Source organism: Colletotrichum gloeosporioides (genome assembly GCF_011800055.1).
Source record: "Colletotrichum gloeosporioides strain Lc1 chromosome Unknown consensus_41, whole genome shotgun sequence".
Taxonomy (NCBI): domain Eukaryota; kingdom Fungi; phylum Ascomycota; class Sordariomycetes; order Glomerellales; family Glomerellaceae; genus Colletotrichum; species Colletotrichum gloeosporioides.
This window is the reverse complement of record NW_025544686.1, coordinates 1-134,356: the sequence shown is the minus strand read 5'-3', so window position 1 is coordinate 134,356 and position 134,356 is coordinate 1. Positions and strand designations below refer to the sequence as shown.

The 134,356-nt window shown below is 55.1% G+C and overlaps 39 protein-coding genes and 1 pseudogene across 40 annotated transcripts; 23 read left to right on the top strand and 17 right to left on the bottom strand.

Moving 5' to 3' along the window:
- Positions 1-891: 891 nt before the first annotated feature.
- Positions 892-2,278, bottom strand: GCG54_00005639 (26S proteasome regulatory subunit 6B-like; the record flags this gene model as incomplete). Its single annotated transcript, XM_045405657.1, has 3 exons — positions 892-1,861; positions 1,927-2,025; positions 2,082-2,278. 3 exons carry the CDS (start codon positions 2,276-2,278, stop codon positions 892-894), a joined length of 1,266 nt encoding a protein of 421 aa, XP_045264759.1.
- Positions 2,279-3,155: 877 nt separating this feature from the next.
- On the top strand, positions 3,156-3,735 carry GCG54_00005638 (uncharacterized protein; the record flags this gene model as incomplete). The annotated part of the gene is made up of 3 exons (XM_045405656.1): positions 3,156-3,345; positions 3,454-3,521; positions 3,577-3,735. 3 exons carry the CDS (start codon positions 3,156-3,158, stop codon positions 3,733-3,735), a joined length of 417 nt encoding a protein of 138 aa, XP_045264758.1.
- Positions 3,736-10,141: 6,406 nt separating this feature from the next.
- Positions 10,142-12,273, top strand: GCG54_00005637 (uncharacterized protein; the record flags this gene model as incomplete). The annotated part of the gene is made up of 2 exons (XM_045405655.1): positions 10,142-11,843; positions 12,059-12,273. The coding sequence occupies 2 exons, from the start codon at positions 10,142-10,144 to the stop codon at positions 12,271-12,273; spliced, it is 1,917 nt and encodes a 638-aa protein (XP_045264757.1).
- A 591-nt stretch (positions 12,274-12,864) lies between these two features.
- GCG54_00005636 (putative glycosyl hydrolase) lies at positions 12,865-18,540 on the bottom strand (the record flags this gene model as incomplete). Its single annotated transcript, XM_045405654.1, has 8 exons — positions 12,865-13,515; positions 13,567-14,817; positions 14,874-15,437; positions 15,759-16,225; positions 16,349-17,632; positions 17,688-18,017; positions 18,080-18,358; positions 18,414-18,540. The coding sequence occupies 8 exons, from the start codon at positions 18,538-18,540 to the stop codon at positions 12,865-12,867; spliced, it is 4,953 nt and encodes a 1,650-aa protein (XP_045264756.1).
- A 1,879-nt stretch (positions 18,541-20,419) lies between these two features.
- On the top strand, positions 20,420-22,812 carry GCG54_00005635 (uncharacterized protein; the record flags this gene model as incomplete). Its single annotated transcript, XM_045405653.1, has 2 exons — positions 20,420-20,847; positions 20,907-22,812. The coding sequence occupies 2 exons, from the start codon at positions 20,420-20,422 to the stop codon at positions 22,810-22,812; spliced, it is 2,334 nt and encodes a 777-aa protein (XP_045264755.1).
- Positions 22,813-23,296: 484 nt separating this feature from the next.
- GCG54_00005634 (Superkiller protein 3) lies at positions 23,297-27,593 on the top strand (the record flags this gene model as incomplete). Its single annotated transcript, XM_045405652.1, has 2 exons — positions 23,297-23,415; positions 23,477-27,593. The coding sequence occupies 2 exons, from the start codon at positions 23,297-23,299 to the stop codon at positions 27,591-27,593; spliced, it is 4,236 nt and encodes a 1,411-aa protein (XP_045264754.1).
- Positions 27,594-29,014: 1,421 nt separating this feature from the next.
- GCG54_00005633 (Vacuolar protein sorting-associated protein 51-like) lies at positions 29,015-29,997 on the top strand (the record flags this gene model as incomplete). Its single annotated transcript, XM_045405651.1, has 2 exons — positions 29,015-29,527; positions 29,590-29,997. 2 exons carry the CDS (start codon positions 29,015-29,017, stop codon positions 29,995-29,997), a joined length of 921 nt encoding a protein of 306 aa, XP_045264753.1.
- Positions 29,998-30,249: 252 nt separating this feature from the next.
- Positions 30,250-31,271, bottom strand: GCG54_00005632 (Protein NIF3-like; the record flags this gene model as incomplete). Its single annotated transcript, XM_045405650.1, has 3 exons — positions 30,250-30,923; positions 30,975-31,150; positions 31,204-31,271. The coding sequence occupies 3 exons, from the start codon at positions 31,269-31,271 to the stop codon at positions 30,250-30,252; spliced, it is 918 nt and encodes a 305-aa protein (XP_045264752.1).
- A 3,778-nt stretch (positions 31,272-35,049) lies between these two features.
- Positions 35,050-36,480, top strand: GCG54_00005631 (uncharacterized protein; the record flags this gene model as incomplete). Its single annotated transcript, XM_045405649.1, has 1 exon — positions 35,050-36,480. One exon carries the CDS (start codon positions 35,050-35,052, stop codon positions 36,478-36,480), a length of 1,431 nt encoding a protein of 476 aa, XP_045264751.1.
- Positions 36,481-38,897: 2,417 nt separating this feature from the next.
- On the top strand, positions 38,898-39,815 carry GCG54_00005630 (uncharacterized protein; the record flags this gene model as incomplete). Its single annotated transcript, XM_045405648.1, has 2 exons — positions 38,898-39,302; positions 39,474-39,815. The coding sequence occupies 2 exons, from the start codon at positions 38,898-38,900 to the stop codon at positions 39,813-39,815; spliced, it is 747 nt and encodes a 248-aa protein (XP_045264750.1).
- GCG54_00005629 (uncharacterized protein) lies at positions 39,816-40,280 on the top strand (the record flags this gene model as incomplete). The annotated part of the gene is made up of 2 exons (XM_045405647.1): positions 39,816-39,944; positions 40,101-40,280. 2 exons carry the CDS (start codon positions 39,816-39,818, stop codon positions 40,278-40,280), a joined length of 309 nt encoding a protein of 102 aa, XP_045264749.1.
- A 1,752-nt stretch (positions 40,281-42,032) lies between these two features.
- On the top strand, positions 42,033-43,403 carry GCG54_00005628 (uncharacterized protein; the record flags this gene model as incomplete). The annotated part of the gene is made up of 2 exons (XM_045405646.1): positions 42,033-42,761; positions 42,804-43,403. 2 exons carry the CDS (start codon positions 42,033-42,035, stop codon positions 43,401-43,403), a joined length of 1,329 nt encoding a protein of 442 aa, XP_045264748.1.
- Positions 43,404-46,685: 3,282 nt separating this feature from the next.
- On the top strand, positions 46,686-52,070 carry GCG54_00005627 (MAP kinase kinase kinase mkh1; the record flags this gene model as incomplete). The annotated part of the gene is made up of 3 exons (XM_045405645.1): positions 46,686-48,086; positions 48,138-51,895; positions 51,947-52,070. The coding sequence occupies 3 exons, from the start codon at positions 46,686-46,688 to the stop codon at positions 52,068-52,070; spliced, it is 5,283 nt and encodes a 1,760-aa protein (XP_045264747.1).
- A 2,561-nt stretch (positions 52,071-54,631) lies between these two features.
- Positions 54,632-58,476, bottom strand: GCG54_00005626 (uncharacterized protein; the record flags this gene model as incomplete). Its single annotated transcript, XM_045405644.1, has 4 exons — positions 54,632-55,705; positions 55,812-56,243; positions 57,160-57,858; positions 57,913-58,476. 4 exons carry the CDS (start codon positions 58,474-58,476, stop codon positions 54,632-54,634), a joined length of 2,769 nt encoding a protein of 922 aa, XP_045264746.1.
- A 3,441-nt stretch (positions 58,477-61,917) lies between these two features.
- Positions 61,918-65,002, top strand: GCG54_00005625 (Endoplasmic reticulum mannosyl-oligosaccharide 1 2-alpha-mannosidase; the record flags this gene model as incomplete). The annotated part of the gene is made up of 3 exons (XM_045405643.1): positions 61,918-63,627; positions 63,679-64,646; positions 64,708-65,002. The coding sequence occupies 3 exons, from the start codon at positions 61,918-61,920 to the stop codon at positions 65,000-65,002; spliced, it is 2,973 nt and encodes a 990-aa protein (XP_045264745.1).
- A 1,229-nt stretch (positions 65,003-66,231) lies between these two features.
- GCG54_00005624 (uncharacterized protein) lies at positions 66,232-67,189 on the bottom strand (the record flags this gene model as incomplete). The annotated part of the gene is made up of 4 exons (XM_045405642.1): positions 66,232-66,604; positions 66,656-66,983; positions 67,036-67,104; positions 67,162-67,189. The coding sequence occupies 4 exons, from the start codon at positions 67,187-67,189 to the stop codon at positions 66,232-66,234; spliced, it is 798 nt and encodes a 265-aa protein (XP_045264744.1).
- Positions 67,190-70,795: 3,606 nt separating this feature from the next.
- Positions 70,796-73,219, top strand: GCG54_00005623 (uncharacterized protein; the record flags this gene model as incomplete). Its single annotated transcript, XM_045405641.1, has 2 exons — positions 70,796-72,698; positions 72,750-73,219. The coding sequence occupies 2 exons, from the start codon at positions 70,796-70,798 to the stop codon at positions 73,217-73,219; spliced, it is 2,373 nt and encodes a 790-aa protein (XP_045264743.1).
- An 855-nt stretch (positions 73,220-74,074) lies between these two features.
- Positions 74,075-75,030, top strand: GCG54_00005622 (putative prefoldin subunit 3; the record flags this gene model as incomplete). Its single annotated transcript, XM_045405640.1, has 6 exons — positions 74,075-74,109; positions 74,173-74,298; positions 74,415-74,526; positions 74,580-74,678; positions 74,729-74,854; positions 74,914-75,030. 6 exons carry the CDS (start codon positions 74,075-74,077, stop codon positions 75,028-75,030), a joined length of 615 nt encoding a protein of 204 aa, XP_045264742.1.
- Positions 75,031-76,099: 1,069 nt separating this feature from the next.
- Positions 76,100-77,315, top strand: GCG54_00005621 (Sec14 cytosolic factor; the record flags this gene model as incomplete). Its single annotated transcript, XM_045405639.1, has 4 exons — positions 76,100-76,276; positions 76,349-76,398; positions 76,460-76,583; positions 76,641-77,315. The coding sequence occupies 4 exons, from the start codon at positions 76,100-76,102 to the stop codon at positions 77,313-77,315; spliced, it is 1,026 nt and encodes a 341-aa protein (XP_045264741.1).
- A 401-nt stretch (positions 77,316-77,716) lies between these two features.
- On the bottom strand, positions 77,717-78,474 carry GCG54_00005620 (uncharacterized protein; the record flags this gene model as incomplete). The annotated part of the gene is made up of 2 exons (XM_045405638.1): positions 77,717-78,211; positions 78,301-78,474. The coding sequence occupies 2 exons, from the start codon at positions 78,472-78,474 to the stop codon at positions 77,717-77,719; spliced, it is 669 nt and encodes a 222-aa protein (XP_045264740.1).
- A 981-nt stretch (positions 78,475-79,455) lies between these two features.
- GCG54_00005619 (uncharacterized protein) lies at positions 79,456-81,255 on the bottom strand (the record flags this gene model as incomplete). Its single annotated transcript, XM_045405637.1, has 2 exons — positions 79,456-80,054; positions 80,664-81,255. 2 exons carry the CDS (start codon positions 81,253-81,255, stop codon positions 79,456-79,458), a joined length of 1,191 nt encoding a protein of 396 aa, XP_045264739.1.
- A 2,408-nt stretch (positions 81,256-83,663) lies between these two features.
- GCG54_00005618 (uncharacterized protein) lies at positions 83,664-85,445 on the top strand (the record flags this gene model as incomplete). The annotated part of the gene is made up of 2 exons (XM_045405636.1): positions 83,664-84,506; positions 84,801-85,445. 2 exons carry the CDS (start codon positions 83,664-83,666, stop codon positions 85,443-85,445), a joined length of 1,488 nt encoding a protein of 495 aa, XP_045264738.1.
- A 2,415-nt stretch (positions 85,446-87,860) lies between these two features.
- GCG54_00005617 (putative bolA-like protein C8C9.11) lies at positions 87,861-88,332 on the top strand (the record flags this gene model as incomplete). The annotated part of the gene is made up of 2 exons (XM_045405635.1): positions 87,861-87,948; positions 88,094-88,332. 2 exons carry the CDS (start codon positions 87,861-87,863, stop codon positions 88,330-88,332), a joined length of 327 nt encoding a protein of 108 aa, XP_045264737.1.
- Positions 88,333-88,690: 358 nt separating this feature from the next.
- Positions 88,691-91,070, bottom strand: GCG54_00005616 (AP-2 complex subunit beta; the record flags this gene model as incomplete). The annotated part of the gene is made up of 3 exons (XM_045405634.1): positions 88,691-89,512; positions 89,562-90,768; positions 90,841-91,070. The coding sequence occupies 3 exons, from the start codon at positions 91,068-91,070 to the stop codon at positions 88,691-88,693; spliced, it is 2,259 nt and encodes a 752-aa protein (XP_045264736.1).
- A 1,608-nt stretch (positions 91,071-92,678) lies between these two features.
- GCG54_00005614 (uncharacterized protein) lies at positions 92,679-93,390 on the bottom strand (the record flags this gene model as incomplete). Its single annotated transcript, XM_045405633.1, has 3 exons — positions 92,679-93,034; positions 93,095-93,152; positions 93,214-93,390. The coding sequence occupies 3 exons, from the start codon at positions 93,388-93,390 to the stop codon at positions 92,679-92,681; spliced, it is 591 nt and encodes a 196-aa protein (XP_045264735.1).
- Positions 93,391-93,758: 368 nt separating this feature from the next.
- GCG54_00005613 (DNA ligase 3) lies at positions 93,759-96,413 on the bottom strand (the record flags this gene model as incomplete). The annotated part of the gene is made up of 2 exons (XM_045405632.1): positions 93,759-95,345; positions 95,397-96,413. 2 exons carry the CDS (start codon positions 96,411-96,413, stop codon positions 93,759-93,761), a joined length of 2,604 nt encoding a protein of 867 aa, XP_045264734.1.
- Positions 96,414-96,992: 579 nt separating this feature from the next.
- Positions 96,993-98,003, top strand: GCG54_00005612 (Eukaryotic translation initiation factor 3 subunit K; the record flags this gene model as incomplete). The annotated part of the gene is made up of 2 exons (XM_045405631.1): positions 96,993-97,159; positions 97,469-98,003. 2 exons carry the CDS (start codon positions 96,993-96,995, stop codon positions 98,001-98,003), a joined length of 702 nt encoding a protein of 233 aa, XP_045264733.1.
- Positions 98,004-98,353: 350 nt separating this feature from the next.
- GCG54_00005611 (20S rRNA accumulation protein 4) lies at positions 98,354-99,668 on the bottom strand (the record flags this gene model as incomplete). The annotated part of the gene is made up of 2 exons (XM_045405630.1): positions 98,354-99,478; positions 99,552-99,668. 2 exons carry the CDS (start codon positions 99,666-99,668, stop codon positions 98,354-98,356), a joined length of 1,242 nt encoding a protein of 413 aa, XP_045264732.1.
- A 326-nt stretch (positions 99,669-99,994) lies between these two features.
- On the bottom strand, positions 99,995-101,903 carry GCG54_00005610 (T-complex protein 1 subunit zeta; the record flags this gene model as incomplete). Its single annotated transcript, XM_045405629.1, has 6 exons — positions 99,995-100,233; positions 100,283-101,282; positions 101,339-101,575; positions 101,632-101,653; positions 101,708-101,802; positions 101,859-101,903. Coding segments are annotated over 6 exons (1,638 nt in total), but the record flags the coding sequence as incomplete, so codon positions are not given.
- An 884-nt stretch (positions 101,904-102,787) lies between these two features.
- On the top strand, positions 102,788-104,582 carry GCG54_00005609 (Farnesylcysteine lyase; the record flags this gene model as incomplete). The annotated part of the gene is made up of 3 exons (XM_045405628.1): positions 102,788-102,914; positions 102,985-103,505; positions 103,554-104,582. 3 exons carry the CDS (start codon positions 102,788-102,790, stop codon positions 104,580-104,582), a joined length of 1,677 nt encoding a protein of 558 aa, XP_045264730.1.
- A 1,240-nt stretch (positions 104,583-105,822) lies between these two features.
- On the top strand, positions 105,823-108,505 carry GCG54_00005608 (Vacuolar import and degradation protein 27; the record flags this gene model as incomplete). Its single annotated transcript, XM_045405627.1, has 2 exons — positions 105,823-105,841; positions 106,068-108,505. The coding sequence occupies 2 exons, from the start codon at positions 105,823-105,825 to the stop codon at positions 108,503-108,505; spliced, it is 2,457 nt and encodes an 818-aa protein (XP_045264729.1).
- A 793-nt stretch (positions 108,506-109,298) lies between these two features.
- GCG54_00005607 (Alpha alpha-trehalose-phosphate synthase) lies at positions 109,299-110,995 on the bottom strand (the record flags this gene model as incomplete). Its single annotated transcript, XM_045405626.1, has 3 exons — positions 109,299-110,205; positions 110,258-110,630; positions 110,656-110,995. 3 exons carry the CDS (start codon positions 110,993-110,995, stop codon positions 109,299-109,301), a joined length of 1,620 nt encoding a protein of 539 aa, XP_045264728.1.
- A 2,494-nt stretch (positions 110,996-113,489) lies between these two features.
- GCG54_00005606 (uncharacterized protein) lies at positions 113,490-114,845 on the top strand (the record flags this gene model as incomplete). The annotated part of the gene is made up of 2 exons (XM_045405625.1): positions 113,490-113,681; positions 113,745-114,845. 2 exons carry the CDS (start codon positions 113,490-113,492, stop codon positions 114,843-114,845), a joined length of 1,293 nt encoding a protein of 430 aa, XP_045264727.1.
- An 864-nt stretch (positions 114,846-115,709) lies between these two features.
- Positions 115,710-116,732, top strand: GCG54_00005605 (Bifunctional protein GAL10; the record flags this gene model as incomplete). Its single annotated transcript, XM_045405624.1, has 1 exon — positions 115,710-116,732. The coding sequence occupies one exon, from the start codon at positions 115,710-115,712 to the stop codon at positions 116,730-116,732; it is 1,023 nt and encodes a 340-aa protein (XP_045264726.1).
- Positions 116,733-117,360: 628 nt separating this feature from the next.
- GCG54_00005604 (uncharacterized protein) lies at positions 117,361-118,374 on the top strand (the record flags this gene model as incomplete). Its single annotated transcript, XM_045405623.1, has 1 exon — positions 117,361-118,374. One exon carries the CDS (start codon positions 117,361-117,363, stop codon positions 118,372-118,374), a length of 1,014 nt encoding a protein of 337 aa, XP_045264725.1.
- A 470-nt stretch (positions 118,375-118,844) lies between these two features.
- GCG54_00005603 (uncharacterized protein) lies at positions 118,845-119,567 on the bottom strand (the record flags this gene model as incomplete). Its single annotated transcript, XM_045405622.1, has 2 exons — positions 118,845-119,083; positions 119,162-119,567. 2 exons carry the CDS (start codon positions 119,565-119,567, stop codon positions 118,845-118,847), a joined length of 645 nt encoding a protein of 214 aa, XP_045264724.1.
- Positions 119,568-120,365: 798 nt separating this feature from the next.
- On the top strand, positions 120,366-127,164 carry GCG54_00005602 (DNA polymerase epsilon catalytic subunit A; the record flags this gene model as incomplete). Its single annotated transcript, XM_045405621.1, has 3 exons — positions 120,366-120,976; positions 121,042-121,184; positions 121,232-127,164. The coding sequence occupies 3 exons, from the start codon at positions 120,366-120,368 to the stop codon at positions 127,162-127,164; spliced, it is 6,687 nt and encodes a 2,228-aa protein (XP_045264723.1).
- Positions 127,165-128,131: 967 nt separating this feature from the next.
- On the bottom strand, positions 128,132-130,537 carry GCG54_00005601 (uncharacterized protein; the record flags this gene model as incomplete). Its single annotated transcript, XM_045405620.1, has 5 exons — positions 128,132-128,627; positions 128,690-129,259; positions 129,315-129,733; positions 129,783-130,003; positions 130,054-130,537. The coding sequence occupies 5 exons, from the start codon at positions 130,535-130,537 to the stop codon at positions 128,132-128,134; spliced, it is 2,190 nt and encodes a 729-aa protein (XP_045264722.1).
- Positions 130,538-131,174: 637 nt separating this feature from the next.
- On the bottom strand, positions 131,175-132,317 carry GCG54_00005600 (annotated as a pseudogene). Its single transcript has 2 exons — positions 132,016-132,317; positions 131,175-131,945 (listed from the first exon to the last, which is right to left on the bottom strand). Coding segments are annotated over exons 1-2 (1,073 nt in total).
- A 1,011-nt stretch (positions 132,318-133,328) lies between these two features.
- GCG54_00005599 (uncharacterized protein) lies at positions 133,329-133,949 on the bottom strand (the record flags this gene model as incomplete). The annotated part of the gene is made up of 3 exons (XM_045405619.1): positions 133,329-133,466; positions 133,515-133,744; positions 133,811-133,949. 3 exons carry the CDS (start codon positions 133,947-133,949, stop codon positions 133,329-133,331), a joined length of 507 nt encoding a protein of 168 aa, XP_045264721.1.
- Between the last annotated feature and the right edge of the window lie 407 nt (positions 133,950-134,356).

Here is a 134,356-nt window from a genome sequence, read left to right as displayed (position 1 = left end):
GAGATACACAAACGGCCTTTGAGCCACGGTACGGAAAACAAAAAGGAGAGGAAAAACTTGTAGTCAGGGAAAATGGCGGAAACGACAACCGGATGATGGCGGGGAAAAGGAAAAGTGACTTTCTTCTTTTCTTTTTTAGACACTGGGATCGGATCCTGGAAATGAGAAGACGTTTTCGTGCTGAGTGGCCAATACTTGGAGATTACTTGATTTGTGCCCTTGAAGTTTGCGCGATACAATTGAACGCTCCAGAGACATGGCAACGGAATTTGGAGGTGCAAAAAACACATCGCACTCCTGTCTGATCACCCCCCAAAAACGTGACAGCTGATCAAAAGAGAGAATCGGGGGACTTGGACCTTGAACCATCGGAAGAAACCGAGTTTCAGGCCTTTACCCTTCCATCGCCCCGGTTCGGGGAGGTCGAACTCGGCTTGTTCCGGACTCGGCCGGGACCTCGACGTTGGGGTCAGACCTATGTAGAAACGGCCGATGCTCGGTTTGTGAGCCCGTTTTCCACAGTTTTGGACGTCAAGGATTGTTGATGCTACTTTCTCGGTCGGGACTTCCTGCTCGTGGGATTGTAATGCATGTTCAAAAGGCAAATTATTTGAGAGGGCTCGACCAGGATTTAATGGCAAGTCACATGTGCACTCAGTCGGCGAACACCGTCGCGTGGCTAGCAGGTACCAACGAAGCTTGTTTATCAAGAATATTGTACAACGCGACGCCGGGCTTCGCTCCCCCGAAGCCGTTGATAATAAGGAAGTCTATCCCTGCCCGCTGCCTTCCGGCCATGTCCGTCCCATTACATCGCCAATCTTGCAGCGAGTATTTCGACCCCTCCTCCGCCTTCGACTCGTCCGTGCCCTTCCGTTCGTAGCTCGTCGTTTATTTGTAGAAATCAAACTTGTTCTCATCACTCGTGCCCTTGACCTGGCTTGAGTAGGCATCCTCCAAGTCGCTCTGGATGATGTTGTAGCGGTTCTTCCTCACGGCGCGGAGACCGGCCTCCTGCATGATGGCGGCGATAACGGCACCGCTCAGAGGGTCGTTGCGCACGATCAGGGAGTCGAGGTCGACCTCGGGGGCCAGAGACATCTTGCTGGCAATGGTGGAGAAGATGAGTCTGCGCTCGCGTCGATCACGAAGACTGGGGAACTCGATCTTTCTGTCGAGACGGCCGGGACGCAGCAGGGCGGGGTCGAGGGTGTCGGCACGGTTGGTGGCCATGATGACCTTGACGTTGGCGGTCTGGTCGAAACCGTCCATCTGGTTGAGCAATTCGAGGAGAATACGCTGGACCTCACGATCGGCACCGGTCTGCGCGTCGAAACGCTTCGTCGCAATGGCGTCGATCTCGTCGATGAAGATGATGGCCGGGGCGTTCTCGCGAGCCATGCGGAAGACGTCACGAACCATACGAGGACCCTCACCAAGGTACTTCTGCACGAATTCTGAACCGACGACTCGGATGAAGTTGGCAGTTGTGGAGTTGGCAACGGCCTTGACCAACATGGTCTTTCCGGTTCCGGGAGGACCGTACAGCAGGACACCACGAGGGGGGTCGATACCGATCTGCTTGTACAGGTCGAAGTGCGTCAGAGGCAGCTCGACCGCCTCGCGAATCTCCTGCTTCTGCATATCCAGGCCACCAACATCGGCATATGTCACGTCAGGCTTCTCGTCCGCGCCCAGCATGGCAATAGAGGAGTCGGCTTCGGGAGGGAGGATATCGACGAGGGCATTGGAGTGGCGGTGGAGGGCGACGGAGGAGGAGGGCTTGAGCTTCTCGCGGTCGAGGGTAGAGAGGATGCGGACGACGTAGTTCGAACCGGTCGATGATTGGACGATTCCGGTGCTGTTGGCGGTCGTTAGCTGTCTGAAGCTTCGCCGGCGCTGACTTGTGCCGCGGGGTCAACTTACTTCTGGTCGATAGCCTCCATAAACTGCCCAATGACGAGGGGCACACTTTGGATACGCTTGATCTCCTCCTGAGCTCGGACGAGCTCACGCTTCAGACTCCTGTGGCGGCGTGTCAGCAAACCGGCGAGCTGTGGTGACGAAGCGGCAATTCGAACCTTTGCTCATCCTTGATGTATTCCTCCTGGAGCTGGATGTACTCCAGTTGCCTCTGCAGCTTCTTGAGTGTGGCATAGTCGTCGCCTCCTTCCGAAGAGATGCCCTCGAAGTTCTCAATACTAGGGATTGTTGAGGGCGCCGTCTTCTTCTGAGAAACGAAGTGGTTGGTCGGGTTTTCCACCAAAACGTCACCCATTTTGTCGGGGAGAGGAGGGGTTTCGCGAGCGGCGTTTTGAGAAGGAGCAGACTCGAGGGGTTTGACGGACCGTGTCAAGAGTGAGGTCGTGAGGATGGCGAGGTGCTGTTGGTGATGGGGGAGTCGTTGTTCACAAAGCTTGGGTGCGGTGCTGCTTGCTTGCTCTAGCTTGGCCTGTAGGCGTCAATGGATACGCATGCAGCCAGCAGCCTTTCAGCCCGGCTTAGTCAGGAATCCAGTTGAAGCTTGGACTCCGACACGTGACCTTAGAATCCCACCAGCGGGTGATTGGCCGAGAGGACGGCATGGAGCAGGGCGAAGTGCCTGCAGCACGTTACCCAGCTTGTAGGCAGCGACGGCCTCCGATTGGTGCGAGTGGGGGCCGCCTTCCCCCCATGTACAGTGGGGAGCGACTGCCAGCATCCCTGCCATGATGATGTGAGGGTCTCTCCCGCTATCCACTGTTAGCAGCTCCCCGCGGCGGCTCATACCCCGTCTTAGCAGTCCCTCCAGTGCCGGCACCTATCTCTTATCAGACCCCAAGGTCAACTGTATGGGATGATGTGGGCGTGATTCACCGGATGCCTCGTTAGGCCTGCCTCGTCCCAGCAGTCAACCTAGCACTGTACACTGTATCAGTCACTCTACGCAGTCACAGGCACACTTCTCTTCGGTCTTGTACCTTTAATCCTCCTTGCCTTCTTCAACTTCTCGACTCCTCAGCCGAAACAAGCTGGTTTCTCTCCACCAACGAGCCGTCCGGTGTGCTTCTTTTCGTCTCTCTATCGTTCAGACCGCTTCCAATCATTCTTGGGGTTTATCGTCTCACGTTGGCGTCCTCTACTCTCCCCCTCCAACACCTCAACGCCCGACCACCATGTCGTCGTCGATTGCGATCCCGATGACCCCGTCGTCGGCCACCTACGGTCACCACCACCACCAGTCCTCCCAAGGCCGGGGTGCAACCAGCTCTTCCTCTTCAACCTACTCCAGCTCCCCGCGGACGTCTTCCCCGCCTTCCGCTTCCAAGCAGAAGTCGGTCCACCAGCGTCGGCCCAGCCTGCTCAGTATGTCATCCCACCACGAGTTGGGCTCCGAGACCCGGGCCATGCCGGCCTGCTCTGCTCCGGGCGGCTGGACTACACCCATGAACCTTTACTGACTTCGAGAACCAGGCACGGCGTTGTCGAAACAAGAAAGCACCGTCATCAATATTGGCGAGCCCAACGGCACTCCCCGCCTGGTAACACCACTCCGCCCTTTGGGACAAGTGGGCACCGACTAACATGACTCCGCAGATCTCCTACCTCTCCTCCAGCCAAGGCTTCGCATGGAACCCAGAAATCTTCCTGCCTTCCTACGTCGACTGCGACTACGTCCCCCTCGAAAACCGACGGGAGCCGGTACACGAGATTGTTCTGAGCGACGAGGAGATCAACAACATGTTCCCCCAATAACGGTGCTCCTGCGGGGTCCACCATGACGAGACCACATGAACAACAACGTCCAGAGTGTTTTTAGACCGATGAATTCTCACGAGAAACCCCTTTTGTTTCTATACCACGGCGTCCGGATACGACCTAACACCCTTTCGACAATGATTTACGCACTTTGGCAGCGGATAAGGCCATGTCGGGGCTTGGGGACGAACACAAGGACATGAGCCTGGGTGGGAGTAACAGCACATCTCGCATTTCTTACCCGTCGGTCTAAAGGGACGAGGGGCACGCATCTTTTTTCCCTTTTCCTTTCTTCCTTTTCCAATGCTACCTGGGCTAAGGGGGGTCATCGGAGGAGTTGGGAATACTGCGGCGAGATGGGTTTCATTGAGAGCAATATTTCTTATTTGTTTGTTGCCGCCTTTATCTTGGACTCTTTTTCTCGATTGGATTGCGGCGTTCGTTTCGTTCGGTTTTCACAGCACATACCCTCTTCTCTCATTCGGTCGTGTACCTTTTTTTTCTCGTTTGCTTGTTGCGGTTTCCTCGGACCTGTTTTACTTGATTCCCACCAACTTTACATAGTCACAATAGAGTCACCAGGACACTATTCATGGCATTAGGTTCCGTCACCACTGTGCCCCACAATCCGGGACTTGTACTCCTGCAATGAGATAGGACGCAGACCGGGCCATCAAGCATGATCCCTTCCTCCCGGATTACGAGAGTTCGGGAGGCAAAGGTGGCACGAATCGGCTGTACAAGGGGTCCCACGGGTTCCGTCGGAGGTCAGTCGCTGCCGATCCCCTCCGAGTTGTACATACAAGTACGCAGCCTGACTTGCCGCGTGTGTTGGTGTGACGTCTTTCGCACCCTTCCTTTTCCGCATGCACAAGTGTGCCCTTTGCAGCACAGTAGGAAACCTCCAAAAAAAAAGTGCATCCAGGTCGAGTCGAGATCAACCCCCAAAAAAAGCTGCGATGAAACGGGCATCCCTTCGAACGGGCTGACTCGACCGGTCCCCTCTGGCGGCCCTGTTTCTGCACTAGCACAGTCCGTACGGTAGATGGAACGCCATGTCCGTCCCAGATGGCGTCGAGCTGAGAAAGAGGGTCCACCTTCAGTTTGTCCCAGTCCACGTCCCAGACCACACACTGCACTACCCCTCCGACCCTCCGACCCGTCGAGCCGAAAATGGTACCTTCTTACCGCTGGGTGCAGCATGCAGCACAGCGCCGTAATTAGCGCCCCCAACCGCCCGCTCAATACCGCTGCGGACCCCAGCTTTTCTTGCACATACCAAGGCCCCAAACAACGACAGTTCGTTCCGCATACCGAGAGCCCGCATCGTGTGTTTTGGTGATAGCCGCTGTATGTGCGGTCCTTCGTCCGCCCCGCGCCTGCCTCACGGCCGTCGGGACGGACTGCACCTTGTGGAGCTGGGCCTGATCCCCCCGCTTGTGCGATTCGACGCTGTGGTCTCACCCCATGCAGGTCCGTCCTGGTTCTTGGATGTGATAGCGCCGAGAGGCATCATCCCTGGCGGATCTGGCGACGACGACGGCGACGACAGGTGAATTGAACCGTGATGGTCAGTTGCCAGCCGGGAAATTGGGGGTTTGACGCCAGTGTTCGGTGTGAATGGTGGGTAATGGGGCCAACAACAACAGCAACAACAATACAACACTCCTTGATAATGCGAATGTTGGGCTGTTCAGCGCGATGTGTTGTCATGTTTACTTTCGCCCATTTGTTGCTCTCCAACTGACATCCGGCCCCATTATGCATTGTATCCCAGCCTTGGTCGTTCTTCACGCCACTCGTTGATCACCAAAACAAACCCTGCATTCGTAGCCTTGAAGGCCACTGGGCAGCTGCACCTCCGACCCATCAATCAATCCAACTTGGCTTGGAGCATTTACAATGGGATCTGGTTTGTTGTTCTCTCTGCACCTAATGGGTTCCGCATGTTACCTTGGCAAGGGTGGGGTAAAGAGACTACCTTTCCTACCTTATTCTCCCTGTGCTTGAGCGACAACTTCTCATGTGGATTTATACTCACTCTACCTTACCCTCGTCGCCGTCTTCGTCGCTATTATGATCGTGTCGTCGTTATTGCCTTATTGTCGTCATCATCGTTGTCGCTACTATCGTCGCCCTCGATGGGAGCGACTGAGTTCACGGAAAATTAAGTCGCGCAGACACAAGGGACATATCCCCCAAACGACAGCTTTCCTGACGAAAGCTACGTGTTGTGTCTGCGCGGTGACGGAACCAGCTATACCGTGTTCGTCGTTTGCTGAGCATCACTTCGACGGTGAGCAGATCGCTTGAACCGAGACAGCAACACCAACACGAGATGGGTAGACCACGCTGACATTGATTCAAGCGCATCTCACGCGGCTCCATTGGCCTTCGATACTTCCTTGTCGTCCAAGTTTGTCATAGATCCAGCTTCCTCGTCTTCCAGCACCACCTGCATCTCGTCCTCCGCCGCGTGCTCTGTCGGCAAGGAGCTGATGCTGGTTCCGCGCCAAGCCGGCACCCCCTCATGGCATGGGATCGTACCCATCGCAACGCTCTTCGCGGCATCGCATCTCCTGCGATGGCGGACCCAATTGATATTCGGTTGCCGATACAAGTAAAAATATACAATTTCACGACAAGAAGAGAGGACTTTGCCGCCAACTCTGCGGCAACTTTGTAGACCTATCCCCTCTCCCCTGCCTAGTCTTGTCTCCTCCTCTCGTTTGTACTAAAGAGGTGCAATTTTTCTCCACAGCATCACATTTCACTTTTATGAAGGGAGAAGAGGCAGTTTGGGCAATACCGACAAACGAAACATCACCATTTTTCGTAACGACTTAAACAGACTGTACCACCCGCACTAACACTCGATGCCACTCATCTTGAGCCCCCATTCTCTCTCTCTCTCTCTCTCTCTCTCTCTCTCTCTCTCTCTCTCTCTCTCTCTCTCTCTCTCTCTCTCTCTCTCTCTCTCTCTCTCTCTCTCTCTCTCTCTCTGTCACGGTCCCTGCTCCGCGCCCTCTTCTCCTGTTCATACCTACGCGAGAACGTCCCAAGGCGTTCCCTCCCTGGCGAGGTGGCGCAACCCCAGCCGCGCAAGGGGCAATAGAGGAAGGTCTTTTTCCTCGAAAAGAGCAACTTGAATTGGTCCTGCTTTTTCGAGAGTTTGGAGCCATAGCTCCGGGGTCGTGCAATGTTTGTCGATTTTGAGACCCGGAGCATGCATGAAGATATGGGAGCGGGTGTCGAACAGCTCGCAGTACATTATGCGATATAAAATCATGTACCCACCTCCTTGCCGGAGCAGATCAGAGGTATTCTCACTGTACTGGCGGCGCCGATGGTTCTTCCTCGCACCCCGTACGGTGCTCATACCGCCGTCGCTCTGGGACTCCTCGTCTGCCACTCTCTTGATGTCTTCGACGGCCTTGGTGACATACTTGTATTTCTTGGCCTCAACCGCGAGATGGGGTCTCATCAGTCCATCAGGAATCCCGAGTGGCAGCGCTCGGGGTCCGGCCCATTGCTTGTCATCGACGCTGGTGGTGCCACTGTCGACCGTGGAGTAGAGTAGATCAGCTCGACCCTCGATCCAGCCGACTTTGACATCTTCATATCCGTTGCTTCGCAATAGAACGCCGAGGGCTGTGAGTGCCTCGGCCAGCTCGATTTGACGACTTGCCGGACATCGGTCTCTTGTGTCAGGCCGGAGGATGTTGAGCAGTCTGCCTCTCTCTCGCGCGAATTGCTGCGGGTCGAGAGGTGGTGGTCGAGAAAGAGAAGACCTCGATCGATGAGAACTTGATGCCTGTCGCGTGGGAGGAGATCGAGATCTCCCGCGACTCTCCGTGCTGGCGGGACTGGCGCGTCTTGCAGGAATCCTACTGAGAACCTTTTGCATGAACTCGTCATACGGGATGCTCATGACACCGACACCTTCAATCGAGACCTCTGCAGAGAATTGAGATCTTTTGGAAGGGAAGTCTTTCTCGGTCAAACGCCATACTTCGTCCACCGCATCGCGGTTGTGTCGACCATCAGTCAAGACACCATCCTCCTCACTTTGAGGGAAGTGGGACCGGTTTCCTGGTACCGGGTGGTAGTGCTGAATTGATGCCTGATCGAGAAAGGCCTTGTTCTTGTATTGGAAGTTGTTGGCTTTGACGAGATCCAATAGGTCGCGGCCTGCCTGGACGAAGACATCTTTGTCCACGATTTCGATCTTGGGCAGTCGAATCTTCTTCAGCTTGGGATTGATGCTTGTTTGGCCCCTTCTGGACTTCTCTTCGTCCCATTCGTAGAGGTAGGGCGGTTGAGGCGACAGGATTGACAATATCGTAGGATTATCCGTACCTGGGTCAGACATCTTTGATATTATTAGCAAGTCGCGTTGGAAGCTTGATCAGGAAGGCAAACCGTCAAGATGCAGCCAGGCTGTCAATATGGTAGCGAGTGTGGCCGGTGGAGAGATTGGGGACGAGTCAAGAGGAAGGTGAACAAGTTCACAGTTGATGGAGGATGGCGAAGTTGAGATTCAGATGAAGACGGAGTGATGAGCAAAAATAATAACAATGAAGATGATGGGAGCAACGGCGAGGGTCCAGAGAAGTTGGAAGGAACCAGAGAGACCGGAGGACGAGAGAGCCAACGAGAGAAACTGGAAGACACCAGAGAAACCAGAAGACGCCAGAGAAACTGGGAGACACCAGAGAAATTGGAAGACGCCAGAGAAACTGGAGGAGGAAGGAGGCAACAGAGAAAGTGGAAGGTACCAGAGACACCAGAAGGCGCCAGAGAAACCGGAAAGTACCAAAGAAAATGGGACAGCACCAGAGAGAAAGCTGCACAGGCTGAAGTCCTGCTCCCAAAGAGTTCTCTATGTTGCCTATCGAGTGAGAGCGTTTGCAATGAGGCAGGTCTCAGCACAGAGCTGACATCTTGCCATGGGGATGACTTGGATCGAAGGTGGCCATGGACAAGGGAGGACAAGCTAAGCTGTTGCTTCGTGCTGCACATCATCTTATGCAGAAGGATTGCCCAGCCCGGCCATTTTCCACTCCCGCCAAGGTCAATAGATATGTCACGTCTTCGTACAAGTACTTCTCTTATGGTATTTTAAGCACTTTAACAGAGGTTCTCTATCTTCACCGCTGCGGCAACAATACACGATACGGATGTACACGGGAAGTCTGCTTTTGGTGCCGTTGAAAGGTGGATACCTCATCCGTCTGTCATTATTCCATTGTCTGTTTGATGGTCTAAAGACAGGGGAGCAGCGTTTGCTACGTCAAGGGGCACAGTGCGCTTGAGCAGGATCATGCTGGGAAAGTGAATTGAGTTCAACATCGTAAGCTGCAATGTCCACGGCACGTCTGCCTGGTTTTTTGCTGTGTCTGACATGCCCCAGCATGTTCCGATATTGTCACCACATCTCACAGCAATGCAAGGCACTTGCCTTGTCAAGACTGTAGATTATGGACCAGAGAGTTGTGCGGATATTGCTTGTTCAGAGCGATGTCTCTTCTGTCTGGATAATGCCTGCTTGAATCAATTTTATCGAATCATATGTCCTATTTTTCCTTTGCTAGAGCAACTACTTTTCCTCTGTGCTCGCCGTTGTTGTTACCACTGTAGGAACTATTATCAATACTGTTATTGCTGCTATCGTCGTCATCGTCATCGTCTACTATCGCTGTTACCCCTCGTTCCTTGTCGTCGTCCCTCATCTATGTCCTCATTAAAGTCACCCAGTGCACAGGGAATATAGCTGCCTAGACATAAGAAAAGTAGGTGGTGTCTATTCAATCGCTACTTAAGTTAAAGATAGCTAGACCTCTTGTCTGACTTCTTGCAGGCAGTCAGCAGAAAGTGAATGGCCTGTGGTTGGCTTTAGCATAATGAAGCGCAAGGGAAAACAGTGGCCATGGCGTTGGGCATTGACTTTGTGTTGTTTGTCGACTGGCAGGCTATTGGATGGCTGCCAACCCAATCCATCCGATCAGCCTACTACCCGTGGATCTACCCGAGTTTGGCAAGCACCTGTGTGTGTAACCTACCTTACCTTCCATAAGGTACTCCAGGTTGCACGGAGAATCTGGATGTGTGCGGCCATTTCCTCGCGCCTCTCTCCTGTCGCTTTCACCTCCACACCAAATGGGGAGCTTCTCAAGATCTCGCCGCTCGCCCCTTTTTTTTCTTTTCCTTTCCGCCGACCGTCATCATCAGTATCCTTTCTCACCCTTAATTGCATCTTTCCGCTCCTCAGCTCTGCGAGTCTCGGGCGTATTGTAACCTCCAAACCGCAAGCATCGCATTCCACACCCATCACATCACACTTCATCTATCAAGACTCTTCGGGAACCAACAACAATACCACCACGCCTCATCACCAGTCATCATGTCTAACCTCAACTGGACCAAGCCTGAGCAGGCCTACCGCGATGGCAAAAGGCTGACTCTGTATCCATACGAGCCCACCCGCCCGCATGGTTCGGGAGAGTACCATCGGAATCCTCTTCCTCGGGACCTTCCATATGGCCATATTCGTGACTTCAACACCAAGGCCGACTTCACAAAGACCCAGGTCGAGATTGAGATCCAGGAAATCATCCGTCGAGGTGTCAATCGAACATCCCAAATCTTCCGCTGCTCGGTCATCAAGGCTCCAGAGGAAGAACGGCCCGCTGCCCTCCAGGAGCCACTTCCACCCTCGAGAGACGAGAACGGAGGGGTTCTGCCCGGGCAACTTGCAGCCAAGGTTTTCGACTATGATTACTATGAAAGCGACTTTGGAGGCCCCTGGGGCAACGATGAGGAGGCTGACGGAAACCACTGTCGCGAGCACGCTGTCTATGCTTACTATCGTCGGAACGGCAAAACCGGGTATCCACACATCATGCCGCAGTTCTATGGCAGCTGGGTCATCAAGATTCATAGCGGGAGCGATGAAAACAACCAGCCGAAGTTCAGATACGTCGGTCTCATTCTCATCGAATACATCCACGGCTATTCTGTTGAGAACCTGTGTCTGCGTGACCGCGACGGCGACTATTGCAGCGCTCTCTACCCCAGTACCCTGCCTGTGGGCTTTCCTAACCACGACGGCTCCTGGTTAAACGTTACGTTCGACGTGGAGAAGCGACAGCATGTCGTGAAGGAGATGCTTCATGGCGTTGTGGTCGGCATGCACTTAGGTGTGCAGCATACTGAATGCGAGCCGTGGAACCTCTTCGTTACTATGCGAAACGGCCTTGTGACCTTGGAGAAGCCTCGAGTTGTCCTTCTCGACCATAGCTACACCGAAGTCTGGTCTCTGACCAAGGACGCCGAAGCCGAAGGCGACACTCACTGTCTCCAGAAGCTTCCTTACCCTCCTCACCCTATCGAGAGGTGCAGCATCGAAGCTCTGGACACACTCGAAGGCTGGTGGCCTCCAACTCAGCGCCAGCATCCGGGTTTCAACGAGGAGAAGTTCGACGAGTGGCTGTGCGAAGAGAACGTTTTTGGGCCTCACGTTGAAGCGAAGAGCGTCTTGGACCCCTTGCTTGGCCAGAAGAAGTTGTGGCCACACAAGTACAAGAAGTACTCTACCTTCGCGACCTTGGACCTTATCGAGGCGAAAGAGAAGGAGGTGCGGGGCGCAGTTGCTTCCAAGATCATTCAATTTGCACGCGAGAACGAAGACATGAATTCGGACGGCCGTCAGGAGGAGAGAGAGAAGGCCATCGCGGAGGGCGTTCGCAGACGTGCCACATTCGTAATGACTTCGGACTCGTACTCACTGTGGCTCCGAACCAAAGTCCGCAAGCTTCGGGAAACCAAAGAGCGCGGGCTTCAGGAAGCCAAACCCCGCGAGTTTCGCGAAACTCAAGAGCGCGAGCGTCGGGAAGCCAAACAGCGCAAGCGTCAGGAAGCCAAAGCCCGCAAGCGTCAGGAACACCAGGAGCGTCGTCGGCAGGCTGAGGCACAGGCTCTCAGCCCACCTCCGCAGGTATCGACCTCTATCACTCGCATCGATTCCTCGCACCACGACCCGTCCCGTGCTAGCACCATCCATAGTGCTACGCCGGCCGGCGCGGAGAATCGTCCCCCCCAGACTCGTGTGTATAGCAGACCCATGAATCAAGAAACCCTCGACCATCTCTCTCGACTTGAGGAGCAACAAGTCGAACGTCCGATACCTGCCGTGGACCGTCCAGGTTCAGGAGGATCTCTAGCAACCCGGCGTCAGCATCGACCCTTATCTATGGATGCCAATATTTCTCCTTCAGACCCGATTAGCCGCCCGACCTCTTCAGGTTCCCCTCGGCCCCAGCTGGCTTCAATTACGAAACGCCCGACCTCTTCAGGCTCGCCTCGGCCCGCTCTGGCTCCGGTGACGAACCGCCCGACCTCTTCAGGCTCTCCTCGACCCGCCCTGGCTCCGGTGACGAACCGCCCGACCTCCTCACGCGCTCCTCAGTCCCCTCTGTATTCAGAGATACACCTCCCACGTGGATCGTCCCCCACCAGCCCGTCCCTGCCCCTTAGGCAGAGATTCGCTTCTCCAAGCCAGATGAGTACCGTGTCCTCATCTGCACAACCCGCGGGCCAGGAAAACTCGCCCAAGTTACCACCAATCGATGATGAGACGAGTTCCGAGGATGAACTTCCGGCTCCCTGGTCGAGAAGACGTTGAACGCCGAGGCAAACTAGCGAGGCACACGCATACATCGTTTTGGTCGGTATGGATGTTGGATCTATTGTGGTCGTGTTCTTGATTACTAACAGTTCATTTAGACCACGTCTATTCCCCTGCCGTCTCATAGCCGGGGAGTTTTCAGAGGAAGATACTGTTGGGCACATGGATTTGGACAGGTACAAACCCAAAAGGAGAGATCAGAGACGGAAGATGTTGGTAATGGATGACACATACACACACAGATTGTTTTCAGTGGTCACGGAAGTTGGATTAGATGTAGGCATTGTTTAGTACTTAGCCCCTCGAGGACCCAGCTCGGCACACGTCGATGTTGTGGGTGAGCCGTCTAATAGGTCATAATGCAACAGAAAAACAAAAAGCCGCGGTTCCCCCTCTTTCCCATTAAAACATGCCCGCTAACCCCCAGTCTTGAATCTCGTCTACATCACGCTGCAGTTGGCGTAGTTCTTCTGGCACTGCTCGAGGTAGCCCATATCCTCCTCGGAACCCTCCGCGACGTTGTGCTGTCTCACCAGGCCGCTGACCTTGAGCGTCTGCTCGCCGTCGCCGTGCCACCACTTCAGCTTCTGCACGAGCGGGCCCTCGTCATCGTCCATGCTGATGGCCCACTTGCCGGACGACACCTCGACTTGGCAGTTGTCTTGCGGGAAGTGGAACTCGGGGAGGAAGACGACCGTCGGTGCGGGGTCTGAGGGTGGCGCGGCGGCCTTGAGTCTGAGGTTGAAGGTGCAGCTGCGCAGGTCGAAGCCGTACTGCAGCACGTCGCCTGAGACCACGACAGGGCTGGGGCGGACGAAGGCTTCGGCGGCGCGGAGGCCTGGCGCGTTGGTGATGGTAGGGTCCTTGGTTGGCTCTGTCGAGATGGACGGGTTTGTGATTGTCTTCTGGAGGTTATCGGGGGTGACCTTCGTCTCATCTGGTACGTCTCTGCTGATGGAGGTACGGGGGTTTTCTGCCGACTGTCTGGGTTCCGGGCTTCGGGGGAGGGGCGACATGGGCAGCGTCTTGTCGTCTAATGAGAACACTGACAAGTCTTCGCCGTTCCATAAATCGCCGTGTTGATGTGTGTTCTGGGATGAGAGTTAGTTGACCTGTCAGAACCAAAAAGGTGAACCGCGTACCTTTGCAACGTAGACCCACAAACAGTGACCTTCCATGCCCGACCCTTCGGCTCCAAAGTAGTTGGCGTCCAAAGCTAGTGATTGATCCGTATAATCTCCCGTCTTGTATGCCTTTTTGTCACCCATGTCGTAAGGAATGCCGAACTCGGTCATAACACAAGGATGCTTGCCCATGCGGTCAATTCCCTCCTGGCGCAGCGATGCTAGCTGGTCCTTGAAGCAGTTGCGAATCGCAGTCTCTCCGACCTTGACCGACAGCGCCTCGTGCCAGTATCTCCCACGTAGCACGCCCACGACATCAACGTTCCAAACTCTGTTCCATCGCTTCGTCATCAGGGTAATACCATCGTACCAATGTGGCGAGAAGCCCATCAACGGGTCGTCGTCCTCGGTGCCCTTGATCTGTGGCGGCAGCTCCAGTGTAGGATACTGCATGAGCATGATGCAGTTCTTGTGAATAGGGCGGATGGCGTCTCTGTAGAGGCGATAAGAGTGCATGAAATAGGTGTTAGTAAACTCCGGGTGGTCGATCGTCTTTCCGGTGTTCGGGTTTTTCGCAAAGTAATCCTTCTTGAGTAGTGTGTCCGTCTTGGGGTCCCAGATACCATGCTGGGCCCAGACGCATTCTCCCAACTTCCATCCCTCGTCACGCTTCCATCCGTACCTCGAGTCGTCGTAGTCCGCGGGCAACCACGCAATCTCGCCGTGGGGGTCGATCAACGAGCGGCCAACCTTGTACGGGCCCATGCCACCCATGTCCCAAGTTTCCACCTCGCAGGCACGACCAGAACCTGTCAAAATAGTCTGCCAGATGGTCGGACACGAGCCCTTCTTGAGTTTCTGTGCGTTGGGAATGACGCTGACGTCGGCGTAGCCCACCAAACCACACCCAGGCTCGTTCATGCTCTCCCAACCCACGACCACCTCGTTCTCGAGGTCGCCGGCCTCGTGTATACGCTTCGCAAGGTGCGCACAGGCAGCGACAAAGTGGCCCTGCAAAAAGTCTTGAATGTTGATACCGTTGATAATGCACTTGGGCGCAAAGTCCCTGCCGCCAAAGAACATGGTGAAAATAGTGGCGGCAGCCAGGCGCCAGTAGTTTGTTGACCAGATCATCTTGGGGAACTCGTCTGGCTTCGGGTAGGTGTTGTGTACGATGGCAGCCTCGGTCGCTGCGAAACTTTGGGGGTTGAGACCACAGGCGTAGATCGTCCACATGGGCGCGCCGGAGCCTCCACAGAACCTGGACCACTTCAAGACGTCAGTATGCGGTGGGAGCGGGTAGCCGGGGAGCGGAGGAGACATACCACGTCCTGGTGGGGATCCATAAAGACATAGAAACCATACTCTTTGGCTATCCTCAGAATCTCAATCGTGTGCTGAATCCATTCCTCGTCGTAGCGTCCAGGGCCGGCGGCCTCGATGGCCTCCCATGTGAAGACATAACGGATGGTGTTGTAGCCGTATCGCTTTATCCTGGAGAAGTGCTCGTGCGCCTCCTCCTTGGGGAAGGGCCTGTTGTGGAATTTGACGTTGTCGCCGTCGAAGAAGTCCTCGCCGACGTGGGAGGGCTGGTCTGGCTCGCTGGGCAGCTTGGCGTCGGCGGCGACGTTGAGACCCCGGAGGACGACCTGTCTGCCGTAGCCGTCGCGGAACTGGCCGTCCTCGATGGTCAATCGCAACGAAGACATGACGGCGTTTCTTCGAAGTGGTTTCCTTGGGCAGTGTGATAATCGGCTCTTGACAGCGCCCGGGTGATGCGGTGTCGAGAGGTTGTGCGGTCTGCTGCTTGGCAGAAAAAGAGGTCCAGATAGGAGAGCACGAGGGACGATAGGTGCGAGGTCGAGTCCAGAGCCGCGGCGGACGGGATGCTAAAGGTCCGAGATTGAAATTGGGACGGTTCGATGACGTCCTGATGGGGGGCCGTGATTAGTGGACCGCGACAGGGTGCCTTATCACGCCAGTGCGCACGACGCTTTAGCGACCGCCAAGCGCTAATTTGGACGGGAAGGGTCTTCTGACGACGTTGGCACCCAGTGCTCTTGACCATGAAAGTAACCTTGAGTCGATGAGTAACGGAACAAGATAGGAGAGTTCAGTCAGGAAAACTTGGAATTTGGGATAGTAATACAGTTTTTATAAAAGCGAATTCTGCACATAATTAACAAAGCAACCACGACCAGCCACGACACCTGCTCCAACACATCATCAACTGTCTGAAGAAGGCCAGCGTGACTTGCACCGGCCACACTATCGCTCGTTTTCGTGTTCCAGAACCGACCCGGGGGCCAATTAGCGTCGGCATCCAAGGCTTTCAGCGGGTATAGCGGGGCCCGTAGCGTCAAATCCCGCTTGAACTCCGGGTCGACGCCGCCAAAATCGCGGGGACAGCGGCCGTTCGCCCCGGGGCTGGGAGCACGTCGCCGTCGAGCTTGGACTTCGCAAGGGACGTGGAGCGGTGAGTCGGTGACGAGACACCACGCCACCGAAGCCTTGTGTGGAGTGAACCACGAGTTTACCCAGAGGATTACCCGATCAGTCAATTTCCTCCGTGCGCCGCTTAATCCTCGGGGGCGTTGCTCAGTGAAACAGCATCGTCGTAAGCTTATTGAATTGACGTTGGCGGTGGCGTTGGCGTTGCTGACGGTGCGGACGAACTCTGGGTCCGGAGGATAAACTCAAATTGCCGCATAATCACCGGCCATTCCGGACATCAGACGGTTAAAGTGAACAATTGTTTACATTCAGTCAAACTATCTGCTCCCATCTCAAGCATGAATACTGCTCCTGTCGGTATCACTGCTATACCTCTGCCCAACCCCGAACGTTCCTCCCCCAGGACTCGGCTCAGGAGAGCCCCATATCAGATCGGTGTACAAGCTTGGCTTGATGTCATGCCTCCTGAGGAAGTAATGCTTGATGAACCATGGCAGGTACTCGGCGACCTGGTGGTGCATGAATTTGTGCTTCGATACCGCAAACACCAAGTCCAAGTCCTCAAGGCTTCGTCGCTTGGTCTCCTCCAACAGCAGAAACACCAGAACTAACGCAACTATATTGAGCCCCGCAAACAGGTAAAGCGCGCCGTCATCGTCCAGCCCTGAGTTGATGCTCGGGAAGAAGATGGACAAGAGTCCCGCAAAGCCGAGGTTGACCGCGATGGCGAACGCAGCGCCGGCTTCGCGGTGCGAGAGGGGGAAACTTTCCGACGCGTAGGTGAACGGGATCGGGCCCAGGCCAGGCGAGTAAGCCGCCGCGAAGAGGAGGAGGAAGAGAGCCACGACGCCGATCTGAGCAGTGTCATCCTTGATGTTGAACGCCACGCCCGCGAGGAGCATGAAGACCGCCATTATTGGCAGCGTGAGCAATAGCCACTTTCTGCGTCCGAGAGTGTCGATCGTCCGGATGGCGGGGAGCCCAAAGACGAAGTTCACGGCCCCGTACCCGAGACTGAAGTACATGGCAGCCCGGTCGTCCTGACCGGCGCGGCTGAACAGCGTGCCGCTGTAGAAGGCCAATACGTTGATACCGCACAGCTGCTGGGCTAGCGAGACCGTCGAACTGCTGATCAGCGCGTTTCGCAGGCGTCTCTCGAGGAAAAGCTGCTTGTACTGGCGCAAGAAGCCAGCCAAGGTCGTGATGAAACCAGGGATCATGCCCTGCTCGGCGGTCTTGCTCGACATTTCCTCTTGCTCGATTGACTTGTGGACGAGGTAAATGTCTCGGAGGGCCTGCAACTCCGTATTCCTCAACTTCCTGAGAATTTGGTATGCCCGTTGCGGGTTGTAGCGGGGACTCGACACGCGCATCAGGTATCGCGGGCTCTCGTCACAGAAGAAAATGACGAGGAGAAGGAGTGCGAGTGCAGGCACGAGAGGGGCGGCGACCATGAGTTGAAAGGTGAGCCTCTTGTTACCGGATACATCGAATATCAGGTTGAATGCGAGCCCAATCATGCTGCCTGCTGCAACCCACAGCTGCCAGGCGAGGATGGACGTACCTCGCCAGAAACCGACAGCAGTTTCACTGGCGAGGATTGGGGTACTGACTGCCTTCAGTCCCATGCCTTGAACAACCATTAGCCCCAGTGCAGGTGTCTCGGAAGCAAATGAGGAACTTACCAATGCCGTTGACGAGACGGATAGCAAACAGCTCCTGCCAGGTATGAGCAAAGGCAGAACCCAGTGAGCTCGCAAAGATCAAAATAGCAGCGACAATCATTCCACCTTTGCGACCGAGATAGTGATTTACGGGCAGTGCCAACGGACAGCCGAGTACTGCGGCGAATAGGAATGGTGACGAGTTGGCAGCCCCTAGCTTCCAATCATCTGGCCGGACGTCGAACCTGTTTCCGCTCACAATCTCGTCGTTTGACTCCAGAGGCTGTGTCATGTTCAGACCGAACTCGTTGGCGTACAGAGATGCGCCGTTAAGAGATGCTTGAACATGGCCTGCGATACAGTAAGCTTACACTCCGGTTCATGATCGCGGGATTGCCAAAAAGCTATCTTACCTTGGAGAAATGCCGCAAGAGAGACAGTAATGATGATAGTCCACATACCCCTCTCGCTGAACGGAACATCACGCTCCCGCCGCAGCGCACGCTTCTCCTCCGACGTCAACTGGACCGGCAAATCTTTGCCTGCGCCCGGGAAGGTGTTTCGCGCGACTTCGTCGTACAATTTAATATCCTTGGCCACGCGAGCAGCCCGGAGCAAAGCAGTCGTATCGACCGTCAGCCGATCAGCGAACGACTTTACGTCGGCTTCCAGCTGTTCATCCGTGTAGTGGGCTTTTCACTCAAAGTCAGCACGCAAACGCGAACATGAAATAACATCCAAACTGACCAAGCGGGTTCTCAATCACTGCGCGATCGTTAATCTGTCGCCGCCTCGCCTGAGCCTGCGCCGTCGGCCGTTCACGGCCCGAGTACGACTCGGCGTGTCCCAGCGTGTCCATCGACGTCAATTCCATCTTGATGATCAGGCTACTTCCCTGCTCGCGTGGGGCGAATCACCTTGAGAGAGGAACCATGCGGGAAAGAAGACCTCAAACGTAGGGCTGAAGTGTCCCAGAAGGCCAAACACCAATCCCGGATCATAATTGAAGGGCGACCCGGGAAGTTCAATCATTTTAAGGCTCTCCCGCCCATCGTTCCACACAAGACTTCGCGAAACGGCACAAACCATAGTCCTAGAATCCAAGACCCCCAGCACATCCCGCCGCCCCGCGGGAACGAGGGAAAAGTCCAATGGGAACGCAAAGTACACTTCCGCGTCTGGGGAAGGGAAAATGAGACCCTGGCTTGGCCAACGTTTTCCTCTTCCCTCGTGTGTGGGCAGGCTGTGCAGCAGCAGAAAGACCGCGCTTCCAATGTGTCTCGCGCACCATGCACAAGGCCGTCACTCAAGTGAATCCTTCCGGGCTCGGCCAACGACGAGACAAGTACCGGTGGACTCGCATACTCCTCATGCGGAGTAGTGAGCATCGCAAGGGAGGAAGAAGCGGGGAGAGAGGTTGGAGTCCTGGTTGCCTTAAAGTCCTTGCAACTCTCGCGTACGTAGGGCTGGCTGGCTGGGCCGCCATAAGTGGCGAAGCCGATCCTTCCCAATCTCCCTTGTCACACCCTCCAAGAAGCCTCTTTCGGGTGTGAAAGCTGCATGTCTGACTTCAGCTGCCCATGCCGTGACATTGCTTTCCATTGTGCTGGGAAATGGCACGTCGACTTCTCTCCACACCGAGATTGGGTTTGGGGGAGACAAGGCTCTGGGTTCCCGACCGGACGCGGTGTAGGAGGTCTCCCATGTCGAGCGAGATGGCTCACATCGGAGCCTCGTTTCGGGCACAAACAAACGCCTCTCTATTCTCGAGATGGAAGGGTTCCCGTGGTTATTTCCTACACCGATGGATGCAAGAAGAAAAAGGTCAGCCAGACGGCTAATGCACCACGAGCAGGCAGCACTTGCGAGTGGCTTACCCCCGCGAGCCAATGGCCATGTCGAGCTCGCATGTGTCGTTGTCTTGCAGGGCTGCAGATCACACACGCCTGCTGTTGTCATGATGAGCAAACATTCAAGACCCAACCGAGTGCTCAAATCGTCCCGTGTCTCCGCTGCGCCACGCGGGTGCGGCCCCGACTCCAACTTTCCACTTGGCAGAGTCGGGGACGGGATGAACTGGAAGTTGGACTGGACTTCAACCCCCCCTGCAAAGACGGGCGGCGCTAACCCCGGTCTCCAATGAAATACCCCGCGGGGATGCCCACCGACTGGAGATGAGATGGTGTCCGAGAAAGGAAGCTCAGACAAACGGATTCATAGTATTGCATCTCGGACTCGAAACTGAGCCACCGACAGTTTGCTGGCCAGTGCCAGGGCTCGGGGTGGGTGTTTTTATTGTATTCGGTGAGGAAATCCCAAGGCGACCAACTGTTACACACACCGCAGCGGTTGCCTGCTGTGCGCTCGTGATGGCCGCTGATGTGGCCATGCCCCCCATATTCCCAAGGAAGGGTGCACCGTGTGTGTGTCTCGGGGGGTGACTAAACACGGGTCATAACCTGTCGATCGCGGGGGAGGACAGGGGGTCCGGCATCGATGGGGAGGGCACGGAATAAAACTCCTTCATCACTGATATCGACCGTAAGTCCTAACACATCATTGTCTGGCCCGTCTCGTGTTCCCCACGTCAGACTTGGACTTTCTCACAATTTGCATAACATGTGCCTCAACAAACGCTCGAGGCCAGCGTCAACTGATTCCCGCGAAACACTGGGGCGCGGCTGCGTCCCGAACGACTGATCCGTCGACCAACAGCTCGATATTCAACACAAGGCTTGAGGCAGATCGACACGATGGACCCCATCAGCATTTCGGCCTTCACCATGACGCTTGTCGGCGTGGCCGGCAAGATCGTCGAGGGGACCGCAAAGTTCGTGGAGGAGACGAAAATGATTGACTCCAGCATTCGCGACTTCCACGAGACGATCCGAAATCTGTATGCAGCGCTACGGAACGTCGCCCGGATCCTGGACCAACACCCGACACAGCTTCCTTTTGAAAGGGAACACCACCAAGATATTTACCGGATCTTGAAGTCGTGCAGCGGAGCGCTTGAGAGGTTGAGGTCGGCGCTGCCAGAGCTAGCCCAGAACTCCGGCCCCATCGCGAGGGCGCGCGCCAGTTTCACCGCGACGCTGAAGCAGAGTGTTATTCGAGATCTGGTGTCGCACATCACGTCGTATACCCAGGTTCTTCAACTGAGTCTGATAACTCTGTCTCTGTAAGCAGATCAGAAGACCCCGCGAGTTCTCCGAGCATGTCAGTGCTAACAGCAACTAGCGGCTCCGTTTGGAACCAGCAAAAGTCGCAGGACCAAGTCCACATTGAGATTAGAAAGCTGACCGACGCAATTCGTTCTGCCAACCTCGTTTCGAAGGTGACCAGCGTCCATCGGCGACCATCAATGGAATGGGACGATGACGATGGAACCCGGGTAGAGGATTCTCTGTCCGTGACGAAGGAGATCCAAGCCTGGCGCATGTCAGCAGACGAGGTCGCAGCGGCAGTGACGCTCCACGATGTTGGCCACGACATCGGCCGAGACCCATCTCTGCATTCCTTCAGCGGTTCCTTCACCAAACTGCCGACTGCAAAGGAGCTTGGCTCAAGGGAGTCTCTCAGCGATGTCGAGTCCGATGACTGGGACCCGGAACCCGAGCGCAAGGACGGTCCAAGCAAGGAAATCCTCAAGCATCAGTACGAGGCCAACCAGGATATCGTGAATCAGCTGGTGAAATGCGGAATCTTTCTTCGGGCGTCGCTGTACCAGAAAAGGGGCATCGAGCTCCGCGAGCAGCTCAGCAAACCGGGATACGACGACGCGTTCAAGTTCTCGGAACAAGCGGCTATGAAGGAGCGCCTCGCCGAGATCCTGCTGTACTGTGAGACCGAGGACGAGACCGCTGAGGCAAAGGTGATTCTCCAAAAACTGCTGCAGGAGGAAGTCAAGCAACCCGAAAACGAGCGAGATGACGAGCGTAGGAGCAGGCTTTACCATGATCTCGGGAGCCTTTACATCAAGCTAGGGAACTTGAGGCAGGCAAAGACGTTCCTGAGCCGCGCTCTTGAGGGGAGAAAGAATCAAGCCCCGATGCCGGTTGATTTGGTGTTGGACACTGCCAACCTGTACATCAAGGCCTTGCAACTTGCCGAGGCTTATGATGAAGCTCGCGGGGTGAAGAACTGGGTCGACACGGATGTCATCCCGCTTACCAGTCGACCAGCCTCGCCTCCCGCTTCAGACACAACACCCGGTCCTCGACGTCCGTCGGCCATGGGAGAGCTGTCGCTGGTGTACGCTTGGTGCAGCAAGAACGGATTCGATATTGACGCTCCAACTGGTTTCCACTTTGATGCTTGCGACTTTTTGACGAGCACATCGCCTTTGCACAAGGCAATCCAAGACGAGAATGTCGAGATCTTGAAACTGATGATGGGACACGTCACCAGCCTGGAGAACGGGGGTAACGTCGGTCTACCAACGCCGCTGCTGCTTGCCGCCTCGACAAGAAACCGCGAAAGCGTCGGGATACTTCTAAAGCACAATGCTCGAGCCGATGTCAGGGATAGTGCGGGACAGAGCCCTCTTCACAAGTGCCAGAGCGAGTCCGGCGGCGTCAACGTTGCCCAGCTCCTCCTCGACAACACGCCCGGCCTGTTGAACCTCATCGACAACTCGGGAAAGACGGCCCTGTACATGGCGTGCGAGATGGGCAATAAGGGAATGGTGAAGGTCCTCCTGACTCGAGGGGCAGATCCAAACATCTGCCACCAGGCAAGGAGGGGGTCTGCATCATCCGGCACAGAGAGCCCCAACATCTGCACCCCGTTGATTGCAGCAATCCAAGTAGTGGCGACCAGAAGCGCCCGAAAGATCACCGTGATAGAAATGCTACTTACCCATGGTGCGAACCCGTATCTCACGGATGCGAACGGGAGGAACGCCTTCCAGGCCGCAAACAATTCTGGGTTGGCAGGGTCGGAGATCAAGCGACTTCTGCAGCAGCATGCACAAATGCCGACGCGCAAGTCCAGCGATGCCTCTTCGTCAACCGTCTTCACGAGGTCTTCCACGTCGAGCGAGGCTTTTCATGGTCCGCCGGGGCAGAGACGGGGACTGATGAGGTTTCTGAGCAAGACGGACTCGAACAACTCTGGCGTCGATTCGGTCCCAGAGCGGGAGTAGATGCACGAGTTTAGAGAATGCGATAATGGCGGATACGATGATTTGTGCACTTATAGATACCCTTGTATGCGAGCGAAAAATGAATTGAGTTGATCTGTTAGCTTCCGTCGATTATAGTGGTCGATTAAATTGGTGTTTTTCCCATCTTCGAAGTGTTGTTGACAGCAGCAGCACCGACAAACTAAGGGCTGTTGCGAGGTAAGGTACCTTAGGTACCTAGACGGGTCGCGATGTGGAGCTTAGCGGGCGCCTTATCTTATCGGGTCGTCACAAATGCTCGAAGCGGGGCATGATGTAATAAGGGAGGCGCCGTGGCTGCTGTGGTGGGGCTTGCACTTTGTAGCGCTCACCACACATTGCACCTGGACTTGTCGTCTCATAAACAGTACCTCCTACGAGCTCTCACGACCCTGGTCACTGGTGATGCCCCGCCATCGGAAGAAGACCTCACTTTCATGATTCACACCCTCAGTTGCCAGCCACCATGTCGAGCTCCAAGGCTGCCGTGAAGGCCATTGGCGACTCTGTCAAACAGCAAAAATGGGACGACGCCATTCAGAAGGCGACTGAGTTCCTCGAGCGCGAGCCCAAGCACTACCAGGCGTACGTACCTTCTCTCCTCAAATAACTCTTTTCCTTGCAAGCCTGCTGACTCAATTCGCAGAAATATCTTGCTGGCTTTTGCCCTTGACAAGAAAAACCGCGTCGATGAGGCTGAGAAGGCATACAAGACTGCCGCTACGCAGAAGCCCAAAGAGCCCGCGGCGTGGCAGGGTCTCATCAAGCTCTACGAGAAACAGGACCGCAAGCGCATAGAGGCCTACCACCAGGCTGCGGTGAGCTTGGCAGAAATCTACCGTGATGCCGAGGACATGTACAAGTGCCAGGATGTCATCGATAAGTTTGTCGACTTTGCCAGATCACAGGGTGACACTGCCCAATACATCGACGCCTTGAGCGTTATCCTCCCAGGAAGCCCCATCTACCCTGCACTTGAGGGCCGAGTGCCGCACCCCGCCAAGACCTACGAGACCATGGCGCAGATCATTGAAACCGACGAGAAGAAGCGCATCAATACGCTCATCGGCGAGCGCAGAACGAGGATAGGAGCGCGCTTGAACGAGGTCACGCTCGAGGTGAAGCGCGAGGTCATCGCTCAGAGCAAACTTGAGTACATTTACCAACAACTCATCAACTGGACAAACGATGACGAGCTCCGGCGGAGGTATGAGGAGAAGCTCCTCCAGTGGTGTTACGACCGCCTGCTGGTTGCGCCGCTTGGCCCCGAAAAGGGCTTCGCTCTCCAAGCCGTTCTGAAGCTGGCCCTGGACATGGTCATTATCAAGCATCCTTACAGACTTGCATGGGAGATTGCCATCAACTGGAAGGATGCCAAGGAGATTCAGGAGTGGGACGTCAACATGCTAAGGGACTATTGTACATTCTTCCCTGAGACTGACCTGTACAAGGTCATCACTGGCTTTTTGACCAGCAGCATCTCTCCATTCCCCAAGCCGACGCCTGCCGCACTCGAGGCAGAGGAGACCGAGAGTGAAGACGACGAGGGTGGCGGTGTGTCCATGGTGCCACTGACAGAACAGGATAGAATCCTGATGATGACAGACGGTATTACGACGTCAGACTCGTTGTTCGCTCATCGTTTGATGGGGGAGTACTACCAGCACCTGGAGGAATATGAGAGTACCGTGGAACAGATGAGAAAGTCGATGGATCTCCTGAAGTCGGAGAGGACAAAGACCGGTATGACATTCCAGAACACAAGCGATTCTTTCTCGCTGTACTTGGGCACAGCCCTGGTGTTCTACCAGTCTCCAAGAAACCACGGCGAAGCCAAGAGACTGTTCGAGGAGGTTCTCACACACGATCCATCATCGACCCCGGCGCTGATTGGTGTCGGTCTCATCTACGAGGAAGAGGAGGACTTTGATGATGCCATCGATTTCTTTGGGCGCGCGCTGAAGAGAGATCCTAGCAACCTCCGCGTCAAGACTGAGTCTGCCTGGGTACAGGCGCTGAAGGGCGACTACGAGACGGCCAAGCTGGAACTAGAGGCCTCCCTCCCATTGATCGAGGAGATGACGCCTCCCTCAAAGGATCTTCTTGCACAGACACAGTACCGCCTGGGTTCCTGTCTGTGGAACCTGGACTCTTCCAAGGCCGCTCGCAAGAGTCGCACAGGTGCCTACGCATACTTCCTGGATTCTCTCAAAAACAACCTTAACTTCGCACCATCGTACACAAGTCTCGGCGTCTACTATGCCGACTACGCCAAAGATAAGAAAAGGGCTAGACGGTGCTTCCAAAAGGCAGTCGAGCTCTCATCTTCAGAAGTCGAGGCAGCCAAGCGCCTGGCTCAATCATTTGCTGACGAAGGTGATTGGGACAGGGTTGAGTTGGTCGCTCAGCGGGTGGTTGACTCTGGCAAGGTGAAGCCACCGCCAGGTTCGAAGAGGAAAGGCATCAGCTGGCCGTTTGCAGCACTTGGTGTTGCGGAGCTGAACAAGCAGGATTTCCACAAATCAATCGTGTCCTTCCAGTCAGCCCTGAGGATATCGCCGGAGGACTATCACTCATGGGTGGGCTTAGGAGAAAGTTACTACTCATCAGGTCGCTACATCGCCGCGACTAAGGCTATTCTTAATGCGCAGAAGCTGGAAGAAACTGCTTCCAAGGAAGTTCTTGGCGATACTTGGTTTACCAAGTACATGCTTGCTAACGTCAAGCGTGAACTGGCCGAGTTTGACGAAGCCATTGCGCTCTATCAGGAGGTAAACGATGGCCGGCCGAATGAAGATGGCGTCGCCATCGCACTTATGCAGACCATGGTTGACAACGCGCTTGACTGTGTTGAGAAGGGCCTCTTTGGCAAGTCAATTCAACTTGCCAAGGACACCATTGCTTTTGCATCCAAGGCAGATGCGACCGTCGTCGAGACATTCAACTTTTGGAAGTCGCTTGCCGAAGCGTGCTCCGTCTTTTCTGCGGTGCAAAGCAAGGCTATTGAATTCCCTGCCGAGTCGATCATGGCTCTCATCGACAGCGGCGACAAGAAGGCCTATGAAATATTTGCCGATGTAGACAATGTTGGCACTGGTGTCATTTCTGCCAAGGGTCTATTCTCTGAAGATGAGAGACTAGGCGTCGACCTGACTAGATGCATCCACGCTACGATCCTCTGCCACAAGCGAGCAATCCATGTCTCGGCCAACGATTTGCACGCGCAGGCCGTCGCATACTACAACCTGGGCTGGGCGGAGCACCGAGCCCACATCTGTCTTCCGTCGAGCATCCGGAAGAAGTCCAGCGTGTATCTCAAGACCGCTATGAAGTGCTTCAAGAGAGCCATCGAGCTCGAGGCAGGAAACTCCGACTTCTGGAACTCGCTGGGTGTCGTGACGAGCGAAATCAGCCCGGCGGTGTCCCAGCATTCCTTCGTCAGAAGCCTGCATCTCAACGAGCGAAGCCCTGCGGCGTGGACAAACCTGGGAACATTGGCCCTACTGCAGAACGACATGCAACTTGCCAATGAGGCCTTCAACCGCGCGCAGTCGACAGATCCCGATTACGCGCATGCTTGGCTCGGCCAGGGCTTCGTTGCACTGCTCTACGGGAAGACAAAAGAGGCGAGGGGTCTGTTTACACATGCCATGGAGATCGCGGAATCATCATCTGTCCTCACGAGGCGCCAGTTCTCCGTCTCCGTGTTTGACTACATCCTGACCACGACGTCCGCCAACATCTCCTCGCTCATCCAGCCCATCTTCGCGCTCGGCCAACTGAACAACTTGAAGCCGCAGGACTTGGCATACGGACATTTGTCAACTATGTTCTTGGAGCGGACGCACGACAACGTCAAGGCCGTCGAGATTCTTGAGAAGATCTGCGGCATCCTGGAGGCGGACTTCGAGGTTACGGAGTCGCCTCAAGCTCTCGCACAATTCGCTCTCGCCAAGACGGACCTGGCCAGATCTTACTTGGCTTCCGGCTTGTACGAGCAAGCTGTTGAGTGCGGTGAAATGGCGCTCCAGCTAAGCAGCGACGAGTCTGACAACGAGCTGACAAAGGAGGAGCGCAAGAAGGCACGTCTCTCGGCTCACCTGACTGTCGGTCTGGCACAATACTACAGCAAAGACATCGACGAGGCGCTTCTCTGCTTCGAGTCAGCCCTGGAGGAATCCGATGGCAATGCCGATGCCGTCTGCCTCCTTGCTCAGGTGCTCTGGGCTAACGGCTCAGAGGAGTCCCGCGAAAAAGCTCGCAACTCCCTCTTTGAAGTGATTGAAAAACAGCCCGACCACGTCCAAGCCGTTCTCCTCCTCGGTGTCATTGCGGTCCTCGACAACGACGAAGAGTCCGTCGAGGCCGTCGTCGCCGAGCTCGAAGGCCTCCGCACGAGCGATAAGATTGCGGACGCGGAGCAGTCCCAGATCGGCGAGGTGCTCGGCGCCGTGGTGAAGCTCGGCGAGAACAGCACCGATGAGGACGTATTGACCCAGATCCAGACGGACATCATGCTGTATCCTCATCTGCCGCACGGGTGGTCGAACCTGGCGGAATTTGGTGGCGAGGAGTACCCGGCCGAAATGGCGTTGACGGTGGCCAAGAAGGGCGTTCCGCCGCGGGGAACGCTCGAGGCGGAGGACCTTGCCAAGGCGTACGCCGGCACGGGTGTTGCTGCGCATGCCCAGACGGCCATTTTCTTGGCGCCGTGGACGGTGGATGGCTGGAACTCTTTGCGTGAGGCGGTTTCCGGGAACTAGATGTGGCGAGCGTGGCCGAATCTGTCTAAAGGTTAGATGTTTCAAGCCATGGGCAAATAGGGCTAGATGAGGTCGCTCATAATAGTGAAGGACATGTCCATCAAACAGATCCAGACGGACGAATAAGACGAAAAAAAGTTCAAAGCAAATGCATATCGTGTCTCTAGTCAAATGGGTATATCCGAACTCCAACTAATGCACCCCATTCCCCTCCCTCTACGGTCGATCAGCCCCAACAGCCTCCTTCAACCTCGCAATCCGCCCCTCCATCCACGCCTTCTGCCATGCGTCAACCTTACCCCCCAGCATCACACACTTCTCCGGCTCAAGCAGTACCGTGCCCCTCGCCACCACCGTCCCAGCCTTGAGCATGACCTTCTCCCCGATATTCGTAACCCCGACCCCAATCCTCTCCACCCGCCTCAGCTCCATCGCATACACCTTCTGCCCCTTGCAATCTTGCAGCACAAGCCTGTGCGTCGCGTTCTTCCTCTGCTGCGGCGCCGCTGCCGCCCCCGCCCCCGCCTGCGTCCGGCCCGGAGCAGCAACCTCGTCGACGTTATCGTACTCGGCCTGCTCCTCGGCTGCAGCCAGCCGCACGACGCGCCGGCCGGTGGTCATCTCGCCGCGGGCCACGGCCTCGAGCTCCTCGACCTGCTCCCAGCGCGAGAGGGCCAGGTTCTCGACATCGAGGACCTGGCAGGGGACGTCGCGTGGCAAAGTCGTCTCCGGCGTCTGCGGGTCCGTCGCCGCGGGCGGGAAGGTCGCTGACGAGGAGGGGTCGAGCAGGTTGGGCGTCGTGAGGTCCGAGGCGAGGAGGCGCGCTTTGGCGGTCGCGATGAGGGAGGGCAGCGGCGGGGTCGGGACGCGCGAGGTCAGGGTCGTGGTCCAGGGGACGGAGGGCGTTGGGAAGGATTGGGAGTGAAGGGCATTGCGGATTTGTGTGGTTGCGTCCATATTTTCCTGCCCGTTGCTTTTGTAGGAAATTTCACATTTTGATGTTGTTGGGTTTGCAGCGTAGGAAGAGAGGTTTTTGGTGGGCAGAACACAACTTGAGAAAAGCTTCAGTGGGGTAAATGGCTGGCAGGCACTTCAGGTACCTCTGCTACCCCAACTTCCCGGGCCCGGCCCCACTGTAGATCTCCGAAATTAGAGCCACTGAGTGTGCATGTGCACGCTAGCGCAGCCTCGCTGAACAGCTGAAGTCCAAGGGGCCGCTACCCCACACGAGCTCTGCCGACCTATCGCCAGCATCCCCGTCATCCTTCAACGCAGCCTCGCGCCGCAACCGTCAACCATCACGAGCTTCACAGCAGCGTCCCTACGCATCACGTCACCACAGCCTCAATCGGCTCCGTCGCTGCTTTGTGTGCAAGCTACACCTCAAGAACCGAAACTCAAATAGAAAAAAGCACCAAAAAATGGCATCAATCGCCTCCCCCCGCGAGCCACCCGCCCTCACCCGCCGCGTCTCTGCGCAGCCACACACCCCGACATCCTCAACCCGCCCCTCCCTCGACGCCCCGCGCTCCGCGACATCCTCCCCGAATCCGTCCTCCTCAGCAACCTTCGGCGCCCCCGGAACTGCAGCAGTGCCCTCCAAACGCGCCAACCGTGCCGCCCTCCGCGAATACTACAACCTGAAAAAGGGGACGACCACCCCTTCTCTCGAAGTCACCGATGCAGACGACGTCTCCTCGGAGCGCGGCGGCGGCATCGCGGAACACAGCGAGGTCCCGCCCAGCGAGCTCGACAACGCAAGCTTCGACGCCGAGGCGTACGTGCGCAAGGCGCTGGCGGAGAACACGCTGGACGACCTGCTGAGGGTATACACGCGCGTGCTGGGCGAGATCCGGGCGCTGGATGCGGAGAAGAAGGCGCTGGTGTACGACAACTACTCGAAGCTTATATCTGCCACGGAGACGATTCGAAAGGTGAGCATTGGGAGTACCGTGAACTATTGAGGATGTGGTCTTTACTGACGCTGAGCTTCTAGATGCGCGCGAACATGGACCCCCTGAACCCCATGGCGTCGACACTTGACCCGGCCATTGCGGGTATATATGCCCAGGCGAGCTCGATCCGCGAGGCGCTGCGCAAGACGGTGGCGCCGCCCGGGTCGCAGGAGCGCTTGGACGAGGAGGCCGCGGCGAGGCGGCGGAGGACGAGGGAGCTTGCGAAGGAGGTGCTGGGGACGCCTGAGAAGTTGCGGAAGCTGGTGAAGGATGGTAAGCTTGAGGAGGCGAGGAGCCTGTGGGAAATGCCGAGGCGGTTGCTTGAGGTTTGGAAAGAGAAGGGCGTCGGTGGGAAGGACGTGGTGGAGTGTCTTGAGGAGGGCGATGCGGCGTTGAGGAGCACGGGGGAGAGCAGCGCGAGGACTTCCAAGGATAGTGGGAGGTCTTGAGGGTGCGGTTGTTTAAGGGCATAGCGAGGGTGTTGTGGCGTTAGTTGACTGCTTACTGGGCTGAAATACTTGATATAGACTAAATCGGAAGAACTGGACGATATAGCAGGGAATACACTGACATCTCACATCATATATACAGTCGTTCAAAATTCTGCAGTGACACAGGAACCATTATCCCCTGCAAATTGGTAATCTCTTCACTTTTTTCTAGACCTGCCTCTCCTTTTGAGTGAACCCCTGACCCGCCTCTTACAACTCCGAAATGTCAACAATGTCAAACGGATCCCGGTCCGCCTCGCTCACAAATACCTGCACACCCGCCTCCTTACCCTTCAACTCACCCTCCAGGAGCGGCTTCATCACCTCCGTCAGGTACCCCCTCTCCGAGTTGCTGTGGAACACCGTCACGACCGTCTTGCCCTCCTGCACGGCCTTGAGCGCGTTGTGGTGGCTCATCTCACCCGTGACGATGACGTCTGCGCGCGCGCCCTTGACGACGTCCCACCCGCTGCCAGCGCACACGGCGACGGCGTCGACGCGTGCCGTCGACACCCGCTTCGGGTCCGGGCTCGCTACCATGACGCGGCGCATGCCGACACGCTCGGCCACGCGGCGGATGATGGCCGCGAGGGACTCGGGCTGGCGGAAGGTGCAGAGCAGGCCGTAGCCGGAGCCCTCGAAGCCGGCGGGGGCGGAGGAGAGCGGGGTGACGACGGTGCGCTCGGACGGCGCGGCGGTGGTGGAGGAGGTGGCGGGGCCGCCGGAGACGATGTCGCCGAGCCAGGTGTTGAGGCCGTTGGGGGCGGCGTCGACGGCGGTGTGCGGGCAGTAGACTGCGACTCCGTGGGCGGCGAGCAGGAGGAGGGTTGCTTGTTGCGGGTCGTTTGTGGTGATTGACTTGAGGCCGGAGAAGATGAAGGGGTCTGGGAGGATGGTTAGATTTTGGTGGTAGATGAGAGAGGGTAAAAACGTACGGTAGCTGACGATGACGCTGGCGTTCTTCTGGATTGCTTCCTCCGCGACGGCGTAGGTGAGGTCGTTTGTGAGAAGAACCACGGGGGATTTGGGCTGGCGGGAAGCCGGAGTCTCGATGTTACCGAGTAGAAGACCAACGTTGTCCCAGCGTCTGTCTGCGAGCTCTTCGGGGTAGCTGTGGCGGTTGTGAGTGTGAGATGTATGAATGAGGGGGGTGCGGGGTCTTACTGCTTTCTCATAGCATCCACGACCAGACTGGTGAAGCTGGGGGAGAAGTATTTGTTGCTGGTGGCCATTTTGAGAGCGTCTTGTGCTTGTCGCAGACGGATACTTGTTGTGAAATGAGCTCGAGGGACGTGTGTTGTTGAAGGGAGACGAATTCGAGGTGTGAACGTTGCCGCGCAAACTCGTCGACTTATATGCGCTGATGCCCTTGGAAGCTTGGTACTCATGTGAGGGATGGTGCTGCCAAGGCTAGTGAGCATAGTGTGATGAGAAGCATATGGGTATCTGGACACACTCTTCCAATTGACGAACTTGACCTTCCTGACAGTTTTTCGAAGTCGTGACGGTCGTATGAAGCTGGTTCTATGAGATGTCGAAGCCGAATTCAGAGGTTGTTTGTGCCCCTGTTACATGCATATCGATACCGAGCAGCGATTAGTCATTGGAGCTCTGACGTAAGCCCCTGAGAACTGCAATCCACCTCCACGTCACTCGTGCCAGCTCTTCAATCTCATATCCTGCATCACTGCTCATCACCTTCGTCGACTTGCTCTCATGTTATCATCGAGTTTTGACAATTTGAGATGTTTGAAGTGGTTGTTCGACCCCGAGGCATCATCTAGCGCGAAATTTGTGCTTGTCCTGCCACCCTGGTTAATGAAGAGAGAAGCCCCACCTTGGCGTCTTCCTTGATGAAGAGCTTTGCCGTCCTTTCACTTCAACAATCACATATCCATCCGATATGGTGTAGTGGCCAACATGATGCCCTCTCATCCTTGATGCGAGGTTAGGCATAGCCCCGAGTTCGATTCTCGGTTTCGGAATCTCCTTTTTGCCATTTAAGCAAGGTAGGTAAAATTGACACCCATAAGACCCAGCTGGAGACACAGTTTCGTTAAGGTAAGGTTAAGTAGAGATTTGCCAGCTGGGTAGTGCTATTATTATCGTCTTCTGTCGTCGTCTTTCGTCATCGTCTTTTATCGTCATCTGTTATCGTCGTCTGTTATTGTCGTCTTTTATTATCGTCTTTTATCGCCATCTTTTATCGTCATCTTTTATTGTTATCTTTGGTCGTTCGTTATCATCGTCGTCCTTATTGTTGTTGTTATTATCGTCGTCGTCGTCGTTGTCGTCGTTATTACCGTCGCCGTCGCTGCCTCCGCTTTCCATTCCGGAGAAGGAAGTATTCTGCGCCCCAAGGAAGGTGAGCTGAAGGAATGTAGGGTGGGCTCAAAGCACCTGTTCCCTCCGCCTTTTGGGTCTTCTGTCTTTGACGTATTCGCCCACTCCCACGACCGACATCCCAAGACCCCGCAAGAGCCTCTATTAATATGCAGGCTCCATACGTCTTCGCTAGTGCCTTCGCCCGTCGTTCTCGTCACACGTCTCATCCAGACCAAATCACCCACCATGGACAGAAACCCAACTTTCCGACAAATTCACAATCCCGAGCCCTTACCCCCCTATGACTTCGATTCAGCCCTGTTGGCAAGGAAAAAGGAATCCAGTATCGGCGAGCAAGCGCAGACAGTTGGGGTGCCGACCCGGCGAAAATGGATTGATTTGAGCACCTATGACGAAAGGGGAGAGACACTCACCATTGCTGTCGAGAACGGAGAGTACGGGGACGCTTCTGAAGTCCCACGCCACTATCCGGTCCCGCCCGAGCGTGCACATAAATTGTCTTCTGAACAGGACTCAATTGCGCCGCATCGCCGGCACTTGACAGCCGCGGGCAATGAGGTGCTCTACGTTTCAGAGCAGAAAGGGTCTGAGATGCAGTTTGCCTACGAGCACTCAGTGACGGCATATGGCATTGCCAGAAGAGTTGTCCCGAAGAAGACGACTGCGAAGAAGGGGGAGAGCCAGAACCTCCCGCAGTCGGATGCGTCCGCTCGCCCTACTACGACGTCCGCTGGCGTCTCAGCGCGTGCTGCCGAATCTCCGCCCAGCAGTGCCTCTGGCGATCTCAGTACCCAATATGTCAGGCTTTCCCTTCCGCGCAAGCGTCGCCTCCGAAATCCGAAGTCAAACAGGGTCTCAAAGACTTCACGAACACAACCCACCACAAGCTCGGCCACGGAAAGCTCGACCACGCAGAGCTCAGCCACGGAAAGCTCAGCCCGAGAGAGCGAGACCCATCTTTCTATTGTGAAGCCCGTCAAGAGACACCCGTGGGTCGAAATCCGGGCTGATGAGGTGACCTGGCGTGGACAACCAGGGCAAATACCCCAGAACACTCCCACGTTCGCCAAGCAAGTTGCTAAGAAAGTTGACAAAAGAGCCGCCAAAAGGGCCGCGAAGTCGGGTGCCAATGCAAATGTCAAGAAAGATCGGAAAGGCCGTGTGGTCTCCATCGACGAATTCAAGAGAATCGGCATTCTTTGGCGGCAAATACAACAACTTGAGGATTGGGCGAAGCATGAGCCGGTCGAGTGGAGTGATGATGATGGCACGCGACAAAGTGGCATTTTGGCGGGCGAGCTCCCTCCCGGGGCCGTGAAGCTCCTTCAACAAGCTGGCCTCTATATCATTATCTACCGGGTGCGGCACATTACGTTGAGAGATCATGTGTCTACCTTGCATCTGAAGTTTAATGTTAAGATCACATCCCAAACAACGGCTGCAGAACTATGGGAGCAGAACTTGGCGGGCGTTGAGGTGGAAGTTGGTGGCATAAGACATGAGGCGAGCATGGGAAACTGGAATCTGCAGCGGATTCGAGTTGGATGGATGGATGAGGCAAGATGTGAGATTCTTGACGATGCGGCCGATGTTGTCATGGATGATGCGTGAGATCGTCTTGTTAGGGGGTTTGCAGTCGTTAGCTTATCTTCCAGCTTCTTTCAGAGATGGCAACTACGGAAACACTTCATCTACAGTGTAATACACTTGGAGGTTTGCTAGCCGCGCAGTGTCCCCTACCCTATAACTTCAATTGTAGTACACCTCACCTAATACTTCGGTAAGGAAGATTGATAGTAGCAGAGAAGACGACAACAATGAAAGACGACGACGAAAGACGACGACGACGAAAGACGACGACGACGAAAGACGACGACGACGAAAGACGACGATAAAAGACAATAATAAAATACGACGACGACAACGCTGATAGAATAACAACGACGACGACAACGACAACAACGACAACAATAACGGCTGAGTAGCGAGATAGTGACAACGATGACAGAGAAATCAACTAAGCCCATTGAAAAAATGTGTGGCAGGTAGCCTTTAGAACGGGAAAAAGATCTCTTACTTCTTGGCTCGCATCAATGACGGACTCCAACGAAGCAACATGCGGTCGACGACCAGCAGTCTTTTCTACGCCATCTTTGACGATGACGAAGTGCACCTTGTGGGCACCGAATTAGCATGACGGAGGAGCGTCATCTTGCCTCGACCTCTCCTTTCATCCATCGTCTTCTTTAAGGGTGCGAAAAGACAACCAATTCTTTGCTCGGGTGGGTTTCTCGTCATCTGTTGCCAACTACCATCCGGGTACCTGCATTCTTGTGGACCCTCTCTTTATTCGTTAGATGTGCCTGGCACAGACCAGAAGGATCTCTGAGGTTAGACGTCTCCCTATATCCGTTTGCTGCCTGCCACTCAGAGCTTTCTTCCTCTGCCCACCATTCTCACTTTTGTCTTCTAGAGATCTCCGCTTCACTTACTCCTGCCCCAGCGAGAAGATCTCTTTCTTTTCCCAAGCCGACTTTCCTTGCCATACTTCTTGTTCTTCACCGGCTCGGCACGTCTTCAAGCTCGCCACGTCTTCAGGCGTCTTTCACACATGCGACAGCCCAATTTTCTTCAACCATCAACGTATTCGCTGTGAACTACAAGATGGTCGGATCTCCCTACATCACGGCCGCTGAGCAATACAAATCTGGGACGCAGTTCACTTTGTGGCAGTATGAGCCAGTGCAACCGCATGGCCTCCATCAATACGACAGAATTCCTCTGCCTCCTGACCTCCCCCCTGGTTGCATCCGAAATTTCGATCTTGAGGTGGCTCATGACACAAACAAGGAAGAGATCGACAAGCAAGCCGTGCTCCAAGTCAACAGAGTCATTTGCGGAGGCGACAACACCACGGTTCAAATTGTTCTTTTCGACATCCTTAAAGCTCCGGTTTCATATCGAGGCGACGCTGCTACACTTCCGGAAGATGGCACGCAAGTAGTCGGCTTGCTCTATGATACTGAGTTCTACCCTGGCGACAACGGCGCACCTTATTGCAACGCAGAACAGGCCGACGGTAACCTTAGTCGCACCGACGCCGCTCTCAAACACTTCTTTTCAAATGACAAGACCGGCCATCCACATATCGTTCCCCAGTATTACGGCTGCTGGGCGACTCGTGTCAATACATACAACGAAAGCGGTCTCGGCACTTTGAGATGCGTCGGTCTTGTCCTTGAAGAGTACATCAATGGCCATTCCATTGAGGACATTTGCGACCGCGATGAATGCGATGAACTTGTTCCTCCTGATGGCGACGTCGTTTTTCACATGCCCGAAGATGTTCACGATGGATTTCACACTTTGGAAATTTCCAAGGAGCTGTGCCAAGAAGTCATGAAGCAGGCCCTCAATGGTCTCGTCGAACACATGCATATCGGCGTTCAGCATAATGTCTTCGAGCCGCGCAAGCTCTTCATCACCTTGCGTAATGGAACTGTCGGTCTGGATTGGCCACGAGCTGTGTTGTTGGGATTCTCTAACACGGCGGTTTGGTCAAAAACCAAACAGGCAAAAGGCCCCAAGGGTCCGATTCAATTACTTGAGCTGCTTCCCTACCCGCCCCATCCTTACCTGCGCTTCAGTGTCAAGGCACTTGACGAATTCATCGGTTTCTGGCCCGCCCCTGAGGAAGGCTGGGAAGGCGATGAGGAGAGTGACTTCGATAATGAAGCCGAATTCGACGATTGGCTCGTCGATGAGGATGTTTTTGGCCCATTAACTGAGGCTGCAGACGTGGTGGCCAGCATGGCTCCGGGCGCCGAGTGGCCACACCCGTACAAAAAGTACTCTCTATTCAAGACACTCGACCCAATCAAGCCAAGAATCAAAGAGGAACGGGAGGAGAGACGCCAACTTCTGGAGAAAGAAGGTGTTCTCTCGGACAGCATGCGTGGAATGCTGCAATCAGAAGAGCAGTCGCACACCCCTCAACTACCACAACAGGGTGTCCAGGAGGAAGGCGTTCAGTCTGCGAGCACCGGATCGCATCAGCCTGAGACCGAGGCTACCGGATACACACAGGAGTTCTAGATAAGCTCTGGTGTCTTTGATGCCTCAGGTGAGAAATCACGTACTGACCAAACGGGAGTTTGCTAACTATACAAAGTCTCGGCACTGCCTTTCATGGAATTGCTACTCGCGCCAAATGCAGTACAAATCCTCCGAAGACGTCCCTTGTTCTTTTCCTTACTAATTCACGTTATGAGATATGCTCCACCGCTTTTGGCACCATTCCAGCCAGAGATCAGAGCTGAGGGAAGAGACATCCGACCTTACCATCGGAACGTGACCAACTCAGCAACGCCCCAGCAAAAGATGACGGAAATCATGGCAGCTCAAGAAAGACTCAATCGTCTACACGAGGACGTGCAACAGATTCTCAATGGTAAGACATTCCACGGGAGGCTGAGACAAAAGCTGATAAATTCGCAGTGTGGTTTCCAACCATAGATGTTCATCTGGAGGATGCTCAGAAAGCGATCGCCGCTGCGACCCAGAGAATCCGGCAACCTCCGTCAGTGGTCTTAGAAGAGACCGAAGCTTGGATTGCTCGAAGGCGCCTAGACATCCTGAGGGAATTGAGACCTCTACTGCATGTCCTCAAAAAGCTTGAACGCGTTATTCATCCTCGATGGACATGGCATCGCCAAGAAATACATCCGCAGCTGCTCAAAAATTGCGAAGCGATGCTTTCGATGGTGCGTAAACGCATCGACAACTTCGACAGTGAGTAACAGCTTGGACGCAAGGCGAAGATGACACAGCTAATGTCAGTTTAGAGTTGACTGAGGAACTTGCCTTCTTCCAACAACCTCGTCCCGTACTTCGGCCGCGCCTCCATCCTTCCCAAGTTGGACTTCTCCGAAGTTTCCACAGCTTGACCATCGCCTGGGCTACTGCGGGCTCTGAAACCCAGAGCTCAACTGAGAGCTCGGGCACTCGAGTGGATGAAGAGGCAGGCACTGGAGCGGGCGAAGAGGAGGCGTCTTAGCGTGCATCGTGTGACTTTCGAGGGTACTGCGGATGAATAGAAGGCATATTTTGGCCGTAGGTCGCGCAGGCGATTGTAAATGTCACAGAAAACGTCTCGAGTAGTAGTCAGATCAAATTTTCGATTTCCCGTTGAACCACGTAAGTCGGATTGGATTCTTACACCAGGCATCACTGAGAAGGGGCCACTTAACAGCCATGAATAATCGAGAACGATTTATTTCAAAGTTTGCGTCAAAGGCATCAAATCCAGTCGCCATCAGCGATGAAAAAAAAAAGCAGCTATCATGTAAATAAACCCCTGTGTTAGTGGTCAACCATTTTGGCGGTGATGACACCAAGTTCAAACGAGGACAAGACTGAGCAAAACGTGTGGTAATAACAATGTCAATGAACATATCAAGGTCAACGACAGCATTGACTAAAAGGAAAAAACGGTGTCATAATCCTTCGCGGTAATATTTGAACGTTCAAGACTTTGGATCCAATCAGATCAAGAATCCAAGAGAAACAGGGGGCCTAAAGCTAGATGAGGAAGCGCTCAAGAAGGATCGTGACGCAAATGCGCCGCCCCTTGCCGTTCTCGATCTGTCAACTGCGCAGCCGAAAGATTCAACATATAGATTAGAAAGAAATTCAATACAGTATGCCCCAAAATCTACCTCCCTATCTACGTCCTGACATTGGCATTGTGTATTCACAGGAACCAGTGAACTTTTCCACCAGGGCAATTTGTGAGGAACCCCAGCAAGGGCACCCATTACTATCCCCAGCCTACCTCTACGGTCCTTCATGTTCTCTTCATTGTTGTCCGCCTTGTAATCAACCTAAGCCAACACGCTTCTCTAACAAATGTAGCAGACGAACAGGACCACACCATGCTTACCCATTTTCATCCGCCCGCCTCTCAAGCTTCGACAGATCACACCACTCTGCCATCACTCACAACCAATACAGTCCATCACCACTTCCACCTCCCAGTACTCAGCACTCACCATGTCTCAGAAGTTTTGGCCTCAGATAGAAATGGAGGCCCGGCGCTACAGGGCAGGCCGTCAGCTGAATCTATATTCGTACACCCCCGTTGATCCCCACAGAACCACAAAGTACTTGCCGAATAATTTGCCGGATAACCTCACGCCTGGTTGGGTTCGTGGCTTTAATCCAAGAAAGCGACCACCAACTCCAGATCTTATCCTTAAAGTATTCGAGAGCCTATCATTAGGCATCAATAAGTGAAATCAGATCACCGCATGCAGGATTGTGACGAATTTCGAGAAGCACCACGACCCGAAAGTTCAGGGTCCTCGCGAGGGTCAGCAGTGGCCCGACCTCGTTGTCTGCAAGGCGTTTGACCCCCATTCTACCCAATCCTGGAGGGTCGTGGTGTGGACAAGGCAGCGGAGGCGGCGCTCAGCAGAGAGGCTGGGGCCTATCGATACCTCTTCTCAAACAACATGACCGGCTTCCCTCACCCAACGCCCGTATTCTATGGTACATATGTCGCAGTGTTTGACCTTGGACTTGAAGACGATAACCTCATCGACTTTGGACTTGAGGACAAGCACCAAGCCTACAGGTGCGTTCCGGTCATTCTCATGGAACATGTCTTCTCAATGGAAAATCTATGTACCCGTCATGACACTACGCATGAGCTCGTCCCCCGCAACCTGCGCCCCATCTTTCACTATGATGCTAAAGGTAGTCCGGTCACCCTCTCCCTTCACAAGCAGAACAGAAAGGAGTTCATGGGACAAGTGCTCGATGGCTTGGTCAAGATGTTGCGCGTGGGCTTGGAGTTCGGGGCCATTGAGGCCCGCCAGATTATGATTACCATCAAAAATGGCCAACACGACCTGGAGGTACCCCGAGCGGTGGTTTTAGACTATACCATGAGCGATATATAGTGTATGACGCGTGTCGGCAAAACTGTCGAAAGACATCGTCTCTACGACCTGCAAAAGCTCCTGAAGCCCGTCCACCCAATGCAGATTTTTGACTTCGAGGAGTTACACAGTACTATCAGATTTTAGCCTTCGTCGTACTGCTACGAGACGAAGAACGATGATGAGGCGAGAGAGGCCGAATGGGCCCGTGACTCCGAAGGGGTTCGCATTAGGGATGACAACGGTCGGCTTCGCCACAAGACCGAGGTCGAGTATGATGAATGGCTCGTGGAGACTTTCGGCCTGTTTGAGGAGGGGAGATACTCAGTCTATAAGACTCTATACCTGATACAAGAGGCAGAGGAGAGGGCGAGGGAGGCAGAGGTGAAGGAGGCATTCACGGTGGAGAAGGCGTTACGGGACTGGTTGAGGGACCCCGAGAAGGAAGCCGAGGAGGCAGCAGAGTGGGCCGTTGTGAAGGAGACATAAATGGAGCTGGCGATGGATGCAGTGGTTACTGCGGCCAAGAGAGCGTTCAAAGACGCGCACGCTGAGTGGTATGAGGAGAAAGAGAGGCAGGAGCAGAAGGGTGGACAGATCGAGGATGTTGCCATTGATGTCACGGACGACGCCACCGCCGATGATAACAACACCGACGACAACAACACCGACGACAACGACGACGACGATGACGACGATGACGACGACGATGACGATGAGACTGACTACTCCCGCCAGTTCTTCGGGGTTCACGAGGCTAGAGAGGTTAGAGAGGCTGTGGCAATTCAAAAAGCGCAAGAGCTTCGCGACCTTAAGGACGCTCTGAGAAATCTGCGGGCTGAAGAGGCCGAAGGCTCACGAGACGTTCCTGACGTCGAGCGGGTTCGAGACGCTCTGAAAGTAGTAAGGGCTCAAAGACATCGAGAGGCCAAAGAACATAGACCAGAAAGGTGAAGTGTGATACTTGATCAGAATCATAGCGAAGCATGATACTCCATTCATTGACATCGTGATCCCCTGCGTCGCCCACCGCAGCATCATCGTGATCCACTGAGAGTGAATAGAAGACCGGTCCTTCGCTACAAAAGCGAGTTTGCAGCAAGGTTTCAAAGCAAAACAAATGGAAAACGCAAAGTGCCCGCCCAGGAGGAGGAAGATGGGTTGCTCCTTGAGTTGGTAAATGCTTGATAGCCTAACTCACAGGTGCGCTATGTATGTATGAGTCTGCGAGACGATGATTCTCAAAGACGGCCAGCATGGCACTATGAGTGGCGTTGGCAGGAGACGGTGCGTCTTGGGATAAGATGTGAGAAGGGTTGAGGCGGGAGGATTTAGTGAAAGTGACAATAGTGGATGCAGGTGTGTTTGGGGTGAGAGTTGCATCCCGGCTTACAGCCTATGAGATCATAACATGTATCGAACAGTAGATGTTTATTATCGAGTAGCCTTTATGCATATCTATGCGATACCAGAATCAGAACAATCCTGATCGAGACGTATTCGCCGAAGTTTGTGGTGCGAAGGTGGGTGTCGCGAGCCTGTGACGGTATTATGCAAGGTGACCTTTTCCAACGCCCTGTGAATGGCCCTCTCCATATCCTGCCCTAAAGAATCTTTGTCTTCAAGGTTGCGTAGAAGGGTGAGAACTTGAGGAATTATGACGTCCAGCATTGCGTCCTGTCGTTGACCTTGCCGACGAGCTTCCTAGTCAGGGGCGGGCGGCGGGCTTTGGAGTCCTTGTTCTTGGGGATCAGGCTGAGAGGTGACTGGTAGAAGGCTGGGCGTTCTTCGACCGGTGCCTCCAGTACCTTGCAGCTGAAGATTTGAGACTCTCGATCGGGACCAACGCGTATGATTTTCTCGATTTGAACTTTGGCTTGAGTCTTGGCGAAGTCGGCCTTGGGGTCGAAGTTGCGCACGCCTCGAGGTGAATGGTATGCGGGCGTGCCATATGGGCGTACCGGCTCGTATGGAAATAGGGTCAGCTTTTTGCCAACAGTATACATTGCCTCAGGCTTATCCCAGGTTGCAAGCTCAAGAAATCCCTCCATGATGAAGTGCTATGCTGCGTTGTCGATTGTGGTTTGGTAGGCGAAAAGAGGATGGTAAGATGAAGAACAGAGGATGCCTAGAAAGGTTTTGGAGAGAGATGCATGGATTTTGAAGAGAGATTGGAAAGATGTAGAAGCGGCTGCGCAAGAGCGGTTTTTACGGTTTGGGAGTACCTGGAGTGCCGAAGAGAAAACGGAGAAAAAAATCTAATGAGCGGAAAGTCTGATTTTGACCATGGGCACAGCGCCTCTCGTTGTCTTGCTCAGCCTGGAAACCTTTACGGAAGGAACAGTACATGCATCTTTCCTTAAAGGTTCTGTGACTTTTGGATCACATACCTCTACCTTGAGCGGCCGCTTAGGTACGTCAAAACCCAACTCGTTTACTCTTCCCTTGACTCTGTTTGATCTCATCACTTTCCATTACTAAATCTGAGGATTTTTCAGAAGCAGCAAGAGACCATCGCGGTTCTGTCCGCCCCCCTACCCCTTCCAAACCCCTTCCCAATCCCTACTCAACTAGCTATCGAGGGGTAATTCGATCGCTATCAACTCCTTCCTGACATCATCGGCCTAATCTCACAACCAGCCCGTCTTGCGAAATCGCCAACCTGCCCTCAGACTCCTCGTGGACCGCCGACCTCGGTAGCCCAGCATGTCCGAGAAATTCAAGTCCAGCATCGAACTGGAAGTCGCCCGTTATTACCCGACGCAGCGTCTCAACCTCTATTCCTATAAACCGGTCGATCCTTACGGCGTCAAGGGTTACATTCCAAACCCACTCCCAGCTGACCTTCCCCCTGGCTGGGTTCGGGGCTTCGACCCGACCAAATTGCTGCCAACTCCCGACATTATCCTCGAGATCGTAAGACCGCTATCAGCCGGTAAAAAGAAAACGGCTCAGATCACTGTCTGCAAGACACTGCAGCATCTCCGCAGCCACGAGTCTAGCGTCCACGGTCCCCGTAAGGGCGGCATTTGGCCAGAATTGATCGTTTGCAAGTCCTTTGACGCCGTATTCTTCCCACCTTTTCCCGGTTGCAGCGCAGACAAGATGGCCGAGAAAGCCCTCAGTCGGGAGAATGGCGCCTATCGACACCTGTACGCCAAGAGCTTCACCGGTTTCCCGCATATCACGCCGGAGTTCTACGGATCCTATGTGGCAGTATTCGACCTCGGCCTCGACGGAAAAAAGCAAAGGGTGTATAGATGTGCTTCGGTTATCCTTATGGAATACGTCGATGGTCTGTCCGTCGAATCACTGTGTCGACGCCATCCTGAGACTCGAGATTTGATCCCTCGCAATACGACCCATGTCTTCCATCAGAATACAAACGGCCGACGCATCTCGCTTTCGCTGCACAAAGAGACCAGGCAGGAAATTGTGAGGCAACTGATTGAAGAGTGAATACACTGGTTGCACCAGGGGATGGAATTTGGCAATGTCGACCCAGACCAAGCCCTTATCACCATGCGCCATGACCAATATGACCTGGTCCAACCGCGCCTCGTGATCCTGGATTACACCCACACTCATGTCTGGTGCATGACAAAAACCGGCAAGACTAACCCAAGGCACCCCATCACCGAGTTTCAGAAGCTTCCCAGCCCGACACATCCTTCCGAGCTCTTCGACACGGACTGGTTTAGCCACTGGATTGGATGGTGGCCGTCGTCGTTCTGTCACAAAGCCCAAAGCGAAGACGAGGAGATGGAGCTGGAGTATGCGAGGGATTCGAACGGTGATCTGGTCAAGGACGAGAATGGCCGGTTTCTGTGCAGAAACGAAGTCGAGTTTGAGGTTTGGATGTTGAAGGTGTGGGGTCCCCGTGAGGAAGGAAGGTACTCCGTCAGGGAGACACTCAACCGGATTCGGGATGATGAGAAGAAGAAGACGAAAGAAAAGGTCGTTGCTGCAGAGACGGAAGCCGCGGCGGAAACTGATGCGCTAATGCTGGCGCTGGGCCTGAGAAATCCCAAATCTGACATCGACGCAGACGACAAGGACCGGTCGAGGAGCCAGTGAGGCCGAACAAGCAGTCGGTGAAACTGGGAAGGCGGCTTCGGAGACTCGCAAAGTCGATCAACCTGATGAACGACCATCACCTCGAATAATGAGGAGGTTTTCCAAAAGACTCTGGAGGCGAAGATTTATTCGAGTTGGACAGTGTCGAATACTACTCTGGGGGCGGAGACGGTGAGGGAGGGCAGAGACGGAGACGCATGACGAGGTACCCTCCTAGGTAGACTGAAAGGGCCGGTCTTGGCCGCCGTCTCCGAAGCTGCGGGGCCGGAGTGCGCCGCTCGTTCGGACAAAATGATCAAAGCTAAACAAACGATCAAGGTACAACAGGAATTGACAATACATACGGGTCTCAAGTTACCTTTCCCCGTGTGGCTTTCTGAAGATCCATTGCCCGGCTTTACAAGGGGACGGAGGTGTTCATTGTCACAGTCTTGGCGTCGAAACAATCACGCTCGAAGCCTGATCCCGGCCAGGCACGAGACAATAGCAGCCTCTCGAAGTTAGGTATCTCGTCGGCCGACCTCTCCCGTCCGATGTTCATGCAATTTCCAGCTCCGGGCCGAGGGTGCAGCCGCGTGCAGCCCATGACAACGGTGGCCTTGCTTGGTTGTGCGGTGCAGAGGGAGAGGCGGCCGGCGCGCATTTAGAGTTTTCTCATGTTGTGACGTGCGTAGGACGGGAGGGGGCGTTCATGCACGGCCACATTGGATTGTTTTCAGTTTCGACGTTGTTTTTTGTGTAAGCTGGCGAGTGTTGGTTGCCCGGGAAGATGTATGCATGCTGATCGGATTCCTTAGTATGGATTGTAGGGGTTGCATCTGTACTTTGAAGCTGTCACGAGAAGAGCGGGTTTGGGAAATGTGGTCGACGATGTACACTCTAGAGTCGTTGGAATCAAGGATGGGCGGCTTGAGGACGGGGGTTTCAGCGGTGGGGGATGACGTCGTTTGGCGGCGTCGTTTGCCGGTGTGACAGGCTGCTCCTGGTATATTTGAGCTTGATATAGGTATGTTGGCAGTACTGCAAATGTGACTGCGAATACCACAGGCCTAGTAGTGAAGACTGGGACGACGACGACGTTGAAGGATGATTGAGGCTGAAAATGGGATCTCCACACGCTACTGCGCATTGGCGAGACAGACCGAGTGCCCGTTGAAAGAAGCCCAGGACAGACTTGGGCATTCTTGGGGGATCTTCGGCTGTCGAGAGGGCGAGATGCAGCAAAGCGGGATACCGCTAGACCGAGAGCGGTGTGAGCTGAGCTGGGCTGGTTGTGGGCTTCCATTTGCTGGGAATGCGGATTCTGGCGAATCAGAACGAGGCACGGGCGGCTGCTTGCATTTTTTGCGGTGCATTCTGCGAGATGCGTTTCCCCCGCTTGTCTTAGCCCAGGCACACGATTTGATGCCTTTTGAGTTGGCGAGGTGGTTGGGGTTTAGCGCCGCTGTGCGAATAAGGGTCTTTCGCAGGAAGGACTTGAGTTGAAAGAGTTTTCTTCCCCCTCACTAGGCCACGTTCAGAGAATTGAGTTGTCAATCCGAACATGCTCTCTTCTATTGAGATGGGGTTTGACCCCTATCTATTAGTCTGGCCTCTGGAGTCTCGACGAGTCAACTTCCTGACCATTCATGGATATCTTATCAACGGAGCAAGACTCGAAAGAGAACAACTGTCAACATCTCTGCTTGAGGGAAAACTCGTCAGGTCAGGAGGTTTTCCCAAACCGATAAAGTCCCTTTTGGACGCGGAATTAAATGAAGGCTCATGGGTTGCGTAGAGTGAGTGCGGATTCAGGCTTTGATGAGTTGCTCGTGTTAGTGTGCGGCAAGGAGCGTATGGTGGGACGCGCCTGAGCCGACCCCATGCAAGGCGAAATAAATCAAACGGGGTCCTGCCTCGGGTCGCAGAGAGAGCATTGCGGTCGGGTCTGGCCCGGTAGGTAAGAACCGAATGCTGTGTCTTCCGTCTTGTGTTAGTGCGTTGGGCTAAAAGTTGAGGCTGGACTGGAGGTGGTCGAGTTGGGATGGCAGTCAAATGTGTTGGAAAGACAGCAGAGAGGAAATGGCAAGGCATAGAGATGAGGCGCCGAGGTGGCTGACCACCGCCGAGAGAGGCGCGGCCGAAGCCGGGGAAGGACAGGCGCAGCAACGGCGAAGGCAAGCAGGTGGCTTGAGAAGGATGAACCGGGGTTTCTTCAGGATGAGGTGGGTGGTGACACTGGATTCCCGTCGCCTTTCGATCTGCGAGACGCAGAATTGATTGTACGAGTGGCTCGCACAGGTGCAACACACTTAGGCACTCCACGACAATTGAATTGTCGACGGACTCCTCGCCTTCTCGTACCCGGTCGCATCGATGATGTGCTATCAGAAGAGTTTTGTTTATTGAATATACAGAGCACTTTGTATGTATGTAGGTGAGTAAGTAGGTAAGGTAGGTAATCAGCGCGTTCGAGGGACCTGCACGTCTTGTCACATTGTCTTGATTGGCCGGGACGCCTGCACGGCACACATCCGCCCCGCTAAAGCTGCATCTGGGCAATTGAGACGATGCTTGATACCTGATACCTCAATCATGATTCGACAGGTAGACCTGCGTACGCTCTCTTACCTTAGTCTCCCGTCTGCTGAGGTGCCGTGCGTGCGTTGGTTAGGCAGCGCAGCCTGTTAGACGCAAGTCCCAACCTCCCACTCCAGGCGAGCAGCCCATACCAGACCATACCACACCACCTTGGCCCGATCGCTCTAAGCGCGCTACTGCTGTCTCTCGTCCTCTGCGGAACCCGTCTCACCTCGCTCTCAGAGACAAGAAACAGAGACAGAACACAGACAAGGCGACCCGACCGACAGGCTGCGACCTTACCTTACCTTGGAGCGCATACCACTGGCTGCCCACCCCTCCTGCCCTTCCCCTCCAAAAAAGTCTCCATCCCGTCGCTGGTTTACTTACTCGCACCAAAACCGCCTTTGCTCCAAACACCAACCGCACCACCAACAACAATACCCCCGCGACGACGCCCGACGAAGAACAAGCGACCGCAAACGACATAGCCGACTACCACGAGTCGATTGAACCCGACCGACATGACCACGGTCTGAGGCCCACCGCCGCCCACTGCAGCAGCCCACACCACCCCTGCCATGTGCCGCGTACCCATCCCATCCCAACCCATCCATCAACACCTTACCACGACGGGACTGGCCCTGCCAACGGCAACGCTATCTGCTGCTGGTAACCCGAACTGGAACCACGACATTGGCACTGTACCTACCTGGGCATACCATGAGTAGTGGTAGCTCGCGCCAGCGCTCTGCGACCAGATCTGATACCCACGACCGCAATTCGAGTCCCTTTCCCAGCGTCCCACGATCCAGAGACGAGATTCACAACCTCGACGGCCTCGTCTTCACAAATCTGCCCTCCAACTACCAGCCCTCCACCCCCAAACTTCCGCCGCCCTCACTGCACGCGAAGGCTTCCGATTCCAGCTTCCTCTCCCCCGGCGGTGCTCGCCCAAGAGCCGCCACCGCGAGCTCAATCCCCACGAGCCTCCCGACCACTCCTCTCCTCCTCGGCCCCGACGCCGCGAGGCCAGCTACCCGAGCTGGCCCGCCTCCGAAACCACAAGCCATGTATCAAAACAACCAACGACATGTCTCCGCCGCCGACTCCTCGAGGCCCTTCCAGGTCCCTCCGCCGCCGCCGCCCATGTCACCACCCGTCCAGGGCCAGATGAGCAACATGATGTCCATACCTCCTCCCCCGCCGCGCTTTCCTTCTGCTCCCGGTGCCACGGGCGGCGGCGGCATGATGCTCCCTCCGCCCCCCGGTCCGCCCCCGGGGAGTGCGATGGCAGGCCAGGCGCCGTGGCACGGCGCCTTTGGACGAATGTACGACGGCCGCAACGGCTTCAATGTGCCCCCTCCCCCGCCAGGACAACACCAGGCCTACAATCCGAAGCTGCATGCCCAGGTTGCGACCGGCACGACACTATCGATCCCGCCCCCGCCTCCGCCGAATGACCATGGCAGCGGCATGTCTGCGACCTACATACCGCAAGGCGATACCTATGGCGAAGGAGTTGGAATACCTGGCCTGGGCGGCTTTGACGAGACATCCACCTTCTCTGCAACGTCGCAAAGCTCGTGGCCCACGAATAGCCAGACCAGCGCTGACACAACCATGACAACACCCCAGGACGACATTACTGGACGAGACAGGATGTACGCCCAGGCTATGCACACTCGAGGGCTGTCGCAACAGTCTAACGCCACCACCTGGAGTATTCACCCGGATTTGGCTGCGCAGTGGCCGCTGGACAAGGTGCTGCTGTTTCTCGCATCCAACCAATTCTCAAAGGACTGGCAGGAGACGTTCAAGGGCCTCAACATCCACGGAACCCACTTCCTCGAGCTCGGGAGCGGCCTAGGAGGACGAGGGAACTTTGGCATGATGCACCAACAGGTGTACCCGAGACTGGCAGTCGAGTGCACCAACAGTGGGACGGGATGGGACCAGCCACGAGAGCGAGAGGAAGGAAAGAGAATGCGACGGCTCATTCGCAACATCGTCAAGGGTCTGCCGGCTGACCCATCGAAAGTATCTTCGCACGGGAGGAAGGAGTCTGTGAACCACGGCAACAACCTGCCCAGCGCAGGGACCGATGGCGCAGACTCTCCCAACGTGAGTATGATCGTTCGTCCGAGTGAACTCTCGAAGACTGATGACCGGCAGACGCCGATCAAGGCTCCTGGTCCTGGTTTTGGCGGACGACGGTTCTCGCAGACCAGGTCTACTACTATGCCTACCCTCAACAGCACAATGAGCTCAGACTCTAACCACAGGAACATCCTGAAGCAAATCGACATTGACGGCAGTCGGCGTCACAGCCCGAACGCCAGCGAGCCCGGCGACAGCTTCCGCCCGCCGCCTCTACGAACCGACAGCCCCAATGGGAGTCCAAACCCGCAGAGCGCATCCCTCTTTCCTTCGTCGGCAGGCAACCTTTCAGCCTCGCCGCACTCAGCCAAATTTGGGCATCGGTCACGGAACAGCACGGACTCCCTGTCCTCCAACGCTGCCATCTATGGTTCTGGAATCCCCCCCGAGGCCAGCCAGATGTTGCGCAGTGGTATGAACATCGCGGACATGATCCAGGCCACTCGCGGTAATGCAGAGAGTCGGCGACTGGGTCAGGATGGCGGGCGCCCATCGCCTCAGGAGTCCAATGGTGATCGCTCGGCTGGCACCGAACCCCCATCATCTGCAAAGGACGGAAAGAGCTTTCTCAGCTTCTTATCTAGGAAGAAGAAGCAAAAGGAAGACGGTGCCTTCCCCAGCCCCGACGATGTGGAGTCACCGACCTCACCAGCTCTCAACTTCAAGTCTCACTCATTCGGCTCTCGATTCGGCAACAACAGTGAGACATCGCTGGATCTCCTGCATGAGAAGGACAAGTCGAGACGTTCTGGCCCTGGCAGAACATATGTGTTGGCTACCATGGACGGTTACAACTACCGCATGTGCGACATCACGGAAGCCGAATCGGCAACAGATCTTCGACAGATTGTTTGCAGTAGCCTTGGTTTGATGGACGCTTTGAATTCTCAAATATATTTGACCGAGCTTGGCAAATTTGACCACGACCAGCCGCTCGACGATCAGAAGTTGACGACACAACGCAAGGTCAGAGCTGATGCTACAGGGTCTTTGAAGTTCTTCATCCGTCCTTCCGGTTACATGCCCCAAGGCTCGGGCCAGGCTAATGGCGCTCCAGCACACACGTCCCTCGACGAGGAAGCGTACAACCGTTTGAATGGCTTGTCGAGGACGAGATCCAGCTCGTCACCGCCGACATCAAGGCAAAACACACTGACCGGTGAGAGAGTTGATGACAAGATGCTCGCACAGGAAGCAAGTGAATATCGCGCCGAGATGGAACGCAAGCAGCGCGAATACCTCGAGAAGAGAAGACAAGCAGCCATGAAGGACGGAAGAAACGCGCCGGAAGGCGTCTCCACCCCATACGGAATTCACGGACGCACAGTCGACTTTGATCAGCCCCGGCAATCGCCATATGAGGACAAGAAGCCGGAAGTACTGTTCCCTGTGCGGAAGCCACCTGCACCGCCAAGCGACCCGTCTGCTACTCTTCTCAAGGCAAACTCTTTAAGCAGAAAGACTGGACACGCCATGCGGTCATCCGACGGCAGCATTTCGTCGGCACCGCGACGACCATCCACCTTGTTTGAGGATATGGAGCTTCCCGGACAAAACCCGGACAAAAAGAAGAAGACAAACAGCCAACCTGTTGGTGGCATTGGTGCAGCCCTCGTGGGCATGGGCAGAGGCCTTGGGGCGGTTGGCCACTCGAACAACCGCAGGTCCAAGTCGCCCAAGCGAGTGTCGTCGCACTCTAACATGAGCGGCGATTACTCAGATCGAGGTAAGGGAGCAATGTCGTCGGTTGACTTTGGCAAGTCCTGCTCGGATCAAGGTAGTCCTCGCACGGCGTCTGGCTCACCTGGCTCTCTCACATGGAGCCGTGGAAATCTGCCCTTCGTCGTGCCTGACTACTCTCCCGGCGGGACTCCGCTGTCAAGGAAGAGGTCTCAAAATGGTACGGTCGCTAAAATCAAATCAACAGCACACCGGGTACATTCGCGTGAAATAAGCCCCAGTTCCCTCAACCCGCCCCAAATCCCCCCGACTGAACAACCCCAGCCCCCTCGCCGCAAATCACATGGGCCAGACTTTGATTTCCTCGATACGGATGTCAGCTTTGACAAGCCTCCTGCACAGCGTGATGACGACTCTGGTGACGATTCTGATGATGGCTTGTTTGCCGTTCCTCTGACCAGCCAGCAAAAGAAGCCGACCAAGATTACGCGCATCTTCGATGGCGATGATTCGCCTGATGAGGCCAACGACAAACGACCGACCCTGACTGTGAACACTGCCAAGTCGAAGAAGAAGGTTTCTGTATCATTCAACTCACCCAAGTCGTTCGGCGGTTCGAGTAAAGAGGGTGAAGAAGACGAGGCTCTCATGAGTGCTCGCAGCGGCAAGAGCTCACGCAGGACGCCCAACACACCTGGTTCAGAGGGATGGGAGTCGGAAGACAGCAAGCTTAGCCGAAGAAAGTCGTTTGTGGAGAAGGACGTCTGGGCCAACCGTCCCACCACCGACGCCCTTATCAACAACCTCGACGACTTCTTCCCGAACTTGGATCTTGACCAGCCGGTACTCGAAGAAGGAGGAGCGGATGCCTCGCCTCCGTCTCCGATTGCTGAGTCCGAGGAGAAGGAAGCTGCCCCTGGACCCTCGGCGCTCCCGCAGTCTCCACCGCCAAGCTTGCGCGTGGCTATGGGCCAGGCCAACCGGTCATTCTACAACGAGAGCGATACACTTGGCTCGGATGAGTCTACTCTCAAGGCACTGGAGCGTCCAGCTTCCGTGGCTTCGGTCGCTCAACGCAGCGTGAGACGTTCCGGAGGTCTCGGCCGTATGAAGTCCATCCGTGAAGTTGCTCGTGGTGCTCATGAGGCCAACAAGCGGTTTACTACCACAACAACACAACAGGGCCAGAATGGCCAGAACACATCGGCACTGATGAGGAGGAAGAGCACAAAGATGTTCAACGCCAACATTGTGCAGATCCGGCCCGATCAACGAGGCAGCATGGTCATGCCGCAGATCCCTCAGGACACGTTGCCCAAGCGCCAGACTACATTCCGTTGGTTCAAGGGTCAGCTTATTGGCAAGGGCACCTACGGCCGTGTCTACCTCGGTATGAATGCTACGACTGGAGAGTTCTTGGCCGTCAAGGAAGTCGAGGTCAACCCGAAGGCGGCGCAGGGCGACAAGGCAAAGATGCGGGAGTTAGTGGCTGCTCTCGACCAGGAAATCGAGACGATGCAGCATCTCGACCACGTCAACATCGTCCAGTACCTTGGTTGCGAGCGTAAGGAGACATCTATCAGCATCTTCCTCGAGTATATTTCCGGTGGCAGTATCGGATCCTGCCTGCGGAAGCACGGCAAGTTTGAGGAATCGGTCGTCTCGTCGCTTACCAGGCAGATGCTGTCTGGTCTTGCGTACCTCCATAGAGAGGGTATCTTGCATCGTGATCTCAAGGCCGACAACATCTTGCTGGATCTCGATGGCACCTGCAAGATCTCCGACTTTGGTATCTCCAAGAAGACGGACAACATCTACGGCAATGACAAGTCCAACTCGATGCAGGGATCCGTGTTTTGGATGGCGCCTGAGGTCATCCGCTCCGAGGGCAAGGGATACAGCGCCAAGGTCGATATCTGGAGTTTGGGATGCGTCGTGCTAGAGATGTTTGCCGGTCGACGACCTTGGTCCAAGGAGGAAGCTGTTGGCGCCATCTACAAGATTGCAAACGGAGAGACGCCGCCTATCCCAGATGAGGTCCGTGAAACCATCAGTCCGCTGGCGATTGCCTTTATGCTGGACTGTTTCACTGTGTAAGTGCTTTGCGACTTGTACTGTCACCATACCAGACTAACAAACGATAGAAACCCGCTGGAGCGACCTACCGCAGACGTGCTGCTCTCGCAGCACCCCTTCTGCGAGCTGGATCCAAACTACAACTTTTTCGATACTGGGCTGTACACCAAGATTCGCGGCAAAGACGTCTAGTTGACGGGGAGAGCGCGAGGGGAACTCAGTACCCGATGGTGAAAACGAAGAGGAGGGAAAACATTGAAAAGAAGGGGGAGACGTGGCTTGGGCTACGTGGTAACGATGAAACTTTTGTTCTTGTTGTATGCAAAACACTGGACGCTCGTTGTTGCAGCGATGGCGCATGGGAAGGGTCTTGGGGACTTTTGCTCTTTTTGCGGAGCGCTTTTTGGGGCTTTGCTTGGTTGTATTTGGGATGGAGAAGTATGGTGGATGTGCGCCGAGGCAGGGGGAGGAGGGAGGTATATATCGAGGCGGGTAATATATTGATGGAGTTGGTTGGCGCAATGACGTACCTTGTGATGGTGTTGTGTGTATGTCTCGTGTAAGCCGAGGGTGGGATGGAGCGGCCAGCGGCAGTTGAGCCAGCCCGCCCACACGGAAATCTCTGACTAGAAGATGCGATAAAAAGACGAAACGGACTAATCTTTTCTCGGGGCTAACGACGAAATGGGAGCTCTTGGTGGACCGATCTCATGGGTTTGCACCATGATTCCATGCTCTCTTGTTGAGGGCGAGTGGAGGTTCAACTCTGGTCATGGTCATGGCGCGTCGTTCATGACGATTGTGAAGCATGATTGTGAAGCATTAGGATCGTATACTTGGCGAGAAACAATGGACGACGAAGCGGTTGTCGGGATGTCAAGGGTTGATGGATTGTCGTGGTGATGCGGGTGATTTTGTGTTTGGTTTAAGGGATTGTTTGGCTGAGCAGGAACCGATCGAGCATTAAGACTAATTTGCTGAAGATTTTCGGGAGCAGAAGGAGATCATGTGGGATTTTATACGTTTGAAACTAGGGTATTTTGTGAGATCACAAAGATTGTGCGTTGAGGGCCTGCGGTCAAGGGGTTGGGTTGGGTTGGGTGGTAGGGTAAGTTGGTTGGGTTGAGATTCTCGAGAAGCTCATAGCTACTCAGGTAAATATCAATGTTTCCTACCACTTTTTGTTCAACACGCTTAGAGAGGGGTCATATATACGGAGGAAAACAAGTATGGGTGGCGGTGGTGGAACGTTTCGTGGATTTGGTTTTTGTCATGGCTATTGCCAAGTTACTTGTCAGGCTTAGGTTGAAGATTACAGTCCACCACGCTTATTGTCGATACTTTGATTCTTGTTGGGTCTACCATTCGAAGTTTCTATACGGACAGGGCGAAAGCCAGTCACTGGTGTCAGGTGGGATTTCTCCTCGAAAAGGGATCGATGATCGGGACGGCTGATTACTTGATGGCATTTACGGACTGGTTATTTCAGGACCTTGCGGAGTGTACATCCTCCAAGCAGCACAAAGACGAATGACATGTCTATGCAAGGCTTTGCCTTGGATTGAGCCACCCAGCTAAGCTCATGTCAAGGTGCGAGATACCTGAGCGATACGGAATTGCTCCGGGTGGTTTTAGGACGTGGAAAAGTAGCAGAATACGAAGGCAGAAAGGAAGGAAAGCGGCGGACTCGAACGGGGTCGTTTCCGTGATGTGCGAGAGCTGGTTGGTTCGGGCTTGTGGACGGAAACTCCACGCTATGGTTCATCTTCACCGATCACACAAACCTCGAATTGCTGTTGAGAAGGCATTGCTCTAAAGGTAAACACCTGTATCATATATCTCGTTACATGTGCGATCTGCGAAGTTTTGTATGCTCTTGGGGAAAGGAGCCAGCTGATTGGGATAGACATTGTGTAAAGTGATGAGCGAACGGGGAGGTATATAAAGGTGTCGCGACTCAATTGCCAGCCAAGAATGCTTCACCACTGCAATCTACAAGTACCCTCTCCAGGTGTGTATGTTCACAAGCAGATATGCGAGCTATGGTGCTTTCAGCCTGGTCTACTTGGACTTTCTCATAACTTCACTGGAGGGTTTCGGTCGTGTCGTGGGCGCTGTAGTTTGAATACCTTGGGGTATGGGGGAAATACCTTGCGGAGAAAGAAAGATGGGGGTTTGAAGCGGTGCCCTCCGAATGAGGAGGTTTATTCCCTCTCCTTCGGGCCGAGTATTATTAACAGCTCCGGGTCTTGAGGGAAATCCGTGAACACCTGAATCACATTGCCCGTGCTATTCAAGATACTAGCCAGGGGATACTTTATATTCATCACTGTTCTGCGGGGGCTTGGGTCTCAGATTTGCACATCGTGCAGTTCACCTCTCGGACTCGATGGAGCCAGGGGGCGGGGCTTTGGGTGAGCGAAGTCCGGGTCGGGAAGACCTCCGTTATATTTAGCTGTTTCTTGGCGATCATTCGTATTGTTTATGACGATCACTGTTTGAGGAAGCAAAAGTTCCGGGACCGAAAATGTGCTGGATGAACGCAGTATTTTTTAAGGGGAGGTGTTCCCTTTTGTGAGTTTTGTGTCTAAGATACACATCAACCACCATGCCGAATCCTTCCTCCACTCTAAGTCCTGCCAGCAATCCCAATTGCGCAGGTCAAAACACACTGTTCCTCCATGAGAAGAAATGACACCCTCAGAGTCGACCAAACACTCCCAAGTTGTCGATGGACAGCGACAACAGTGTCATTAGTCCGTGGATCGGTTTGACCACGCCTTGAACCGTTTGCCCAAGTCGGACTCTGAAGCCTTCTGCCTCAGGCCTCGCAGCGTCTTAAAGCGATCCTTCTTCTTCTTGCCCTTGGGCTGGTCATGATCATCGTCGTCGTCCTTGGGGGGCGGTTTCTTCGTCGACGACTCTCCTTTAGAAGAGGAATCCGGCTTGGTGCCGGGCACAAGCTCGACGGTAATGGCGAAAGTCGCCCTGTGATTAGCATTAAGATGCTCCACGGCAGGACCTTGCTTCCAGATGGCGCGCCACATGTTGGTATGGAAGGGCTGCAGAGCATCCTTCTGCTTTCCATACTCCACCCCGTGGACGATGTCCGGCCACTCGCGGTCGCCCTTCTGTCCGTGGAACTTTGTGTACTGAGGCCAGAGCTTGGTCAGGAGAATGCTTTTGTCGTTCTTCTGGTGAGCGTGCCCCAGCGAATCTTTACCCCACTTCTCCGCTTGGTCTTCTGGAATGATGTGATAGGAGAGGTTGCTGGGCGCGGGCTGCTGCGCAGAAAACTGGAAAAGAGGAACGCCCTTGAATCTGCGACCACCGCAAGACCAAACTTCGTCTGCATGACCAAAGCTGGTGGCTGACGGAGCCATTGCATCCGCTGCGCCCTGAAAAGCTCCCCAGAGAAAGCTCCTCAAAGGACTGAAGGCGGTAAAAATGACGCCAATCACGGGAATGGACATCTGGTTGGTATTCCGACGAGCCTCGAGGGCATTGAAGGGTCTGTTGTTGAACTGGCTGGTGAAACTCTCTGTGGTGCATGACGTGCCGTGGTAGACATAGTTGTGTCCTGCAGTGGCAGGAGTCCATCGCGAATCAAGGTTCATGGGGTCGTGGGCCAGCGCACCAGAATCGGGTCCTTTCTGACTGAGGCGTCTTGTCACTGGATTATCGAGCCAAGCCTGCACGAGGGTCGGACCTCTCAACGTCACTTGCTCGACAGGGGAAGAAGGAATATCGAGAAGAGAGGTGGTGGGAATCTGTTGTCGTCGGCTATCGTCGCCAGCACCATCGAGTTGTCCCATGCCGTATCGACCCTATGTATTTATCCATGTCAGTGAGGGAGGGAGATGAAGGAAAGGGAAGGTAGACGAAGTGGAGGAGCAAGGCTTCTTTCAAGGGAAGTAGAGCATTGGAACTCACATGTTTCGGGGAAGTTCCGACTGACGTCGCAGCCGACGAGGACTGGCCATATGCCGATGGGTCAGAGCTCACCGACGACTGGGTGAATTGAGTCGGAGTAGAGGCGAGGAACGTCTCGGTGAAGCACTCGACCCAGTGGCCAACCGTTCTCCAGGTGATGAAATCATCGGCGCACTCAATGCCAGCGATGCTGTCGAAACCGGTCAGGTTGGCCGCGATCCTAGCCGAGATGGTTGCGTGGAACACAGGACGGATGGCGAGGTTGAAGCTGCGGATGTTCTCCGCCGGCATCGTGGCCACATTGTAGCTCATGGCGCGAACCGCGTGGTATTGTACAAGTCTAAGAAAGGCGCCTCGCGACTCATTGCGGGTCGTACCCTTCTCGACGTTGGCGACGACACCGGGCGAGAAATACGTTCTCAACAGACGGTGCTGGTCGTCTCGAGTTCTGTTGTCCATGGTCGTTGATTGATGGAATAAATGCGGTATGGAGGAAGATGAAGGATGGAGCCAAGAGGCGATGAAGAGTTTGTGGGAAAGACGGAGAGGAGGACAGAGGGGAGAGACTCACCCTACTTAATACCGCTGTACGACTTTCCTCTGAAGCTGTCGCCTCTCTAACCTGTCCTGCCTGTCCTGTCTGTTCTGGCGGGATCCTTGCTTCAAGACATATGCCTGCTCCCGATGAGCCTCTCATGTCAAAGGGATTCGTTTGAGCCGAACGGAAGCAATCCCCATACTTCTCACTTCGTGCTGTTCATCCATACCGCCACGCCTGAAAGGGACGCTGCCCGACAAGAAAAGAAAAGCCAGAAAGAACTTTCAAGTTTGGAATTTATATTACCATTCAGAGCATCCCATGCATGCCTTCAGTTGACGGCTGAAGATCGTGGGCAATGATGATACCCACTTCTCTGGAGCTGCGCGAAGGAGCCACGGGCATTCAGCTGCATGGAACATGCATTGCATCGCGTTGTTGGCTGTGGCTGACTTTTGCCTAGTCCAGCACCAATCCGCTCAGGGGGCCTGAAGGGTCTGAAGCCTTCTCTGTGTTTGACCTGGAGAAAGACGCCTTTCACATACGTCTTGGACTGTAGCTCCGAGAAGATGAACAAGGATTTAGGGACTTCTCGCCCTTCACATCTTGACAGTGCCTCGAGTAGGCTAGAAGCTCAGTGTTTGCCCTCTCAAAAGAAATCGCAAAAGTGGCTTTGTACTGCGAACTCAAGTACATTATTGCCTTTTGGTCAGGATTGTGCTCTGAGTTTAACCCATCTTTCCAAGCAGTTCGCCACATATTGGTGTGAGTTTGATATGTTGTGGATGACGGCGAAGGATCTGCTTTTACATGAACCACATGAGGCCACTCGCGATGGCCCCGGCCGTGTATCTGGTGATAATGATCCCAAGCCTTAGCATTTCCGACCCAATGGTTAAGCGACAAGTCCCCCCAGGCAGTCTCCTGGCCCTCGGGGACAATGTAGTGGGACAGCTCCGCTGGCGCAGGCTGAGTGCTGTAGTACTGGGTCAACAACACCCCTCGGTAGGGTTTTCGATCTCGGGCAGTCCATGGGGCTCTGAGGTGCGGGAGCTCTTCTACTGGTGGTTTTAGAGATATCATGTGCGTTCGGAAGGCTGTCCAGAGGTACTCTCGGAGAGGGCTAAATCTTGTGATAGCACCGTCGACAAATCTGGGCGTCATCTGGTTTTCTTCGATTTCTCTGTTCAAGGGAATGAAAGGTCGGTGCCATGTCTCGCGTAGGAAATGCTCGTTTGTACTGGTGTATACGCAGTTGTTGCCTGATGTTGCGGGCGTCCATGCTTGCCCCAAGTTAGCCGGGTCGTGTCGCAACTCATCCTGCCCGTCTTTGAGGCGGCTCAGAGATCGTGTGACTGGATGACTCCTCCATGCCTCAAGAATGTTTTTGCCTTTCAAGTTTATCTGCTCAACATCGATTGGCCTGATAAACTTGAGAAAGTCCGGATGAGGTCCCGGGTGTAGCTCCTTAGGATTCCCCTCATCGTCAGTACTAGACCACGCTGCTTTCTATCATTAATCGTCAGCATTTGCAACAAAGATGCGCCGTTATCCGGAGCCTACATCATATCTGAGAAAGGGACAACCTGCGCCAGCCAGCCCTGACAGGGTGTAGTCAAGCAGGTACTTCAACCAATCCCGCAAAGCAGTCTCGCCAATGAATGCTTCCGTACACTCGATACCTGCAATTTCATCGAACTCTTCAATGTTGGAAGCAATCTGAGCGCTGACATCCGGATGGAAGACCAGGCTGATGACAAGCAGAAGCCGGGCTTTCGTCATTCTGCTCGGCGAGTTGGCCGGCAAGTTCCAAAACTCACCGGGCAGCATGTCTTGACAACGGTACCGGACATATCTAGAGAGTGACAGCTGGTACTCGGCAAAGTGTTGAAAGTGTGGTCGTATCCTCGCGACCATGGCTGGAGAAAAGTACAGTTCCAGGAAGTGAAGCTGGATACGGCGGCGGCGGGTGAGCTCGCCGGTGGCACCCATTCTCTGCTCCGGGGACTGCTTCTTGTGTAATTCGAACCGGAGGGCTTTGAGGAATCTGGCGGGCCATGTTCCGTGCTCCCTTCGCCTTTCGTGCTGTTCTTCGGGAGTCAGTCGGTTCCACTCGTCGTCGTACATCTTGGCTACCGATTATTGCTAACTCGCTGGTGATCGAGCAGGGATTGAGAAGCGTTATTTTAATGAAAAGCTTTGCTTAGGAGCTTTGCTAGCCGGGCAGTGTCAGTTAGCTACCCGGCAGTATCGTAGCACACCCAATACTTCTATAAGGACGACAGCAGTAGAGAAAGCAGTAGGGCTAGTGATGATAATAACGACGACGACGACGACGATAGTCGCTTTGAGAGGATACACGCGTGTATGGACACTGCCCGACTAGCAAAACTTTTTTTTTGATGACCATCAAGGTAGAAGCAGAATTCTAAATGCTGTGTTCGTGTAAGAAAACCCCCCAGGGTTCATTATGAGTCTTATCTCCAAAAGTCTAAAAATGAGCCAATCTATTAAATACCTGAAGAGACTTATTCAACTTCATGGATCAACGTGCCACTGTATGCGCTTGATGTTATGCGTTTTGGCGTTTTGGGTAAATCTTGTTTCCTCGACGAGTCCGAGTCTCCATGTCAGTACCCGCCATCGCTCTTTCGTGACCTTCCCTTGTCACAAACCATCTTAGCATGCTGTCTTAATGTCCCCTTGTCTTTCGGTTTCACGATAACTTCAATCAGGTGGGGGCCACGACACCGTTCCCAGGAGCTCTCAAGAAACATAACACAATTGGACGCATCGCAGGAGTAGATCTGGGCAGGAGCTGTCTCGTGAGCTGAGAGCCATCGAACCGAGAACTCCGCGCTATATCTGATCAATTAAGCATATCTATGTCGCAGTGTGGTAAATATCCGGCTGGGAACACCACCTTCCCAAAGGTCTAAATAACCTCCCTGCCGTCGTTGGAATTCTTCCGCCATTCTCGCAGGTCACATGGCAGTCGCGTGCGGGCCCCTCCTCTCCCCTCCATCCTCCGGCAGGCCCGGCAAATGCGGGCGGAGGGTTACCTGCCCGATTTGAACCACGAGAGCTCCGCCCGCATATTTGGGGAGGAGGGTGGCATCGGAGGCCCGGCAGCCGACCGACCTGTCTCTTAATGCGGTATGATGCAGGGCCCTCTGCATTCCGGGCGGTGCTGACTACGAAAAAATGCACCTGCGCAACGGAATGACGGAATCTTTAAACTTCACGGACTGTCTCTTTTTTCGCATCTTAATAAGGCAGATCTCGTGGAGACGGGGCGGGACCCTGGAGATGCTCGGCAAATGTTGCTGCTCGGGGCGGTGATGAAAGACAGGAACCCGAAACCTTCTTTTTTTCCTTTTCGTCTCGTGTTTTCCCTTTTGCTCTGCATGCCGCGGAGACCTGTCCAGCACCTGCTTATCGGCTCGTCTTTTTTTTTCAGTCAATCGCGCCTCATGCGGTGCGGGAGCGCTGAAGTCATGTCTTGAAGCTCGAGTGTTTCGGCTTGAAGACGGCGTTTCTGAACAGCGGGCCCCCCGTGTCACGGCCGGCCGGTCGGTCAGCGTGTTTGCTGCGGCTGCTCGTGTCACTGCACTGCACGTCAACAGAGGCTGGCGCTTACAAGACTGCGATCGTCGCACAGGCTTTCTTTCTCGCCCGAGGAGAAGCGATTGACGACCGGTTGTTGTTCGGCTGTCCGTCTTTTGATTGCCAAGGGGCGCAAGGGGGCTCGATGTGGAGAGTCTCAGAGAGAGAGAGAGCCTGAGAGGAGACAGAGAGAGGGCTGAATGGGTTGCCGGAAGCAGAAGCTCTGGCAGCTGTTCGTGCCAAGACAATAGCCCGGTTAAAAAGACGGCGGGGATCCGGCTTGGCTTCCTCAGGTACCTACTGACAGTAGTAAAGGAGGTCGGGTGACTTGATGGGCACGCTTCTGTATTTTTTGTGTACCTACTAAGAGTATTGGATAGTCGAGATGAATAGTTTGCCCAAAATCATCCTCGGACTCCAGTGTCCTCGTACCCAAAGGTTGGTGCAATCTACTGCGAGGATCATCCATCTTGGGATACGACTTTTGGAGGAGCAGCTGCCCACCGACTCCCTGGAAAAATAAGGTCCATCTGGATCCGTTCCGCCCCGCTGTTAAGGTGCGCCGGTCCCCTGTGATCGGATTGGCTGCGAGCTGGGAGGGCCGCCGTGGCCTTTCATCACTTAAGGTGTGACCCGCCACGGGAGCCAATTGCCATGCGCCATTCTTTGTGTGTTACTCTGTACTGTTCAGTAAGTTGTCCAGGTGTGTCTGGGGTGGCAATCGGTTGAGCAAGCAAGGGGCAAAGGACAGAGACATTTTTGCAGAGGAGAAAAAAACAAGTGTCTTGCAATTCTCTCCCTACCTCTCTTCCACTCTGAGAATGATTTGACTTCAAGACAAGTGGCGGGCGTATCTGCGGCTGAGGGCGAAACTTTGCACCAATGAGAAGTTGACAGAGTTGGCTAGACGGGTTGAAACGTCTTTGATAGAGAGGATCTTCAGACATCCATACGGGCAATCTCGAATCCGTGACAGCTATCGTTAAGGAGAACCCGGTCGTACAAAGGTTGGATACATACAGAGCGGATACCAGTGTACGGGTGCGGGCCTCTGCAAAGCGAGGGGACCCAGATAAATCACTTGAAAAGACGTCTTGAACCCCTGACCTGCTGGAGCCAGATGCTTCAATCCGACACGGGGAAAGCTCAGATCTCGCGGCTTGGCGTCTGTAAACTGTCGTGCCTTTTTTTGCCTCTCCCGGCCCGTCTGCTCTTCTCTCGCCTCATGTGCGCTGACTGCTGCTCTCGGGCAGCTTCCACCGCCCACTGCGCACAGGTGGCGGGCGGCCTGTTCGCCCTACTGGTATGTACATAGCTGCGTAGTGCTGGTCTGATGTCGAAATACTTTCTGTGCCACGTTGTCGGCGCTGTTGAACGTTGTATCTGCTCATGCGCGTGCCGTCCACACACCCACATCCCACCTCCATATTACCTAAAGGCTTAGGTTGCCTTGCTCTGTATCCGTAGCGCGTTCCCCTCAGAGGCGCTGCACTAGAACACTTAAGTTCATCTTGGCCATCCTGGCAGCTCCGTGTACCCCCCTAAATGGAGCCGAAAGCCAATCTGTACATGCCACCTACCTGCTTGCTGACCTTCCTAGGCACCTTACCTCAACTGTCGTGCATCCCATCCAATTCTCTACGTATCTTTTCTTCCTGCTCCTCGTCTTGCCTTGCCTCAATCACACTCCAATTACTCTCCTTTCTTCCCTTCTTCCATTCCTTACACTGAACCACTCTTCCCGCCTGCTCAAGGACCCTTTCGAATCCGACCATCACCCAAATACCGAGAAATGACACTGCGTTAACTCACTGTCATCCTTGCCGCTCTTCTTTTCCCTGGACCCCTGGGTCCTCGATCGACGGTCGAACCGCTACCTGCAGTGTAGCACGCGACCGATCTTACACCCAATTCCCCAAGTTTGCGCCCCAGAGACTCGCCTCGGCGAGCAAGCAAGCAATCATGATGCCCCGCAGGAGGAGCCGTTATGTCCTTCTGGTGGCCTTTGTCATGGCCTTCATGCTGTACCAGGTCTTTAAGAACCCTGAATGGGATGCGACAAGCTACACCGGCAGCATCAAGCCCAACGAACCTGCCAAGGGCAAGACCGAGCCCGCGAAACAGCCTCCCGTCAACGAGCCACCCGCCAACAAGCCTCTGAACAACAACCCGCCCCCGGACAGCGAACATCCTCACGATCAGGAGGAGGATGAGCCCGAGCAGAACCCCATGCGGCAGACGGCCAAGCAGACCGTCGTCAAGATCCCCCAGCTCAAGACCGAGACCCCCAAGAAGGGCATTCCCACAAAGTCCGCAAACACGCCTACGATGCCCGTCTACAACCCCGACAACGAGCCTGAGGTCACGAAAACCGCCAAGATCCCGGCCGAGGACGAGTTCCACGCCAAGAAGCCTCCTGGCCGACCGAACGCCGACAACGCCGAGTCCAGCGCCTCCACGACGACCTCCCAGATCCATTGGCACAAGGTCAAGGAGCACTTTCCCGTTCCCACCGACAAGATCATTCCCCTTCCGACCGGAAAGCCCAAGGACATCCCCAGGATCCAGTACAAGTTCGAGCCCGAGACGACCGCCGTCAAGGAGAAGCGCGAGAGACGCCTGGCGCAGATCAAGGCTGAGATGGTTCGTTCTTGGGGAGGGTACCGCAAGTACGCCTGGATGCACGACGAGCTCTCCCCCGTCAGCGCTCGCTATCGTGACCCCTTCTGTGGCTGGGCTGCTACGCTTGTGGATGGTCTCGACACTCTCTGGATCATGGGCATGAAGGAGGAGTTCGACGAGGCTGCCAAGGCCGTCAAGGACATCGACTTCACCTTCAGCCCCACGCGCCGCGACATTCCCGTTTTCGAAACCATTATAAGATACCTGGGCGGGTTGCTTGCGGCGTACGACGTGAGCGGAGGAAAGAAGGGTGGTTACGACGTTTTGCTGGACAAGGCCGTTGAGCTGGCCGAGATCCTGATGGGCGTCTTCGATACCCCCAACCGCATGCCCATTCTGTACTACAACTGGCAGCCCCAGTACGCCTCCCAGCCGCACCGCGCTGGCAACGTCGGCGTCGCTGAGCTGGGTTCCATGACTATGGAGTTCACCCGCCTCGCTCAGTTGACCGGAGAAAACAAGTACTACGATGCGATTGCGCGCATCACCGACGCTTTGGAGGATCTCCAGAAACGTGGCACCACCTTGAACGGCATCTTCCCCGAGCAACTCGACGCTTCAGGCTGCAACAGGACCGCGGAGGCCATTCGCTACCAGGAGGAGCAGGCTGCGGCTGCAGCTGCCAGCGCCGCGGCCGTCGCCTCGCACAAGAAAGAGCCCGAAGGCCACAAGCCTGCCGTGGACGAGAAGCGCGACGAGCCCGTGGCACCCCGTGAGACAGGCCTCTCGAAGCGTGCTGTTGGTGTCACTGAGGATGGTGAGTCTGTGGTGAAGAACGCCAATGTCGACAAGGAAGAGGCTTTCCCGAAGCCGATTGTGAATGAGCAGCCTTTGTATCCCGGAAACAGCGGTCGTAGACCTTCTCCCACATCTCCCGAGGAGAAATCCGAATGGGAGTGCATTCCCCAGGGACTCGCCCCTGGCGGTTGGGGATACGAGCAGTACAGCATGGGTGGAAGCCAGGACTCGACCTATGAATACTTCCCCAAGGTGAGTTTTTTTTCATCTGGCGCTTTCCCAGAGTTTGAGCTAACTTTGTAGGAATATCTAATGCTTGGCGGCCTTGAGCCCAAGTACAAGACTATGCACGAGAAGACAGTTGCAGCCGTCAAGAAGTGGCTTCTCTACAGGCCAATGGTCCCCAAGGAGAGAGACATTCTCTTCTCCGCGAAGGTCTCCACGGCTGGTGATCCCGAGTACGATGCCCGAGTCGAGTATGAGGTCACTCACCTTACCTGCTTCATTGGTGGCATGTTCGGCTTGGGAAGCAAGATCTTTGACAGACCCGAGGACCTGGAAATTGCCAAGAAGCTGACTGATGGCTGCGTCTGGGCGTACGAATCCATGCCTTCCGGTATCATGCCCGAGGGCGCCTCCGTCGTCCCTTGCGCGTCTCTCGAGAGCTGCCCCTGGAACGAGACTCTCTGGTGGGAGCACCTTGACCCCTCCGCCGCCTGGCGCGACGCGCAGGTGAAGGAATGGGAGGAGCGACAGAAGGAGAAGAAGAACGAGGAGCTTAGGAGAGCTGCCGCGGTCGAGAGACTCTCTGTCGACAAGGCCATGCCCCCGCCTGCGGAGGAGAAGAAGGTCGACCCCCTCGCTGATGTCAAGGTCCCCAAGGACCAGCCGAAGAAGGTCAACGATGTCAAGAAGACCGAGTGGCCCGCTCCCGAGCCCGGTCTCAACAAGTCCCCGTCCAACGTGGACGAACACCTCTTGAAGAAGAGAGCTCCCCCCGCCTCAGAGGATCCCCGCAAGGGCACGACCGAAGAGAAGGCCAGCAACTCGCTCAAGGACAAGCTCAACATCAACAGCGACGCGTCGGATTCGGGCACCGTCTCGAACGACGCTCCCGTCAGCGGAGGCATCGTCGGCACGATTCCCGTGTACGAGGAGGAAATCCCCGACCCCAAGCCCAAGTCTCACAAGGAATACGTCAAGATCATGCTCGACGAGGAGAAGATCCCGCCTGGCTTCGTCAACATCAACTCTAGACGCTACATCCTCCGGTAAGTCCCCCCTAAACCGCGTTCACTCTGTCATTGCTCTGTTTACTCACGCTTCACCCAGACCCGAAGCCATCGAATCGGTGTGGTACATGTACCGCATCACTGGCGACCCGATCTGGCAGGAGAAGGGCTGGAACATGTGGCAGGCCATCATCAAGGCGACGCGCACCGAGCACGGCGCCAGCGCGGTCGACAACATCCTCTCCAGCTCCCCGGAGCCCGTCGACGAAATGGAGAGCTTCTGGGTCGCCGAGACGCTAAAGTACTTTTACCTGCTGTACTCAGAGCCCGACCTCATCAGCCTAGACGACTACGTCCTCAACACGGAGGCGCATCCGTTCAAGAGGCCCGTGTAGATGTCATGTTGCGTGTGGGTTGGTTGGTTGGTGCATTAGCAAGCGTTGCTGCGTTGCGTGCATGGCGGGACGAGAAGGAGACGATGACGTTAAAAAACAGAGAGAGAGAGAGAGAGAGAGATGGTAGAGAGAGAGAGAGATGGTAGAGAGAGAGAGAGATGGTAGAGAGAAGAGAGAAGAGTGAAGAAAGAGGGGGGAGGGGAACAGTCAAGCATGAGATATCACGGTGGGACAAGGCAATTGGGTAAACATGGCGTTTTGGGCGTGTTGAATTGCGGGTTTTCTTGTTGTATTGGTCGATTGACTCTTTTCCTGTATAAAGTGCAAAAACAAAAGCTACTTAATTGGCTTCATAGTGACTTTCCAAGTGATGTTTCCCTGTCCACTTTCCACATAGTCAAAAAGTCGATCAGAATTCAAGGGATAGGTTATCGTAGAGTCACTAGAAGCAGAATGAGACGAGGTGTGTTTTGGCATGTTCAATTTCATTTCCTCTCATCTCATCTTCATCTTTGGTTCGAGGCCATGACACTCTTATCCCGTAATCATGGTCGACATACTCCTACACACATTTCCCATCCCGTTGATCCGTCCAAGTAAAAAAAGTTTGTTTCCCTTCATTTCCCTCATGCCGTTCTCTTTTCGGTCTTCTCTTTTTCTCGTGCTGCACAAACCACAATACTCCATCGTCGACTCTTTCCGTTCATGACCCTTGGATGCTAATCCAAAGAGTTCAAGTGACCGTGTGCCACGGCCTCGGTGTCGTCGTCGTCGTAAGAGTTGAGGGTCATGAGCGAGAAGTGGCTAAAAAGACCCGCGCGGCGTTGCTGGTATCGTCTATGCATTTCATGCTCTCTCTTCTCTTTCTTTGCTCATCCGCCGCTTGCGAGGAAGCGTTCAACATTAAAAACATGGGGGGTCCCATGGAAATTTCGACATGTTTCCTGGTGTCGTGGGCCCCCTGCCGGCCCAAAAAATTGAAATGCCAAAACAGCAAATAGAGTATAAAAACAAAAACACAATTCGAAACGAAAACGCCAATGTCCCTGATGCTTGGTGTGGTTTTTTGTGCTGGACGATGATGAATGTGCTGATGGGTCTCGGTGAGGCGTAAAATCGCGCTCTCCCCATGTACAAAGTGTTCCTTTCGGGCTTCGGGCCCCATCTTTTACACATCTTATCGTCGTCGTCGTCAAATCTGCTTCATCTCTTCAACCCGGTTGGCGCGACTAGCCGACCATTTGGCTCAGGACGCGGATACTCAGGATCATGACTAGCAGACCGATGGTGACGATGATGAGTAGTGTGAAGCTGAACCAACCGAGAACCATGGCGGACGATCCGACACCGGATTTGACGGCGCCGTTGCCAAAGTCTTGAGCGATGATGGAAGCTGCTACGGAGGCGGTGTGCTGCCATAATACCGACACCAGCACGAAGATGGAGGCGATGAAGATGATGGCGAGGGAGATCTGGGAGACGGGTCGCGAGGGGAAGGGCTTCACTTCGCGGTCGGAGCCCTCAGAGTCCTCCTCCTCGTGCCATCCGGGGAAGGTAGCCAGAAGCAGGAAGCAGACGAAGGCAAAGATAATGGCGATGATGCTGGTGGTTGTCAGTAGGCGGTTTTAGAGGTGGTTGGTAGAGGAGACCCACATGAGGTAGGGGAAAACAATCATATCCTTGAACTGGGCGGCGAGCCAGATCAGGTTGAGAGGATCCTGGTCGACGGAGACTTCATTGGCCAGAGCAGTGGCATTGTTGCTGCAAAGCCAACTGCCACCGTCGGGGCTGATGCAGATACCAAAGTAGCCGACACGAGCGGCGAGACGGGCGTCGCCAGCGATGTTCTCGATGGCGGTGTGAACATTGTAGTCTACTTGCGCCGTGTCGGGGACGGCAGTGTAACTGTCATAGTACAGGGACAGGAGGAAGATATCGGGGATCAAAGGTGATGACGATGAGCAGCCTGCCAGTAATAGAGCTGCCGGGTGCGTTAGTGATGGTTCTTGCAGATGGGGAACGATGGAGCTTACAAAGAAGGATGATGGCAATTGCGATCAAGATCATCAAGACATGGTGGTATCCTAGGAACGGCACAAACCCTGTGGAAGTGTTAGCTCAAGCTGTCGCTTTTCCAGAACGGAGAGGGGTCGACTCACGATACCAGCCAACCTGGAATTTCGCCATGTTGACTATGTGTTCCTACTCCTCCACTCTAACGAGAGGTCTCAAGCAACCCTCGCCCGTCCTCCGTGATAGCGGAGCGACGGTCGGGTTCTGGTCCAGGCACCTTCAGCGTTGGCACGCTGCTTGTCTTTCCTTGTCGTCTGGGGACGGACTAATCGCGCGGGGAGTAACTCGTGATGCGAGGAATGCGAGGTCTCGGGAATGAATGGCGTTGATGCCTCGCGAAGAGTGAGGAATGTAGAGCTGGGTTGAAGAAGAACCGAACTGCTGGAGAACACCGCGAGGAATGCGGGACGGTGTTGGACCTGCGAGGTAGGCGATGGAGACTCTTTCCTGTATGTCAGACACTAAACAAACTACCACTTTTTGGATGCTGTCTCTTTTGGAATTGACGGTGAATGAAGGACGCAAAGTGTTTGAGTGAGTGTAGTGTAGAGTGGATGTGACGGGTAAGGTCTTCAAAGGTGGGCGCGGGAAGAGGTAGGTAGGTAGATCTTCTCGTGGATATTGGGATGGCTGGGGAGCTCAAGGGGAGGGAAGGGTGGACTTAGTTTTGTCTCTGGATCAGGTTCCCGCACAAAAAAAGGTGTGTCCAGCGTTTGAAGGCGGGATGTGCCCGCAGATTCGGGATGGACGGGAGGTTTGTACGTAGAGGCGGTTGCAGAGGTGAATATTCAGATGGCTGGGTGATGGGCAAGAGAGAAAAAGGGTGATGGATGGATCTTGATGGATGGGAAAAAGGCTCCAGGATGAGGTGCAATTGGTCCTGCCATCCCACTTAGGACCCAAACGCAGCCAAGATGGACAGGAAGTGCGGTTGTTGCAAGGCGTTACGTAGCTACGCCAACCTCCTCTATTTACTCGTGGCGCAAGGAGCGCGTTGTCCGGGCGATTCGCAGCGTTGCAGCGGTTCCTGGGCAGCCCCACTTTGACGCTGTTCTGGCTCCCAGGTTCGTCCGGGGGTGGCCTTCCAGGCGCTAGGTACGTACCTTCCCCTAGCTGCTGTGGCTGCTGCGTTGCCCGACTTGGAAGGCGGGGGCCCACTTTGGCCTGTCGCCAACTGCAAAAAAAGCCCGGTGGCTGGGTGACGTCTTTCCCTTCTTCCAGGGGTCCCCCCCATCCCGCGCCAGGTGTGCCCATCGTGTCCAGGCGCTCACCCCCCGTCAAATCTAAGTCTGCATCTTAGCGCACCTGTTGTTCCTGGCATCGAATTCTAGCCCAAGCTGTTTTCGGGCGCAATTCAGCTCCTCTTCTCTCCTCTCTTGCACTCAGCTCCTCTTCAACGACGCGGGAAACGACACCACCACGGGATTGTGGCCGCCAACCGCCTCGCATCGTGCAGCTTTCCCTGTTTGTCCGTCGCTTGCTTCAGCCTGCCGCTCACCTAACCCAATCCAAGCATGCACACGACTCGACGCGGGAACAAGGCCTCGGGGGTTCCTGCATTTGAAGATGACACCCGGAGCATGGGTCCAGCTGTTGCCTTGCTTTTCTCCCTCTTCGACTCGCTGTCGTCGATTCTTGGTGATGCGTTGTTTCCGGCATCCCAAGCCCGTCCGTCTTTGCCCACCCCTTGTTGGCACGGCGACTGCATCTGAATCTCGGATCCCATAACCCAACATGACGGGCCAAGCATCCTCTCGTGGGACCTTACAGACTCGGCGCACCCTGCCACAGATACGGTCAGCTACTTTATCTTCTACAGCCTGCCACTTCTGGACGATATACGCAGTCGACTTGCTCCCCTGCTGGGCGGATCCCTCTCGCAGGAACCCCAGACGGCTCCGTGCTTTTTTTCCCATCGTCGAGACCCATCGGTTTCCTATCAACTCCACCACACAAGTCGGACAGCCGTTGCCCAACACACCGCTTGCGTCTCTGATGGCGGTCAACAATCTCCATTCTCACGCATCGTTCGAAGATGCGCGTTGACAAAAATATCTTCCCATCGACATCTGTCACTTCAGCTGACTGCTGTCTCTCGATCCCGCATGGACGGATGTTGGTGGGCGCTAACGCTGTCTTGCCTCCACTGGCTTCAAATGCCCGGCTTGCCGGCACCCGATTTGTGTAGATCTCGGGAGTCCATGTGTTCGCCTTCTCCAGCCATCTCCCGTAGCATCACTATCTTTAGGCGTCCTTGACAGCATCCAAGGGCCGCCATCACCATCTGTTCGCACGGAACCAAGCCACAAGCCATTGACGCAATTTGCCTGCGTCTCTCAGCTTGCTTCACGGATACACAGACAGTACACTAGCCAGCTGTTCAGTCTGTTCTGGCCATCAGGAGCAACAACGATCTCATGATGACTCACTATCAGCCCGTAAGAACCCTCAGCCACATCTCTTCAAGCGCTACCAAGCCTCCTTGTGAGATTTTGTGACTGACTGTTGCTGGGCTGGACGGATGTTGGAGGTGCCGAACCGCTGCTTCTGTTGACAATAACATGTGGCTGCTAACTAACTTCGGTCTGTGCACTTTGTTGAGCTGTCTCTTGACCCAGTACCTATCGAAAGTCTGGCATCTGCTTCGGCTTCATTCAGCCGACAAGATTGCGGACATCGTCTTCGATGCGAAAGTGAAAGTTGGATCTTCAATGCAGACCATTCCCCCCAGCAGCTCCAATGTCGTCTTCACGATCCGCGGGTCGATCGCCAGCAGTCTCCGCAGTGGCCTCGGCCAGCCTTGTCCAACCCACTCTAATCAGAGGGTTATTTCCGTTCCAATGGCATACAGGAGCGAGAGTACACGATGAAATTTTCGTCGGTCGTCCGATATGGCCCTGGAACTCTGACGAAGAGAATGCAGGGCGCCGGTGACTTTTTGTCACTGTTGTCGTTATCGTCGTCGTCGTCGTCGTCGTCGTTATCGTCACTATCGTTCGTGATGTAAGTAGTTAAGTACGTAAGGAAATACAGCCCCTCAGACGCAGGAAAATTAGACCGTCTCGAGCATAGCTTCCTGGAAAATAAGGTCATCGAGGTCTATGCCAGCTGCCTTAGCTCGGTCGGTCCCGGTGTCTCACGTCCTCCACACATCCGGTCCGAAGTGTGGGTCTACCGGTCCCGGCCTGCTTCAATATGCCGCAGTCTCCGTCCCGCGTCAATTGTGGGGCAGTCTTTGCGCTTGAGGTCAGCGCAGCGCAGCAGTCCTCATCTACCAAGGATCTACGTCCAGCTCTCATTTTTCAGTCGGATCCAGTGGTGAAAAGGTTTACTGTTAGTCTTCCTTCTGGGGCTATCTGTCCTTCCTGGTGACATGATATTAGACACACAAGTGTCGAATGCAAACCATGAGGTCTAATCGGCTTGAGTCTTGTCAAGCTTTTGTCCTCTTAATTTCTTCAAGCCTTCAAATAGTATTTCCAAAGGTTCCTTCCCTTGGTATTGATCCCAAAGTGAAGAGTTCATCCCATCACTATTCAACAAGGTATTTGAGAAAAGTATCGGCTAACTACATAAATAGCGTACATAAGCACACAGCTCGACAAATGCATATAACCCCACTACAGCGGAGCTCAAGCTCCACGTCATTGTTCAGACCATACGTTGCGATCTCAATATCCAGACTCGCCCTGTCGCAACACCACGCCGGACCAGCCCGCTATGGCAACTATACCCGATGCGCGCGCCCAGACGGGCGGCGCCTTAGACATTCGAGTCGAAGATTTCCTCGACGACAAGCTTCAATCCACCACCGACCTTGAGAACCTCGACTCCCTGATCGCCAATGTTGAGGTCCAGCGCAGCCAGCTCCAGTCCCAGCTCGACAACGCCGTCAAACAGCTCGACGAAGCCCGCCGCACCGCTGGAGACCGCCAATCCTCGCTCGCTCAGCGTATACAAGACTTCCAGGAGCTGCAGCACAGCATCGACGTCCGTGTCAAGATCGCCGCAGCGTCTGATGCGCCGAACCAGGCCATTGCCAGGCTGCAAAGGCCTATGAAGAAGCTGCAGACGATTGAGTTGGCGCAGAAATACCTGGTACTCCTGCAAGATGTGGACAGGCTGAGGGCTGAAGCCCGGTCGCATCTCCCCGAAAGCCCCAAGGCCGCGCTGGAGCCGTACTCGAAGCTGAAGCAGCTGTCTAGGCGGTTGGAGGAGCTATCCGGGCCGGCGGACGACGCGGCTGTGCACCTCGTCAACCATGTGCGTAACGTCGCTGATAAGTTGTGGGACGAGATGAAGAAGATTATGTCTGGCGAGCTAGAGGCTATACTGAGCAAGAGGTCGTGGCCCTTGGTTGATCCGACATCTGAGATGGACGAGGAATGGCTGGCATGCTTCGAGAAGCTGATCGACTTGCAAATTCCCGAGGTCACACTGAACAAGTCGATTGTCAGCCTTCTTCCGTTTGACGTCATGAGCAAGATCTTCGTATCAGAGTTCCGCTTCCACTTCATGAGCGACAAACCAACAAGCAAACCTGACGCGATAGGGACACACTGCTTCCCTTGGTTCCTGGCGACCATTGAGAAGTGGGAGGACTTCTTCAGGGACAATCTCGGCTTCACTCTGGCTGCCAAACTCCGCGAAACACCTGCTGGAAATAGTTTGGTGTACGTCGACCCAGTTTGCGCCTTCATCACGAGCATGCTCCCTGTCATGAGGGAAAAGGTCAAGGCCGCGACCGCAGATGCTGCTAATAACCCGACATTCCTGAGCAGTCTCATGGGCCAGCTTATGACTTTTGATGAGAATATCCGCTCTAAGTTCAACTACGACGGCGGAAACGCGGAACAAGGCTGGCCTGGTCTTGCGTCCGAGGTTCTGGAGGAGTGGTTCGAGCCCTGGTTCCGGGCCGAGAAGGCATTCGCCATGGAACGCTTCCAGGCCATCATGGCAACACCAGACGCGCGCAACATCGATTACGACTACACTGGCACCGGAAAGACGAAGCCTACCTTTGGTGCTGTGCGGGTTACTGACCTGCTGAGATCGATCACGACCCAGTACGAGAGAGTCCGGACGTTCAAGCACAAGATCCGCTTCTTGATCGGCATCCAGCTCGACATCCTCGACGAGTTTCACGATCGCCTGCGCGGTTCTCTCGAGGCCTACCAAGCGCTCACATCAACCGTTGGGAGAACATTGCACGGCGTTACGAAAGAACAGCTTGCAGCTCTCGAAGGCACGGGCGCTCTCGAATCACTATGCAAGGTCTACGGGAGTGCCGATCACGTCGTCAACACCCTCAAAGACTGGAGCAACGAGGAGTTCTTCGTCACGCTGTGGGACCAGCTCCAATCGCGCGCGACCAAGGATGGCGAGCCTTCCAGGATGTCTGGCGAGATGAGCTACGAAGAGGTCAAGGATCGCACGTCCACGGCCGTTGGGTCTGATACGGATGATGGCATCCTGTTTGACGAGACGATTGCGGCGTATAGTCTGCGCCGTAAGACGGCGCAGGACTTCTTGGTCAACGCGCTTGCCGACTCCCATTACAAGGCCTTCAGAGCCTATGCGACGAGAACGCAGTGGACGACCATTAGCGATAGTGGTGCAGAGGGTAAGTGGACCTGTGATACCGATATCGAAGCATTGACTAACGTCACCGCAGTCGACCCGTCTCAGCTAGCCGTCACCCCTGAGCTGGACGAGCCGCTGAGGATCCTGAAGCGCAACCTCGACTTCCTCGTCAAGGCACTCAGCACCGCTGCCTTCCGCCGCACATGGCGCTCCACCCTCGACAAACTGCAGGATCTGCTATGGGGCGAGGTTCTTATGAGGGCTAGCTTCACGGCGTTCGGTGCAGCGCAGTTTACCCGCGACGTGAACGCCATCTTTTCCCTCGTTGAGAGGTACATCCCCAATGGCGTCGCGTCGATGACTAGTCTGGTCGATGCACTGAAACTGCTCAACTTGCCGACCGAACCTGTAGAGGGAGGGCTGTCGCTCAAGGAGGCGAGCGATCGGGTGTTCACTGACAACACGGAGGCGAAGAAGACGTTGGAGGAGCTGGATATCGACACACTTACCCCCGCGAACGCGAGACACATTCTGCAGCGCAGGGTTGAGAATAAGGAATAGAAGCGGGCATTAGACTTTTATGACGGCGGCATGAAAGGCTTTGTAGAATATCATGATGATGAAAGATGCTGGAACCAATGAACACTTCAAGCTGTCTCTATCCACTCCTGGCCCTAACCGCGGGATGGTGCAGGCTTTGCGGCCCCGCTCCACTACACACAAGGTTCCGAGACGGCGCAGGTTTTCAACAGTCGAATCCGATATGGTGTAGTGGCCAACATGATGCCCTCTCATCTTCGATGCGAGGTTAGGCATAGCCCCGAGTTCGATTCTCGGTTTCGGAACATGATCATTTCTTTTGCCTTTATTTACCATTTTTTGCTTCGAATGCGCTTATGAGTTCCTTTTAGGCGGTATGGAGAGATGGCTTCCAGCGCTGTAAATGGGTTAATGCCAGAAGCGCCCACTGAATTAGTGAGTCGATGCAAGTCGAAACAATGATGCGTGTGTAGTTGACGACAAAGACGGCAGTGGGTGGATGATTTGAAGTCAGAGGTCACTATAATTACGATGGTGACAAATCAGCTGAAGAAACTAACGCGCACTTGCAAGAAACATGAAACCACTATTCCCATTGACGAACAGGATAATCAACTACAAGTATTTGAGGCGACCATTTGCATCTCGGTGTCTCGGTGTGGCATCTGTGTAAGGTAGCTAGCTACCCCACCATCCGCCCGTGCCAAGTCAAGTTGGGTAGCAGGGAAGGTACCCCTCACCTCGGTGAACAGGCCACCGTAAATCGGGTGAGTAGCGGACCGTCACTGCAGCTCCCCTCCACACCGTTGGCGAAAAATCGCAAGCTCCTTCCGACCAATAGATGATGCGCTGAAGCACCATCTCTTTATTTCTACAATGTCGGCAGAGGGAAAGAAGCCGGAGACGGCCAGGTAACTGCCTCCAGTTTATGTTCAGTCATTTCGACGAAGCTGACCGAATTTCTCTGTACGCAGCAAGGATGCTACGCCTAGCAACCCTCGAGGAATCCCCAAGGCGCCGTTCGTCGACAAGGTCGAGGACTACGTCACGACCCGCGAAGATGTCGAGCCCACTCTGCGCAACTTCCAGGAGATGATTTCGTGAGTCGCCCAGCAATGGACGAGCGCCCGCCCGCAATTCGAATCGGAACGGACACCGAAATGACGAAAGAGGGGCACACGACAGGACAATTTGGTAACACTTGGTGTGCGCGCAGGAAATACCAGTTCATGGAGCTGAACCTTCAGAAGCGCGTGGCTGGATTGAAGGACAAGATTCCCGACATCCAGAAGACGCTTGACTCCGTGCAGTTCTTGAAGCTCAGACAGGTTGGAGTCACCAATTGTGGCGCAATAAGATAGGGGGTATTGACGCTGCGCAGGATGAGGACGAACCGATTGAGACGACTTTCGAGCTGAACGACACTCTATACTCCAAGGCGAAGATCCCGCCGACGAACGAGGTCTACATCTGGCTGGGAGTACGTTTTCTCTGGACAGAAGGCGTAATGATGATGCTGATTGAAGTCAGGCCAACGTGATGCTGTCGTACCCCATCGACGAGGCCGAGACGCTGCTGCAATCCAAGCTGTCGACTGCGAAACTGAGTCTATCAAACTGCGAGGAGGACTTGGACTTCCTGAGAGAGCAGATTACGGTACGTCCACGACCCCGACCCATGAGCTGCTCAGAGCACCACCCATTGACAGAGAGCAGACGATGGAAGTTGCCATCGCGAGAGTCTACAACTGGGAGGTTGTTCAGAAGCGCAAAGACAAGGAAGACGGAAAGGGCGCCGAAAAGGACGAGGACAAGACCAAGGCCGGTGGCTAGTCGGAGAGTTGATACCAATTAAAAGATTTCATGATTTTTTTCAGCAATTCCAGGAGGCCTCGTGTGCAGATTCTCCAACCCCTAAAAGATTCGTCATGATGCGGCCCCGGAGATTGAGAGCCTCAAACGAGTCCCAGGGTTAAATGACGGGCAATCGGCCTAATGAGCGTGGCTTAGCCATCAAATACATAGTCCGGATTGTGAAAGACCCCGGCTGCCGATGGTGTCTTGAGCCTAACAGAACTGTTCCGTGCAACACCACGGACGGAATCGTCCCAGCGCAGCGAACCGCCCACCAGCAGACATGTGTCACGTCCCAACAGCGACCTCGTTGAGAACCATCCGATGTCTCATAGGGCCGGAATTAAGCCAGTCAGCCACATTTTTCCGTGCCACTGCCAACACTACCACTCGAGTTGCTCGACTCATGTCGCCCAGCGAATCAGTGCTGGAACACTGCATGCTACCACGCTGGCTGGCCAGGTTCTAGGTTAACTGGCAGGGCTGGGTGCCGTTCGCCGAGATGCACTAATCTACCAATCTACAGCGCCTCTGGCCGCGCGTGGTCGGCGGTTTAGTGGGTTACGTAAGTGTCGTGGCGGGCGATGCTCATGGAGCTGATGGGAAAGAGCATACGTACTTCGTATCTATTAGATGCGGGTGCGCAAGTGCGGTGTAGGCTGGCTAGTACCATTTTGAGGGGCAACCAGGGGCAACAGCGTGCGGGACCGGTCGCTATGACGAATTTTGGCATACGGCCAGCGAAGTGCACTTTAATTCAACCTCTCAAGCCGCCCCTACACTTGTGCAGGAGATCTCTCTTCCTTCCCCACAGCCAGGCCAGCTCCAGTGTCTTTTCTCTCCTGAACACCTACGATCCCGGTCGCCCTCTCTGTGCTCTTCTTCCTTGGAACAACAACTGACTGACCGTCGTGTTGATTCAAAACCGCCGCCTCTCCCTCCTTCTTCCAACCCCGCCTTTTTGGGAAATTCCCTCTTCAACCACAACCACCTCCTCCCTCTACACCGTTCTTCTTCCTCGTGAAGAAGACCCTTAAACAGCCCCACCATGGCCCAAACCGAACTCGATCCCAAGTATGACCAGTTCGACTACCCAACTGTCGCCCCGACGGCCCAGCCCGGTCACCCTGGCCACCTCACCGAGGAGCAGAAGGCTCAGGTCGCCCAGCTGCGTCTGATGCTCGAGTCTGAGGGCTACTCTAAGCGTCTCGATACCCTGACTCTGGTACGACTTCCCGGAAGCTAGACCGCAAGATAAGGATTGCGTGTCCAGTCCCGGCTAACATGGCATACATAGCTGCGTTTCCTGCGCGCCCGCAAGTTCGATGTCAACCTCTCCAAGCAGATGTGAGCTTGCCCGCTGTGTTTTCACGATTTACAAGACCGCCGACTAATCTTCCGTTTCCAGGTTCGTCGAGTTCGAGACCTGGCGTAAAACGACCAACCTGGACGACACCATTGCCGGCTGGGACTACCCCGAGAAGGCCGACATCTTCAAGTACTACCCCCAGTACTACCACAAGACCGACAAGGTTCGAATTGAGAAACACCTTTGGTCTATAGGCAAGGCTCGCTAACAATCACAACAGGATGGCCGTCCTGTCTACATCGAGCACTACGGCGGCATCGACTTGACCGCCATGTACAAGATCACCACGGCCGAGCGCATGTTGACCAACCTTGCTGTCGAGTACGAGAAGTGCGCCGACCCCCGCTTCCCCGCCTGCTCCCGCAAGTACAACCACCTTGTCGAGACCTGCTGCACAATCATGGACATGAAGGGAGTCCCCATCACTCGCCTGCCCCAGGTCTACGACTATGTCAAGAAGGCCTCCGTCATCTCCCAGAACTACTACCCCGAGCGTCTCGGAAAGCTCTACATCATCAACGCCCCCTGGGGATTCTCCACCGCCTGGAGTGTTATCAAGGGCTGGCTCGACCCCGTCACCGTCTCCAAGATCAACATCCTCGGCGGTGGCTACCAGAAGGAGCTCCTCAACCAGATCCCGCCCGAGAACCTGCCCAAGTCTTTGGGTGGTAAGTGCGAGTGCCAGGGCGGCTGCGAGTGGAGCGACGCCGGCCCGTGGCAAGAGAAGGAGTTCACGAACGAGCCCTGGTGGGCCAAGCCCAAGGCTGCTGGCGACGTCATCGAGAACAAGGGCGGCGAGACCGTCACCGCCCCCGCTGGCGGCGCGGCCCCCGCTGGCACCGCCGTCACCACCGACGGTGCTGCCGACCCCGCCAAGGCCCCTGCTGCGGCATAAGCGTCTCCAGATAGATTGCCATGCTTGAGTCGAAGCTCGGGGAGATTGTTGTTTTGGGGGCCAGGCGCTATTGACACTGGACGACACCAGTCAAAGATGAGGCGTTGGCGAGGCTTGTTGCATGAGAGTTGATGAAATTGGAGCGGGCTTGGGGATGGTTAAAAATAAGAGCTTCTGTTGTAGAGTCGCTCATACACGCGTTGGCCTTGGCTGAAATGTTACCTTATCTACAATATACATACTATCGCTTTCACTTTAACTTCTCGTCATGAATTAGCATATTTCGTGACAACCAGATTCAACATGGATAGACGTGAGATTTTGACGATTAACGCGTAGAAACGCGTCGGCAGACTTCATGTGGTATAACCCAACGCCGAAAACTCCTGAACCCAATAGCCCTATGATCTTTCCGTGACGGTATACTCACCGGCGACCCTCGCCCTCTCCATCTTGGCCACGGTCGCAGGCATATCCTTCTTCAGCTTGCCCAACCTCTCCACCGCTCCCCCAAACGCCGCCTTCGTCTCGCCCTGCCTCTCCACCTCGTCCAGCGGCAGCACCTCCGCATCCCTCGCCTTTAGCTCATCCTCGCGCGCCTTCTTGGCTGCCTCGACCGCCGCCTCGTCTGCGGCGGTCGACGTCTTGAAGTCCTGTGTGATGGCGGCCGCGACGCCGCCGGGCACGCTCTTCTTCAGCGCGGCGATCTCATTGAGGAGCTCCTCCTCCTCGCGGGCGAGGTCTTCGACGCGCTGGCGCAGGCGCGCGTCCCAGGGCTCGTAGGCCTCTTCGGGCTCGTCGGGGTTGCGGTTGGGAGAGAGGAAGACGGCGGGGTCGGCGTCGAGGCCGTTTATGGAGAGGTTCGGGGCGGCGTAGGTGAATGTCTTGTTGATGTACTATTTTTTTTCGCGGGAAGTGTTAGCATTCTGGATTTGCTGTTTTTCTTTCTTGTATTTGGTGTAACGTTGGTGGAATTGGCCCTTACCTCGTTGACGAGACGCTCGATGGGCGCCCTCAGTTCGTCCTCCTGCGCGCTGCTCCCTTCGATCTGGGGGAATGCCTTGTCGAGCTGGTCCTGCGCGGCGCGGCGCACGTTGTCGAGCAGGTATGCGAGGTCCTCGTTGGACTGCAGCTCGATTTTGCGGTGCGCTTCCTCCATGGCCGCGGTAGCCCCCCCTTTTTGTTTTTCGCCCTTTACTGGAGGTTCAGAGGCGCGATGTGTTTTTTTTCCGCCGCCGGAGGAGAGTCGTCTGTCAGCGGCCGGAGGCGGGGGTCGTTGTGAGAGGTGACAGCCCGGTCGCGATGTTAATCTGACCGTACAATTTAGATCGGCACGCGTCTAGATCCGTCGGCCGACTTCTGGGAGCGCGCTTGTTGACGGCCCCTCCTTCCACAATATGTTATCGCGACCCGTTTGTCTTATCTTATCTCTCTATCGATAGGGACGGTGCTGTGCCACTGCCGCATGTGACCCCAAGCCACATCCACTGCAACGTCCCCCGAACAACTGCCGACGTAGCGGGGACTCGAGTTACAAACATGGGCCAAATGTGATGGCAGACGGTGCACTTCTTCCCCATCACCCATCTTTCCTTCCCTTTTGGCCCTGCCAAATCCCGTTTGTGAGGCGAGCGAGTTGGCAAGCAGGTCATTCCCAGTAATCGGGGCCGTCCCCGAATGCAAGGGCTTTGACCTCAGATATTCCGAGTTACCAAGCTGGGTCAACTGCTTGAACTCATTTAGTTCCTCAACCTGGACTTTGAGAAAGAGGCAAGTCTCATCTGCATGGGGGCAGGTACTCAGCAGAGGAGATTTTAGCCTGCTGAAGAAGTGTACTCGGAGCTGATCTCGGCCCCACACCGAGCCGGTGCGCCCCCATGGATGACATGGGAATGGAACCATCGCAATCCTCTTCGCAGCATCACGCCTACTACGATGGAGAAAGTAGAGGGTATCTGAACGCTGAGCCAAGTGGAAGGTATAAAGTCAGCAACGACCAGGGAGGCCTCGCGGTCTGCTCTATGACTAACATGTGAACCCGTCTGCTCTTCTCTTCTTCTGTCGTCCCCTCTACTGTCCTCTCTACTGTACGCAATACTGTTCCTATCAACTCCTCCCCAAGAACCAAGCTGATCCTAGTTTACTCCTCACGAGATACGCTCCGTTTCTTCCTCTTCGGGCTCAGCCACACGCCGTACATCAACTCCTCCATTTGCGGAATCTCATTATCCGTGTATTTAAGCTTCCTGTAGTATTCCGCAGTGGGAAGCTGAGACCCTTCGGGAACGATGTCGTCAGGCACGCCACGTCGAGCCCTATCGCGGAAGGCGACACGTGCCGCAATGATATGCTCGCGCTGATGCTGTTCTATGGCAGTGACGCGCAGCTTGCCTGCTCCAATGGGTCCAGACTTGAGAGCCTGTCGGAAGAGCTCCGGCGAAGTTGTAAACTCGTCTATCTTGAGGCCTAGAGCCTCAAGGAAGACTGAGCCCATACTGTCTGTCAGCTCAACACATCGGATACGATGTTGAAGGATGTAGCCGAACCCCTGCTTCAACAGGTGCAAGTTGCCAGCGTTCAGGGGAGTTGCCTGACGAGCGTTCTTGCGAATTCCCGCGCAGTTGGGGTTATCGCCGACCGATGGAAACTTGGAAGATTGGCCGCGACCTCGCTTTGGCGGTTCCATGGGCTCGCGTTTGGCCCACTTCCGGAGGTTATCCATGAACCTCGAGACGTATCCTGGGCGCTTGTATTCCTCGGCGTTTGTCGGCCGGGAAATTCCATTTGGAATGCCGAGCTTCAGCGTAGTGTCGGTGCAGCCCTCGGGAGCCCGCCCGTGTAAACAGTCAACCCGAGCGAGCAAATAGGGCATGACAAGGGGATCCACCTTGGGGTCGCAGAGTTTCCTCATCTCATTCACAATACCGACGGACTTCACATGACCCACTAGTTCTTCGGCCGAGATCCGTTCAAAGGGATCGCCCGTGACTAAGCTCTGCTCTGCCAAGTGAACCATTTCGGCCAGGTAGGGGGCGGCCGTTGCACCAGATCCTGATGGCTGCTCGACAGCGGCGAAGGAAGACGCCGGAGAGGCGCCAGGAGGGGCGACAGGAGAGGCGCCAGGAGGGGCGACAGGAGAGGCGCCAGGAGCGGCGACAGGAGAGGCGCCAGGAGCGGCGACAGGAGAGGCGCCAGGAGCGGCGAAGGAAGACGCCGGAGAGGCGACGGGAGCGGCGACGGCAGACGTTGGAGGGGCCGTGAAGGGAGCCGTGGGCTGAGGGGAAGCTGACCGCTCACGATCACGCGTACCACGGGATCGGCCACCTCCACCGCGTTTGTCGCGTCCACTGCCGGCTGCGCTCGGGCTGCCGCGACTTGTAGTCTTGCGAATCGGCGAGCGCTTGCGGTAAGACGCCGCCGAAGAAGGCCGGCTATGGGTAGTCATGGCAATGCGGACAGCTTTCAAGATGCTGTCTACGGCAATCTGTGTCGCCGTCACTGTGTCGGCCTTGTACACTGCAGCCACACTGCCTGAGGCCTCACTCAGCCACCACGACACCATCTTGGGCAGCTGGGGCTCTGATGCCCGGATGATCTCGTCCACTGCATTAGTCCAATGCCGGACGTCAACCTTGATTGCGTCCTCCTCGGTGCCGGGCAAGTGGCTAGCGTTGGCTTCGACGGCGGGAAATGACACGACGGTCTTGGGATCTACAAGTTGTTCGCTGTCTAACTTGTATTTGCTGCCTTTGATGCTTTCGATCAGGTTGATACCCTCTTTGATCAGCTCGTGTGGTTCTTCCCACTCGACTTCGCCTTCGAACGGCAGGTGGAAGTTGTCAAACTCCTCACTGATTTTCGAACAGCCGCCTTCACGATTTGTGTACTTGTAGTCTGGACGGCCAGGGTTGAGAGCCCCTGCAAACGCATCCTTCTCCATGGCGAGAGCTGGCGGATGACGGCAAGGAGAGAGCTGGCGGACGAAGGCGAAGAGAGAGCTGGTGGACGACGGCAAAGAGAGAGCTAGCGAACGATAGCGAGGAGAGAGCTTGCGGACGATGGTAAGAAGAGAGCTGGCGAACGAACGATGGGGAGGAGAAAGCAGGGGTGATGTCGTGAGAGTGGACGGTGTCGTGAGAATGAACAGTGTTGTCAGGCTGGCTAATGATGGTCAAAACTGATGCCACGAAAACTGCAAAAAGGTCTAGGAGAAGGGGAACGGCACCGTCCTGGACATGGTGAATGTTGGGTTATCATTCTCAGGGCTGGTGGCCGAAACCCCTGTTCGACCGTTTGCTGTGATGCTCCATCCAGTGGTGGAAAGACGTCGTAGCTTTGAGACTCGCATTTCCGTTGATGCGGGCCCTGAACCCAGCATGTTCTCTCCGCTGCGCCTGCAAGTCTTTGCCAACGCGCCACTCAGATGAAAATGCTGAAAGAATCATAAGCAGCTCTCCGCATACTTGCCGTTGCGAAGCCCTCCTGTCTCATTCTGGGGCCTGGTCAAGAGACCAGACGGATGTACACACACTGATTTACCGGCATCTTCCAGCCTATTTCCCAGAGCATAGCTCCTTCCGCTACGCTTCGCTGCGCGTCAGGGGCGGAGCGAGGGAGTTACGGGTGATTTTGCAAACGCTTGGAGAAATCAACATAAGGGATCTTTTTGCGGATTGCTCGACCCTTCAAAGCCCTTCGCAAATTTGTCGCCCGAGCAGCGCTGCTGTGAGGTTATTTCGAGAGGACAGGAGGGCGGGTCTGTGAGAGTAGGCGCGAGGGCAGACGCGAGGGTAGACGCGAGGGTCAGGTATGCAGGAGAAGTAGGTTCCGGAGTTTCGCTGGACGCTGATTTCAGAGTCCACAGTATCTGGTTGAGCATTCTTTCTCTCCTTCAGTACTATCTACACACCTACTGGAGGTCTCCACACATCTGTCTGCTTTCCTCGCACCTTGGACAAGATGATACAAGTAGAGATGCTTTTGAAGGTACGGACGATATCACAAGGGGCCAAATCAGCAGTTGCGAAAGTTACAAGAAGAATCCAACAGAAATGCAGTCGACATAGCACAGCAGGCACTCAATATTCCTCCCGTGCAAGTATGACATCTTGTTTGTGGGCTACTTTCATGGTGTTTAACGTAAGTCAACATAATTTTCTCCTTTTCACCGCCACCACAATGACAAACGGATATGTACAGCAAGTCACACGGCCAAGCCTGCTAGGATGGAGCCTTGATCCGTCGGCAACATCCGGAGAACCGTTTGTTCTTGCGACGGTGATAGCGCTAGCACAGCTCAATCAACCAACCTTCATCGTTTGCTATGTGCGATGGACAGAACCTGGGCAGAGGGAAAGACAGAGATTGGATGTGAACCCTAGCCCCCAGCTTTCATTTCTCTAAGATGCTTGGTTAGGATCTTCAATACTACACAGGATTTTCTGGATTTAGATTCACATCAAACAGCTGCACAAAGCAAGGCACAAAGCAAGGTACAAAACCCAATGCTTGAATATCTGCTAGATGTTCTGTCTTGATTCCATCATACAACGTCGGAACCAATAAGAAGAGGCACTTGGATTGTCTGTGGTGGATATTGTCTCTCTCACCCGTCAAGTTTCGTCGATGGTCAGTTAGGCTTTTGCCTCGCCTGGTGAAGGAAATGAGAGATCGGCGCTGGTCCGATGCGCTTGCATGCAAAGAACCGGTTGCTTGTATCAATCAATTACCAGTAGATCTACAGAATATTTCAAAGAAGATCGAACAGTAGCCGCAGCATTTTTACGTAGTGCTGTTGTTGCTTGATGCTGTACCGTGCAGATGTGGCAGGCTACTGGATGGCTGCATCCCCAACTCATGGGTCTAACTAAGCTTGGATGCAGTGTTGCTAATTACCTGGCTGAAAGGGTTTGGTTGTCAGCTTCTTGGGCCAAAACTGTACCTTGTGTAACCTTGGTCGGGATGAGCGAAAAGTTTGGATGTGGCCATTCATAGGCACCTGTCTCCGATCGCGTCCGCCTCAAGGCTTTCAGGGTTGGGGGAGGATCTTGCCGCTTGCTTTTCTGCCTTCCGGTTTGATCTCCAGTGTTCTCGTTCTTCTCTCTGAGGGTCTGCTAGAACATTGTGCACTGTCTAAAATGCTTTCAGGCATTTCCCCCCCTCTTTGACCATCTGCCAGAGTAAGGTGTTTTCGACTTGGAGTCAGTCCTACACCTTCAGCCCTGCACCATCTTCGCCAGGACCCGTCACCAACTGCCTTCATCCACACTCACTCCAACATTCTTCTCATCAATCATCTTATTCAGTCAGCCTCACATCAGTCACCCACAATTATTGGCGAGTCCCACGATGCCTCTGCCCGTTTGGAAAAGGCCAGGCGTTGCATACAATGTAGGCGACGTGGTGACCTTGTATCCATACGAGCCCGTCCGCCCCCATGGCCTGGGACAGTACTACAGCAATCCCCTCCCGAAGGATCACGGCTACGGAGAACTGCGCAACTTCGTTCGGACCGACCGCCGTCATCACGCCAAGGTCAAGATCACGGAGGCCGTCAAATTCGGCGAGAACCGAAAATCTCAGATTTTCGCCTGTCAAGTCGTTGAATTCCCGTCCGAAGAACGCCCCAAGTTCTACCAAGAACCCCTCAGCATCGTCGACCCCAACACCAAGCAACGGGAGCCAGTGACCCGACGACTTGTCGCCAAAGCGATCGACTATGGCTACTTTCCGAGCAGCTTCGGTGGCCCTTACAGCAACGCACAGAATGCTGATGGCATTCTCAGCCGTATTCACGCAGCGCACGCTTACTTTCGCTACAACAAGAGGACGGGTTACCCACACACCATGCCGCAATTCTACGGTGGCTGGGCTATGAAGGTCAACGGTGGAACAGATTACGCGGGCAATGATCACATCAGGCTCGTCGGCTTAATTCTCATCGAGCACATTCATGGCTACTCCATTGAGGAACTATGTTATCGCGATGGTGGTGATGATGGTGTTGATACCGAATACCTCGGGAAGCTTATCCCACCTCCTGGTCCTGTGGGCTTCCTTGGGAACGATAACCAATTGAGACACATCACCTTCGACCTGGAGAAGCGGCAGCTTGTCATACAGATGATGCTTCACGGTCTCGCCGCGGGCTTCCAAATTGGGGTTGAACATCACCACTGTCAACCGTGGAACGTTTTCATCACTATGAAGGACGGAGAGACAGATCTTGACGAGCTGCGAGTCGTTTTCTTGGACCATAGCCATACCCAGGTGTGGCATGAGACCAAGTTTGCCGAAAAGTATGGCCGAATCTACTGCTTGCAGAAGCTCCCCCACACACCTCATCCTTTCCTGAGATGCGACATCGACGCCATTCCAGAGTTTCATGGCTGGTGGCCTCCAGCCTTTGGTGATTACATCGAAGCCATCCCAGAAACGAAGAAGGATGAGTGGAGGTACAAGGTGTTCGATGCGTGGCTGAAGAAGGTTTTTGGGCCTGTGGCAGAGGCTCCCTTCATTCGTAAGCGACTTTCGCCCTATGATACCAAACAATTGGACATCAAGCAACTAGATCCCAAGCGACCATTCGCGAACAAGACGTATTCGACCTTCGAGCTACTAGACTACTTCGAGGAGACGGAACAAGCGGTGCAAGCGATCTTTCGACTTATAGATGACCACCCGGAAGGCGAGCGTAACTTGGAGGGGGAGAAGTTGGCAAGAAAGGCAATCATCAAGGGGTTGCGGTCTTACGCTGTCAACGGCATCCAGCATCCCACATCGCAGTACAAATTACCGATGGCATATAAGCTCAGCCAACCGACCGCCGCAGCTGGAAAACGCAAAGTTTCGAATCTGGTTGCCAAGTTTGAATCCCAGTCGACCGATGTGTCGACCATCTCTCAGAACCCTGGACGAACACCTAGGGGCTTTGTCAGTCGAGTGCCTCGCCCGATTTCGACACAGATCACGACTCCCAGCACAGTCAGTCCTGCTCCGACGTCTGTAACTCTCACCAGACCATCTTTCAACGTCCCGTCTCGTGTCTTCCCATCTCGCAACACCCCGCCCCTTCCCAGCTCCAGTCGCAGTGCCACGCCGGGCGACGAGAACCGCCCCCCTCGGAGCTGAGAGTATAAGAAGCCAGACTGGCGAAGCCCTCCAGCCCCTTTCTCGAACTCAAGGTCAAAGAACCGAACGTACCACTCTCGGCACCATGGGCACCACGGGCACCACGGGCACTACGGGCACCACGGGCACTACGGGCACTACGGGCACTACGGGCACCACGGGTATCTCAAACAAGCCAGGACCGGAAACCACCCCGGGAATTCGGCGTCCTCATCGTCCATCATCTATCAGAATACCGCCTTCCGACTCCATTGACCAGCCCAAGTCAGCGGACTCCGCTAGAGCGCCCTTGGGTTCATTGGCAAACTTCGGCAGCCGGCCTGACGTCTCGCAAAGCCGGGATAGCCCTACACCGACTACTCCCAGAGCCAGGCGAGGCGCAGACCTTCAGCAACAATCAAGCACTTCATCTCCAGGACGCAGACACAATCGCCAGCAATCAAGCTCTTCAACCCGAGGGCGCGGACACAGTCGCCAGCAATCAAGCTCTTCAGCCCAGGGACCTGGACACAGTCGCCAGCAGTCAACCTCTTCAGCCCAAGGACGCGGACACAGTCGCCAGCACTCAAGCGCTTTGGCCCAAGGAGACTCCATCACGTTGCCCTTGCGCAGGAGGGAGAACCGTCCCTCCCAGGGCCCAACGACTCCCACAGCTTTTGCTCAACAGTTTCCTGGTCAGGAGAACAGGCCTACATCATCGTCTCAAGAGGAGATGGATCTTGACGATGAACGTGGCTATGGCTATTGAAGCCTGCTTCCGGGCGAAGAGGAGGTGAACGCCGGAAGGGTACGGCGAGGCACATAAATGGATGTTGGAGTGATTTTGGACATGTTTGGTTTAGGTACTTGGGGCTTCAGCTAGACTGCGTCCATTCCCCCGCCTTCTCATGTCCAGAGAAATTTGGAAGGACGAGGTTTTTGACTATCCCAGACACATGTTGGACAAAAGAAAAGGAGAGATCAGAGGCATAATGACGCGCACACAGACTGTTTTCAGCGGTCACGGAAGTTGGACTAGATGTTGGCATTGTTAAGTATTTAGACTTGATTTGATTTGGTTTCCTTCTTCCTTTTTCGGCCTTCTTTGCTGATGGCTGACTTGTGATGTGTTTGATTCGTGACCTCGCAGCGGGCTGCCCGAAGAGTCCAAAAACGTGATGGGATAAGCCCATGCAGTGATCGTCGATGAGACTCGAGCATTGAGATGGGGTGTACATTGTGTGTGTAGCTGTTTCCAATCTTCCCATCCCACCAGTCATGATAGCAACCGAGGTGACCATCTTGTGCCTAATGCCAACAGTGGTATGCCGCGATCGCCTTCCAAGCCATTCATCGTCAGGCATAGAACCCACAAGGGGCAGCATGTCGAGGCAGAAGTGGTGTGAGGCACGCCTAGTAGTACCCTCGCCCATATTTTCCTTGAGGTGTCCTAGCATTCGATGGCAGACTGGCGCTGAATGCCTGTGGATGTTCAAATTGTCAGCTCGGTCGGCGGGATGGCAATCAATTCCACGGGCGGTTCCAACGGAAATGAGAACCGGGCCGCAAACGAAAACGGCAAGCCCTCCTTCCCAGCATCGGAAGAAGAAATTTTGTTTTGACACCCGGCTGGATGTATTCACACATCGAACCAATGAAATCACGGCCTTGTCTCCGTCTTTTATACCTTGATCATGGCCACGACTAATCTCCATCAATGGCGTCGCGACGGGTATCGCGTACACAGTCCAGGCTGAGGATCGTCTTCTTCAAGAGCGCAAACGACTTGGACAAGGTATGAGGAACCATGCTGGGAAAGTTTGAATCAGACGTGAATGCGAACCAAAGGCTCCCCAGCGGATCACGACGCTCGAAGAAACCTTCTGAAGCGAAGACTTCAAGGTGATCATTTCGGGTCCCGTACCCTGATCGAGGCGTTCGGAGCGGTTGAGAGAACTGGAGCCATCCATATCTTCAAGGAATATTCCTCAAGGTGCAGCAGCACCTTCCGCAAATGCCTCAGCCTTGAAAAAATTGTACAACGCTGGATTACTCACTTCCCAAACATCAGATGTCGTGCAAACAAAGCACCCCTGTCACGAGAAAACATCTCGGGGCAACACCGAAAATACGTACCCCCAAATCCAACCCGCACGGCCCAAGCCACCGAGCAAGACCGCCGCGGTGGAACCCACCCGACAGGCCAGGCGCTGACTGCACCGCACTCATTGTTGCACCTCAGTCCAGCGCCCGATAGGAAAACCCCACCATCTTATCAATCTAATCACCGAAACATCCCCAGCACCTCACGTTTTCGACAATCATTCCCTCACCTTCCCCAACCCAACCCAACCCATCGTTGGCGCCTCACTCCCCCTCCTCCTTCTCTCTTCGCCGCCAAAAGCCACAACAAACACAATCCTCGAAACAGAGACAATGGCCGACCAAATAACGGAGTCCTCCCTCCGCGACGCCCTCGCCCAGCGCCTGCAGGCCGTCCACGTCGAAGTCACAGACATGTCCGGTACGCGAAACCACCCCCCTCCACCCTCCTACGATACCAAAAACGTCATACCCCGCCGGCGCCGGTGCCGCTTCCGCGACCCGCGCAACCTCCTCCCAACATGACCTGCGACGCAACAGCTGACCTCTTCTCTCTCCTCACACAGGCGGCTGCGGCCAATCCTTCACCTCGCTAATCGTCTCCCCCGCCTTCGAGAAGCAAACGTCCCTCAAGCGCCACCGCCTCGTCAACGCCGCCCTCAAGGACGAGATCGCCCGCATCCACGCCTGGAGCGCAAAGTGCCAGACCCCCGCCGAGTGGGAGCGCGACCGCGCCGCCGCCGCCGCCGACGGTCCCCCTCTGGACGGCACGGTCGGCGGACGAGTGGAGGGCGTTGCGCAGTAATGGGGAAAGGAGGAACATTTTCTTTAAATACATACCCAGCCCCTTCCTTCACCTCTTCACGGTCTACGGGTTGTGGGGAAGAAACATGGCATATTTGACGATGCGGCATGAGGTTCGGATATCATGAAACGGAGGACATCACCAGGATCTCTCGGACGGCGCGACAGGTGTTTGGACCAAGACACCCATTTTTCGAGTATATACATTTTGATTTGCGGGAAATGTCAATGAAAAGTTGAAAAAAGGAAGCAGGCTTTTTCGTGGCTTCGTTCTTTGTCATATATCAACCTATTTGAAACTTGCTGCTCCAAACAGCATGCCTGGACACCAGACGAAACAGCCCCCATTAGTCCTACATCTAAAACAACCCAAGCAAGTCCTCATTTGTCTTCTTTCCGTTGCCTTCACTTGGTTGTGTGGGTGGGTTCTGGGTCTGGTTCAACTGCATGGCCGCCGGCAGGGGCTGGCCTGATCCCGTGTTGCCAAAGTCAAGGCCGGAGAATCCATTCATCAAGTCGTTCATGCCGCTACCTCCTGCTGCTCCAGGGCTCATGGGGTTCGCGGCTGCTTGTTGCTGCTGCGGCGGCGGGGCGTCAAACAGACCCATCATATCAGCCATAGCACTTGATGGCGCGCCACCCGAGGGGCTGGCAACTCTGTCTGGAGTGTTGACATTGCTGTTCTGCTCAGCAGACGCAGGAGCAGCACCGTCGAAGTCGATGTCGAGCAGGTTTTCGATATTGTTTTGTGGTGGGGGGTTGCCGTTGGCAGCTGCCGCCACCGACGCGGCGATAGGGTTCTCGGCTGCCTCCTGCCGTTGTTCGCGGATGGCCGCGCGCTGGATCTCGTCCGCTCCGAAACGACCCTTACCGACGAATGATTCCGGTGGCTTGTGGTATACAGATGCAAGAGTGGAAAGCTCAGCCAGCAGCTGCTCCAAGAGGGCAGGGGGGAGACTGGTCATTGTTGTGGAGATGGCCGGCTTTTGTGAGAGAATGATGTTCTTGGCGACGTCCAAGTCACCCGACAACAGACGCCAGTAGACATAAGCTCTGTCGCGGATATCGGGGTTGTCGTTATCGGTTGTCGCCGACTGCAGTACCTTCTGTACAAGGCCTTGTGTGTTGCCAGGCTTCTTCAGGAAGAGCTTGACAACTGCTGTGAGAATTTGAAGTTGGGTCTTTTGTAGTTAGCGCTGGAATCAACATATAGAGGGAAGAACGACAAACCTGTGTGAATTCCTCCATGAAGCCGTCTACGAAGCTTTCAAGAATCTCATCCGCATTGTTAATCTTCTCCGCATACTCACCGACGATCCAAATAAGCGATCCTCTCGCGGTAGGCTCGTCGAGTTCATCGATGTACTGGCATAACGTAGGAATGACGCCTTCGTAGCCGGGATATTTACGCAGAATATCCTTAATCACAACCACGACCTCCTGCACAACATAGTTGACCTTCGTGGCAATAAGGTCCAGCAGCGCATTGACGCACTTCTGGCTGGCGCTCTCAATCTTAATAGCGACCTGTCCAATCGCCTTGACTGCGCGCTTGACGAAGTCCATGTCGACTTCCAGCGCATACTCCTTCAACTCTGCGAGAAGCTGATCAAAGTTCTTGTCGTTGGCTATGCGGACCATGATCTCAAGCTTCTGGAGCTTGACATAGGGGGGGTCGTTATATTTACAAAAGAAAACACGCAGCTCCTTGCTAAGAATGTCGGGCTTGGCCTGGAGAAGGAGGTCGATGTTGCGCAGAGCGACGTACTGAACTTCGGGAGCGGAGGCGACAAGCGTAACCAAGGGAGGCGCCATCTTCTTGAGATACGCCCGCACCAGCTCGGGGTTGATCGCCTTCATGTGGATAAAGACGACCTTGACAGCAGCCAAAACGACACTGGGGTTGACGTGCTGGAATTGGGGTGCTACTCGCTCGCAAATGTGCTCGGACTCCTTAACGTCCACGGCGGGGTAATCGGCCAGCGTGGTCAAGATCGTGACGCGTCCCCATTCTGTGCACTCATTCAGAGCCATCAAGAGCTTCTTGAGCGTTGCTGGGGTCACCACGAGGGCTCTCGTCTCTGGGGCGGTTTCGGTGATTTCTGAGAGGGCCTGAACCGAGTTTGCGACGACCATGGGGTTCGGGTCGCCGATGAGCTCCTGCAGGGATTCCAAGAAGCCGTTTTCTATACACATGGTCGGGTTTAGGTCGAAAAGCTTGGCCACGCAAATGGCGGCTGTCTTGCGAACGTAGGGCGACTCGTCTCGTAGCGTTTTCCGCAGCGGTTCCTCCATGTAATCCACCATCTTATCGACTCTGATACACCCCATCGTTCGGATCGCTAATGCACGGATAAGTGGGTTTGGGTCTTCGGAATCCTGAACGAAGGTATTGACGGCAAGAATGCAGAGGTCGGGGTGCGACTTTGCGTAGTTCCTTGGCCCCTGTCAGCAACTTGCTTTGACACAATCGTCGCTGGTGATAGCGACCGACCCTGCGGAAACTCACATGAGGTATAGATAGACGAGCTTCTTCTGGTCCAGATCTCCGGTCGCAATGTTCTTCAGAACGTCAGGAAACAAAGCTGAGACATCCTTGCCCAACGTCATCGCCATGATGGTCTTCTGAATGGACTCCTTGCGCTCGTAGGCATACTGAGAGACAAGACCTGCTCGCAGCTCGAAAGTCTCTCCCTTCCTCGGGGGAGCGAAGGCCCCACGAATGCGATTGACCGCCATGGTGCTGGATGTGTTGCGTGTCGTCGAGGAGCTCGATGTGTGCTGTGGTAGGACGGAAGATGGAACGGTGAACTCGCGTCAGGAGCGGGTCGGGGGAGTGGGAGAGGTGGCCAGTCCGATCAGGACCTGGACAAGCTCATCCGACACGAAACCGTCGGCGATGTGACAGGCGTGTGCTTTCTTTGTGTCGTCAATGTTTTCGGGAGATGCAGAGAGTGCACCTAGTCGGAATTCGCCAAGAAGATGAGGTGGTCGAAGAAGTACCTGTCAGTGGAATGCCCCCCTACTGCGCAGGCAAGCGTAACCTTAATCCCGGCCTGGCCAGCCTGGCAGTCTGGCAATGCCTGGCTGAGGCGCCGCCTTCCCGCTAAGTGAATGGACCTCACCCCTGGAAACCCCCACTTTAGCTGCATGCATGTATCGGGTCGCTCGTCGTCAGAGATACCAAGGTACCTGCTTTCTTGGTCCTCTTACATCAGTCCTGCACTTTCTCATCACCAGACTTTCGATTACTTTCTGATACTCAAGAGGCAAATCACACGATTTAGAAGAGCAAGCGATCTGTAGATCTTTATCCCAATCTGGCGGCTTCGTTGATCCGATAATCACAACCACTCTTCACCTCAAAGTAAACAACCAGGATCACCATGGTAAGTCTCAGCCTCGAAGCTCTTGACTGTTGTGTTTCTGACAAAGGTCGTCAAGGCAACATTACCCAATCTTCGCCGTCTCTTCATCGAGGCAAGATCCGATGATGAAGAACGTGAAGTGTCCAGGAAAGCGGTACGTTCATCGACAAGGGTATGTGACGGCACTTGGCTCACACTATGTTTACAGTTCTACAACGCCGTGCTCTTCATGAGCTCGGTAGCAATCTTCAGCCTGATAGCTCAGAGAATGAACGCAACAAAGTGAGAAAAGATGAAGCCACAAGACGTTCTTATATTAAGACCGGCATGCCGAGGGTCTTGGTGTTGGCGTTTGCACCCGATGGACGCAAAGGCTTGGGTGGAATCACCCCTGCAACGTCCAGCGAGAACGGCACCGACACACTCAGAGTCGTCGATCCGTCAGGACCAACTCTTGTTATCTTTTGCACGAACAGGTCTTGGCATCTCCGATCTCACGTTCGGATCAGCAGGAGCTTGTCTAATACCTGGCGATGCAAGCCTGCGATGGCGGCAGTTGGCCGACCTAACTGAATGACGGCCAGAGGTCGGATCATAAGACGGCCGTGTAGACTGTTTGCTTTGAACACAACGCAAGGGTTTGTTCAAAGTTGCCGCTCACAAGGACTATTCGCAGCATGACGTTATGAGCTGTGGAAAGCAGCATGAATAATGATTACTTTAATTACTCGAGCATCCGAATGCATTCTAAGCCTTTCAGGTCTATAGACATGAAGCGCCTACGCCTGCCACATTTGGTTTCCATACACGGGCATAGTTCGACCCCGACATGGCAATCAGAACACTTGATCTTGGTCAGGGTTGTTCTTCCCTTGAAGTATATTACTGGTCAAAAATCATGTCTGGTAAACCCAACAAGCAAAAAAGAGTTCAATGCCGAACATGAATTCCGCTTTCCAAATTGAAGCTAGAAATCTATCTACGATTCTTGACCCCTCGCAGCCTTCCAGATCCTTATCAACGGCCCATCGACACCATACACAGGATCCATCCTCGGCAAACCGACCCCTTCGACTTCCTCGACGAGACCCTGTTTCTCCTGTAACGGCTTCCTCCCCATCTCACTCCGCCACTGCGGAGATTCCTCAGGATACACTCCAACATACCGATACTCCTTCTCCCCCGGTGCCGCCTTCTCATCAGCGACGGAAGCATGCGCCACACCGGCTGGTACGACAACAACATCGCCGGGTCGCACCCAGCACCGCACGCCGCTGCCGGCGGGATCAGAGCCGCCTTCGCCGAAGACGAGCTCAGAACGGCCTTGGAAGATGCCTGGATGTACCTCAGTAAGAGAAACCTTGAATGTTTCTAGACAGAATGATGAACAGTTACCGTAACATTCGTGAGTATTGGGATGGAAATGCTTTAACGTGATCGTTCCCCAAGTCCCCTGCGCAAAACAAAAACCTCGTTAGTTGAAGGTAGATAAGTAGAAGATCTAGATGACTGACCTTCTTCACCCATCCGTACTGCTGCAACTTCTCTGATACCTTGTCCTCATCCAGCACGTCGTCAGTGCCCAACACTCCACGATACACAAGCACAGGAAAATCGCTATTGGGACAGTGTTCCGTGCGCTTCACCAAATACGTCTCCGGCTGGATCTGCTCTCCGTCGGCGTTTGTCATATTGGTGGTCGGCTCAGGTGGGATGGGTGTTGTCTCCAAATAAACGGGCGGCTGCATATCCATTCCCATGGCCATCGTTTTATCCGTCACCACCGTCCGGCAATCAGGTCCCTTTCAGGAAGCTCCACGCGTGTAGAAGTCCTGCGTCATCTTTTTACCCAAATGACCTTGGCTAAACTGCTGGGTGGGTGTGGACAAGCGATGATTGACTGCAGGCCAGTGTGGGAGGTACAACGAGTTATCTCCGAACACTCGGAAGTCGACCATCCAGCTCCGACGATCCCCTCCCATAACCGTATTTTGCCTCTTACATATCTGATATTGGTATCTTCAACTTCAAATGCTTACAACATCATTCAATAAACTCTTCATTCCTCATCTTCATCTCCGGCCGCAGCACCCTCCTTTACAGGCGCCTTCGCCTCCTGCTTCCTCCACAACCCAGCCAGAAACTCATTCGTGCTCGCCTCCTCCAGCCCCTTATCCTCCCTCTTCTTCAAAAACCTCGGAAACCGCAGACTCAACCCGCGGTCCTCGCTCACCAGCCCAATAGCAGCCGTGTACGTCGGACTCAACGTCACATCGGCAAACGCCATCTCCCAAACCTCCTGCGGCTCGAACCACACGTCCGGCTCCGGGCCAGAGTACTCCACGAACCCGGGCTTCTGGCCCCGCGTATTACGCCTCTCCCCCGTCGCCTCGCCGTCGTCGTAAAAGTCCCGGTTCGCCTTGTAGAAGGCGTCCGTGAAGCCTGACATGCACTTGCACACCACCTCGAGGGACCCCGTGTCCTCGTTACGCACAGCCATGAGGATCGGCGACCACCACTTGGCCTTGCGCCCCTGGCCGTGCCAGCCCGCGACGGGGATCATGTCGAGCGTGTCGAAGCTCGAGCTGTAGTCCTTCTTGACCTTGAGCCACGAGTCGAGGCGCTTATCGGGCTCGTATGTTGCGAGCAGGGGCTTGCGACGGCCCTTTTTCTTGGGGGCTTCTTCGTCCTTGGCGCCTTTCCCTCGCTTCGTTTTGGAGGGTGTTTTGGGTTCTTCGGCTGTCTCTCTGTCGGCTTCGGCGGTATCGTCGCCTTGATACGGGATGTCTGTCAAATTATCCAAGATCTTGACCATGATGCCCTCGCATTTGATGTCTGTCGCTTGTTTGAAGAAATCCAGGACGGCGTCGGAATCCTGTGATGTAGCATCCAAGTTTTTGACCCAAGTGAACTGGTGTGAAACCTCAATGAACATGGAACGGAGAAGCTCTCTCCTCTCCCGGAATGGTCTGTCCAGCAGAGGCTGCCCGTTCAGGAACATGAGGTCGAACGCAAACATGCACACATCGACCTGGATGCTGCCAATCGCGACATCTTTGCGAGCGCGGTTCGTGAGTGTCTGGAAGTTCTTCAAGTCGCCAGTTTCTCTATCCACCGCAACAACTTCACCCTCCATGATGAAGCTATCTACGCCTTCGCCGCGGATCTTGGGCATCAGCGCGACCAAGTCGGGGTATTTGTCGGTCATGAGTTCGAGGTGCCGCGAGAAGATGGTGACCTTCCCCTTCTCATCGCAGTGGATCTGTGCGCGCTGGCCATCATACTTGAACTCACATGCAAAATCTCTGCCTTGCAGCTTGGTGAGCATTTCCGAGAGGTCCCTTGTGATGCTTCCCAACATGGGCCGTAGAGGAATGTGCAGTGTCAGGCCGCAGCGTATCAGGAGTTCGTCGCAGACGCCAATTTCTAGCAAGACCGGGACGAGGTCGTTGTAATTCGGCCGCCGCGCGAAGCATGCCTTGACGATTTCTTCTGCCTTGCTCCATACCTCGGCCAGCTCATCCTTTTTCAGTTTCTGCAAGTCTTTCGCAGACCGCAGATGGAACTCTGTTCCTGCCGGACGCGAGAGTAGGAAAGCTCTGGAAAGGGCGATCAGCATAGTCGTCTTCACAGCGCCAATTCGCAACTGAGGGTCGTGTTAGTTTGGGTAACGTTAATAAAGTAAGATTTTACTCACATGCTGACACAGAGTCCGTACAATGTACCTGCTCTCTTCGCCACCACGCGCATCTTGAAGCAATCGATCAACGATTCTCTGCTTAGCTTCACCGCTTCCCTGCCCTTGACTGTTTGCGATCTTAACCAAGGACTGGTAGACAGCCTGAATTGTTAACGGCTTCGGCTTACGCAGTGTGAAGCTCTGTTTCTTCTTCGCCTCAAACGCTACATCGCCCGCGTCGCCATACTTGTCGTATATTGTCTTCAAGGCCCGACCATCTAAGCCGCACACCTGCTTCAGTGCCTTAGATATCGCCGACCCACCCAGACCCAATTCCAAGGAGATATAAGGAGGTGAAATGGCATTTGTCGCTAGCCAAACTGCCGGAAGAAGACTGTCTGGATCTGCTTCGATCAGCACCCGGATGGAGTTGACCAAGGTGTCGACGATCTTGATCCGGCTTTGCGTGCCGTTCACTAACACGAAGCATCTTGTCAGGAATGCGTAAGATGCATGGCCCCCTTCAGACGCCCACTGCTCCTTGAGCTGAGGGGTAAACTCTGATGGGTCAAATGTCAGAGGACTTTGATCTAGGGGAATCGTCGCTGATGCGGTGTCTTCCGCGTTGGCTACCGAAGACAGTGACAGAGTGTTCTTCTTGGGCGCCTGCGGTAGCACGACAGCTGGCTTGGACGGTTCGGCGACAGCTGATGGTACTTCCTGAACTTTCGATGCTTCTAATGGAGAAGACTCTTTTGCAGGCTCAGGACATGGCGTCGAGGCGGCCCTCTCATTCTGGACTTCGGCATCCCACTCGGCTTGCAGTCTCCTTGCGAGCTCCTCATCCGTCAACTCCGAATTCTCACCATTCACTGCGTGACTATTCGGCGTGGCCTCTGGTGTATCCTTTGATGTTTCTTTAGGCGTGGTGCTGCCATTCTGCCTCTGTTTTGAAAAGAAGTACTCCAGTCCCCTCGACGGCACTCCGGATGAGGATTGGTCGTTGAGCTTCCGCTTCTTGGATGGGCTGGGCATGGCGGCGGTATTAACAGGGAAAAGCCGTTACAAAAACCATACCGTTTGAAATAACGAATGACGTGGTTCAGGTAAGGTCTTGAGTGAATAAAGAATCGGAAACGGCGTCACTTCATGTCGATAAACAAGTCACTTTGGGGTCGACATTTACAGCAGCTCCGTCCTCGTCCCCTGCACGCCCAGCGCCTCAGTCAATGACGCTGCACCAGCCATCCAAACACAGAGGGCCCAAGCTCCCAAAAGACGTCTTACCTTAGTCATCAGGTACAAGTGGGTCTCCAGAGGTGAGGACACCGGCAGCACCTCTTTTCCGTCGCCGGCGCTAAGCCCCTTCCATCAAGCGACTTTCACACAACTTGAGAAATCTTTCCCTACCGCTGCTGTGTGCGCGCGCGCGTGTGGCCAGCCAAACCACAGCGAAAAAGAGTGCAGCCCCACCAAGGCGGTTTTCTCTCACGAAGCCCGCCCCCCCTCCACGTCGTGAACGAACCTCGAATCCGACCTCGACCTACACCTCACACCCCCGTGATACCCCCCGCCCACCACAACCACATCTCCCCCCCTTCAGAACCAGCAGCCATGTTGAACGGCGAAGATCCGCCTGAGCGGCCCGACTACATTGTCAACATCATCAATGGCCTCGAGCGTTACAACCCCGAGGCCGTCGTCACCCTTGAGGCGTACCTCCAGGAGCAGTGCGAGCAGAAGACCAGCGACTGCAATGCCAACCGCACACTCCTGAAGCTGTGAGTCTGCTCCCTTTTCCTGTCCTCGTCGTCGTTGGCCCCCTTTTAGCCATCGAGCCGAAACAAGCACGTCTCTTCTACTCTTGCCCAATCTTGTTGGTCTTGCGCCGGTTTACATGATGACCATAAACGTTTCCTATTACCTGACATTGCGCCGGTCCGGCTTCCGTCATGAACCGACCAAACGTCGCAAATGAAGTCAAACCGTGGTGATACCTGAACGAACACCGGACAATCATCTTCATCTTCATCAGCACCTTGTCGAATACGACCAGCGGCTAACAAAGTATCTTTTCTCTCTGCCAACAGGTACCAGCTCAACCCCGACCGCATCAAGGACGAGGTCGTCACCAACATCCTCGTCAAGGCCATGACCCAGTTCCCCTCCCCTCAGTTCACCCTGGCCCTGCACCTCATCAACGCCTCCGCCGTCGCCCAGGGCGAGCTCCACGAGGCCGTCACCAAGCTGCGCACCCTCAACTCCCAGCTGGAGGGCGCCCAGTACGCCCGCTTCTGGAACACCATCGACGGCGACGACCTCTGCGCAGACCTCATCGCCGACATCTCCGGCTTCGAGGACCTCATCCGCGCCAACATCGCCGGCCAGGTCTCCCAGGCCTTCCGCGAGGTCTCCCTCTCCCAGCTCGAGTCCTGGCTCGGCCTCAGCGCCGACGCCACCGCCAAGTTCGCCTCCGAGGTCGCCGGGTGGACCGTCAGTGACAACGGCATTGTGTCCATCCCCCGCAACGCCGAGAACGAGGCCAAGAAGACCGAGATCAGGGAGGACGTCAACGTTGACATGTTCTCGAGAGTTCTTCGCAGATCATGGGAGGAGACGGCTTAAGAAGAAAGAAAAGATTTGAGGGCCAAACGTTCTGGATGTTGTTGGTGAGAGGATGAATCAACTCTGTTTCCTGTTTTCTCAAGGAGAGAAACAGAAGAAAAGAGGTACCCTTGGCTGCTTGACGGCTCCGTTAACGGAGTTCAGGGCTGGAAGAGAAGCATGGCGGCAAAATTACCGGCGTTCATTGTGACTTTGGAATTGGGAGAGCCATAGAGGATATCCCCGAATATGAGACATGCCACAAAGAAGATGTGTCTAAGAGTGTCGTATGATGTTGTTCATTGCCACGTGTCTACAAACAATGCTTTTCCCATTCCCCGATTTGTTACATCACGCCTCAAACCAAACGCTCATCGCTTCGCGAGCTCCTCCCACTGTACACCACACCACTCCTCAAGATACCCCGCCTCGCCCGCCTCAACCCCTCTCTCCTGACAATCCGCCTCGCACACCCCGACAATAACAGTACCCCAATCCATGCCCTCCAGCGAGACCTCCTCCGCCTCCAGCTCCGCGATCGCGTTCGGCGTCATCTGCACCTCAAACACCCTGCCCGCGCCGCAATTCCCGCACCGCGGCATCCTGCCCCCGCTCGCCGTCAGCGCCTTGCCCACGGCGTCCGCCTTGGAGTACAGCAGCGGCGCGCCGCCGAACTCGTACCGGATCGCCTGCTCGGGGTTCTGCGCCATGCGGTCCGCGAACTTCTGGAACACCGCGTCCATCGACGACTCGAACACGTCCTTGGTGTCCATCGCGCCGCTGCTGCCGCCCGGCCCGTCCGTGTCGACCTCCATCCGCGCGTTCTGCGGGATCGCCGCCGGCTCCGGGTCGAGCGTCTCGAACTCCGCGTCCGCGAGGTAGGACAGGCGGTACGGCTTCGGCTGCGCGGCGGCCTCGGGCCAGGGCTCCGGGGCGGGCGGCGGGCCCGACGGCGTTTGCGGGTTGTTCAGGGAGAGCGTCTCGGCGAAGGTCTTGGGGAGGTCGTCTGCGGCCGTGTCTGCGGGCTTCTTCGTCTCGGCGGGCTTGGAGAAGGGGTTGGACGCCGGCGCGGCGGTGCTGAACGGGCTGCTGCTGGACGAGCCCGTGCTGAAGGGGTTCGCGCTGCTGGCGAAGGGGTTCGCTCCGGTAGAGGCACCAGCGCCTCCGCCAAACAGCGCGCTGCCGAGGCCTGGGCCAGCCTCCTTCTTGGGCTCCTCCTCCTCCTTCCGCGGGGCCTCCTTCTGCGCGGGGATGGCCTTCTTGGCGGCGACGGCGGGTGCGTCCTTTGATATCCTGACGCCCCTGATGGCGCGGATGCTGCCCTGCTTGCGGCGGCAGGTGGGCTTGCGGCAGGCGAAGACGTAGAGGCGGCGCTCGTGGCCAGGGAACTTTTCGGGCAGCTCTCCGTTGAGCTGGAGTAGCTGAACCATGATATCGTTACAGACCTTGCAGCGCGCAAGGGCCGCGGAGGCGGGTTTCTCTGGGTTCAGCCATTCCTGTGGAAGAACCAGTGTCAGTTTGAGATGTGCTTTTTGGAGGGGCATCAGAGGGATTGCGATTAGGACTTACGGGGTGTCCGCCCAGGCGACTGATGGTATCTTCGTCAGCATCGCTCGTGGCGTATCCGAGCAGAACATTGGTCTCAGTGAATTCTTCCTGCGAGGAATCGCTGTCGTAGTCTGCCATCTTTATTTCTTTGTGTGCGCGTATGTGACTTTTGGACTGCTGGGTTGGGCTGCTGCCGTACGTGGGGTCAAGAATTTTTGGCTGTCGAAAATGTTCGATGCGGGGCTTATCTTATCGCACCTGTGGCGGGCGAGGGGTCAACGACGTCCTAAGCTAGCTGTCTCACACATGGGTCAGTTCAACGATTAAAGCAGGCATTGCACGCTACAATTCTCATATCTTGTTCGTAAATGGATATCATTCCAGTTCTCAGCTTTTGACAGGTCTAAGAGCAACGCCTTTTGTCTACCGTGCCAATACTTTACAACGAAAATCCGGTAAACCCATTACTCCTCAGGTCCGTCCATACCGGGGCCTGGGCCGCCTTGTCTGCCCATCTGTCTCGCCTTCAGCAACTCGTCGCACAGCAGCAGGTTGGAGGCAATGCTGGAGCTGGAGGCGATGCAGTTTCTCAGCACTCTGAAAGAGTCGAAGATTCCCTCAAGCTCGGGGTCCATCGGCTCACCCGTTGCGAGGTCCAAACCCACAACGTTGCCATCGGCGTGCTCATCTTGCATGGCAGCGACTGCAATGTGTCAGTTCAAGCGTAATAACAGACAGACAGAAATACTTACGGGCATCCTGGATGTCGAGACCAGCGTTGGCAGCCAGGGTCTTGGGAATGATGAGCAGAGCATCGGCGAATGCCTCAACACCCCACTTAGCCTTGCCCTTCACCGTCTTGGAGAAGGCATCGCTCTTCAGGTGCGCCGCGCAGGCCACCTGGAAAGCGCCGGCACCGGGTACAACGCTCTTGTCAACAATCATGTTGTAGACGCTGCGCAGACCGTCACGGACGGCATCGGTAACTTGGGTAATGGTGTGTGCGTTGGGGCCCTTGATGAGAAGGGTGACGGACTTGGGGTCCTTGACCTCCTCGATAAAGGTGTACTTCTCCTCGCCCAAGGTCTGCTCGTAGACGAGACCGGCCCATCCGAGGACATCGGGTGACAGGTCCTCGACACTGTTCTGTGCAACACCACCGCAGATGAGCTGCAGTCTCTCCATGTTTCTCCTCTTGGCGCGACGCAGAGCAAGGATGCCGTTCTTGGCCAGGACGTCCAGAGACAGGGGGTCGATACCCTTCTGGTTGATGATAACAAAGTTCTTGTTGGGGTCGTTCCCGCAAACCTCCTTCTTGAGCTCGACAATCTTCTTCAGCTTGGCGTCGACGAATCGGCGCTCGCTCTCCACCAGCTTGTCCCTTTGCTCCGCGCTAGAGTAGAAGAATCCAGAGTTAATCTCGGTCTTCTCGTACTCCAAGCTCACGTTCATCGTCAGGATGTAGGCGTTCTCGACGCGCTTCGGCATGTCGGGGTGGCGGGCGCCGTGGTCCAGAGCCAGACCCTTGATAAGCTGGGTGTCGGAGGCGGTACGGTGCTGCATCTTCATAATCTCAACCATGTGCAAGTCGGGCTTGGCGGGGGCCTGGTAGATGGCGAGCACGGCGTCCACGATATCGGGGGTGAGCTTGGCAGCGAGGCTAGAGTTGAGCTTCGTGGACAGCGATGTGCGGGCGACGGAAAGGAGCAACTCGCGGTCGACCTCCTTGGCGAGCTTGAAGCCATCGAGGAACTGTATATCCAGTCAGTTCCGCATTCTCTGCGTCGTGCCATCTGTGAATGACGCACCTTCAGGGCCTCGTTCTTTGCAATCTCGAAACCATCCGTGATAATTCTAGGGTGCAGTCCTTCCGAGATGTAGCGATCCGCCTGCTTCAAAAGCTCACCGATCAACAAAACGGCCGACGTCGTACCATCACCACAGATATCGTCCTGGGCAGTCGCAGCTCGCGCAATCATGACGGCGGTGGGGTTCTGTATTTGCATCTCCCTGAGGAGAACATTTCCATCTTTTGTCAACTTGATCTGTTCGGCGCGCATTAGCAGCGGTCCAGGGGTTAAGGAGGGGCGGTATGTCGCACTTGGCCGGAACCGTCAACAAGCCTGGGAGATATTAGCAAACATTATAGCAACAAGAAAGATTCTTTGGTGTCGTACATCTTGATGGTGCCCAGAGGGCCGAGGTTGGACTTGAGGACATCCTGCAGGCCTTCACCAGCGCTGATGTTGACCTTCAGGGCTTCACCCCGCCGCTACTTGGCTGATTAGCAACACAAACAAGGCCCGGCAGAAAAAGGGCAATGCGCACCCTGGATTCGGCCTTGGGGTTGAGCAGTTGGGCCGCAGACATGATGGCTGGAGGTCGTCGAGAGGCTCGTGAGGGGGGTATCGATCGGTGAGGTTATTGGATTAGCGACCTGACGTGGAGTGTTCTCGAGGGTTGACCTGGCCTGGTCCGGGGAGCTTCAGATGCGGGACTCTGGTGGTGACTTTTTTTCTGCCTTGAGGTGGCAGGCGGTCAGCCAGCGGTGGAAGGTGCTGGCTCGGTGCCTGAGTGCTTTCTCGTTGGCGCGACTTCTTCTTAGCTGCATATGCCCAATCAATCTTTGAGGGGCATGCATCTAAAGGAGTCTACATGTGTCAGCAAATACTGACGGCATATTCTATGGTCTGTGCGTCGTTAGTGGGTGGCCGATTACTGCAGCACAGCAGGCAGGAGCAGGGACTTTGGGGGTCTTGGGGGACCACCCGAGTGAAACCTCTACTCTCTCTGCCACTGAGCTGTGAGCCGCTGCTTTATCAGAAGCTTGGAAGAGCTTCATCGCCGGTACAGCCTTTCTCAGAGACAGAGCTCTGTCAAACCAAGTCCGTCTGGAAAATCGTCGGTGAAGGGCAACTTACGAATTGTTCTGTTTTCGCACGGAAAGATGCCCCATATCGACCTCCGCTTCCCCTGAACACGCATCACCCCGGTCCGGCAGGGAGCAGAGCCACAGGAGTAACACCAATAAAGCGGCGGTTTGTTTACTCACCCAGAGTTTAATTCATTTGGGGGAACTCCCGGGGAGTACGAATTACGAATCTCGTTCATGCTTCCCCTTTCATCCTCTTCATCCCCCAAAAACATGTATTGAGATCTCGCATCTATCTCCCTTCAATTCTTCATCACTCTTTGCTTTTGCTGTTTCATATAATCCTTCTAAAGCTTGAGATTGCCTGATAATCCAACAATACATCATGTGGGGGTCCAAGCTCTCAGCTGTGCTCTCCGCGCTCAGCTTGACGGGAACTGGCGTGCCCGCGACCGAGACAGAGGTCGAGATCGTCGCCTTTGACAGCAATGTCAAGCAAGTCGCCATCATTGGTTCGTAGGCACTGCCGGCCTCAATAGTATTTGGATTCTTTGTAAAATGTAGCGACTAATCCTCGTCCAGGAGCTGGCGCGGGTGGCTCTGCTGCCGCTTACTACCTGCAACAGTATGCCGAGGCAGACGGCATTGAAGTGAACATCACCGTGTTTGAGAAGACCAACCACATTGGCGGTCGGACTTTGACGGTTGAAGCTTACGATAACCCTCTTGAGCAAGTTGAGCTGGGCGCGTCCATCTTCATCGAGGCCAACCAGATTCTCTACAATGCTAGCAGGCGGTTCGGCCTTCCCCTCAAGGAGCCCGAGTCCGGCAGTGACGGCTTCCTGGGCATTTGGGACGGCGAGCAATTTGTGTACACCCAGGACGACAGCTCCTGGCAATGGTGGAATCTGGCCAAGCTCTTTTGGAAGTACGGCTTGGCTCCCTACAAGGCGCAGAAGCTCGTCCAGTCTACCGTTGATACCTTCCTGCAGTTGTATGAGGCGCCTCACTTCCCATTCCGCTCTCTCACCCAAAGGGCCTTTGAGCTGGACCTGCTTAAGGCAACCTCGGTCACTGGAAAGGAGTTCCTCGCCAACAACGATGTAAGTCATCATACGTACCAGACTAGATCGCTCGCTCACCTGACGTAGATTGGCGAGCTGTTCTCCGACCACATCATCCAAGCTGCAACTCGCGTCAACTATGCTTCCAACCTGAAGTACATCCACGGACTGGAGACCATGGTGTCCATGGCGCCTGAGGGTGCCAAGCAAGTCATCGGTGGCAACTGGCAAATCTTCGACACCATGCTGCAGAAGACCAACGCGACTGTGAACCGCAACACTACCGTAACCTCCATGGAGGTCAAGACTGGCCCTACAAGCTCCAAGTACTTTATTTCGGCCAAGGACTCTCACGCAGATGCTGGTGTCGAGGCGGATCAATACCCCGTCGCCTTCGACAATGTCGTCATTGCCACCCCTTGGCAATACAGCGACATCAGCGTTGCGGAGGACTTGTTCCAGCACAAAATCGACGAGATCCCTTACGTCAAGCTCCACGTCACACTGTTCGCTTCTCCGTTCCGTCTATCGCCCGAGTACTTTGGCATGGAGCCCGGGTCCAAGGCGCCCGACACGGTCCTCACGACTCTCAACCCCGCCGACGAGGCCAAGGCCGGAGCTGAGGGTGCCGGTAAGGCTGGCTTCTACTCTATCAGCACCCTGAGAACGGCCACGAACCCGGAAACCCTCAAGGACGAGTTCATTTACAAGATCTTTTCTCCTAAGCAGGTCACCGCTGAGTTCCTCTCGCAGCTTCTCGGAGTAAAGGTCCCCGAGACCATCGTCTCCCAGGAGAAGACCGAGGCCGTCGACCCCATTTCGTGGTACCACCCTCACGTCTTCCACTCCTACCCGATTGAGTATCCCCGCGTCACCTTCCAGGACCCCATCCTGAGAGATGGCCTCTACTACCTCTCCGGCATGGAGAGCTTCATCTCTTGCATGGAGACTAGCGCGCTCATGGGCATGAATGTTGCCAAGCTGATTGCGGAGGACTTTGCCGTCTCTACTGAGGTTGTCAAGGAGGAGCCGGTTATGATTGAGAAGGTGGAGCAGGGTGCCCAAGAGGTGATTGAGCAAACGGAAAAGGGGCCGGTTGTAGCTGATGAGCTGTAGACTGTCTTCATCATAGGTTGGGGCGTAATTGGTCATGTTTTTGTTTATTACAGCGCTCATTCCAAACGAACTACTAGTGTAAAAGCGATTCCTCATCTCGAATAACTCCTGTCTGGGTCATTCTTTGTTGTTGATTTTGGGTGATTAGCCGCACCATGTTACAGTATCAAGACAGGTGTTGGGATGTAACATCCAATACGCCAATGCACTTCCAGGAACGAGAATGGATAATTTTACGACTCATTGGTGATATCTCATATTGATTAGATATACCTTGGGAAAGGTGTGGCTGACTTCAATCTTCTCTGAGCTTCGTTTCATAATCAAAATGTTACTTTGTGAAAGAGACACCCGACATTCGGTTTGTAGCTTCCTGAACCACTCGGAGCGATGACGAAGTGTTTCTCGGTAACAAATAAACAAAATGGCTTAGTCCGAGTTTGACTGTTTAGCTGAGTGCATCCAGCGGCTGAAATGCCCCTCAACTCAAACAAAAAGTGAGCTGATACTATTTAGAGGCTCATGGGAAGTCACATCTCGACTTTGAGGCCGGTAGGGATTAAACCTCCAAGACATGGCTGAATGACAACTGCGTTATCAAGTGTCAGAGAGCTGGGTCACTATCTTAATCAGCAAACAGAACAATATAGTTCCTGCGCCTGCTGCAAGCAGGTGCAAGATCCAAGTTTCTTGCAGTCTGCAGCATACGGGAGGGAACCCGGACGGCGGGAAGGTGCTGGTGTCACTCACGGCTTGCGCCGGTAGGTACTTGCCTTCCAAGGTGCTGTTGGGCCCAGGCCCAGACCAAGCAGGGCCACCCACCCCCGGCTTCCAAGGGTCCCCGTGACACCCCTGCCGCTGTGGCTGACGTATCCGCAGGTTGCCGTGGCGAGAAAAATTGGAGGAAAAAAGAGGGACGTGCACCGCCACAGGCCACCTTTGACCCCTCGTCCCCTCCATCAGCAGCAGTGGCAGCAGCTGTGACCGTGACCCCAAAACCCAGGAAAGCTACCTTTTTGTTATGACGCATTTTCCTTCCCGGTCGTACCTTTAGTACCTGATCTGTCTCTCTCTGTTCATTTCGTGGCCAAGGCCAGGCACTTTCCGCTCTCTCCTCCTCTTTCTCATTCCACGTCGACGGGAATCGTTTGCTTTTGCGAAGATCATAAATCCAAGCAACTGCTTCCGCGACTGATTCCCTTCTTAAACCGAGCCCCTCCTCCCCTCTCGAGCTCTCAAAATGTTTGTCCTCAGAAACGGTAAGTTTACCCCGCCACCCACATGTTGCTAACGGTCTGTTCTGCCACTCTGTTTGCTCTTGTCCCGCGACCGCAAATTCCATGTGAGATTTGTTGGTTGGGCCTGTTCGTCATCACCGTTTGCGACCAACAGGTTGGCCGACATTTTCCACTTTTCCTTCCATTTGCGACATCTGCACTACACACACTTCATACGACATTTTCGCTAACGCATCTCGTTCAACAGTGGGCAAGCTCATCTTCGGATCCAGTAACCAAGAGTCTTTGATCGAACTCCCCCAAGGACAACTCTACCTCGTCCGCCCACTCTCGCCCAAGGGCTACTCCGAACTCATCTTCAAGGACGCCGCCGCCCGCATCCGGCGCACCGCACAGGACTTCCAGTACCAGCTCGTCATCCAGAGAGTCTACGAGGAAGGCGAGGCTGAGCTTCTGGCTGAAGAGGAAGGAGAAGACGCCGAGATCGACGCACTTGCCGCTGCCGAGAGAGACGAGAAGACCTTCCTGCTCGACGAGGCACTCCACTTCCGAGTCGACTTTCGTGACGGAAGTGACAAGATCCTTGCCTGGCGTGATTTGAGCGGTGACACCGGCGACGTCTACGAGTTTGTTTGCGATAACGTCGTCTCTCCCGGCCAAGTCTCCCAGTTCGACCGTATTGCCAAGGAGTGTCAGTACGAACGCAAGTACCGCAAGCCACACACCACCGCTTCCGACGCAGACCTTGACCAGTTCGAGTTTGAGGAGGAGCATCCCATTCCTCCTGCGAGCCCCATTCACAGCCCGACGCTGACACGCTCGATCGACTCTTCCGACGGCTTGTTTGTGCCCCAGACCCCGCCTCAGGCCGCGAACACCCCCGCCCGACGAGAGCAGACGCCCGTCAAGACGCCTACCATGCCTGAGAAGAAGAAGGACACGGCCCCGCCCAAGTCTGCCGAGGCTCCTGAGGCCCTCAGCACTTACGCTGCCGAGAAGGCGGAGTTGCACTTCTTCGACTTCCCCTCAGGCTCGTTTGTTCAGCAAGATGCGGCTGTCACTGCCACTGTCACGGAGGTCGGCAAGTGGGAGTACTGGCTGCAGGTCGAGAGCGAGGACCGCGCGTGGCTCGGCATTCCCATCGTAGCCGATATCAACCCCGTCTTCAACTTCGAATTTCTGTCCTTCATTTTCAACCAGTTCTCCCCTGATGGGTCGGCTTACTCTTGGCTTCTTCGTTTCAAAGATCAGCCAACTTTGGAGCGGTTTCAAGACGCTCTCCTCCGTGCCTTGTGGGAGCAATTGAACGAGACCAAGTGGGAGAAGATCAAGGAGAGGGAGCAGGAGTACATTACGGATGCCTTCAACGACCTAACGATGGAAGATACCCCCGAGGAAGAAGAGGAGGAGGAAGAGGATTACGAGGACGCCGAGGATGATGCCCAGCGCAGCGAGCACTACGATAGCGATGAGGAGGAGGATGACGTCGCTACCAAGGATGAGGATGGCAACGTTAACTCACAGCTTGCTGTTGGCTACAAGCACGACCGATCATTTGTCGTTCGCGGATCCAAGATCGGTGTCTTCAAGCACACCCCCAACAATAATCTTGAGTTTTCGACCAATATCTCCAAGGTCGAGACGCCGAAGGGCACATTGTTCAGTCCCAAGAAGGTCATGCTTCACAACGAGGACCGCAACATGATTTTGCAGAATGAGACGGACCCCAACAAGCTTTACCGCATGGATCTGGAGTACGGCAAGGTCGTCGACGAGTGGAACGTTCACGAGGACATCCCCGTCTTGAACTTCGCGCCGGAGAACAAGTACGCCCAAATGACGCACGAGCCGACCTTCCTGGGTATCTCCAAGAACGCACTCTACCGTGTCGACCCCCGTCTATCCGGCACGAAGCTTGTCGACTCCCAACTCAAGCAGTACGCCTCCAAGAACGACTTCTCTGCCATCTCCACGACGGAGAAGGGCTACATCGCCGTTGCGTCCAACAAGGGAGACGTTCGCCTGTTCGACCGCCTGGGCATCAACGCCAAGACGCACATCCCCGCCCTGGGTGAGGCCATCATCGGCCTTGACGTCTCCGCCGACGGTCGCTGGATCCTTGCCACCTGCAGGACCTACATCCTCTTGATCGACGCCATGCAGAAGTCAGGCAAAAATGAGGGCAAGCTCGGCTTTGAGAAGTCCTTCGCTGCCGACTCCAAGCCTCAGCCGCGCCGTCTTGCTCTTACTCCCGAGCACGTGGCCCAGTTCGCTCACGAGACCGGAAAACCCGTCTCCTTCACCCCCGCGCGCTTTAACACAGGCACGGACGCAGAGGAGAAGAGCATCATCACGGCCACGGGACCGTACATTGTCGAGTGGAACCTCAAGAAGGTCCTCCGTGGCGCCAAGGCGCCCTACCTCATCAAGCGCTACGCTGAGGAGGTCAAGGCCGACGACTTCAAGTTCGGCTCCGATAAGAACGTCATCGTCGCACTGCCCAACGAGGTCAACATGGTCGGCAAGCAGGGCCTCAAGCGCCCCACGCGCGAGAGCATCGCCGGCCCCGGATGGGCCAGGCTGAGCATGGGCGGAGGACGCAGCAGAGACTCGGGCCGCATCGGAACCCCGCAGAGCAGCCGGTACAAGCTGGGCAAGGACGACATCGTCGACTCGCCTTACTGATTTACCGCAGATCTTGTGTGTGGATGCATCCACAATCTGCGTTGTTTCTCAAACTTGTGTGTACGCATTGATGTTGGAACGTCTCTTTTTCACGACGACGGGCGTTTTCCCCGGAAATGGATTTACAGCACCACCAACCCCCTTCCAAGGCACGGACGTGTGTCTTTTTTTTATTTTTTACCATTCAATTGCAGCCCTTTCGCATGCTTCTATTCTTTGTGTCTCTCTCGAGTGCTCACATGAGAGAGTCACTTTACCCCTTTAGATACCTCTTGACATCAGAAATTCAATTACGTGAGACAATTCCCCGCTAATTGTCGTTGTTATCTAATTTGCTCATGGTGATTGCCGTTGTTTCGTGCAAGTTACCTTTACTGACGTCTTGGGTTTGGGAGGCGTAGGTCTCACGACTCTACTTCAGCTGCATCGGTTAAAACCGTTCCTTTAGTAGGTAGATAGTCTAATGCTAAACCAACATAAACTCGAAAATACAAATGGGACAAGAGAGACATTGTTCCTGTGTTGTCTGACACTCCCCAATACCCTCTCCATACCATGATCGCATGAGAGGGAAAATCCCGTAAAAAACAAACTCCGCTTGGCTCAATGCCCTCTGCCCAACCTGACGTTAACTGGTGATTTCGCCTCGCTCATGTGCTAACATTTCCCAAACAGCTATGCTTCGGCTTGAGGAGTATTTGCTGGGTGTGTGTGGTTTGCGAGGTTGGGGTATGTATGTGTTTCTTCTTTGCTTCATCATGCTTTCGTCAAATGTGCCGCCTATAGCGGCCCGTTACGCTTCCTGCTTCTCCTGCTTGCTCTCCTCGCCATCCTTGACTGTCAGGTTCTGGACGCCCTCGACGGCGCTTTGTAAAGCCTTGCTGACCTGACCGACGACGTTGCCGCTAATGTTTCTCAGGGTCTTCTGTTGGGTTGTTTCCTGAGATAGGCGGGTCATTTCGGCGACGAAGGACTGGCCCCACCATGAGGAGGTGTACTTGAAGACGTAGCGCTCGAGTTTGCGGTAGTTGGTCTCGCGCTGTTCGGGAGACATGGTGACGGCGTCGTGGATGGCGTTTGCGAGCTCCTCCGTGTTCCACGGGTTCACGATGAGGGAGCCGTTGAGAGATTGGGCTGCTCCAGTGAACTCGGATAGAATCATGACACCGTGACGTTCGCGCTGAGTCGCAATGTATTCGTACGAGACCAGGTTCATGCCGTCGCGCGTTGAAGAGACGAGGCAGACATCTGAGACGGCGTACAGAGCGGTGAGCTCGTCGAAGGAGACGCTCTGGTGAAGGAAGTGGATGGGCATAAACTCGATTGTGCCAAACTTTCCGTTGATCCGACCGACCAACTCGTTGACGACAGCGCGGAGGTTCTGGTATTCTTCGACATCCTGACGTGAGGGCACGGCAACCTGGACGAGCACGATCTTGCCGATCCATTCGGGGTGTTCTGTCAGGAAGACCTCCAGTGCATGGAGCTTCTGGGGAACGCCCTTGATATAATCAAGACGATCAACGCCGACGATGAGCTTGACGCCGTTAAACTTGCGCTTGAGCGCATCGATGCGCTCCTGGACCTTTGGCTTCTTCAGACCTTCAACGAATTTCTCGGGATCAATACCAATGGGGAATGCGCCGACGGTGACGAATTTGCCGTTGTAGTCGACGCCGTTAGGGGTTGTTGGGGTTCCGCTGGGTAATGTTAGTTACAATTCTTTGCTGTAAGTCTCAGATGTGAACCTACAGGATGCGAGAGCAACTGCTCAAGAAGTGGCGAGCGTAGTCGTATGTGTGGAATCCGATGAGATCACAGTCAAGAACACCCGTCAAGAGCGCCTCGCGGACGGGGAGGATGCGGTAGATCTCGGAAGATGGGAAGGGGGTGTGCAAGAAGAAGCCAATCTTGACGTTCTTCTTGGAGTCCCCAATCTCCTCGCGCAGCATCTCGGGGAGGAGCATGAGATGGTAGTCGTGGACCCAAATCAGGTCGCCATCCTGAACATCGTTCACAACGGCTTTGGCAAACAGGCGGTTGACTTCGCGGTATGCGCTCCATGCACTCTCGTCGAATGTGATTTCACCGGGGTGGTAGTGGAAGAGGGGCCAGAGGATGGAGTCTGCAGAGCGTATTGTCAGTTTCACTGTTGCAGAAGGCAGAGTCGGGAGGATTGTCCGCACTGGAGAAGCCGTTGTAATGCTTGTCGGCAAGCTCATCGTCAATGAAGACGGGATGGGCATCGTATTCGTCCTTGAGACGCTGCTTCATGCCGGCGATCTCGTTTTCGGGGACCTCGAGGCCCGGCCAGCCGTACCATTGGAAGCTTGTGGTTTTTGACAGTCCACTGAGACCGGTGACGAGACCACCAGAGGACATGGAGAAGGAATAGCTGCCATCGTCGGAGCGCTTGATGGTGATAGGCAATCGGTTGGAGAGGAGCAACAGGCGCCCGGGGGCGGTGTCATCGTCGACGAGCGCAGGCATGGTGGAAATGGGTTGCCCGGCGGTGCGTTCGAGTTGAAAGGTGGAAAGTAAAGAAAATCGTGGGTTCCTTCGTTCGGGTGGGAATTTGGGGAGCAGCAGCAGCTAGCTTAGTGGTCCTGTGGCGGTGGGAAAGGTGTTAGCTGAGTCGTTGTCAGGCTGGGATGAGCTTGCGGGGGAATGGAGGGGTAAATGTAGGTTCGGCTGGTGTCCTGCACTATGAGGTACCTGATGTGCAAGCGACGCAATAAGAAGCCAGGGTGTTTATCGCTGTAATCCAAAAGCGATGGAATTGTGAGCCAGGGATAGATGCAAGCTTACCTACCTAGCTTTGTTGCTGGTGGGGAGCTGTTTTTTGGGGGGTGATTCGCTTGCTCAAGCCGGAGCCGTGAATGAAGCAAGCAAGGAGCGGGAGGAGACAGCGGTATGTAGATGGAGAGAACAACAGTGATCGGGCTGCCCGAATCCCAGGAGAACACCGAGTGCGTGGAGGGTGACACAAGCAAGCACAACAAGTGCAATACAACGTGGTGGATGTCTTCGTCTGAGAGGAAAGGAAAAGAATAAAAGAGGCTTGGGATGGATGGCTGGATGGAAAGAGGCGGAACAGGGCGGCTAGTCGGTGGTTGGCTAACGTGCTTTCGTAACGTCCAATTACCCGTTTGTTGACTGAAGTGACGGAGCTTCGAACTGACTGGGCCGAGCCAGGGTGGAAGTAGGAGAGAACGGGAGGTGCGAGGTGTGCGGTGAGAGGTGACAAAGTGCCTTGGGTTTTGAGGGTGTTGAAGAGGAGGGACGGGAGGCAAGGACAACGGGGGTACCCACTTGCTTCGTTTGGTTTGCTGGGTAGGTTGGGCAAAGCAGGCGATGTACGTACAGGAACAGCTACCCACCTTATGTTCGTAGGTAAAGTCGTCGGCGAGACTCTCAGAGGAATGTTTTACGCGGCCAAACTGCAGATTAGCTTACCTGTGCCTAAAGTTGTTGACCAACTAACCCGGGGCCTGGCGTTACTGAGGTGCCATCTACGTAATTTTGGCGTGGACCCATGTCGTGTTAGTCCTGGGCCCAAATTCCGGTCTGTCACTGCTTCCCAGGTCTCTGTCATTTTTTACGCTGATTTAATCGCAGCCCGTTCTGGACCCCTCCAGCCATTCCGTCCTCCTCCGGCATATGCATCTGCTCTCTTTGGCCACCTTGAGATGCCCATTTGCTCGTCTTACCGAGGAGGTTACCGGACAATTAGGGAACCACGCCGAGCTCATGGTGAGCGATATAAATCTGCAGGGCCGTTGAGCCGGACCTCCTCAGCCGCCCGACTGCAACGACCCAGAAAAGGCCCAATGCCTCGAAAGGGAGAGTGAACAAATCAGGTACCGGTACTTCCAGGACCTCGACGATACCCGCCCGACGGTGGAGAGCCCGGCGCCGAGGAAGTGGGCACCACATCGGCGATAGAACACAGAATGTTCACGATGCCTCTGAATTTTTCCTTCCATCCACTGCGCCAATGACAGGAAATCTTCAACAAGCGAGCCTCATGTCTGACAGGTGAACCCTGGCCTGTCGGGCCCCCCAAACATAACGCAAGCGTGCCGTCATTTGTGAACCGTAGTCCGCATCCAAGGAAACGGCTCCAGCCAGAAAGGTGTTACCAGGTTGATACAAGTTGCAGAGGCCCTCAAAAGGAGCTTCCGCCCCGGCACCTGAGCGACCTTTCAACGTTCAACCTGTCTTTCTGGCCAATTACGGGCGCCAGAAGCCCAAAGAGCGCTCCAACCCAATCATCCAGCCCACAAGGTCTCCGTTGGGCGACCGCAGGCTGGCATCGAAGGGCCCATTTTCTCCCCGGGAATCCGGACCAAAACTTCCTTGGGCGGGCTGCTTTAGTTCCCGGCCCGAATTGACCCTCGCACCGGTCATGGTTGTGCCGATTTGCTTCGTTGGTAGATTTTAGTCCCTCACAATTCCTCATATTCTGACCAGACGGATATTCTTAAATGATTTCAATTGATCATCTTCGACTGCTTGTATTCTTTCAAGCCAACCTGATGGTGCATCCCCGTCATTGCCCTTGAAAACAAGCAAAAGGCATGTAACAACATATTTTCACTGTATGGGGGCACAGAAGATGGATAATATCAAGAATACATTTTCATCATGCTGGAAGCGCTCAAGGTTTCCTCCATTAATTACCTGGAATCATTCCCATCGCTGCTTCCAGAGCTTCAGGTACGTAGCGAGAAGCTCAGACCAACGCCGGGTGACTTGAGCCCCACTTCGGTCCAAGCCAGTCGCAGCTGCTCCCCGGTTTCAATTGAGATGCGGGCAAGCGCGCCGGCTTTGTTTCTCTGCGACGCGACGACAACCGCGAAGAGCTGCTCGAGCTCTGCCGGAACACTTGTATCAACCCCACGTTCATTAATCCAGTACCTGTGAGCTTCTCTGTTCGAACAAACGGGAAACATTCCGTCGCCTATCCCTGTCACGCTAGGCAATGGCTCCCTCAGACAAGAAGATCGAGACGGAGCTTCTCAAGACCGTCCGTGAGGTCTTCGAGTCCGACAAGGATGAGCTTACCGTGAACACCATCCGCAAACGCGTCGAAAGCGACCTCGATCTTGAGGATGGATTCTTTTCTACAGGCGAATGGAAGGACAAGAGCAAGAAGCTGATCAAGGAACTCGCTGTAAGTGGCAGGGCGCGCGCAAGTGCTCTTGCGATCTACAGCAGCTGACGACCCTCGTGGCAGAACGAACTACTCGCCGGACCCGGCTCCCCGGAACCCGAGGAAGAAGTCGTCGCGAAACCCAAAAAGGGAAAACGCCAGTCGGCTGCAGCGTCCCCGCCAGCGAAGCGCAGGAAGCGTGCATCCGCCGCCAAAGAGGAGGAACCCGAGGACGATGAGTCGGAGGTCGAGAGGCCGAAGGCCAAGAAGAAGGCCGCCCCGCGCAAGAAGTCGCGCGCCACTGTCGATTCTGATGAGGAGCCGAGTCCCGTCAAAGCGAAACCCTCCAAAGCCAAGAACGGACGCGCAAAAAAGGCTGAAAAGGTCGAAGACAGCGACTCGGATGCGTTGTCAACCCCACCCGAGAGTGACGATGACAAGGCCGGGGGTGACAAGGATGAGGCAGAAGATGAGAAGCCCGAGGCTTCTCCCAAGGCACCGGCCAAGGAGAAGTCACCTGTCGAAGCTAAAGATGATGAACCTGCCGAGAAGCCGGAAGCTGCCAACGAGAAGAAGGAGGAACACCCGACGCTCGATGATGACACGACCAGCGAACTATCCGATGTTATAGACGAGCCGCCAAAGCCGAAGCGCAAGAAGAAGGAAGCCGGTGCTCCTAAAGCGCCAAAGGAGAAGAAGGAAAAGAAGGAGAAGAAGGCAGCCGCGCCGGAGAACCCGGACGACGCTGAAATCAAGAAGCTGCAGTCTCAATTAGTCAAGTGCGGCATTCGCAAGATTTGGGGCTTCGAGCTGAAGCAATACGGCGACAATTCAAAGGCGAAGATCAAGCATCTCCGAGGCATGCTGAAGGACATTGGCATGGACGGCCGCTTTTCAGAAGCTAGAGCTCGGGAGATCAAGGAGCGCAGAGAGCTTGAGGCCGATTTGGAGGCGGTGCAGGAAATGAATGAGAACTGGGGCGCTGGTGGCCGATCGTCAAGGAGCAAGGCGCGCGGTCAGCCGGCGAAGAAAATTGTGGAACCAGAGCTCTCCGGCGAGGAGAAGGAGAAGGACGAGGAAGGTGACGATGATGAAGAGGAAGAGGCAGTTGTGTCGTCGCGTGCCCGTGGCAAGGCGCGTGCGGACCTGGCGTTCCTCGGCGACGACGATGAAGAGTCGGATTGATCACCGGCACTCGGACAGAGGAGCATTTTCTTATGGACTCGGAGCATGATTTGGCTGACTGCACTTGCTGCAGGTCGTACTGTACTATATACCATTGGCGCACGCATTGTCATGATGTTTGGGGGTCATCGCGGAATGTCGGCCGAGGCGGTAATGAATATGGAGTCGGATGCCGTTAAGAACCCCGGCACACGTAGCTTTTATCCAGCGAATTTGGTTTCTGATTGGAGGTCCTCTCTGACTCTTGGCAAGTTCCCTGCGGCCAGAGCCGATATCCAGTCTGGTGGGAATCCGCACTTGAAGCGAACCTCTCAAGGGCCAGGTACGTCTGCTCTTCCATCTGTCACAACAACTGGTTCCGACGGCTCAGAGCTGCTTTTGGGCTGTTTAAACGCGCCAGTCAGACGTCAGCATGGCCGCTGGAGACGGAGCTAGGGGCTTGACGGGAGCCGATTTGGCGTCGTTGCGTGAGGTGAGAAGCAGTACGAGCAACGAGAGGGGAAGCTTGGGCGGGCGAGTGCCCATGCCTGTGTCTCCAATTTACCCCGCCACGAGCAAGTGCCCCGCCGACGCCGTCATTTCTCTTCAGCACTTTCCCCCTCCAATCCTCGTCCAACCACCCCACTGCATCCGCCTGCAAGCGCAACACAGGCAATAATAGCCTGAATTGCAACTCTCGTCGCGTTGCCCAGTGAAGCAAGGCAGCTTTGCGACACTTAAAAGACACATCCCCTCTACCGCGTTGCGTGATTTCACCTGGACACGTCGTAAACATTACCTGAATCCGGCAGTTCGTGACCCAAACACTGGGATCGGATTCCCCATTGCCTCTCACTCACGACCTCATCACCTACATCCGTAACAATGACTGACGCTCCTTTCGAGTTCTTGCCCCTGGGCGCCATCCTCCAGTCCTTCAAGGTCAAGGGAACCAACATCGTCCAGGGCTTCCCGACCCAGGAGCTCTACGAGAAGCACAACTCGCCTTACTTTGGCGTCACTGTCGGCCGCGTCGCGAACCGCTTGGAGAACGCACAGCTCAAGTCGCTCAACGGCGGCCAGACCTACAAGCTCGCCGCCAACGACGGCGCCAACAACCTGCACGGCGGCAACAAACCCTGGAGCAAGCGTGTGTGGGAGGGCCCCAAGCCCGTCGGCACCCGCGAGATCCCCGGCGTCGAGGGTCTCAAGGGCGGCGAGAGCGTCGAGTTCTCGCTCACCAGCAAGGACGGCGACGAGGGTTTCCCCGGCACCGTCAAGGCCACCGTGATCTACACCGCCGGCACCCAGGAAGTCGACGGCAAGGAGGTTTCGGTACTGGGCATGGAGTACGAGGCGAAGCTGGTCGACGGCGCCGACGAGACGGCCATCAACATGACGAACCACTCCTACTTCAACCTCACGGGCGACGACACCTTTGCCGGCACCATCGCCACGCTGGCGACCAACGCCTACCTGCCCCGCGAGAACGGCATCCCGACCGGCGGCCCCGCGCCGTTCCCCGGCATCGAGGGCGGCAAGGCCTTCGAGCTCGGCGTCGACGGCCCCGCGGTCGACGACTGCTTCATCGTCAACGAGAAGCCCGACTCCGTGCCCATCGACACGCGCAAGGAGCCGCTGAAGCTGCACGTGCACGCGAAGCACCCCAAGAACGGCGTCAACCTCGAGGTCCTCAGCACGGAGCCCGCTTTCCAGTTCTACACGGGCGAGGGCATCGATGTGCCTGCCGTCGAGGGCGCGCCGGCGAGGGGCAAGAGGAGTGGGTTCTGCGTGGAGCCAAGCCGGTGGGTGAATGCGATCAACGTGGACGGGTGGAAGGGCCAGATGTTGCTGAAGAAGGGCGAGACTTATGGAACGCGCATCGTGTACAAGGCCTGGAGCGACTGAGCGGGTGCTGGATGTGAAGCTTGATGAGGATTGAGGAGTAAAGTAATGATATCAACGTATTGGCCTCGTAATCATCCGCCAGACGCTATCGTGATCGTGCATGACCTGGATGAGTTTCCCTGATGCTTGGGCCTGCGGATGAGAATTCGTAAGCGCCTGATTTGGCTCATGAGTTACACGCCCGTGTGCCATGAAAAAATAGCCGATGTGACTGATCTGATGATGGAGATGAAAGCATAAAAGATGGGACGAAGACGAGCTCTCGCAGGGTGCGCAGCTCACAGAGGGGCGCTAGCTTTATCTTAGCGTCTTTTGGCTGCTTATCGCGCCAACGCAACGGTTAGCGCAGGGACTGCCAACCTCCAAGGAAGGATCGCCCCGAAGTGTAACTGCCGGACGTACTCAACGAACGCCAATTTCAACCTCTCGACAACTCCCTCACCGACTGCGGCTTTCCTCTTCTACACACGAGATATCCCTGGTCGAAAATAAACCTCTCCACAGGCTAGGCGGTTCAAGACTCACGGCGACCGCCACGCCCTGCATTCTTCAAACTGACAACTTTCGAATAACCCCGGCGAGTCAGACGCCCATTTCAACACCGCCCAGACGGGGCGATCCATCAATCATGACAGACGCCTTCCCGACCCCGACGGCGACGCCAAAGCGCAAGAGAGACGAGGAGGCCCCTCCGCTGTCGCCCATCTACACCACAGCCAAGTTCTCCTTCCAGCTCCCGGATGCTAAGAGCGACGAGGATGGGAGCGCGAGCCCGCGCAGCAAGGTGGTGCACAAGTTCCGTGGTTTGGCGCTCAGCGGTGGTGGTGGTGGTAGTGGTGGGGGCGGGGTAGCCCAGCAACAGGGCAGTAGCCAACAACCTCAGCGCCAGGGCCCCTACGACCCGACTCGCGACCTGGGTGACAGCGGCGACGGAGCCTACGACGACGACCCCTTTGCGAGCCGCAAGAGAGCCAAGATACCCGAGCTGGAAATGAAGGATGCCGATGAGGACGAGCCGGTCGCGGTTCCGGACCCCGGGGTCAGAAGTGACCCGGGCCTCGCCCCGACGAGTGTGAGCGTGGCCGCGCCTGAGGCAGCGGCTGCTGCGGAGATTTCCCCCGCCTGCACAACGGCTACCACTACGAGTACGGCGGCCGCGCCTGGCCTGCAACGACCACAAACCTTCTTCAACCGGCTACAAGACGCAAAGGCTAGAGGACGCAGACGAGCCGGCACACCGCCCCTCAAAGGCCGCAAGGGCAAGAACGCCGCGGAGGCAGCGCCACGAGACGAGGACGAGGAGATGCAGATTGTGGACCCCGTCAGGGCGGCGCTTACGTGGAAGGAGGAGGAGATTACAATCTACGACCCGGACGATGAGGACGACGACGGCACGGGAATCAACGGGGTCGGGTTCATGCCAACGGCGGCGATGGCGTACGCGCGCACGCAGAAGCGGCGGCTGCAGCTGGCCGAGTACAAGAAGCGGGAGGAGAGCGAGGCGAGAGCCCGGCGGAGTCAGCGCCGACGCGGCAGCGGCGCGGGCTTGGGGGTCAAGATTGACACGAAGCCGGCTTCCGGAAGCGGCGTACGCAAGGTGCGGTTCGACTCGGAGCCGAATACGATTGTGACGAATGGATGAGCCGGTTGGGTTGTGCTGGAGAAGTCTTTACTTTTGGCTGGCATGTATGGCTCGGACGAAGGCTGGTGTTTATGGGCGTTTACGTGGTTTTGTTCTTCTGGCACAGGCGTGGGCGGCGACGACATGGCTTGCATTTGAGGTATTCGCTACTTGGCTTTTGGGTGTACCGCTGTCATTAGACGATGACCAGTCTGGTATCTTTTTTTCATCGACGCAGGAGAAGCGCCACTGCGATTTTGCTACTAGCAAGCAAGGGAGTCTGGGTGGACGACATTGATATAGTCTTTCTTTTATACCCCAAACACGAAATGGACTTGAGATGATACAAAGCTTACATCTTCCTATCACGACGCATGCATCGTGCCCAATGCCACCGACGCCTTCTGTGCATAACAGAAGGTATATTCGTACACGGAGGGACATGAAAGAGATTCTCCAAAGATGGGGGCTGACGTGTGTTTTTTGCTTTCTCACCAGAACTTATACCAAGCCTTCTGGCTAGCCTTTGCGACCTCCTCGGACTTCTTCTGCTCCAGCGCCGCCGCGGCCTCCTTGCGGCGCTTCTCGGCCATGGTCTCCTGGTAGACCTCGACCGTCCTCTTCATCCTGATGCGCTCCTGGAGGCGCTCGTACTGGCAGTACTCATGGCGGCCGGCCGCACCGAGCAGGAAGCTGCCAACGGCCCAGTTTGAGGCCTTGCCAATGGTGCCTATGAGATATGCGTCAGCTCTAGCTCATATGCGTCTTACCGATGCGCCATGAAACGTTAGAGAAAGGGGAGCATTACCCTTAAAGACCAATCTCAACCCGCCCACGACGAATCCCGCCGCGATACCCGTGAGCAAGCCGTCCCTCGCGCAAGGCGCCTGCGCGAACGTTGTGAAATCCTCCGACTTGATGTTCTTGACGACCTCCCAGGCCGTGGTGGGCTTCTGCGCGGCAGCGGCGCCCTCCTGCACGGGGAAGTTGGCCTGGAAATCCTTGGGGTCGGGCTTCGATGCTGCTGCTGCCGCTGCCGCCGCTGCTGCTGTCGTCGGTGGTGATGGTGATGGTGATGGTGATGTCTCTGAGCCGGGTGCGCCCTCGCCCACGGGCCCTTGGGTTGACCTCGACCAGAGGTACAGCTTCTTTCCCTCTTTTCCGTCCTTTCGGGGGTCTGGGATGCTGACGGGCTCTGGTGTTTCTTGCGCCATTGTTGCGTATTGGGTTTGGCTCACACGGTGCGACCTTTCACTTAAGCTTCTCACACTCACTCAAAATCTGTTCGTGGTCTGAGATGACGTCCACGGATTTCTGGGCTGAGATGGTCTGTGCGTCTATGTGGGAGACAGAGGCACCCCACGCGATTGAGTTAATGGCTTTGGATTGCAGTTATTTTGTGTATCTGATTTTGACACGTTGATGAAGAGACATGAGTCGCCTTGGAAATAGCAAAGCCTAAGAACTTATTCGACTTCAATTGAGACCTAATCTCCGTTACACTTGATCGATCACATTCAAGATGACACTGAAGCTCAGGTCCGAGACTGGAACAAGCTTACCTAATTCCCCAATGGAAGCGCCCTCGATGCACCCACCCCGGTCCCCTGGCCAGCCGGCTGGCTTAATTGATTGCGGGTCCGTCACTGAGACGTGCATTCGTCGCGTAAAGTCGCGCCCGAAGACGCGTCTGGCCGTCGCTCTGGACCACCATCCACCCCGGCCCGCGATCTACCTAAAAGTTGTGCATCCGGCCCCCCCTAGACGTACACAAAAGTGACAATTGCCAAACTCCCACTCGTCCAATTCCAGAGTGTTGGACAATACCCATACCGTTCTTGTTTCCTTCGTCCCTTTTTTGTTCCCCAAGCCACCACAACTCCTGAGATACCCCCTTGACGTCCAGTCCACCTCATACGAAAACTTCAGCATCGATTTCGTCCTAGTATCCCGCCGTCGAACACACCCCGCTACCAAATGAGAGAGAGGACCACCACATAGACACACCCACGATGCCCAACACAAGCCTCCGGCGCCCGCAAAAGGGCTTCCGCCGCGGCGGCAAACAAGCATACCATGGCGCCCGCACAACGCGCACCTTCGCCGCGTCAGGCCGCAACGAAGCCACCTCGGCCGACGAGAAGTGGGAGCGCACGCGGCTCGCGCACCAGATCGACGAGAACATGGGCTTCGCCCGCTACGAGGGCGGCAAGCGCAAGGAGGGCTGGCTGGTCAACGTGCAGCCGACGTCGGTCGAGGACGACCGCAACCCGAGCGGCCGCGCGGCGCTGGACTGCTACTTCCTCGAGGACGACGGGCAGACGTTCAAGGCGACGGTCGAGTACGACCCGTACTTTTTGATCGCCGTGAAGAAGGGCCGCGAGAGCGAGGTCGAGGAGTGGATCAAGCGCGTGCCGGGCGGCGGCGTCGTCAAGACGATCAAGCGGGTTGAAAAGGAGGATCTGAAGATGCCGAACCACCTGTTGGGGTACCGCCGGACGTTTCTGGAGCTGCGGTTCGCGAACGTGAACGACTTGATGGCGGCGAGGAAGGATATCATGCCCATTGCAGCGAAGAACAGGAAGAATGTGGATGCGATGGACGCATATGCCGAGGTCGCGACGTATGTGTTGGCCCCTGCGAGTGTGTGTTTTGGAGAGGACAGTGGTTTTGCTGACTATTTGACAGGACAAACGGCGACTTTGACCTTTTTGACGACTCACGAGATGACGATAGACGAGCTAATGCTTCTTTTGCCGATGCCAGCGACTTCATTGTCGATATTAGAGAGTACGACGTACCGTACCATGTAAGAGTAATGATAGATATGGGTAGGTTTGACTTCGAGACGTGGGCGGCATGACGCTAACCGTGGTAGATATTCGGGTGGGAAAATGGTATTTCGTGGACGTCAAGCACGGCGTCACAAAAGTCACAATCAACGAAGACAGACTAGCCATGGCCGATCCCGTGGTCATGGCGTACGATATCGAGACGACGAAGCTACCCCTCAAGTTCCCCGACGCCGCCATCGACCAGGTCATGATGATTTCGTACATGATTGACGGCCAGGGGTTCCTTATCACCAACCGAGAGATCATTTCCGAAGACATTGGTGACTTCGACTACACCCCCAAGCCAGAATACCCGGGTCCTTTTATGATCTTCAACGAGCCCGACGAAAAGGCCGTTCTCGAGCGATTCTTCTTGCACATCAAGGAGGCACGACCGACGGTCATTGCGACGTACAACGGTGACTTTTTCGATTGGCCGTTTGTCGAGGCGAGAGCCAGTTTCAACGGTATCGACATGTACCAGGAGATTGGCTGGAAGAAGAACAGCGAGGATCAGTACCAGTGCAACTACAGCGTGCATATGGATTGTTTCCACTGGGTCAATCGAGACTCCTACCTGCCTCAGGGATCTCGAGGTTTGAAGGCTGTTACTGTCGCGAAGCTCGGATACGACCCCGACGAGCTCGATCCCGAATTAATGACGCCGTATGCGCAAGAACGGCCGCAGACGTTAGCAGAGTACTCAGTTTCCGATGCCGTGGCGACGTACTACCTGTACATGAAATACGTCCACCCTTTCATCTTCTCGCTTTGCACGATTTTGCCGCTGGGCGGTGACGACACACTGAGGAAAGGTACTGGTACCCTGTGCGAGATGTTGTTGATGGTCCAGGCGTACCAGAAGGAGATTGTCCTGCCGAACAAGCATGTGGCACCAAGAGAAGCCTTCTATGAAGGCCACCTGCTTGACTCAGAAACGTACGTTGGTGGTCACGTCGAGAGTATCGAAGCCGGCGTCTTCCGAGCAGATATTCCCGTCAACTTTGCAGTCGATCCGGGTGCAGTGGACGAGCTGTTGAAGGATCTGGACGCTGCGCTTAAGTTCAGTATCACGGTCGAGGAGCAGAAGTCCATGGACGACATTGTCAATTACGAAGAGATCAAGGAACAAATTGCGGATAAACTGCGCTCTTTGAAGGAGACACCAAACAGAAGCGAGCGACCCCTGATCTACCATCTTGACGTCGCTTCCATGTACCCCAACATCATGACGACAAATCGACTGCAGCCTGACTCCATGATTCAGGAGTCGGATTGCGCCGCGTGCGACTTCAACAGGCCAGGAAAGACTTGTGACAGGCGCTTGCCGTGGGCTTGGAGAGGAGAGTACCTACCTGCCAAGCGTGACGAGTACAACATGATCAGGAATGCACTAGAAAACGAAAAGTTCCCGGGCAAGTGGCCCAACTCGCCGATGCGAACGTTCCAGGACCTGAGCCCCGACGAGCAGACGGCTCTCCTGAGGAAACGACTTCAGCTTTACTCTCAAAAAGTCTACCACAAGATCCACGACTCGACGACGACCGTCAAGGAGGCCATCATCTGCCAGCGCGAGAACCCCTTCTACATCAACACGGTGCGCGACTTCCGTGATCGTCGCTACGACTACAAGGGCAAGGCGAAAGTGTGGAAGGGTAAGACGGAGTCGCTCAAGTCGTCAGGTGCGACGTCATCCGAGGTGGACGCAGCGAAGAAAATGATCATTCTTTTTGACTCGCTGCAGCTTGCCCACAAGGTCATTCTGAACTCGTTCTACGGCTACGTCATGAGAAAGGGTTCTCGTTGGTACTCCATGGAGATGGCCGGCGTGACCTGCTTGACAGGAGCTACGATTATTCAGCTTGCCCGAAGCCTTGTTGAGCGTCTCGGTCGCCCTCTGGAACTGGATACCGACGGTATCTGGTGTATGCTTCCAGCCACGTTTCCCGAGAACTTTGCGTTCAAGACCAAGAACGGCAAGAAAGTCACCGTGTCCTACCCCTGTACCATGTTGAACCACTTGGTTCACGCGCAGTTTACCAACCACCAGTACCAGACGCTCAAGGACCCCAAGACGTTCAAGTACGAGACGCACAGCGACAATTCCATCTTCTTCGAGGTCGACGGCCCTTACAAGGCCATGATCCTGCCGACGTCGAAGGAGGAGGACAAGAACTTGAAGAAGCGATACGCTGTCTTCAACGATGACGGTAGTCTGGCCGAGTTGAAGGGTTTCGAAGTCAAGCGCAGAGGTGAGCTGAAGCTCATCAAGATCTTCCAGCAGCAAATTTTCAAATTCTTCCTGGAGGGCACGACGCTTGCAGAGTGTTACACCGCGGTTGCCAAGGTGGCGAACCAGTGGCTGGACGTTCTCCATAGCAAGGGCGTGACTCTGGCGGACGAGGAGCTCATGGAGCTCATTTCAGAAAACAGAAGCATGTCCAAGACGCTTGAAGAGTACGGTAGCCAGAAGTCGACGTCCATTACCACGGCCAAGCGCCTGGCCGATTTCTTGGGCGAGCAGATGGTCAAGGACAAGGGTCTGAACTGCAAGTTTATCATCTGCGCCAGGCCGAAGAATGCTCCAGTCACCGAGCGCGCCGTGCCGGTCGCCATCTTTTCCGCCGAGGAAACCACCAAGCGGTTCTATCTGAAGAAGTGGCTGAAGGAGGAGCCTGCGGACACGGACCCAAGAGCTTTGTTGGACTGGGACTACTACCTGGAACGTCTGGGTTCAGTCATTCAGAAACTCATCACCATCCCAGCCGCGCTGCAGAAAGTCCGCAACCCCGTCCCTCGCGTGCCGCATCCAGACTGGCTTCAGAGGAGAATCAACATCAAGGAGGACAAGATGAAGCAGAAGAAGCTCACTGATCTCTTCACCAAGGGCCCATTGGAGGACATCACCAACCTCAATGGCCGAAACCTGAACGACATGGAAGACTTTGGCAGCCAACTGCTGAAGCCGAAGCCGGTAGCAGCCGTAGTGGCTTCCTCGCAGCCGGCCCCCGTCGCCCAGAAGAGAAAGTCCCCCGAGCCCGCTGAGAACGCAGACCCTTTTGCTGCGTTGCCAAAGGTTATGCCATCACCTTCAGAGGACTATGTCGGTTTCCTCCAATACCAGAAGCAAAAGTGGAAGATTCAGAAGCAGGCCCGCATCCGTCGCCGACAGCTTTTCGGTGACCGACGCGGCAACCAGAGTAATATTCAGGCTACGTTCATGAAGCAGGCGCACATTACGTTCATGAACACCTGGCAGCTTCTTCATCTCAAGGCCACCGAGACCCCTGGCGTCGTCAACGCCCACGTTCTCATCGATGCCAAGATCCACACCCTCAAGATCAAGGTCCCGCGGCAGGTGTTCTTGAACTTGAAGAGTGGCGACATGCCGGACGTCGATATCCCGGGTTGTGAGGTGGAGCAAGTCAACCACACGCTTCCCAACGGGCACTCTTCTGTGCATCTTTTCAAGCTTACGGTCCCCGAAGACACCTACTTTGCCGAGGCGGACAATTTCTCTTTGCTTTTCAACCACCCCAGTGTCGAGGGCGTGTACGAGAAGCATCTTCCTCTGAACATCAGGGCCGTCCTCCAGCTCGGTAACCTCTGCACAATTGACGAGCAGCAGCACGCTGTGCTCGGAAAGGGTCTTGACCAAGGATTCGACCTGTCTGGCCTGAAGCGACCATTGAAGTCAAGAAGCTATCTCGACTCGTCCCCAATGGCGTACATTTACATCTCCCACGTCACTGCCGGCGACAAGCAGATTTTCGGAGTCTTCTCAACAACACGGGACGAGGCACACGTCATCATTCTGCAAAAGGGCAGAGACTCTGGACAGGACCTTCCGAACGTATCCAGAATCTACGCGGAGCTCCTTGCTCGACGCGGAGAGGAGGCCGAAGGCACCAACTGGCAGGACTGCTTCCGATACCAGGAGAAGCTCACCTTCAAGATCACGCAAGTGACGACCAAGAGAAAGGCCCACCTAGAGCTCAGCGACGTCGTCAAGAAGATGAGAAAGGACGAGCTGCGACCACAAATAATGGTCATCCAGTCCTCACAGCGCAACATGCTTATCACTGACGTGCCGATTCTGGGCGACTTCCCTGTGCTTCCGCTCAAGTACGATCCCGCCGACAGCTCTCTCCCGCCTCTTGGCTGGCAAGCCGTCGTAGCGAAGCGTCTCGTGGGACATTACCTCGGACTGGGGTCCTGGATCTTGCATCTGACGACCCTTGCTCGGTATGGTGATGTACCACTGTGCAATCTGGAGCGAGAAGATCCCCGCTTCCTCATCGACATTACATATGCCCGCCGTCTGCAAAACAACAACATTGTTCTTTGGTGGTCTGGCAGCCCTCGCCCCGATCACGCAGGCTACGAGAAGGACGACATCACGGGGCCGCTGCAAACCGTGCAGATGCCCTCCGTCAACAACCCCGGCACGTTCTCCTCGGTCTGCATTGACCTGGAAGTCAGGAATCTTGCCATCAACACTATTCTGACTTCATCTCTGATCAACGAGCTTGAGGGTGCCGACTCCATCTCCTTCAACCCCGCTGGTGACTCTGCGGCCGGCGAAGAAGTCATCACGTCCGAAGGCACCTTTGCCAACGCGGGCGTCCTCGTGCTTCGTGAGATGGTCAAGAGTTGGTGGCAGGAAGCGTGCAAGGGGAACACCATGGCAGACGTCATGGTCCAACACCTTGTTCGCTGGGTCGAGAATCCGGACTCGTTCCTGTACGACCGAGCGCTGCACTACTACGTGCAGATGATGTCTCGCAAGGCGTTCCAGCAGCTCATGGCTGACTTCCGCCGGGTTGGATCACAAGTCGTCTTTGCCAGCTCAAACCGTTTGCTTCTGCAGACTACCAAGGCCGAGGTCGGCACAGCGTATGCCTACAGCCAGTACATTATCAAGTCGATCAAGAGCAAGCCCCTGTTCCACTTTATCGATCTCGAGATCAAGGAGTACTGGGACTACCTCGTATGGTACGACGAGTTCAACTACGGAGGCAAAGCGTGTCAGGAGGTGGTCGAGGCCGAGGTTCAGGAGCTCGACACGGTCATGCACTGGCAGATGGCCACTTTCCTGCCCATTCGCCTGCAACCCACGTTCCAAGACTGGGTAATTGAGTTCATCCAGCTCATGCACGGTCTCAAGCGCCCGCAGGGTGAGTTCGACTCGACGCCCCGGCTCACGCAGCTCCCGCAAAAGTCACTTGCCGAGGGCGCCGAGGGACAAATCATTCTCGGCAAGAAGTTCGAGAAGCCCCTCAAGAAGGACATTGCCAACCTTGTCAACCTGCAGAAGAGGGAGCTCCTGCACCCTGAGCTGGCGGGCGATTATTCCTTTCCCCAGCTCCCGGGCAGCCACCTCGCGCACCTATCCTCGCGGAACGCGGTGCTGGAGCTGGTCAAGGCCCTTATGCAGGTGCTCAGCCTGGACAAGAACATCACGCTCGAGGCGCGGCTGCTGCGGAAGGAGCTGCTCGCCATGTTCGACGTTAGGGAGTTCAGCAAGGAGGGCGCATTCCAGAACCCGAGCGAGAGCCTCAAGCTGCTGCAGCTCTCATGCGACAGCTGCACGATGGCGCGCGACCTCGACTTTTGCAGGGACGAGGACCTGCTGCCGGAGGTGGGGCCGGATGGGAAGCGGATGGGCGCCGAGACGCGGCCGTGGAAGTGCACGTTCTGTGAGGCCGAGTACGACCGCAACGCCATCGAGGAGATGCTGCTGGCGCAAGTCGAGGCGTTTGTGGTGGAGTGGAGCACGCAAGATCTGAAGTGCTCCAAGTGCGGCGCGCTCCGGCTGAACGAGTTTATGGAGCATTGTACGTGCTCCGGGGAGTGGGTTGAGAGCGTGAAAAGAAAGGAGATTCTGAGAAAGGTTGGTGTGTATTGGAATGTGGCCAAGTTCTTTGGCTTGAGGATGCTAGGGGAGGTCACGGAGGGGTTGAAGAAGGGGTTGTAAGGGGGTCTGGTGTGCATATACACGGCGTTCATGGTGATTTTTGGGGGCCTGATGAGATATTGAATACACATTTAATGCATGAACTTCTAAGCTTTTGTCTGTTACATTACCCATTACTTTGACGTCTTTGTGTCGGCCGGTTGTGTGTCGAGCGCCGTTGAAATGCCCGATGTCCCACTTTTCTCATCCGGGCCCGGGGTCGGCGGGCTTCCCGGTGACCGGGATGGATCACGGAGCTGCTTAGCGTCTTGGTCAGAGTCTAATTTTACAAACTGCTTTTCCACCATTGTCGACCATTCAAGCCGGAGACCGGGCGCGGCTTGCGGGTAGAAGCGGATATCGGCCCAGTGTGGCAGGCAGGCTGGCAGCCCTCATATTGAACGCATCAGTTGCGGTAAATGGGAAGGATGGAACCGAAACCACGACGGCTTTCCCGCTCGTCCCTTCGCGCTTCGGGCTTTCGTGCGTTCGCCTTATCGCTGCTGGTGACGTTGATGGTACAGTATGCAGGCGGGGTGCGGTGCAGTATCCGACGGCTCGCGCTCGCGCCCTTACCCGCCATCCGGCTGTGCTTAGGTTGGTGCTGGTGGTGTTTGGTGAACCACCCATCCCCGCCGCAAGCCGCGCCGGGAGCTGCGTTTCGGTTGGAGTTGTTTGGGTGCTTATCTATTGAATCCGTCAGATTTCATTCTCGGGGAGGCATGGTTTGGAGGGGGGCCGGGTGTTGGGGTTGTAGATCCCGTGGGCTGCTTCGGATGCGGGGTGTTGGTGTGGTCACTTTGGGATGAACTGCTTTACGTCGTTGCAGCATCGTAGAAGAGAGATTTTGGCTTGTGAAGTGTTTTGGTCTAATTCGTGATTTGGTTCATTCGGCGAGAATGACGGATCGTAATATAGTCGTAGATATACATAATGTCATAACCCTCATCCCCGCAGAAACTCCAGACTCCTGCTGCCGCGCCGAAACTCACGCGTTGAACGGAAAACTGTCCCATTGAAAGATGTTCAGACTCTCCCAGTCGATACTCAAATCATCATCGTCAAGCTGGACCTCGGGCCAGCTACCCGGGTCCCCTGCGCCCAGCCCACTTCCGCTCATACCGCCCTCGCCAACCACGCCCTGCTCGAACCGTATCAGCGGCCAGAAGCCCGCCTCGTCCTCGCCCTGGGGTCTCTGAGAAAATAGATTGCTGCCGCTGCTGACGGGACACGGCGGGTCGAGGCTGAAGAGCTTGGAGACGTAGCGGCTGCCGCCGACGGGGGCGGGCTTGGCGCGCCGCTCGGAGATGGCGTTGGAGAGGGAGGTGAGGATCTCGAGGTAGTGCGCGGCCTGGTGGCTCTGGGCGGCGAGGAAGGCGAGGACGTCGATGGCGCCCTGAAAGGCGCGGTCGGTCTCGATGTCGATGGCGGACTTGGCGAAGTTTTCGACGCCGAGGACGAGGCCTGCTGCGAAGACGAGGGCTCTGTTGGTGATGGTTAGTGGTTGTTGGATTATGGGATGAGATGAAGGGGGGGGAAGACGTACTTCATGATGCACATGCTCCGCTGCAACAGCCCCGCCTTGAGCGCGTCGGCGCACGTCTGGGCGAGGTACACGGCGGCGTCGATGCAGGCCGCGGCGAGGGGCGGGTTGTGGATCTTTGCGTCGGGGCGGTTGCTGTTCAGGGAGGAGATGAAGACGGGGCGGGTGGCGAGGGTGACGGCGAAGTAGTACAGGCAGGAGACGTGGATTTTTGCGATGGCGACGCGCTGGGTTGACGAGGAGGAGTCTGGCTCGGACGGCTGGTGGTGGTGGAGGGAGCCCTTGAGGGACGGGGGCAGGCCGCGCTTCCAGGCGTCGATCTTGAGGAGGAGGTGCTCGACGACGGTGGCGGAGACGTCCTTGTCGTGGTAGAGGGTGTTGTTGATCTCGTTGATGATGTCGACGATCTCGCAGGTCGCGGTGAGGCACTGGGTTGCGTAGTCGTCCGGGTGAGGGGGCAGCTGGTCGAGGGCGGCGCGGATGTCGGTTTGGACGCCGGCTGTGGCGGCGGGGCGGCCGAGGAGGGAGTTGACGAGTTTGTCGAGGATGCGGACGCTGATCCAGACTCGTAATCTGGTGGATGTTGGTTAGATTGGTGAATGAGAGTATGTATTCAAGGACGACGTACCGTAGTTGGCCCTTCTGATCCGGCTTGCCCATGAAAGAGCTGGGACTATGGAGGCCGAGAGCGAGGGCGGCGCGGGCGGCGATGGAGAGGTACATGTAGGCCGTGTTCCTGCGGCACTCGCCCAGCATGTAGAAGGCCATCAAGAGGAAGAGCCGGACCATGTGAAGGTCGGGGTCCTCGAGGAGCTCTGCGAATGCTTGGCGCTGGGCTCGTCGGAAGCAGCTCCGGCCAATGGTTTGCGCCTCGGACGCGCTGCTGCACTGCGCGCCTATCGCTATTACCATTTCTCTAATGGGGTCTGGGAGAATGTTTGGGGGTGTTGAGGGACGGTCGTCGCACGTGTTTGATGACTGGCTCTGAGCTAGGTGGAAGAGCTGCTGGCGTTCACTCGGGTCGAAGATGTCGATGAGGCCTTCGGTCTGTTTTGTCGTGAGTTGTCTGTATGAGACTATGAGTGAGGGTACATACTGCAGAGTAATAGCAATGCAGATACGCCAGCTTTTGTTGCACGTTCAGTTCAACTGCGGTCTCTGCCGATGGGGAGGTCGTGGCGCGAGTTTCTGGTGACTCAACTTCGAGCATCGTCTCGGTGTCATCGTTGTGTGAGAACGGAGAGGGCCCGATCTGCCCGGCGACGACTTGACGGACTGTTTGGAGGAAGGATATCGCTGCGGCGCCTCCCACGTATACTTTTCATGGCGTTAGGATGAATAGAAAGTCATCAGGAGATCTCACGCACCTTGTTCACCGTGAAGACTTCGAAGCATCCGTGACGGGTTCGCCAGCAGGGATGGATCCGTCGCAATCTGAGTTTCCCTCGGCGGCGTCAAAGGCCGCGGGTCAACATTCATACTCGTCTCCTCATCTTCTTGCTGAGAAGCAGGAGGCGACAGGCGAAGTTGTCTCTGCCCAGCTCCATTCCCACTCCTCCGCGACCGATCCCTCGGTGACACCGGCGAGCTCACCGAAACCGTGATGGACTCATTATCCAGCGCCGGCGTCGCGCGCGACCTCCTCGTCCCCCCGCCCGCACTGCTTTTTGAAATCTTCCTCGTCCTCGACCCCCGCGGCAGCTCAGTCATGCAACAATCCCGCTCCAGTCCGCGGCGCACGCATTGCGTACACGGTGCGGTGCCGCTGCACCTCTTCTTGGCCTCGCGACAGAAGCTGCAGGCCTCCGCGGCCCTCTGGCGCAGGCTCTCGGGGACTTTGGGGCGAGGCATGGTGGATGTGTTCAGAAGATGCGAAACGGCTAGCACGAATGGCGAAATCGCATCCCTTGAATTCATGGAGTAATGGGAAAAGGAAAATCTGGGGTTTGGAGGGGTGACTTACACAGACAAGCCTTCTGGATGGGGTCGGCTGCCGGCTTCCGGGGGGCGCTGGATCCCCTGCTGCCGGGGCGGAACCCCACTACGGAAGTTCCTAACGAATTCCGGACCCCATACCCCACATATCATCTGCCAACGTCACTGCGCACCGGTTGATAACGAAGATTTGGGGTTGAAGGATTTGGGGCACATGGGCTCAGTAAGAACATGCAGGTAGAGGTGGCTAGTTGTCGTTTACAAGCTCTGTGCTGCTGAAGGAATGGCGCCGCATGATGACGTGTCTAGCTCTCTTGAGGGGGGTTGTACACGACGAACATGTGCACACCAGCCTTAGATGGGAAGCTTTCTTATAATGTTGATCGAATTCATAAATCCCATGTTTATTTTACGGTTTTGCATCATCGAATTCTGCGAGGCGTTTCCATAATGTTGGTATTTTCATCATGTTCAGTGAAGCAAGGATATTTCTCTAATTTGCAATCAATGCCACAAAACCCGTCCATAACTAAGTCTTGGATATTTTAATCTTCTAACTTGACAGTTTCGCCTCGCTGTCCTTGAAATCCGGCAGCTTGAAAAGCTTCTTGGCATTGTCCCGTCCAATCTTCCTCTTGTCAACCACGTTGATAGGAAGACCATCGTACCAGTCGCAACCGTCCGCAAATGATTCAAACGGATAATCGATGGAGAAAAGGATTCTGTCGGCGCCGACCTCCGTCATACAGAACTGGAGTGTTGTTGTGGAGAAGTGGCCGCTGGTGGTGATCCAGAGGTTGTCTTGGAAGTACTCCCGAATCGTCTTTTTGCATGACAACCCCAAAGGCTTCTTAACGTCCTCAAACCAATGGGAGATTCGCCACAAATCGAACCATTCGGCCGTTAATTTGAGCTCATTTGAAGGGTTGTTGATGAACTTACAGGAATATGCTCGCCGAGATGGCCGAGGATGATCTGGAGCTTTGGGTGGCGGTCGAAGACGCCATTTGTGACCATACCAAGTGCGTGCAGACTAACACCGTGCGCAAAGCTCAGAGGAGGACCAATAAGCCATGAGCGCTTAGCCCAGAGCTTTTCGTGGAGGGTGCCGGTCGGGTTCCTGGGGTGCAGATAGAAGGGAACATCCAACTCGGTCACGGTGGACCAGAACACGTCCCACTCAGGGCCATCATAGAAGATCATGTCGTCTCCATCAGGACCGGCACGCTGCGTGTCGTTGACAAGAGCACCGAGGAATCCGTATTGTGTCACACAGCGTCTGAGTTCATCTGCAGCCTCCTGGGGATCGTGCATGGAAAGCGTGCTGGTACCGCATTAGCTTGACGCCGTTTTTTTTTTCTTTTTCCCCAACGCTAAAATCGGCAGGAACTCACGCGAATGCGCCAAAGCGGTTAGGGTGCTTCTTGACTTCCGGGGCGATGTAGTCGTTGATTTCCTTGGCCAGGATCTGAGCCTCCTTGGGGTCCCAGATGTCCTGCACGCCGGGCGCGGTGTACGACAGGATTGTGAAGCCGACGCCGTGCTTGTCCATATAGTTCAGTCTGATGTCGGCGACATCTGAGATCTCGGCGGCGTGCTTCTCGGGGTCGACGGCGAAGAGAGAGGCCCACCAGCGGGTCTTTTCTTGGAATCTCGGGAGGGCGAAGGCCTCCTCCAAAGCGATCTTGCCGAGCATTTTGAAGGTTTTACTAATTACGAGTGAAGGGAGATGAGATCGTTTCCGGCACGTCGTATGAGATTCGCAGGAGGATGAAGGGTGTAAATGCAGATGAAGTCAGATGAAGCCTGGAATGAGGCTTGAATTCTCTGGGCACGCGAATGACATTTATATGTAGATGTAGCTCCCGGCTGTATGCGAGTTCATCGTCACACATAAGCCGAAACGGCCGTGGGATGACCGCTTGGCACAGATGTATCCCCGTGGGAGCCCCAGTTCCCCCTCTCTCCCACCGGAGAGGCGACTATGCACCGGGCCGCCGAGATTCTTCCCGCGTCGGGTGCTTCATGACCCTGTTCCCGGTGTGTTATCAGGGTAGCTTTCTTTTGGATTGCAGAAATAGTGGTAAACCAGACTAGTTTGAACATCTCTTAGGAGGTTCCGTCCAGGTGTTCCGCATTGTCGGGTAGCGCACCAGAACACGGTGCGGGGTTTGCGGCGGGTACGGTCGTCTGTTCCCTCAGCCGCTCCGACCCGATGCCAACTCGATCACTTTCTGTTGGAACGTGAGGCGATGTTGCCGAAATTATCTTCACATTTGGCATCGGGGAATTTGTGGAGAGGCGCTTTAAGGCAATGGCAAGACCTACTGAAGCATGAATAGCTCACAAAGCTTAGAACGGGAAGCCGAAAATTTGATTGAAATCACACCGTTGAATGTGCGTCTTGATTCAAGGACAGCGACACAGGTTTATGACAATCAATTGATTCTCCTGTCCATTTTACTTCATAATTAATAGCTTTAAATCAGATCCTGAACTCAAGAGCTTTTGCTAGGACTGTGAACGTTCATTTGATCTTGCCCAACCACGTACAAAGCCCGGCACAAGATAAAGCCAGGAACACGTTGACAAGCTGGCGGAGAAACGAATCGCGGATACATGAAAAAAAAATTGGCGAAGTCCGCAGAGAAAGTAGGTAAAGACGATGAACCAATTGTCTCATGCCATAGTCACCAGCAACATACCCTTAGAAGTTATGAAGAGGGTCACCGATCAAGCCAGAGAGTTTACTGACGTCAACGCCACTGTACTGTTGGAAAATACCACCGCCAAACCCAGCCAGCGCAGAGCCCACGGTAGATTGAAGGCTTGCGACGTAGCGCCACTGTGAATAATGGTCAGCTCATGCCCGATGGAAAGTCGAGCGACGTACCTGAAAGGCTGTTATGCCCTTGTCATGATACGCCAACCAGCGGGAGGTCTGGTCGGAGTTCTGGCCGTACTGAAATGAGTCGTCGACAATGACGGTGTAATCTCCATCGTCGGTACTCCTGGAGAAGAAGCTGAAGAGATAGCTGAACCAACCGGCCGACGACCGAATGTTTTTGTTCTTGAAGGAGTCAAGATAGCTTGTCTGGATGAAGAGGACGCTCTGCTCATCTCCTGTTGCAGAGTTAGCCGGGGCATCATAAGCATGAAACTACGACAGAGACTGCAGAGAGTACTCACCTTTGTCCTTGTTGAAGAAGGGAACAGAGTAGTAGTCTTGGGAATGCATCTTGAGACTCTGTTGCCATTCGACCGTGACCTTTTTGTCAGTGATCTCGCTGGCAGGGACGTGGATTCTGTTGCCCTTTTCGACGACCATCTTGAAGTGGCTTGATTGATGTATCTTGCTACAATTCTGAGTAGAGAGTTTGAAAAATTTACTTCAGATAGGTAGGTGTTATGATACCCTCAATCTGAGCTATAGCCTCACCGCCTATTATATGACGTGTAGTATTATATAAGCTGCGTATATAGATATTAGCCTATAATATAGATTACCCTTCTAAATAGTTACTCTTATAATATACCTTTATTCCTAATAACCTATATACCTATAACTTATAAGAGTTATAAGCCTAGCTCTATTAATAGCTTAAATTACCTCTCTACTATAAGTTATATATAGAAAACCTATTCCTATCCTTTTTATTAATTCTTTTATTATCTTTATCTATTATATCCTCTACTAATAATAAAATTCCCCTTATAGGAGATATTCTTATATTA